Below are 128,979 nucleotides of genomic sequence, written 5' to 3'. Positions count from 1 at the left end.
GTATGCACCCTAACAGGGTCAGAGTGGGTTTAAGAGAATAGGAGAACCGAGCGAGAAGCTTAATCTGCAATGAAACTGGGGTTTAACAAGGAGTATGAAGTGTAGCGAAATATTACTTCCATATGCTGGAGAAAACCACATGTTGAACAGAAGCAAATGGTAGCCTATCAAAGTGGCAACTCAAAATCTGTGAGGGTTGGCAGGCTAACTCAGGACCAGCACCAAAAACAAACCACTTGAATGCTTCTAAAAACCTGGGTTGTTTCTTTTTTTTGGAGGGTGTGTGTGGCCGTTACAGTCATTGTAATCAACATTTGTCAAAGGAGGCGAGGCAGAACTGTGTCCCCCCCCCTTTACTTTTATTATGTTTGAAGATGCACTTTTCTTCAGGAAACAATTCCTAACAACTGCTGTCTAAATAACTAGGGATGGGCAAATGTATCCATTTCTGTTGCTCTCTGTTTCTCTTTTCCCCCCTTCAATTCATTTATTCACATTTACACATCCGTTCGTGTGTTTGTTTCCTTTTTAGAAAAATCCTCATGAAAATTTGCCAGCAGTGTGGTGTAGACTTCTTCTAATATATCCATTTTGTATGCAGTTTTGTATACGTTTTTGAAAGCAATTTCCCCTTATATAATGTACTGTATCTTTGTATGCTATTTTCACCACTATATACATTTTTAATGCACACTTTAAACGAGTGTAGGGCTTTTTTTTACACATTACTTGGCTGGAGAACTGCATTGCAAAATTTGGAGAAGAGAGAATTTTGAAAGGTTTTGATTTGTGTATTGCTTGAGAAAGTGTGAATTAGGTAGTTTTGCCTTTAAATGTGGCATGAAGGCTGGCAATGTCAATGCTGCCATGAGGGAATCCCTTGCAGATGGCCACAGTGCCTATAAACAGACAGGTTGTGCATCCATAGTAGTGGCCAGAGGAGGAATGACCTCTGGGAGGAGCGCAGAGAGAAGAAACACCATGGCACATCTGCAGCAGCACAACTGGATGCCTTCATCTGCCCCAGCTGCAACAAAACATCTCTCTCCTATATTGGTCTCTACAGCCACAGCAGGCACTGCAATTGTCGAACTGCTTGACTTCACTTCCAAAGGCGCACTCCTCAGTTGTTTCCCGAGGCAGATGGATGCCAGGCAGGACATTGTGAGCTGAGTTGAATTTCTGACCCATCCCTAATGATACCACTATGTTATAACGTATCTGTGGCATATGTTGTTGCTGTTAGCTTTACTGTCTGGTCTTTGACCGCAATAAAGACTGATTGATTGATCTGTTGCAACGGAATTTGGATATAATGTGATAAAAGTCCCAGACTCATATGAGTTGCATTTTTATGTCTAGTTCCTGTGTGTGTGTGTGTGTGTGTGTGTGTGTGTAAATTAAAAAAGAATACAGCTGTATCTTGTATGCACCCAATTTTAAAAAATCAGCATAGCATAGTCAACAGCACACAGTTGCTAATGGATTCCTTAAAGTGCAACTGAGTCTTACCAGGACCTATTAGTCAAAATCGAAATATCATGCATTATTTATGAAATGAGATGAGTTCTTTCCAAGAAAGAAAGAAAATCTGTATGAGGTTATTTCAAGTGCATCTTATCAACTTAACTTCAAGGCTACTTTCATTCGTCAAATATTGAACTCTCTTGCCGAGAAACAAATGACGGGGAGTCACAGGTCTGATTGTTTGCTGTTACTTGGTTTTTAATGCCCGTTGAGGCAAACAGACTGTAGACGGTGCTCAGATATCTTTTCCCCTTCTTTCTTTACAATAACTGGAATGGGGAGAAAGACCTATGTTTATAGAGCGGTGAATGATTTCTTGTTAACGTTTACAAGGAGATCCTATAGCAGGCATCTGAGTCGCAGCCTGTGATTTATGTTCATTTGATATATACGGTAGTTAAAGTCAACAGTAAACACTGTGAAGGACTGAATAGGCTGTGTGTTCACAGATAACCTCTTGTCTAGCTTTTACAAGGTTTGCAAAGAGTCGGTTGCTCTGATTTGTGCTGGCTAAAATTAGTCAAAACACCTCGGCCATCTTTGTGTATCCAAGTTAACAACTAATGTAAGAAGCCAGTCGGCATTAATGAACCTTAAAATAATGAATTGCTGATAACCTTTCTTTTATGTACACTTTTACATACAGATACAGACACAGCTTGACTGAGTCCCTGTGGCAATGGCGCTTGAGTTTTGTTCTGCTTCACCTTACTAGGCCTTCCGTAGCATCAGGCTTGAAGGGCAACATTTGGGGGTGAGGCACTTTGATGCTGGGCTGGCAGAGTTGAGGACTCATTTATCAGTGGAAATGACAAAGCTGTAAGTGGCCAATTCTAGTTCCATAAACTAGAAGGGGGGGGGAACCACCTTCACATGGGTCTGTCAATAGAGACTTCCTTTATGAGCATCTTGCCTTAATGCTGAGGTAGATGGCTGTGCAAATGGATGTAAGATAATCAGTGCCTTCCTATAAACAAATAGGAGACTGAACCCAATAAGTACCCGAAGGAGCATCTCTACCCCCATCATTCAGCCTGGACACTGAGGTCTAGCTCTGAGGGCCTTTTGGCAGTTCCCTAACTGCAAGAAGCGAAGCTACAGGGAACCAGGCACGGGGCCTTCTTGGTAGTGGCGCCCACCCTGTGGAACACCCTTCCATCAGATGTCAAGGAGATGAGTAACTGGATAACCTGAAGGCAGCCCTGTGTAGGGAAGCTTTTAATGTGTAATGTTTTATTATGTTTTTATATATGTTGGAAACTGTCCAGAGTGCTGGGGCAACCCAGTCAGATGGGCAGGGCATTAGTAGTAGTGCCTAGTCATGTTTATACTACAATTCATTATAGTCAAGTATTTCAATGCCACTCCAGAGCAGAAAGTTATCTACGTTGAGAGATCACAACTTGTCTCACTCTGGATTTTTTTAAAAAAATTTTTGAAGGGCAGCTTGAAGTAAGGGGTAAACTGTGGTCTCATTACAGCTCCGACATCTCCCAGCATTCACATGACTGGTCCTCAATGGGTAATTCCACATATAGATATATTCCCATTCATTGAAGAACAAATGTTTTTTCAAATACAAAAAAAGGCACTTGGTTGTGGGCTACCAGAAGTAGCATTGTGGGCCAGATCCAGCCTGTGATCTGTGGATTCACTCCTGGTCTAATACATCTAATGGAAATGCAGACATATTTGAAGACTAGTAAGGTTCTCTGGAGGAGCAAAAAAGTCGGGTGAGTTAACTTGGTGATATTTTATTTTCAAAAAGCTGAGTTTTATGCACTTGCTAATCTCTCCGAGGAATTCTGGATTGCAAATTATTTATATTGTAATTTGGTTGTTTTGGTTTTTTTTAACTACCGGCTAGCTACCTTATAAATAGATGTTCAAGGTAGGTGGATATAAATTATATGCATCAATCATTAAGCAATACTATTTATTTTAGAATCCCTGTATTAACGTGTGATAATGGATGTGCCCAGCACCTTTTTGTGCCATACCACTGGCTGCAAATAATGCTTGCGTCCAGATCGGCGTGTTTTCCCTCCTGAGCAAGAGTCGATATGTCACAAACATGCCCTCCAGCAAACACAATCTAGCTTTTAGGCAACTATTTTTTTTGACACATCCAAGGACATGCCCACACGCTCTTGTCAATTAACTAAAAATAACGCTGCAAGTAGGTGCAAAGAGCAATCGATGCAAACAGCCACAGCACCTGTGGATATGCTCTGAAAGGAGGATAAGAAGCCAGGCTTTCCCCACTCTCAAACTACACCACCTGCACATAGGCTACATAAAAGGTAATGGAATGACCCTGAGCACATTTGAATCCTTAAAAGGGCACATATTCAGATACGTTTACAGGTTGATTCACCTCCCTATGGCCTTTCCTGGATACCCAGACCAACACACACACACACACACACACACACACACACACACACACACACAATGTACTTTCTGCTTCAGCTTCTTCTACTCTGACAAACACCCACAGCTGAGTCAGCTGACTGAATGGGGAAAGTGTCATTTTAAGACATCTCCCACCCACTGAAAGAGCTCTTTCGGCTCCCATGGAGAGAAGTCGCAAAAGGTGAGAGAACGCAATTTGAGGTGGGAGTGGAATGACGCTAATATGCTTGTGAGACACAAATGAATAACTTAACCTCTCCTTCCCCAGAAATAATAGATTCTTATGTTTCAATGCGAACTCAAGGCTTTCATTATGTAGCTGGAGGGGGGATGTATTGGCCTTTAAACGCATGCACACAGTGAGAGAGACAGAGACAGAGACAGAGAGAACCAGTCCTTAATGAAGAATAACAGTGCTGGGCATATAAGACGACCCCCAACTTTTCCAGTTAAAATATAGAGTTTGGTATATACTCGCCATATAAGAAATACGACCCGGTGTATAAGATGACCCCCGACTTTTGAGAAGATTTTCCTGGGTTAAAAAGTAGTCTTATATGCAGGAATATACAGTATGTATGAGAAGGGAAGACTCCCTGGAAAAGACCCTGATGTTGGGAAAGATGGAGGGCACTAGGAGAAGGGGACGACAGAGGACGAGATGGTTGGACAGTGTTCTCGAAGCTACGAACATGAGTTTGACCAAACTGCGGGAGGCAGTGGAAGACAGGAGTGCCTGGCGTGCTATGGTCCATGGGGTCACGAAGAGTCGGACACGACTAAACGACAACAGTATGTTCTATATCTGTGAGACCTCTTTCTCCGCCATTGTGTCTTCAAAGTGGAGAATGTGGGGCTGAGATCAGGATCTGGAGATGAAAAGGGAGCAATCAACTAACACGGCTTGATTCAACAGCCACAGAAGACAAGCAATAGCAATCTGACATTACTGAATATTGCTTAAGGTGCAGAGGAACATAGGAAGCTGCCTTATACCGAGTCAGACCACTAATCCATATTGCTCAGTATTGTCTGCACTGATAGGCAGCCCCGACTGAAGATACCAGGGATTGACCGGGGACCTTCTGCATGCAAAGGAAATGCTCTATCACTCAACTATGGTCCTCTCCCAGCTTGAATGCTTCACTAAGTAGCCAGGCTTGTGGAGCCAAATAATAAAAAAAAACCACAAGCCAGATGTGCCCACCTTTTCCTTCACTGAAAACTGTAGTGGCCTTAGCTCGGCTATATCATCTAGCAAGAGAAATTTTGAGAAAGAGACATGCCCAACAACTAGTGACTCATTCCTGCTAATCTGAGAACATTACAACTCTAAAATCAATGCAGATTGATTTTTCTGTATTCCCCCCTCCCTTCAAGGTGGTGACATTTCTATATACCACCTCTCAACTATGTCCTCTGGGTGGTCTACACACTTAAAATTTAAAAATATGAAATGCTAAAGATCTAAAATACACTAAAGCATATCATTAAAATGCCTGGGAGGGAATTAAAAAAAGGTCTTCACGTGGTGCTGAAAGAACCACAATGTAGGCACCAGGCAAGCCTCTCTGGGAAGAAGATTTAAGAATGGAGGCACCACCACCGAAAAGACCATGTCCCCAGTAGTCACCTGTCTCACTTTATTAGGTGCAGGAATCCAGAGAAGTGTCCTTCTTGAAGATCTAACTGCTAGGGCAGGCATGTATGGGAGACGGTAGTACTTGAGGTAACCTGGCCTCATACTGTTCAGGTATTTAAAGGTTAATGCCAGTACTCTGAATAAGGCATAAAAATGGACTAATTGGTTTTAATGGAGAATTAAGTGTATAATTTATCTCCTCCTCAAATCCATATGATGTAACTGCAACTAAAAGCTGCTAACAAGAATAATATAAATACAATAAAATATGGGGAAACAACAAAAAATACAGTGGATAAAAATGATTTTGGGGTCAGGATGATGGCCATGCTTTGTCTCTGTGTTTCTAGCATATATCAGTTGGATGACTATGGGGTAGCCTTTGCCAGTCTGGTGCCCTTGGCCAGTCTGGTTCTATGGGAACTGCAGTCCAGGACTGGAGGGCATGAGATTGACAAAGGCCACTGCTAGATAGTGCAGAAGGACCATCTAAGATGTGACTAAGTAGCCAGAAGCAAATATCTCTTGCAAACCAAGGAAGCGCTAGACCAGGCTGTTGGGTACCTTGTAAGAGACCTCTCACACTTAAAATTCCATGTTTGTCTTTAAAAACCATGCTGGAGTACATCACTACAGAGTGAACATCAAGATTCCTGCCTGTAAGGATCATTTGCCACCAGCGGCGGAGCTTCATGCCCCGGCACTGGGGGGCGGAGAGCAGGCGGGGGGCGGGGCTGGTTCGCGTCTCGGGGGTGTGTGGTGCGCCACCCACAGGGGCGTGGCATGTGTCCTGGGGGCGTGGCATGCCGTCTGCGGGGGCGGGAGGCAGCTGCAATGGCACCCCACTGGGATCGCGCTTCCAGGGGCGGTGCGCTCCCCCCACACCCCTTTTCCTCCTCCAGTGTTTGCCACAAGGTTGGTATGGAAAATGTGACTTGTGCCTGCGAATCCCGGCCTTTCCAACAGGGAGGTTATTCCAAAAGGAAATACTTTGCAGCTTATCTCTGACCATTTCAACTCGAAGTGCAAGACTAGAATGTTGGGCCACTGGCTGGCATCTCGCCAAAACAACGGCTGGCGCCAGACAGGCTCATCATATTAGTTAGATCAGGCTCTTGCCTGCGTTACTTGAGCTTATAATTGTTTGTGTGTGGTATTCTTAGAACATGAACACGACTGCTTTTGCGGCATTCCAAATTAATTCATTCCTTTTGATTTATTTGATTGCTCAAAGATGGCAGCGGGACGAAGCTTAATATTTATTTTGAGGAACCTAAGATATGGAGGTATCGCAGTGAGGGTGAGGGATCAATGAGGTTTAGTTTCCTTCCAGTTGCAGAGGATACAGCTAATGTACAAGATTTTGGCGGCAGTAAGGAGACCAGTATAAATGTTTGCTTCGCAGCATAGACCAAGATATGATTATGCATAACATGATCTTGCAAGGGGGAGGGGGGAGCGACTGCTTATGCTCTCCTTTAAGTGGCATCCATATATCTTCTGAGGTTCACCCAGAGGTCGTACGGGAACTGCATGAACTACCCAGAGTCAGACTGAGGACATTTTACACATGATACTGGAATGCATTTCAGATGCACAAACGTTAAGATGGAAAATGAGTCGGAGACTTTTTTCAAAATCAAAAGATAGCCAATGCAGAATTTATATTTGAGTTTCAGCGCTGGGAAGTGCAACTGCTTCAAGCGGCGCTTGTGAAAGAGTTTCTACAGGCTGAAATCTTTGACGCCTTTGATCAAGAGATTTTAGGAATGTAGCGACAATAACTGAGCAGACGAAAGTTCAATAAAGTAAGCTTCGCAAAGACAACCCATGCTGCTCTGATGCTGGCCCCAGATTAAACAGAAGGTGATATCTGGACCTCTTTTGGATTTGGATGTTATCAAATGGAGTGGAAATGTGAACTCCTTAGTAAAATAATAGTAATTGTCTAAGATGATGAGGCACTTATGAACTACTTAGACATGTGCAGAGCTCTGAGTCCAGGAAAAAAAAATACTTTATCAGATACGACTGAGAAATGCTGCTTAAAGCTCTTCTGCTTTTTTTGCCAGATCTTCCTTTAACATTCTTTTGAGACATGGGAAAACAATTCCATACAAGATAGGAAAGGGAGGCAAGGAAATAGCTCCCTAAACACGTCAGAAGAATATTTGGGTCTTAAACCTGCATTTTCTCACTTCAGTTATTTCTGCCTCTCCTCTTGACAATGGTATCCACATTCAGTTCTGAGGGTATGTAGACAAAACAATTCCTTCATCTAGGTAACAGATCCAAAAAGCTTGCTCAGCATATTAACATTTGGTTGAAGATGGATGCCTAGCTCCCGGTTTCCTTCCTCCTCGTGGACCACCATCTGCCCATCTGTCTCTCTAGGAAATAGATTCCTAGCAAATTGGAATAAATGTGCAATTAGGGGTGGGAAATCCAAAGCTGCTTAGGAGGAATAACCAAGTAATAGTATATTAGTATACTGATGACTTGTAGCTCATTCAGCCTGGCTTGTGTGTGTGTGTGTGTGTGTGTGTGTGTGTAATTGAGATTTTGTCATTGCAAATATCAAATATCATATACCATTATCCAATCCTACCTTACCATTACATTTACAATCCCCTCCCTCTGTCCCTGACATCCCTCATCTTCCCCTTCTGGTTTGTTACATTGTTTGTTGTATTCTGCATATATATATATATATATATATATATATATATATATATATATATATACACACACTATTAAATGATTAAATGTTATTACATTGTTATCCTCTATTTTTGTATTCAATAAAGTTGTGAAAGTTTATTCAAATCCTGCCAATGAGTCGATTTCTTTTTGTTGTTTCTGCAGATAAATTGTAAATGGTTCCCATTCCTTTTTAAAGTCACTATTATCTTTTTCATGTAGTTTGTCTGTTAACTTTGCTAACTCTGCATAGTCCATTAATTTTTCTTGCCATTGTTCTTTTGTTGGTATTTCTTCAGATTTCCAGTTTTGAGCTATTAAAATTCTTGCCGCAGTAGTCGTATACATAAATAGCTTGCATTTCCCTTTTGGTAATTCTTGACCTAAAATACCCATCAAAAGGCTTCTGGTTGTTGTTTTTACCAACCTGGCTTATATAATGGCAGTCAGGCAGTCTTGCTTTGATTCCATTTGTCTTTCACACACATGCCTTTGCTATCATTGCTATTGCGGTGGACCATTTTTTCCTTTCACTCGAGGTCAGAGAGGTGCCAGTATAAGCACTAATCTTCATATTAAAATCCTTGCCAACACTGTGACATGTTTCTAAGACACTAAATTATTCCTTAGATAGGGAGCCTAGAAATGCTTTGAGGCAAATAGCCTTGTGAGGAATTTTTGGGCTATCCTACAAAACCCAAGGTATGACATATGGACCATTGCATCAATGGCAAAAATGCTCAGCTATGCATTTCCTCTCAGTTGTCAACCAGACTCATAGGTTTTTCTATGCATTGGAAAGACTTCTTAGTAAAGCCTTCCTATAACACAGAATGTGTGGTGTTTCTGAATGTGTAATTTGACTTTTAGGCAAAAGTCTGTATTATAAAAGTCTGTATTACTGCCAGTGCTCCCCCCCCCCCGGGGTATTCAAGGGTACGCAGTACCGGCACATCTTGTTGTTGTTGTTGTTGTTGTTGTTGTTGTTGTTGTTGTTGCTTAAAAGTGTGACACTTACTCTAACAACTTCATGGTGAGTACCAGCACCTATTTTTCTAGGGGGGAAACCCCTGGAAAAACCCTATATATAACATATATAAGTGATATATATATGTTAGAGATAATATGAGTTAAGTGGTTAATGTCCATAAAAACCAGCCATTGTGCACATTTACTATATCTCATGAAGAATGTTCACATTATCTGTCCATGAAGAAGAAACTGTACACAATTACCAGGCATACATATACACTTTGAGGAATGTGCATATCTCAGCTGCTTTTTGGATATTCCCTGGGCACCCTGGGTACTCCCCTTATAAGGCCTTGAGGAGTGTCCATAACTTAATAGAGTTTTGTACATCCACCAGGCAATGTGCATAATCTCCAACCAGCCTTGGGGAATGTATACACCTCAACTGCATTTTGTATGTTCTTTGGCAATATACGCATTTCCTGGTCATTATGCATATCTGCCAAGAAACATGTCCTTTGTTGCTATTTCTAGTTCACTGGTGGATAATGCATTGCCACAATGCCACAGCCCACTGTCACACTCCACATATGTGCTTGTGTGTAATGAATCTGCACATTATAACCTCCATGTTATATGGCACCAAATATTCCTTAATTAAAAGGTGAAGTGCATACCCACAGAATTCACAGTCTCAGACATGGATAAAAACTGCACAACTGGAGAAAACAAAATGATGTGTGCATGAAATGTTGGCGGGCATGCGTGCATAATGCTTCCTGCAATAACATGCAGAACTATCAGGAGCCGGCGCACCCATGAGGCAAGGGGAAGCAACTGCCTCAGGTGGCAGGATCCATGGGCAGCAAATCACAATGTAGATCTTTATTCCCTTGCCTGCTTTTGATGTAGAACTTTGCTCACCCATTCTTCCCTGGAAAGGAGGGGGGCATCATTTTGTGGTTTACCTCAGGTGCCAAAATGTCTTGGGCTGGCCCTGAGCACTATCCTAAACCAAACCCTCTGCCTGTGGACTGTGTACAACCAGGCACAAGTGTACAACCAGGCACAAGCTGTGTGCATGATGCTAAACATCCTTCTGTAATACAGATGTGTTGGTGAATTTCTGTGGATGATGACAAAGAAGCACGATGGGAGTCAAGGACTTTTGGGATCACACTGTTCTTGACTAAAGAGGTACACTCTGTTCTCTTGCATTAGACCTCTAAAATAAGACCATGCAAACACAACATAAAAGAGTCCTGTTTTACAAATGAGTTTCCCAAGAACATATAACATTGCATCAAGCAGCACACCAGCATTTGCTGACCAATTCAAGATTTTCTATGCGGCGAGGAAGATAAACTGTTGACTTCTTGGTATCAATACATAACCAGGATCAGTTTATCTGACCTAAACTCCCAGCAGTTTCTGTACTTCCTTCTCTAGCTCCAAGGAACAACAGCTCTTTGCAGTTTTGAAAGCTAGAGGGGTGTTTGTTTGTTTTTGAGAAGGAGCTCTCATTTGCCTTGCGCTGAAATTGAGGATTAAACATCTCGTTCTTCATTATGAATCATTTCAGGATTCTTCTTGGCTTTCATTAAGAAGAACAAGGCGGCGGCTGTAAAGTTTGGACAGTGTTTACTCCAGTAAACCAGGAGGAATTAAGGCCAGGATCTGTCATTCCCCTTCCCCCCCAGAAATGAAATGTTTCACAGGGGATCCATTTGGATTTCAGCAAGTTACAAAGATATCTGCCAACTGTCAGCTTTTTTGCAAACTGGAGAGCTTGGAAGCTGTCATTTTAGAGATGTGTGCATTGCTTCCTTGAATGCTGCAGCCTTCACACCTGCCAGAAAATGTCAGCTTGTTTGTGCCAAGAATAAAAATGTGGACATATGTCTCATTCTCCAAATAAAAAGTACAGCGTCTATATTTTTGTATCCACTCCCTGACGAAAGTCAGTCATGCTTTTCCTGCAAATCAGAGATGCAGAGAACATAAGAGCCATCTGGGTTTCAGGTAAGGGTCTGTTTCAGGGTGGAGAACCTCAGGCCTGGGGGGGGGGTCAAATGTGGTCTTCAATGCCTCTCTGTCGGGGCCTCAGGACTCCCCCCAGGCAACACCCCTTCACTGCCACACGCCCCTACTGGCACTGCTTCCTATCCTACATGAATGTTTTCCCCTGACTGGAAAGCTTTGTTGAATTCTGGTAATGCTTCTTGCTTGCCTGGATGCAGGACAGAGAAGGATGTGTGAGTATTTGCAGAAGCTTTAGGGACCCAGGTGGTGCTGTGGTTAAACCACTGAGCCTAGGGCTTGCTGATCAGAAGGTCGGCGGTTCGAATCCCTGTGACGGGGTGAGCTCCCGTTGCTTGGTCCCAGCTCCTGCCAACCTAGCAGTTCGAAAGCACGTAAAAATTCAAGTAGATAAATAGGAACCGCTACAGCGGGAAGGTAAACGGCATTTCCATGTGCTGCTCTGGTTTGCCAGAAGCGGCTTTGTCATGCTGGCCACATGACCTGGAAGCTATACGCCGGCTCCCTCGGCCAATAATGCGAGATGAGCGCACAACCCCAGAGTCGGTCACGACTGGACCTAATGGTCAGGGGTCCCTTTACCTTTAGGCACCTGTACAAAGGAAAAATGTACATTAATTGCTCCACCTACTTTTGCCTCTGGTCCCACCGACCACCATAGCTGCCAAGTTATCCCTTTTTTAAAGGGATTTTCCCTTATGATGAATAGGCTTCCTCGCGAGAAAAGGGAAAACTTGGCAGCTATGCCGACCACTGCCATGTGGCTCCGGGAAGGTTGCCCACAGAGTACTTGGACTTTCAACAAAATACCTCACCACAGTCTCCTGCGTAAACTTATCAGTAAAAGATTAGGAAGAGAGGTCAGAAATGGGTTAAGTTGCAGCAAGCAAAGAGTAGGAATAAATGGACGGTTCTCCAGATGGAGAGAAGAAGAAAGTGGAGTCCACCCCAAGGATCGGAATTCGAACCTGTGCTTTTTAACTTGATCTAGAGTTAGGAGTAGGCAGTGAGGTGGCCAAGTTTGCTGATAATACTAAATTGTTCAGGGTCATTAAAATGAAAAGAGCTCCAAAAAGGATTTCTCCAAACTGAGTAAATGGGCAGTAAAATGTTGAATACAATTCGCTGTAAACTCCCTGCTTCCTTGCTACTTAACCAGTTCCTTACCCAGAAGAGAACCTGTCCATGACTGCTAAGCTAACTCAGGAGTCTTTGGTGAGGTACCTTGTTAAAAGAGTTTTGAAAGTCTAACTACATTCTGCTGACTGGATTGCCTCTGTCTGAATGCTTGTTGGCACTCTCAGAGAACTGCCTGAGAATCTGGAGATTCCAATTAATTATGTCAATAGCCATCAGTTGGCCTATGCTGCCTTAAAGAATCTTATGTCCAACTTTCAGGAGAGAACAATGAACATGTTTTGCCAAACATTCACCAAAGGGGGAAACTGCTCTGTTGATAGTCAACGCAGGGGCTTCATGCTCTGCCACCGGGGCTGGAGAGCAGGCGTGCTGCCTCCAGGGGACGGGGTGCGATGCGCGCTTTTTTAAAAAAAATATATTCATTGAAGGATTTTTCTTAAAAATACAAAATACAAAAAAAATTTACATTCACTATTAATTCACCAATGATTACAAAAAAAGACAAAAAACAAAAACAAAAAACACAGAGCAAGAGAAAAATAAAAAGAAATAAAAAATAAAAAAATTAATTTAAAAAATACTCATAATATCACTTAATTATAACCATTCCGACTTCCCCATCCCACCCTTCCCGAGTCTAATTTAATCCCCAAATAAACAGCTTCCATATTGCTATAAAATACTACTTTTAACACATCATTATTCATCTCTATCACATCAATATTCCAACTCTTCTTATATAATCATTTTAATCTTACTTATCTATTATATTTCCCCTTAGCCTCTAATTTCTCCCCAAAAATGTTCCACTTAATACCAATTCTCATTTTACTTCCCTCATTTCTCCTCTATGTCCAGTCCCCCCCCCCCATCCCTGGTTTCGGTTTCCCCAGATGCCTTGACTAGCTCCTTAGAGTTTTCCAATTTCAAACCTGTTTAATCCGTCCACAAATTAATCAAAGATCATTTTACGACGTGTGTTTTGGGGGTGGGGTGTGCGATTTTGGGGCAGGGTGCACATTTTTGGGGAGGCAGCCGTGATGGCGCCCCTGGGATCGCGCTGCCCAGAGCGCCCCGCCCCCACGCCCCTATCTTCCTACGCCCCTGAGTCAACGCTTTCTGTTTCAGTGATGTATGGTTCTGTGTAAGGTGGCATTCCACCGCAGAAGAATATATTAATAAAGAAGGTTAATGAATGTCTGGAATCCAATATTACATTTTCTTTGATGTAGCAATGCATGGAAAAAGCAAGAACTAAGACTCTCTTAATTGACCCACCTTCCATGTGTCTTCCATGCATTTTTTCTACATTAATGAGAAAGACTAAGAACTCAAGGAGAGTATACGTTCTTGACAAAATATGTAATAAGCAGCATAATGACATTATACAAACAGATATAATTGTCGTTATACAGAAAAATTAGATTAACTACCTCTGTGACCCCAAAGCAACTTCAGAATGCAACTCTGCCATTTTCCCCAATCCATTAATGCAGGCAGTGTTCATATTATCTTGTCCAATTCATATTTCCAGGATTTGAGTACACTGTGTAGTTCTCCTACGCAACCATTTGATCAAAAAACTGTCATGAACAATCCCAGAAATCCCAGAATAGCATTGAAGTTGACATGTTGGAAAGTGCTCACCCTCTGGCTGCTATGCTGTCATTCTAAGTCATCCTCGCTGCTGACCAAATCTGTACTTTCCAAGAATAAATCTTGTGAAATTCTGTAGTCAACATATTTAGATGGAATGAAAGAAAATCCCAGGAATGGGAGCACTTAAGACTAGTTTCCACTGAAAATCAGATGAGCTACATTGCAACAAGCAACTCCATCTTGTCCTTTGTCCTATTTACAGCCAGCTTATTTTAAAGAATAATAAGATTGATATTTATACCTTTCATAATGAAATTAAACTGATACTCGGTGAAAGATGTGGCAGATCCACACCATGTATTTAAAGCACACCCAACACACATTTAAAGCACATGACTTTCCCCAAAGAATTCTGGGAACTGTAGATTAATTCCCAGTACCCTTAACAAACTACAGCTCCCAGTGTTCTTCGGGGGACACCGCATACTTTAAATGTATAGTGTGGATCTGGCCATAACTGGAGAACCTGGAGACCCAGTGTGGGGAAGCAAATAAGGGGGTTAGGTTTGGACTAACCACACTTGGGGTCATTTTCTTGGACAGGTGCATAAAATCAGAGCACAGGATCACGATCACCACCAGTGTTAGCACACCTCTTTTAAGCGCTTTAGGATCAGATTTGAAGATGGCTGGTCATCTGTGTGGATAATGTCATTACACAGTTTAGTAGCTGGTTGGTACTGGCCTGAGTTGTACCTGGATTCTGAACAGAGCCGGGAGTTTCCTGTGACTTTTTCCGTTCTTGTTGGGGAGAGACAATTGACATCCTTGTCAAGCTTCCTAACGGGTGTGTCATACTCTAAACCTTCTATGATGCCCTTTATTTTGTCATACTGACTCCAAGCAGGTTGTTGACTCTAGGAAAAAAGCACCAGATAGACGCAGAGATACTTTGTCCATGCCATACTTCTGCTTTCCCCCCCCTTCAGCTTTCTGAAGGATTTCATGATGGCACAGACTTGAGCATGAATCTTTTACTGCCACTTACTGGAAACAGGCGTCAATGCAACCAGTAAAACTCCTGAAAATTGCTTTCAAGAAGCAGACTCCTAGTGTTTGCTTTCCAAGAGTACTGGTAATTCAAGGTCAATGTACATGTACCAAGATGGCAGGGTGGGGTGTTGTTTTTTTGTGTGGTAATGATGAAGATGATGAAACAATTTGAACTGTAGCTCAGTGAGAGGTAAACTCCAGTTCCTAGGATGTACAATGTGGATAATGTTCACACACTATGTTTCCCATAGAATGCTATGAGAAACAGACAAGGAGGAGATGAAGACGAAAGTCCTACCCATTAGTTTGTTTCTAGCATAAGGCATTTGGAGGTATACTACCTCTGGATACAGAGGTTCTGTTTTCCTATCATGGTTAAATATAGTACCAAAAACCACATTTAGGTTGCAATCATCTATGCACTTTCAAGAGGGAGTCCCATTGAACTCAGTGATGCTTACTTCTCAGACATGCATAGGATGACACCATTACAGGCAATCACCAGACAGATTCCTAAATGCACTTATCTCTATCAATCTGTTGCTCAGGGTCTCAGAAAATGCCACTGTTTTCAACTTGCAGGTGGAAAAAAATATGTATCTTCACATGTCTTCCTTGTTGTCCTAGGTTCTTAGAACCCACTCATCAAGACCAGCCACCCTTTCTCCAAACAGTTTAAAGAAAATTACAGAAGACCTATAATTTTGGGTTATCTCTATTACCAAGAGAAAGGTAAACTGCTGCGTTGAGTTAGGAGACTGAAGTAAATTCTAGTTGGGAAGACAACTTAATATGCTTGGTTGCTAGGGAAACCAGACACATCAGATATGGAGTTTACTCCTGTGATGCAGTAAAGACACTAACCCACCATAATCCAACCCACGTGTTTCTCAGGTTTGATACTGCGGGAAAGTAATATCTCTGGTGATAAAGCACCACAGCTAATAGGACAATAAAGGCACACACAGCAAGGAGATCAGCAGCAATACTGGAAAGGAGAAACTCTTCTTTAAGTCTTCCAATGGAAATCTCACCAGTTTGAGATCCCACCCACTTCCCTTGTTGGAACACACTTTTCAGCAAGGCATGTGTGGAACCAACTTCACTATCATTTCATTGGCAGGTAAACAAGTTTTTATCCTCCTGCACATGTGGGGAGCTCTCATGATATTGTTGTAACAGTGGCTTGGTTCACATGGCACACAAAGCCAAACCATGGTTTAGCGTGAACATATGAGTGGGCATCTCTTGGAAAGAAGCCTTGCTCCTCCCGGGTCCTTTGTATTGTTGCACCACACTGAGTCAAGTCAAGGATTGGTTTAGCATGTTGTCCAAATCTGGACTCATGCTCCAGTCCAGGCATCCCCAAACTCCGGCCCTCCAGATGTTTTGGCCTACAACTCCCATGATCCCTAGCTAACAGGACCAGTGGTCAGGGATGATGGGAATTGTAGTCCAGAACATCTGGAGGGCTGAAGTTTGGGGATGCCTGGTTTAGCATGTTGTCCAAATCTGGACTCATGCTCTAGTCTCTCCCAGACTAACCACAAATGGCAAATCAAGAGCAGCCCTTGGTGATAGCTCATTGCACATCTGGAAAGAGCTCAACTATGAGCCAAGGGTGAGATGACATGTTGAGCCTAACTTTGGCTTAGCTTAGATTCAGGTAGGTAGCCGTGTTGGTCTGATGCAGTCAAAATATACAAAAAATAAAATAATATTATCCAGTAGCACCTTAGAGACCAACTGTTTGTTCTGGGCATAAGCTTTCGTGTGCATGCACACTTCTTCAGATACACTGAAACAGAAGTCACCAGACCCTTATATACTGTGGGAGGGTGGGGGTGGGGTTTTCCCCAGGAGGATAGTAGGAGATGGGAGATGGACTCTGGAGGGTAGTAGGAGATGGAAGAAACCTGGTCTTAATAGAGATATTGGATTCCTGTCTCATTACATATGCTAATCATCTGCATACTATCCCTTGCTTTTTCCTGTAGGACTAATTGCAGTCGTTAACAATCGTTAACAGGTTTACCATACCCACTGAGTCAATCACCCATCTCCTACTACCCTTCCCCACCCCACCCTCCCACTATATATAAGGGTCTGGTGTATCTGAAGAAGTGTGCATACACACAAAAGTTTATACCAAGAACAAACTTAGTTGGTTGCTAAGGTGCTACTGGACATTTTTTATATTTTTTAAAATATATTTTGGCTTAACTTAGTGTGAGGGAGTAAGAGAGGGGGCAAAGCAGCTGTGAGCTCCTCTACAGGAACCTGGTTCACACTAAACCATGGTTTGATTCCGTATGACAGGTGAGCCAGGTCACTACGTTGCATGCATTTTCCATAATTGTTATTGTACCACCACTGTGCATTGTTTTAATATATTTCCCATTGTATTATATAGTATTGAGACTTTTTTGTATAAAGCAATATACAAATCTAATAAATCGAATCACTTGTGACTTCCTCACTTTGGGGACAGACAATTGTATGGGCACAACCATCAGAGGTAAGACCGTTCTGACCACCATGGCTTCTTGACAAAGCATCCTGGGAATTGTAATATGCTGAGATCTCTAGCCCTAGCTTCGTTATAGGGAAATAATTGTTAAACCAGTTTTAACTCTGTGGTGTGGATTCCTGGAGAGATTGAGCACTTCTATCCTTTATTTGTAAACCATGTGTCAGGTGTCCTTTATTATGTAGATACAGTGGTACCTCTACTTATGAATTTAATGCGTTCCGAACGCACATTCGTAAGTAAAAAAAAAAGTAAGTCAAATCCCATAGGAACGCATTTGGAGAAAAAAATCGTAAGTCGAAGCAACCCTATCTAAAAATTCGTAGGTAGAAAAAAATCCTATCTAAACTGCATCCAAGATGGTGGGCGGAGCTCCATTCGTAAGCAGAAACATTTGTAAGTAGAGTTATTCGTAAGTAGAGGTACCACTGTACATACATTAAGTGCATTTTACAACAATGTAGACAGCCCTTTGGTATGTGGCCCACTCTCTTTCCCAAATGTTAACTCTGTGGTTGAACATACGAAAAAGTCATAATGAATGTATGTCACACAGCTTTGAACATTACTTAACTGAGGCAAACAAGGAACTGAGTGGGCACAAATTTAACCAGGCAGGTTCCCACAGACCATTGCAAAGTGTTTCTCAGACAACAGCTTGCAAATCCAGTTATCTCGTCTGCTTCTGCTTATCTTGACATAATAAGTTTTTTTAAAAATAAATTAAAAACCCACTGCAGTAAGCGAATAGGTTTCAAATTATGGAGTGAAGGAAGAGGAGTTGAACATAACTGAGGAACATATTCTTTTTTTAAAAATATGGTGCATTGACTAGCATTAATAAAACATGATCTTTCAGATTCTGCTCTTATCATATATTTAACATTTAAAATGATAATTATCCTTTTCAGTCACTAATATCTTAAATAGGTGAGGGGCCATACCTCATGCCTTGAATGCAGAAGACCCAAGGCTAGTAAAAAGCATCAAATATCATGTGTGAGGAAAAACTTCTCCCTGAGACCTTGGAGGGTGTTGCCAGGCAGAGTAAATATGGGACAAGCAACTTGTAGCTCCCCCTGTTGTTGTTGGGCTCTCATCAGCCCTGACTACCAGCTATACTAATGGATTCCAACAACATATAGAACAGGCATCCCCAAACTTCGGCCCTCCAGATGTTTTGGACTACAATTCCCATCTTCCCTGACCACTGATCCTGTTAGCTAGGGATCATGGGAGTTGTAGGCCAAAACATCTGGAGGGCCGCAGTTTGGGGATGCCTGGTATAGAAGGTAACAGGTTCCCCATCCTTGGGAAGAGGGAATGATTGTTAACCCCTCTGGAAACTGTAGCTCTGTAAGGGGAACAGGGGTATTCTAACATCTCTCAGTGCCATTAACAAACCCCACTTCCCAGGATTCTTTGCAGGAAGCCATGATGGTTTAAAGTGGTATGATACCACTTTAAATGTATAGTGCAGATGAGGCTCAAGTCTCATGAGGAATGGTTGAGAAGTTCTGCATATGTTTGTCCTGGAGAAGAGAAATTAAGGGGAGGCATAATGCGTGCCTTCAAGGGTCTGAAGGGCTGTCATGTAGAAGATTAAGCAGACCTGCTCTCTTTAGACTTGCTTTAGAGGGCAAAACTAGAACAAATGGGTGGAAATGGCAAGGTTTGGGGCCCAGCGATAAGGAACTTCTCCACCGGAGGTATTTAAGCAAAAAGTGGATAGATATATCGCAAAGGCTCTGTAGCCACAAGATTCATATACTGAGCAGTGTGCTTGATCTTAGGACTTTGAAGGTCTAAACTAAGCTGTGGTCTAAACCACTGAGCCTAGGGCTTGCCGATCGGAAGGTCGGCAGTTCAAATCCTTGTGATGGGGTGAGCTCCCATTGCTCAGTCACTGTTCCTGCCCACCTAGCAGTTCGAAAGCACATCAAAGTGCTAGTAGATAAATAGGTACTGCTCCGGTGGGAACGTAAAAGGCGTTTCCATGCGCTGCTCTGGTTTGCCAGAAGCGGCTTAGTCATGCTGGCCACATGACCTGGAAGCTGTCTGCGGACAAACGCCGGCTCCCTCGGCCTATAGAGTGAGATGAGCATTGCAACCCCAGAGTCATCCGCAACTGGACCTAACAGTCAGGGGTACCTTTACCGTTACCTTTAAATAACAAACAATAAACAATAACCAACAACGTTCTACTTTGGGATATGAGGAGGAGATATCAGCAGACTACTCCCTTCAAAAGAGAGTTGCACAAGGCTTTTTCTTGGCTGTAAATGTTGCACAGTTCCTTATAGATGCCTGCTGTCTTGTGGACAAAATACGGAGTAGGACTTTTTCAATCAGGATGCCAACCCTGTGGGGTACCTCACTTCCTGACCCACCTGACCCCGACATTAAACATTTTTAGGTCAGTTGTTGTTTGTATCCTTTTCTGGTTTTGCATTAAAATGGCTCCCTTCCCCCGATCTGCTGTTCCATTGTTTTCATGAAAAATATTTTTTTAGCTTTGTATTTTACCTGGATTTAAGACTGTGTGTTAAAAGTGCAGACTAGAAATGTGTCAAATAAATAAATAAATGTTGTCATTTTTTTATCGTTTGAAGCTAAGATTTTATTGTTGCAAATTGGATTTTATTTTATGTTGTCAGCTGCTCTGATTTCTTTTTTTGAAGAAGAGGAACAAAGTTCTTCTTCTTCTTCTTCTTCTTCTTCTCTCTCTCTCTCTCTCTCTCTCTCTCTCTCTCTCTCTCTCTCTCTCTCTCAGTAGTCTCAATTTCTTTCTCAGTAGTCTTGGAATCTTGGAAATGATGCTCTGCATGTCATTTATTGATGAGGAAAGGAATTGTGGGGCTTTCTGAAAGTGAAGACTGACTCTGCTGTCTGTAATTGCCTCTTCTTTCCCCAAGTCAGGGTTGTTGTTGTTTTTTGACTGGGGAAGGTGTGGGAATTGGCACAAGAGATGGCAACACAGGTGAGATGCAAAACCCAGTTTGAGGTGGGTGCAACTAGAAAGGTGCTGGACCTGATGGACCTGTGGCATGTCTTGCAGTAGCCCTTCCCTGCCATCAGTGAGCATGTGCTATTATGCATGTCTCTAACAACTTTGTGTGTGTGTGTGTCTGTGTGTGACATGTGACTGTTAAAACCCATTTGATATGGGTTGACTGTGCAAATAGCACACATTCCCTCCCTCCAAGTCAAGGTGAAAATGATGATGGTGATGATGATGACTCCATTTATATGCCACTTTTCCTCCCAGGAGTTCCTGATGGCATACATGGTCCTCGACCCTAAAATTTTATCTTCACATAAACCTTGTGAGGTAGTTTAGACTGAGATATAACAACAGGCTCCAAAATGCCACCCAGTGAGCTTCTGGGCTTCACGTGGCTATGAACCCCGATCTCCCAGCTCCTACTACAACACTTTGACTATTTCTGGTGTCAACATCAGAAGTAGTGGTTAGTCAGATTCAGTCAGAAATTCTCCAGCATTTCCTTTTTGAATTATATGGGTAAATCTGTTATTTGTTCATGGATGGGAATAAATACACTGCACATAAGGTTTCTATGTTTGCTTTAGCAGCCAAACAGCTCAGACAAATATAATTTTACCACATGGGGTGCCATGTGCTGGTGACCACCTCTACTAAAATGTACTTCATTTCTGCAGCAGCCAGTGGTTTCTAAACAAATGCATCTGACAGACAGACAGACTGAATCAGAAAAATCCCACACATGCCCCTCTCTCCCTTTATATACTGTAATATTACATGTAAAGTAGTAATATGCTGAACTTTCATGGCACTCAAATTTAACTGTCTGAGGTGGCTGCAACATAGCCCTCTCACTTTGCCTCATGGTAGGTCTGGCTCAGCTGGCTGAAACAGTTTTTATGGAGTCAGAGGCAGAGTGGGAAAATATGGTGGTCACTGCTTGGGCAACTGTAGAGAGTTAACCGAACTGTCTGTGTATCACAGTATGCAAGGTGGCTGGATGGGTGAAAAGAAGGGTGGTGGAATAGCTCAGTCAGTAAGCATGAGGCTCTAAATCTCAATGTCGTGGGTTTGAGTCCCATAAGATCTCTTCATATTGCAGGGGGTTGGGCTAGATGACCTTCGTGGTCCCTTCCGATTCTGACCAGCTGTGGCAGCTGACTGAGAGAGCTGGTCTCTAGGCTCTTCTATTCTTCTTCCCCATCCTCAACTGCCTTTCCAGACCCAGGGATCCACCCCCCTCTCCTCACAGCTCCCCGAGCCTCTCCACTGCCATCATCCAAGCGCCCCTCCGGGCAGCCCCTTCCGCCGGCAGCCGGCTCGGGCGGCCGAAGAGGACCGTTGCTCGGCTCGCCGCAGCTGCGCACGCGCCGTTTCCCCCAGCGTGCTCATTAACCAGGAAGGAGGAAAACCTGATGGGAAGCAAAACCCCGAGCGCGGCCAGAGCGAGCGAGGCGGAGATCGGCGCTCTCCCAGCCGCAGGCGCGCACCATGTGGACGACAGCAGCCTGCCTGCCGGTGGCGTGCCTCTTGCTTCAGCTCCAGGCTGCAGGTAAACACGCAAGAGGACCCAATCTGGCCGTGCTAGGATGGCGTGCAGAGCAGCCGAGGCTTGGGCTAGGAGGGTTGGAAGGGGTCTCTCTGAGCGCCCGGGCACGCTGAGAGGGAGGGAGAGAGAATCGGGGCCATTAAAGCACCTGTTGGGTGGTCCCCCTCCTTGGATGCGGGGCCACCATCCTTTATTGGCGTCCCAGGAAGGGTTTGGGGGATGAAAAACGAGCAAATAGGCGTTGGAGCCTCCCCGCTGTTCATCTGCGCGTTTTAGTGGGTCATTTGCTTTTGCGCGTTCCAAAGGGTGGATTTGGAGCAATAGCTTGTTCGCTTTAGTAGAGGCGGACCATCTGGTTTGCAGCTCCAGCGACGTGTTTTAGCCCCGCCGTAATCTGGGCTAGATTCGCCTCGAGCTCTCCCCCAGCAGCCCGGAGCTGCTTCTCTCGGAAGCTGAAGATTCCTCTTTTGTTCGGGAAAATTGTCTGTTTTCTTACCCAGACAGGAGCAGTTTAGGGGGAGCGGGTGGGGCTGTTTTCTGTCGGTGTTGTCTGGTGTGGGCGCCTCTGTCCGTCTAGGTACAGTGCATGTTTTCGGGTTTCAGCACCAGGGTCAGCGACAAGCCGAAATACCTAGAAATGCGAAGCAGCGGGGAACCGGGCCAGACAATTCTACATCTTGCAATCATACGGTCCCCGCTGTCCTGAGCTCTGTTAATAAGAAATACGGTAATTCAAAACAACACAGCATTGCAAACGCTCAGCTGCTGCCCTTCCAGGTAACAAGAGATCGAAGGTCTAGAGGTTTATGCCTGTGCACGTTTGTTTGTTTGTTTGTTTGCAAGGGGAATCGCACAAGTCATTATTGTAGCATGATGGAGGCTGCGCTTTAAATGCGTGTTCGGATGTGGAAGTCGCATTTTAGGAAAGGTGAAATCCCGCTGCGACAGCTCTCTCTTGTGCAATAGCCCTACAGTGGGGATAATAAATCCCCTCTCTGCTTACCTAGCAAAAGCTTTGCCGCCTTCGGGGAAACGCTGCAATTAAAGCATTACAGCCCCCCCTCCGTGAACACCTTTTCAATCTTGGCCATCGGTTTTAGACTAGTTATTATATGCTTGTATTTCTGCACAGAAAGAGAAAGGTGGTTCAAAGAATATCACAATCGTCTTGGGCTGCTTATCCCCATCATTTAAAGAGCAGTATCCTCATTTTAAACAGAAGGACCATTTCTTAAAGATAACTCTCTGTTAATAGAACCACAGCATCACCTCATTTCAGCAAACATTGCTGTTAAGTTCTTCCTGCAATGAAAATGGATGTCGTCTGCTAAGGAGCTTCACTACCAGTTTGTCTGAGTGGTCTTACATGGCTACAGTTTGGTGGTGGTGGTGGTGGGGAGATGTTAGTTGCCCGAGGTGGTTGTTTGGGAAAATCGAAGAAAGAAAAATATTGCGGACTCAATACCTCACTAATCACAGGCTCACACTGATTTGGAGTTGGGCATCCCACCCCCAGCTGGTCACATTTTGTTGCATAAAACTCAGGTATTGCATAAAACTCAGGTGTTTAAGTATGCAACTATCTTGCATGCCTTTTCAGAAGTAAATACTGTTGCATTCATTGGGAATAACTCTTTTAGGAGTGCAGTTTTAAGTCATCTGTCTAATACTGGAATGATGTACCTTCTCTCACTCCAATCAATAACAAACCAAGGTTACGTAAAACACATAGGCAAACACACACACAACGTAACCACAACCAGTTTTATTTCAGTGCAGCTGGTTACGTTGTGTGTGTTTGCCTTCTCTCACTCCTGCTAGTTTAATGCAACATTTTATAATCTCTAATTGTATCTAGTTGGTGTTGGATGATGGAGGCTATGAGGCTGCAACCCTGTATCTACAGTACTTGCCTGGGAGTAAGTTCCACTGAACAACAGTGAAACTTACATCTGAGTACATATTATAACACTGTTCAGTGAGAACTCTTATGGCCCTGAGCACGCTCTGTATCTCTGCATTCATATGGATGGTTTGCCCCTGGAGGGTGTCCACCTGTGGACCTCCATCTTCACCGGTGGACCTTTCTCTCCACAATAATCTCTGGCCCCTGGGATGTACTCTTGGGGACTGCAACGGTGCACCCTAAAACCACCTATACAATGCAAAATATTTCAAAGCAACAATATAGTGGAAACAGAGACTGGTGCAGCAGACAATACAAATTGTGGATAAGATAAACCTAAAGCCTACCAAAGGAAATGGTTTTTGCCCTATGGCATAAGAGAAGGCACCAACTGAGCCTCACAGGGCAAATACTTCCAGAGTTGGCCACAGAGAAAGGCCCTTTTTTAAATGCCCCTCAATTGATCTTCCGCCATGGCTGGGACATTCTAAACTTGTATGTGCATGTGTTTGGATGGTAGTCACCAAGTTTACTCGGAGTACATCCATTGAAATGACGGCATATGACTAAGATAAACAGGGCCGTCTTAAGTGCCCCTGGCGGCGCTGTGCTGCGGCGGGTCCTTCCGGCGCCCCCCACCCTGTTTCCCAACGCGGCGGGCAGATGCAGCGCGGCTGCCACAGGCGCTGCTGCGTGGCGGGTGGGCAGGCACACCGCGGTTGCCATGGGCGTAGCTGCGCGACGGACCGGCCGACCAGCGGGCGGGCACAGCTCGCAGCGCCCCCCTGGTGGGGCGGCGCCGTGGTGCCCTGCGCCACCCAGCCTGGCCATAGGGCCGGCCCTGAAGATAAATAATTTCTGTGGGTATACTGTGAGTATACAGTGGGTATACTGTGATTAAAACTTAGCTGACACTTGTCCTTTATTTTTAAATAAAATTTTAGTGGCTAAAATTACTTTGGAGATCAAATTGGGAGCTAATATTTAGAATAAGACCCCTGATGCTCAATCCAGAAGAGGGTAGGTAGATCACTGACACTTTTTTTTTAGTGGGAGTAGATCGCAGTCTCTTGGGAGTTGGACATGCCTGGACTATAGGAAAGGAGAGCCTGTGTGTGTTCAGCTGTAGACTCCCCCCACCATCAAGAACTTTACATCAGGTGGATAGGCTCTGCTTATAGGCACACAAGTTGCCCTTTTTGGTGGTCTGCTGAATACATGGGCATGGAGGTGTGTTTTAATGGGCAGTCACACCTCCTCATGGACAAACACATCTACGTACTTTGAGTGTGTAGGCGTAACAATGGAAGAGCCATTCAATTTGCTTAGGATTGCATCTGTGCAGTCCCCTCTAATGGAAACCCAGTCCTCTTTATTTCATTTGAATCTTATTTCATGAATCAATTTTCTTAAGAATGAAGTCTTGGCTTATAGGGCACGATCTTAAGCGCATCTAGCTGGAGTAAGCTACAAGTAAATGGGTTTAGGATCACAATCCACTATGCAAAGGATATAGCTCAGTTGGTAGAGCAGGAGTCTCTTAATCTCAGGGTCATGGGTTCAAGCCCCATGCACTGCAGGGGATTTATCTACATGGCCCTTGTAGTCCCTTCCAGTTCTATGATCCTGTGTCTACTAGTTCTCATGGTGGAAGTAAGCCTGTGTAAGCTGCACTGCTTCATAATACTTCTCCATCATAGGAACAACAACAACTTTGCACATAAAATACTTGGTGTTGGGGAAGAGTTCTAGCTTAGCCTTCTCCAAGACATTCTAGTTTTGTAAGTGAGAGGATTATTATTTTTAATGGAGTAATTTTCACTGAAGAGAGCGCTCGTGTGCTCTCTAAAACTGTCCCTCCCTGACGCGTGGCTTGATCTTATGCACACAAATTTTGATGAGCTTCCCCATAGTGTTCTTGTGATGCACCTACCGGATCTCTTCCATACAGCAAAAGAGGAATCTGGCCAACAAGATTGTGAAATTCATCTAATCACGGTCTACAGTTATGAATTATACATGGTGGTTTCCATCTATAGCCATCAACTGCATTGCACTTAGTGCAGCTGTGAGACTCTCATTATATCCTCTCTGTGAGATGTGGCTGAAACATCTCTGGTTCTCAGTATGGCTCCCATTCTGTGGTACAAGCGGAGACTTTTTCTGTGTGGAGTTAACAATAAGCAACACATTAAAAAAAATCTATAGCATTCACTAAGTTAGGAAGGAAAATAGGTTTGTGGGCTGTAATTATATGAGCTCTAGGGTGCCATTGGCCAGAAGTTTGATTCCTGTTGTTGTTGTTGTTGTTGTTGTTGTTGTTGTTGTTGTTGTATGGGAGAGATCCAAGAACAATATAGTTTGGTTTATTGCAACAGCAATAGAATAAAGCTGATCGAAACAAAGTGACTGTGTTTTGGGCGTGAGAGGACGGCCCCCAGCTGCACTGCGGTTTAAATCTCCTTTGGCCACGCCTCCCCTGGTGCTGATTGGCTGGCAGGGTCCTGCCTCCGCACTGATCTCCAGCCCCAGCTGGATCACTGCGAGGCCCTAGGCCCAGCCACAATGGTGTCCACCAAAAAGTTAAGCAGACTTAAAAAGTATATAGGCTGTACAATGTCTTTCCAGCATCTTATCCCATTGACTGGGTGTGGGAGGATGTCCTATGTAAGCGAAAGGCTTGCACTGACAATGTCTACAGCTTAATAAAAATAATGCCACATAGGTTTGTTGGTTTGTTTTATTAAAATATCTGTTCGCCACACATTCAGTAAAAGGCAGCAAGGTGATATACAGCCTACAAAATCATAGTAAGGTCAGTAAAAGCATCAGTAAAATATATAAATAAATAAAGGTAAAGGTAAAGGGACCCCTGACCATTAGGTCCAGTCGTGACCGACTCTGGGGTTGCGTGCTCATCTCGCATTATTGGCCGAGGGAGCCAGCATATAGCTTCCAGGTCATGTGGCCAGCATGACAAAGCTGCTTCTGGCAAACCAGAGCAGCACATGGAAACGCCGTTTACCTTCCCGCTGTAGCGGTTCCTATTTATCTACTTGCATTTTGACGTGCTTTCGAACTGCTAGGTTGGCAGGAGCTGGGACCAAGCAACGGGAGCTCACCCCGTCACAGGGATTCGAACCGCCAACCTTCTGATCAGTGCTTTAACCACAGCGCCACATAAAGGTAAAGGTAAAGGGACCCCTGACCATTAGGTCCAGTCGTGACCGACTCTGGGGTTGCGCGCTCATCTCGCATTATTGGCCGAGGGAGCCGGCGTATAGCTTCCAGGTCATGTGGCCAGCATGACAAAGCCGCTTCTGGCAAACCAGAGCAGCACATGGAAACGCCGTTTACCTTCCCGCTGTAGCGGTTCCTATTTATCTACTTGCATTTTGACGTGCTTTCGAACTGCTAGGTTGGCAGGAGCTGGGACCAAGCAACGGGAGCTCACCCCGTCACAGGGATTCGAACCGCCGACCTTCTGATCAGCAAGCCCTAGGCTCAGTGGTTTAACCACAGCGCCACCTGGGTCCCTTACAGCGCCACATACTGGTTGCTAAAAAAGAAATTCACATTGTAAAGGCATGTCTGAATAACACAGTTTTTAGGAGACATCTTAAGGAAGGCGGTAATGATTTCTAAAACTGGTAGATATATCAAGTACTATGCCAAACACCTACCTTGGAGTATTTATTTACATAGAGTATTTATTTAAAGGCTATGAGTGCAATTCAGCTCATTAAAATGAATTGGCATAAGCTGTGCAACTGCTGGATTGCAGCCAATGAATCACATCTATAGGGCAGATCTGTCCCTGTCCCTTACTGGATCCTGGACATTTGGGGAAGGTTTTGGGTAGTTTTGTTCAGCATCAGAACTTGGTCACTGTCACTAGGAGATGTTTGATTCAGAAGATCTTTATGCACGCCTCTAAAACAAATCTATCGGGTCACATTAAAGCTCTCAACAATAATGATGCCGACAAATTATCCTGAATTTTTCAGCCATTCTACCACAAATTTCTGTAAAAGTCTCATGGGTGGAATTCAGGACTTACCTTACCTTGGCATGGCCAAAGGATGCTTGTGAGTGTCCTTTCATTCTACAAATCCAGTGTTTTGCACACCTGGAACAGAGGAAGCTGCCTTATATGGACCGAGGCTGTTGGTCCATCTGGCTCGGTATTGCCGACACTGACTGACAGCCGTTCTCCAGAGTTTCAGACAAGGATTGAACCTGGGACCTTCTGCATGAGAAGCAGATTTTCTGACACTGACTGGGCTATGACCTTTTCAGGGCCATGCTACCTGAAAACTCCATGAGCTTAGGCTTTTCATAAGTTCAAGGACCCTGCCTACCATGTGCCTGACACCTTGTTGTTGTTTAGTCGGTTTGCTTTTATAGAAACCAGCACAGAAATAAATAAAGGAAGCACTTCCCTTAAAAACAAAACCAGTGAGTGAACCGATCTTAGGGGCTCAGCAGCCACCCTCCCTACTTCCCATGCTTCAATCAAAACCCAGGGGAATACATCATGAGAACTCTTCCCGTGAGTTATTTTCCTCTCCAGAACAGGAAGCACAGGCAACTCTGTAGGCTGCAGAGCCCTGAAGAAATGTTTCATGGGGTGGAAAAAACACCCAGACTACCCACATCGACCTCCCAGGAATAGAGCAAGCTCAATACTCCACCCAACCTGCAACTGAGGTAGAAAAACAGAAGGCTCTTTCACAGGTGAAGATAACTTTTGAGAAATTGGGGGGGGGGACAGGTTTCAGCACAGCACTAGGCAACAACGATTTATTTTATTTTACTTTATTTTATATCCTATATTTTAATTGGTGCAGGACTCAAGGCTGATCACAACAAGAATAAAAAACAGATGCAGCTAAGAACATGCATAGATCAGTTATGAATATTAAAGCAAAACAAATGTTAGCATATTAAAACCAGCGCTGAATCAAAACAAGTTAAAAGCATCCAAAAACACAAGAGGAGAAGAAAAATGTACAACACCCACAATTAAAGGATCTTGTCACAACAGCCGGTTAATGGCCAAAGACTCTTCTAATTTAAAAAAAAAAGTCATTGCTTGCTGGTGAAAGAAAACCAGAGAGGGAGCCGGCCTGGATTCCCATGGAAGGGAGTTTCACAATCTGGGAGCAGCCCTCGACAAGGCCCTCTCTCGTACCCTTGCCAAATGTGTGGTGAGGGTGACAGGACAGAGAAAGGTGTCTGCTGAAGATCTAAAAACCCAAGTAGGCTCAGATAGGTTTGGAACATAGGAAACCACCTTATATGGATTCAGGCCAGTGGTTCATCTGACTCAGGGTGGTTGGTACTGACTGAAAGTTGCTCTCCTGGCTTTCAGAAAGCAGTCTTTCCAGCATTGCCAGGAAATGGGTGGATTGAATCTGTGACCTTTTAATAATAATAATTTTATTATTTATACCCTCCTCATCTGCCTGGGTTTCCCCAGCCACTCTGGGGAGCTTACAGTACGTATAAAAACATGGTAAATCATCAGATATTAAAAGCTTCCTGAAACAGGACTGCCTTCAGATGTCTTCTAAAAGTTGTGTAGTTCTTTATCTCCTTGACAACTGATGAGGGCATTCCGCAGGGAGGGTGCCACTATTGAGAAGGCCCTCTGCCTGGTTCCCTGTAACTTCACTTCTCACAGTGAGGGAGAAGACCCTCAGAGAAGGACCTCAGTGTCCGGGGTGGAGGTGGTGGAGGTGCTCCTTCAGGTATACTGGGCTGAGGCAGTTTAGGGCTTTAAAGGTCAGCACCAACACGTTGAATTGTGCTCAGAAATGTACTGGGAGCCAATGAAGATTCTTTTGGACCGGTGTAATGTGGTCTTGGTGGCTGCTCCTCGTTACCAGTCTAGCTGCTGCATTCTAGATTAGTTGTAGTTTCCGAGTCACCTTCAAAGGTAGCCCCATGTAGAGTGCATTGTAGTGGTCCAAGCAGGAGCTAACCAGAGCAGGTACCACTCTGGAGAGACTCTCTGTGAGCAGGTAGGGTCTCAGCATACCAGATGAAGTTGGTAGACACAGAATTGACCCATGCCTCTATGGACAGCAGTGAGTCTGAAGTGACTGCCAGACTGCACACCTGGTCCTTCAGGGCCACAGTTACCCCATTCAGGACCAGGGAGTCCCCCACGTAGTAGAGCATATGCTCTATTGACCTTTTCTGGTTTAACTAAATCAGGGGTGGGGAATCTGTGGTTCTCCAAATGTTATTGGACTCCAACTCCTATTGGCCCCAGTGAACATAGTCAGAAATGACAGGAGTCCAGAAACATCAAGGTTTTTGTGAGGCACAGGTTCACCATCCCTGAGCTGCATGAGAAGCCATAAAAAAATGCACCTTCTCAATCAGTCTTTATCATCCTGGTGCCTTCTGGATGATGCAGGACTTCAGCTCCCACCATCCCTGACTGTTGGGCATGCTGGCTGGGGCCTGATGGGAGTTGTAGTCCAACAATGTCTGGAGAGCGCCAGAACTCTGCCTAAACTGAAGCAGAGAATAATGAAATGTATTATCTTGAGAGAAGAGCTTGTCACCACGGAGGTGGCTCAGTGTGATCCAACTACATTCTACGGCAATGCAATTTCCAAGTACAGAATTATTTTAGGGGAAAGGGGGACTTGTGCTCCTATGTACATTGCAAGTCTACTATGCATATGAAAAGAATATTTTGAATGAGCGTAGCCGACTCTCCTTTGAAACGTGTTTAGAATTCTGCTTCACGGCATTAATTAATTTAAACACTTTCCAGCCATTATCCCTTAAATTTGTTCTGCTGCAGAAGGTTCCCTGCTGAAATTTTATTAGGATGTAATCTATGCTAGGAGGATGTAGACAATTATCTTTTTTTCTATGTGAAAGCTCAGCAGACATATTACAAAGTTATTTTTTGCTTTCTTTCAGAAGAAGCTAGTTGTGAAATAGCTTGGTGGTTCTGCATTGAGAGGTGTGTGTGTGTGTGTGTGTGTGTGTGTGTGTGTGTGTGTGATTACATTGAAAAATATCCTCAAATCTGTAGGATGGAAGAATATTGGTAGAGAAGATTCTGACCAATTCAGGACTTGAGTGGTAATATATGGGCTGAGTGGACTCAATCTCACTTTAGAAATGTGGTGGAGTGGATGCATTATTATTATTATTTCAAAGCATACCTATATTTTATTATGCTGCCACCATACCCCTGTTGGAAACCAATGCAGTGGCACGTTGAAATCTCCCTATATGCACATGGTAAAGCAGTCAAATGAGCACTGCATGGTGCAAGTCACATTGATTGACTTCCTGACATTTCTATCCTGCCTTTGTTCTGTTGTGAAACTCAAGGTTCCCCAGCAGTCGCCCATCAGGGCACTGACCCAAACCCAGGCCTGATTAGCATCAGCAAGGTGCTAGCTTTATGTATCTTCAGACCATAGCCTGTCAGCAACGCTGTAATCCAGCAGATAGAGATTTGAGACTGAGACCGAGGAGGCTGGGTTCCACGTGCACTGCAGATCTTAGTATGATCCTAAGCAAATCCTTATCTGTCAACTGAGAAGAGTGATGAACTGGGATATTTCTGGATATTTCTTCCCATTGTACATGAAACCTGAGAAAGCTGCTTCCAGTCAGCGTGGACAGCACTCAAGTATACGTTGCTAATGGGATGGTACATACAGAGTAAATGGTACTTCAGATAGCTTCATGTGATTTTACTTAATGCCGTGTGAAGAACAAGCAAACAAATAAATTTATATTCAAAAACAAGTGTGGTTAATACAGAAGGCAGACCCTCCATGGATGCATGGAAATAATCCCAAATTCCTTCCTTGCAAAGTGAGATTATCCATTCTGTTCAATGGAATCTCAGGGACGATGAAAAAAGGCACCTTTTGGAAAATGTCCAAGTTTTGTGCAACATTAAATGAATCAATATTATGTGTATGAGTGAGTCAGGATTGTGAATGCATTAGGGACCAATCCATCAACTCTTAATTCACATGAGTGTACCACAGAAATCCAATTGCCCACAATATCACATTTCCACTTCACTTAACAGTTGATCGTGAAATGCATCCCTATAGTCAGAAGCTCAAATAAGCCCTTTTTTGTTTTGAGCCCTGAAATGCTGGCTTGGTCATGAGTTAAACACATAGGGGTGATTTATTCTCAGTGACTTCTAGCCTGTCAGATTTTTGCTTAAAAGTATACTGAGTAGTATTTAACTATTTCACAAAGTATATATTAAATGCATGTTAAAATATGCAAAATCAAGGAAGAGCTTTGCTTTGGATGCAATGAATTTGGGGGGAGGGGGGTAGGCAATGAGTCTGTCGCAACTGGCATGTGACCTCCTGGTCATTTGAGATGGATTTGTTAAGCAGATATTATAGATGCCAGGGATGTTAGCTCCAGATGGCTATGTATTCAGTTGGACATTGAGCATCATTTGAAAGCATCCTTTGGGTAAATATGTTCCATGCTTTGGTTTGTTTAATTGGGAAAGGGGATATAATTAAAGCAAGCTATTTGTCTAAGCAGTTTTTAGTAGAGTTGTCCATGGAATCAGATATGTGTGTTTAGTTATGGGGTTTGAGATGGGGCGAACACACGCTTTATACTCGCACTGCTTCCTCTGCCTTCAACTATCAGCAAAATATTGCAACTCTAAGTAGGCTTTAGAATTCAGTCCTCTAAGTAGTACAAGGTTTGTTATCTTTTTTGGCACCACCAAGTGAAGATGTGTTTTTATTTATTTAGGATTAATAGTGAGTATTATAATAGGGATTTTTTTACCCTTCCTTTCTCTGGGTATCTGTAGTTTTTAAGAACGACTTCTGTTTTCAATGCTTTTAATTTACTCAGTATATTTTGCTATTGATGACTGTTGATTTCATTGATTGGTTTAATGGTTAGGCTCCCTGATCTCCTTGAGACTGAATAAAAACACTGTAAATAAATGACTACTTCTATCCAAGTCTCTTTTTAACCAGGGGTGGAAGACCTGTGGCTCTCTGAATGCTGATGGACTCCAACTCCCAGCAGGCATGGTAAAAATGCTCAGGGATTATGGGAGTTGCAGTCTAGCACCATGTGGAGGGTCACAGCTTTCCAGCCCCTGTTTTAAACCATAGGAGTATGCCAGCTGAGCAGAACATTTGGCCTTGTAGATATTGCTGAACTATAACTCCCATTACCACCACCCCTGACAAGCATGGAAAATGGCCAGGGATGAAGAGAACTGTAGTTCAGCAACATCTAGAGGCCCAAAGCTTCCCCACATGTGGAACAGGTGATGTGATAATGATTATCATCAGTGCACACAAACTTGTAAGAATAAAAATGGTGGCTGGAATGGTTAAACAGGTACATGGGAAGCTTAAGGAATACAGAGAGCAATATCACCATAAAGAACAGAATCTCTTCTTTGAAGTCCGTTGAAATCTATGAATTTCCAAACCCAAGTCCAAAGCTGGAAGCGTGCATACTTTCTGTGTAGAGTTTAAGAATACAAGTTACGTGGTGGGGTTGAGTACAGCTGAAGTCGGAGTTAGATGTACTGTATTTACTCAAATGTAACACACATCTTTTTTGGCCAAATTACATCACAAAAATTAGGGTACACATTAGATTTGATGGCGCCAGCAAATACATTTTTTTGGTTTCAAGGTTTTGAAAATTGAGGTGTGCCTTAGATCCGATGGTGCATTAGATTCATGTAAATATGGTAGTAATTTGGTTGTCTTCATGAGAATCAGCGTGATCTAGGGATGTGAAAGAAGACTTGAAAGATGGGGAGTCTGGATCTGAACCATGACTGGGAGAGTTTGGAGCATCAGTCCTCTAAGGCTGTTCAGTGGTAACAACAGTGATGTTCCTTGCAGGGTGTGTAGGAAACGACAGACGCAATCTTATGCAAACTGGTGTGGTCAGTTGAACTCAGTTGGACTTTCTTCTGAGTAAACATGCCACGTGTAAGATAAACACTGGAACACACTCTGTACAAAGACAGCAATAAGGAAGTTGACCACAAGTTCATGCTTTTCAAGTGTTTAACATGGAAACTGTACACTCCTATAAAATTGCAGCCAATTTTGGAGGGAGGGGGAAAGGCAGCAGTGAGCCTGGCATGGTGCGGACACAGCTGCAGGAACATTGAAATGGCTCCGCTGCCATGCCTGCACCTGCCAAGCTCCTTACTTATAGAAGGAGCTATATAGCCCTCGTCCTCCTCCTGGTGCTGAACGATGTTTGAAAGGTGGGAGAGGAAAGCAGCCCCACTCAGCTGCCCCACCAGCTGTCTTTTTTCCACTGTTGAAGGAAGGACATGGGAACCTGTAGTTTCAGAAACAAAAGTTAGCACTCCTTGTTAGGGGGAGATGGCATCGTCAAGATTTTTATTTTTCCCCCCTTCCTTATTGCAGTAGGACACTAGGACAAAAATAGCCACTGAAAGATTAACAACACTGTCACTAGTTCTCACTCCTTAGATTTGCCTCCAACTGTCAATTAATGGTCCAGTTGATTAATCTGATTAAAACTTGCAGTCCTGATTTATTAGCAGTAGTCTTCGTTGTTAAGTGCATTGAATAGGAGGATAGAAGAGGCAGCCTGTTCTCTCAGTAGGAAGCACCATCTGCTGTGAAGAGGTGGCGAGTGGGATGTCAGGTCAATTCAAAACCTATACAGAGCATCCAATGGGTTTTATTGATGGCTATAGTGTGTGTGTGTTTTGAGGAATGAGGGCATAAAAAATACCTGAAACAGAGGTCTGAATGGTAGGTCAGATCTTGATTGAGAAAAGAAACCAGAAAAGGGACAGTGGTGATAAGAGACAGAACCTGCCTTAGGAAAAAATAAATCTTTTTCAGTTTTCAACAGTAAACAAAAGAAACCCACTTTCAATTAGAATGACTACCCAATCACAAAAGGAGACAATACTCTCAGACTTTTCCCATCACTACACTGAGATCAGGTGATAGTATGAAAAGGATTTTATCTTTTTATTCAGTGGAAACAGGAAATTCTTTCTCTTTTTCATTTTAGAGAAAGACAAAACATATTAGGGGGTAGGTTCCCCCCCCGTATGTTATCTGTATGGTAGGCTCTGAAAAAGAAAGTCCTCAAGGTTGGGAAACTCCAGTGTGAAGTAGTTTTCCATCCCTGAACATCCCCATAGACCCAAGATAATTACCAGAGGATAAAAGTGAAATAACCTGCCATTAAGCTGACTAATTATAATTCACTGAATTTTATTCATGCCAACAGAATGGCAGATACCATGTGTCGTTGCCTCTCACTAAGAGGAATAATCCATCTCTGCGAGGTCAAAATTCATATGACCAAATTGTCCCAGTGGGAATGTGGGGTGAGGTGTGTGATGGAAGGATTGTGCATAGCTGCCAAGTTTTCCCTTTTCTCGCGAGGAAGCCTATTCAGCATAAGGGAAAATCCCTTAAAAAAAGGAATAACTTGGCAGCTATGGGATTGTGTGATTCTTCACCCTTACTGTAATTCCCAAGTCAACCTGTATTTAACGCTGTGAAGCTACTGAAAGTTAGCTGAATAAAAAACCAGGATGTTCACTGAGTAGTGAGCGACGAAGCAGTCATATTACCCTAGGGATGGGAAATCTTCATCCTAGGAGCTGAACGTGACAATCTAGATCTCTCTGTCTGGCCGTTGGAATTTTCCCTAGGCCACATCTATCACTGATCCAAGCGCTTTTGCCTGGCTAGAATGCTTCCTTGATGCCCTAGCTTAGTTGATAGAACATGGGACTCTTAATCTAAGGGTCGTGGGTTCAAGCCTCATGTTGGGCAAAAAGATTCCTGCATTACAGGGGGTTGGACCATAAGATTCTCGAGGGTCCTTCCAATTCTACAGTTCTATTAATCTAACTCTGATAATGCCTTGTGTGTCTGGATCGAAGGTACGGAGTGTTTGGATGTGTGTAAAAATTAGCCTAGTGTACAAAGCTAAAAGTCATACCGTATTTGTTGCTTCACCCACTTATGTCTCTGACTTCCACACCACCAGCAAGCAACATTCAGAAGGTTGTCCAGAAGTGACATGGCAGTGACACAGCTTTCAGACTGAAAAATGTTCCCCACCCCTGTGATACTCCTTCTGTACAAGCAAAACACACAATTTCATCAACCCATATTCCCACCATGTCAAAGTCGTGGTGTAGATTATTTTTCAAAGTATCCATTTTCATTGCTTGCTCTAAAACAGGGTTTCGCAAACTTGGGTCTCCAGCTGCTTTTGGACTACAATTCCCATCATCACTGGCTGCTGGTTCTGCTAGCTAGGGATGATGGGAGTTGTAGTCCAAAAACAGCTGGGAAGCCCTGCTCTAAAATGACAAGAGGGCATGAGCAGAATTGCCAAGATACTTCAATATGGTTTTGTCAGGAGGGGGGACAGGGGGAAATTAGCACCAACACTAAATATTTGTTCCCCTTTGGGGCAGGCTTCAGCTGGGAGGTGAAAACAGTCCTTCCAAGATATCAGGGAAGTATAACAAAGAGATCCAAAAATGTTGGTTGGCTCTACTTTTTCATGGCACTGACTCAAAATGATTTACTGTTCTAAAAATAGAACTGACCACTTTTGCAACAAAGGGAGAGAATGTTGGGAGTCTGGAAGAAGAATTCCATTTCTGGAAGAATTATTTCTGTGGGAAACAAATTATAAATATTAACTGATGGCCTTTTGTAGCTGCTCAAGGACCTGGAACATTAGGCAGCTGAAACGGGCTGTGTATGTTTCCAGAGGTTAACGCTGCTATAGAGGTAGTGTTGGTGCATTGTTATGTTTATGTATAATTATCTTGACAGGTGTCAACTCAGATTTCTTTGATGTGAACACCTGCCCGTTTGGTGCCTAGACTGCAAGCCTGAATCTAATATCTAATGGCTACTGAAATACATATAAATGTCAATCACTCTTGGCTTGATTTTTATTTATTTATTTATTTATTTGTTACAGGTTTCTCTTTTTGTTTTTCCTGGCTTGCTCACATAGTTGTAAACCTGTTGTCTGGTTCTCTTTCTACAAAAGCACAGAATTAAATGTCACCTGAAGACGACTAGAAAAGCACTCACTTGCATAACTGTCCCGTAGATCAGAGTGTTGCAGCTGTTTGCAAGATCTGAGTTTTGGAATCTCCTTGAGCATCCAGAAAGCACTGCAAAGTTCCTAGGGTTTTTCCCTTCTGCCATGGAACTTTAGCTTCCTTAATTTTTACATCACAGTTCTAAACCTCAGATGCTACAATTGCACTGGGCCTCCATCCGTCCGTCCGTCCATCCATCCATCCTTTCCTCCTCTCTCGGGTTACTGAATGTTTTTTTCACTACTAACTCTGCTATACTCAGCCTTATCCATCACTTACCAAAGTTCAAATGCTGCTACTGCACAAGGTCTTCCATCTATCCATCCATCCTTACCCCCCTCTCTTAGGTTTTTGAACTACCGGTACTCTTGGCTATTTAACTCTGTTTTATTTTGCCTTTTCCATCACTTACCAAAGTGAAGTGACAGACTGCAATTCACTATACACCAGGAGACTTAATCTTCTTGAAGTCTGTGCATGTGAGAGTGTTTCCATATGATCTTATACACATGGAGAATGATAATGTTCACTTGTCCTTTTGTGTTACTGAATTCACTTGATTCCTCCTCCACCCAACAACCAAAAATTAAGAAAAGACAAAAGTGTTTTTCACCATAAAAACTTGTCTGAAATTGTCTAATAATTCTGACCTCTTCCCATATATTGTGTTCTTAAAATAGGGAAAGATCAAAGTTTGCCTAAGCAAAGCATCTTCCTAGAGCTAATATACCGGTCTGCAGTGGAGGGTGTTGCACCCAGTACTATTTTTCTAGAAAAATAGGTGCTGGAACTCACCATGAATGCCTCCCTTGTTTTCTTATAATGATAGTGGTGCCCACATGAGAGGTGCCAAAACTCTGTTCTGGTGAGTTCTGGCTGGAAATAAAACCCTGGTTACACTCCTTTCCATGTGTTTCATAGTCCCAATAAAATCCACAATCCACCCCTGCTCTCTGCTTCCTCTTGTTTTAAGGACACAGCAACAAGTGATGCATTTAGCTCCATATCTAGTTTGAACCCAGGCTAGGGTGGTATACAAATACTAAGAATTCTAAAAGAAAGGAACTCCCGAAATCTTTCCTCTATATTTTTGTTTGGAAGCACCTCCCCCCCTGCCTGCTCCTGTAAAATAGAAGAGGGAACCCGCCCTAGATAGCCAGCCCAAGAGGGTAGCAAGATGAGATTATTGCTAGGGCTCCCAAGGCCAAGAGGGTCACAAACTAGCTTCAGTGCCCATCAAAGAGGACTAGAGAGAGAATGAAAGAATGCAGTGCCTCTTCTAGGTTAAAGGGACACACAGTGAACTTGCTTTGGCCATGGATCCACCAACTCCTGGAGCTGGTCCTGCCCTGTACGAAACCTCTTAAACTCCACATGTACAGAATAGCTGAGGCTTCCTCTTTTCCATGCTAGTTTTCCACAGGAAGTTTTGTGTTGCCCTGAGGGGCCATCCCTCATGGGGTTGGAGCACGATGCTGTGTTTCTGTCACGCACCAGCATAGACTGATACACCGAGAGTCAAAAGTCTGCTCCATTGCTTTGTTTTTTTTCACACGCACTTAATAATGACAAACAGGAATCGCATTAAGCAAGCCTTAACAGCTTCCATTCACTCTGCGTCCTCAGTGCAAGCCAGACGATTATGAGCATGTTTTGTGCTTTTTAAAGTGTAGGCAACATTCAGCGATTAGTCAAGTCCTTTCATGAAGCAGGAGATTTTTGTGTGGGTTGCCGTTCTGAGGCCAAATTCTGATCTCACCGATACGGCCGGATCCAAAGACCACTAATATCAAAGGGAGACTTCCCACTGACTTCATTTGACTTTGATTCAAACCCTTAAAGGCCACTTACATCAATGGGGTTGCTCATATTTTCAAAGAGTGGATGCTGGCTCAAAAAGTTGCTTATGAAACATATTTTGATCAGCAATTAAAAAAACAAAACTTCAAAGACTGCAAAAGTTGCTCTCCTGGTGTAGTTTGTTTCCGAATTATGTTGAGTAATCAAATCCTTACCCTCTCATTATCTAGAATAAAAGACGAAATAACTGGTAAGCTGCATTGCTTGTTACCTATAAGTCCCGTATCTGAAGTTGACGGTACAGAATGGACTTTTGTCTTTTATTGAAAGCAGGGAGATATGAAACAATGGAATATTTCCAGGATAATCTTGTAACTGTTTCAGGATTGTCACGGTATACTTGGGAAATCTTGTACTGATACAATTACATCAACCCAAGGTCTTCTGCTCCCAATATAACTGGTTAAATACTATGGGCAGAAGCCACTGGCCAAGCATTACAGACATGCCAACCATCCCCCCCCCCCCGAGCATCTCTGTACTATGGGCTGGTGTCAGAGACATTCCCTCTCCCAGGGAATTCTGGGAATTGTAGATGTGCAAGGAATGGTTGGGATCTCTAACACAGCATTCTCGGCATCTGGGCCAGATTCAGTATCCCAGGATTCCCTGGCAGTTCTTGGATTCTGCACATTTAAATGGGTATGCAACTGATATGGCTGTATACTCCTTTCAAGAAGATACAATTTTGAGGTTATAAACTGAAATCATAGGTGTAAGATCCTGATTTTAATTAGTCACATCCTGAAAACAGATTGCAGGATCTTTCTGCAAGTTCATATTGCTCTGTCTCATGTTACTTTTCGATGTAGCAAACTCACAGGGTTATTTGATGTCATTGATGTCTGATGGTAAAGACTGTAAGATTATATCCCCTGAGCTGTCACAGCCTGTTAGTTCTCTGACTCTTCACCTGATATCATAAATACCATTTCGGTTATTAGAGATCCCATCACTATTTAGAGATGTCTTTTTCAAGGACAGGTCTATGCTGATATGCAAAGTAAAATATTGCCAAAACAACAACCCACCCCATCCTGTTATGCCACCAATATGATACCATTTGGAGGTTGATTAACTCCATCCCCTATCAGCCCCAGCCAGCATAGTCACTGGATGATGGGAGGGCACCCAATCAGGAAGGCACCACACTGGCTATCCCAACCTCCTTTTGTGTTAATCTAGTCACAGTCCTTTGCAATCCTTCTGTCTCCCCTGCTGTGGCTGTGTTCTGCCTCCTCTGTCAGAAGCAGTAGGTTTCTGAAGGCCAGTTGCTGTTGTCCTCAAGTCCTGGTTTGGGGCTTCCTATAGACATCAGGGCAGCCACTGTGAGAACAGGATTCTGGGATAGATGGACCATTGGCACAATTCAGCAGATTCTTCCTATGTGCTGACATGGATGTATGACAAGGGCTGTAGCAGGGTTTCCCAAACTTGGGTCTCCAGCTGTTTTTGGACTACAGTTCCCACCATCCTTGGCCACTGGTCCTGCTAATTAGGGATGATGGGAGTTATCCAAAAAGGCTGGAGATTCAAGTTTGGGAAACCCGGGCAAAGAGCTAAAAGAGAGAACCTGTGCCATCCAGATGTTGGGTTATAATTTCCATCATCTCTGACCGTTGGTGGTCACTATTCATGATGGCTATGTTCTGTCTCTGCTCTTGGAGTCATCATGCATCTTGCATACCTGTTGCTTGGAATCACAAATGGAGTACAGTTGTACTCAGGTCCTGTTTACAGGCTTCAAAATAGGTACTGTGTTAAATGTATCCAAGGGGGTTGTTTGAAGCATCATTGATATTAAAAATACAATAAGTTTTTTTGCACTTCCCATGCCTCTAAACCAATAAAGTCTACCTTGAGTGAAATGCTAAAGAAAGTGGAACAGAGATATTTTTCTTAACACCAGTGACACTTCCTAGATTAAAAGCCATTTCTAATGTGAAAATGCCCTTTAGATGTTTAAAATCTGGCAAAACACATACATGATATTGGATGTGTTAAATCCTTTCCAATCTTGTGTCTACAGGGACATACCATGGGGTTGGTTAGGTTTGCCCCCACCAAGGGTGCAGGCCCAGGGGGGCACAAAAACTGCACCTCCCCACTTTGGCTCAGAGTGGCTAGGAGCCCACCTGCCTGCACACTCCCTGGGATGCTCCTTCATTGCTCTGGGCAGCCAACATCTCCTTGCCAAGGACTACATGACTTCTACATTACATTTCTGCATAAATTCCTTGTAATAAGGCAGACCTGGAAAATCTTCTGATGCTCACAAAGCTCAAACCCAAGAGCTCAATGCCTTTGACTTCCCCTCCACTTCCAACAAGATGTACCATATATCCTTCCTTCTCTGAGCCTAATACTGTCAGGTGGGAGTCCTGCCTTGTTTTTTAAATTCCCAGTCCCCATCTGGTTTTGTACTATCCGTGAAATCTGATATCTGGAGACAAGAGTGTGGGGCTGTTTTTGATCAACAATAATTGTTTCCTCCTTAATCGGCAGACAAGGTACAAATTACATTAATTACATCAGAGATAGGAGCAAACCTCTTCCTTAACTGCAGCTGTTGGGAACCTATTTTGAAGAGAGCATCATGTATGTGAAGTGGATTTTTTTTTTTTTTAAAAAAAGTACATCTTGTCATAGATGGCGAAGAGCTTAGCAAAGCCAGTCAAAAATATAGGCAGTGCGCACATAGTGCATATGGTGGCAAATGTAACAAATTTGCAAAGAGTGAAGAATAAGGTTTCTTTTGAGCTGTATAGTGCGAGCGTTTAAATGACGGTGTCAACAAATACAACCCCACAAAACATTTCCGGCACACAGCATACCACATTCAAATGTGTTTCTCTACATTTCCCCAATACGGTTCATTACTTCAAGATGGTAAGGCAGGCACCCCCAAACTGCAGATCTCCAAATGTTTTGGCCTACAACTCCCATGATCCTTAGCTAACAGGACCAGTGGTCAGGGAAGATGGGAATTGTAGTCCAAAACATCTGGAGGGCCAAAGTTTGGGGATGCCTGTGGTAAGGGAATGGGCATAACCAAAAAATGACTCTCTCTCTTTTTATTCTTTTTGAAAGAGTCTTGTTTCTGTTTTTGTTTTAAATCATCCTAAATCAAGAACTAGTAAGGGGAAATAATGACTTATCTTCCTCTTCTTCTGTTTTTTTAACAGGATGCTTTTCAGGAGACAATGATCACTTCTTGGCAATTCATCAGAGAATGAGCAGGAAGCCAATATTCATTTACCACCATGTGCAAAGTGTCGAGAAAAGTTTGGATACAAGTGATCGGAAGGATTATGGGCACAATTCCCATTTATCTTCCCATGGGAAAATAAGCAAGCTGCACCCTGCTGCCATAGTTAAGCCAGCGTACGAACCCTCCCTCAACCTATTAGCTATGACCGGGGATGAGGACCAGGAAGTGGAAAATCTGCCTATTCCAGCAGCTAATGTGATAACTGTGGTAAGTTTTCTCACTCTTAAATTCTGGCATCATAGCTAAGAACCATCTACTCCAGGGGTGAGGAAGCTGTGTCCATCCAGGTGTCATTGAAGTCCAACTGATAGCAGTCCAAGCTGGCATAGACAGTTGGTGGGGATAATGAGAGTTGTAGCTCACCACACCTAGAGTGCAATGTGTTATCTATCCCTGGTGTAGCCTGTTGTTGGTTTTTAGGCTCCTGGTGGCACAAAAGGCAGAGACCATGTATGTTTTAGAAGTTAGGGGTTGAGCGTGATTGAATGATCCTCAACAAAACCAAAACCTTTCCGATGCTGCAGGATACCTTGGGAACATCTGCTTTCTTGCACTTGCTGATAAACTAGACAAACCCAGCCGTAACCTGTGGTACACAGAAGGTGATAAAGTGTAAGAAGCCCTGAAGGCTTTGCTAGGAAACAAAGAGCAAAATGATGAATGAATTTGAATTTACAAACTTTCCTAGTGTGAAACAAACAAATGTTGAGGACCACCGACTCAAGACCAAGCCCCTTTTTCTTGCCATTGGTTGCCCTGGGTGTACTAGAGACAGCATTTGCAGGACAAACTATTCATTTCCAAGAGTTGCATTTCCTTTTTCATCTCTGTAGGAAAGAGGAGCAACAGTGGTCATCCCTGACCACTGGGCACACTGAGTGGACTTATGGGAGTTGGAGCCTAACAATATATGGAGGCTATAGGAAATGTGGCTGAGGAGATGCAGTGATGAGGACACCTGCCTCTCTTCTGTGTAGTTGTTAGAGATACAGCAGCAGTGTCAATGAAAATAAGGTGGAAAATCCTCTGGTACAATCTTTGCCAACCTGGTGCCCTCCAGATGTTTTGGACTACAACTCCCATCAGCCTCGGCCATCCATGCTGACTGAGATTGATGGGAGCTGCATCCAGATTGGCAAAGACCAAAAGAATTGCCAAACTTCCTTTCTTTTCCCGCATGTGGATAAAGCTGAGCCATGCAGGTGGGAGGCAGGCGCACGCTCAACACAGCTACCATAAACACAGCAGCAGCTGCTTTTTAAAAGGAAAATGTGCTGCATGAATTATATGGCAACCCCATATAATTGTGAAGAACAGAATGTGAAAGCTCCCTCGATGTGGCCTGAATTCTTCTACTGTGTGGGGGTTTTTTTGTGTTTTTTTTTTACATAAATACCTGAAGCCTGAATTAAGCACATTTGCAGTTGGTCATTCTTACATAACTGCCCTATTAAATCTCCATTAGCTGCCTAGTGAGAGGCCTGACTTCCTCTACTTAATGCATTTGTGCAGAGCAAAGGCTGCTCTAGTATGAGTGCCGGCCTGACTGAGAGCCATATGGGCAGCAATGGCTGGAGCACAGCAGTGTGAATTAAGCACCCGGTTAGCCTCTATTTAGAGTACAAGCCCTTCTGTGAGGATATCTGAGGACTCTCTACTTGCCGTATTGGGGTGGGCAGAGAAGTTATTTCAGTGCACAATTATGGAGAGGAGAGTCAACTGCCAAACTGAATCATCATTGGCAAATAAATTTCCCTCAGGAATGTCTTTGGGGAAGCCTTGACAGTAGGGGTTCTCCCGTGATCCAGGAAAGCTGTGGGCCAGTGAGCGGTTAGGAGAGATTTGGGTTTAAGAATCTGAATGTCCTTCCCCACAGAGAGTAATTCCCCTCTCAAAGCATTTTTTTGAATGATTTGCATTTTATTGCCATGCACTTTTCCTCTTTGTTTGCTTCCTTCTTTTGTCCCCCCTTCTTTTTTGCTTTGAACTTTCAGGAGCGTTTTTTTGTCATCTTGCTGACCTTTCAGGAACACAAGGGCGCTCCCCTGTGCATTAGTCACCTTCAAAGAAATGAGGTTATGTCAGGGTTGGGGAACTGGCGACCTTCAGAAGGTTTTGGGGACTACAACTTCCATCAGGCCTCACCATTGGCCATACTGGCTGGGACTGATGGGAGCTGGAGTCCAACAACAGCCAGGGGTTGTGGTGGTCACAGCTTCCCCACCGAGTTTTGCTTTTTGGAAATCTTAGGGAAGGCTTTGATAGTAGGGCTTCTCCTGTGTTCTCTCAGGGGGTCTTTATCTGAATCCATTATATGTATTCATTTATTAACCCCCAGTTGCACCACCTTTTGATCAGTGCCACTGAGGCAGGTTTACAATATCAACACACCTACTCAAATAATGGTTCAGATCTGAAGCTGGTGACTTGGGCCAGCGGCAAAGGAAGCCTCTCAGGCACCTGGGGCGGCGTACCCAGGGGTGGGGAGAACCTCCCATAGGGGTGGGGCACTGTGCCCACCCCGTGCCGTCCCTATGGGCGCCGTGGCGCCCCCGTCCCTATGGGTGCTGTGCGCCCCATTCCATCCCATGCCATCCCTATGGGCGCCACGGGGGGCATGGCGCCCACAGGGACGAGACTGTGCCCCTAGGGACGAGACGGGGTATGGGGTGCCCATACAGGACATACGGCACCCATAGGGATGGGGCGCACAAGGGGGCCTCAGCCGCCCTACAGCTGGGCGGGAGGCAGCGGGCGGACAGCGCGTAGCCTGTGGGTGCCGAGACGCATGGCTCGTGTGTGCTGCAGGTCCCGCAGTGATGAGTGTCGTCCGCCATTTTGTCACCCCCAGTCATGGTGACACCCGGGACAAACCACACACCCCACACTCTCCTTCCTATGCCCCTGACTTGGGCTAGCTGCTGTATCTCATGTCAGCCTACCCTGTTTCTCCGAAAATAAGACGTAGCCATAAAATAAGCTGGAGAAGGATTTTTAAGCATTCAAGGAATATAAGCCATACCCCGAAAATAAGACATAGTGTGTGTTTTTTGAGGAAAAATAAATATAAGACGGTGTCTTATTTTCGGAGAAACATGGTACCTCATAGGCAGAGCTTTTTTTCAGCTGGAACTTGATGGATCTCAGCTTCAGCACCTCTCAGGCACCATTATAAGAGAGCAAGGGAGGTGTTCATGCTGAGTTCCGACACCTCTTTTTCTAGAAGAATAGCACGGCTCATAAGGTTATCCTGAGGATATATAAAAAAATATGGGGGAAGATCAGTGTAGGATGCCTTGGGCTTATTGGGGAAAGGGTGGAATAATGTTTAAAATAAAATGATATTGATTTCAACCATTTACTCAGGCTCGCTAGGGTGGCTTACAAAAATCCAGAACTCCCTGCTTTCAGGTTTACAATCTAAGAAGACATGGCATGTGAGGGAAAGGGGATGGGAGGAAAAAGAGTTTAAAGCATGGGGACTAGTTATTATAAAGAATATGGCTGCCTAAGATACCCCCCTCCCCTCCCACTATCAGATCAGCAATTGTTATTTTACAGGTCCCATTTCTTTGAGTGGGTTTTGCCAAGGAAACCTGACCTTTAGATCCTGACTTTAGTGGTGCTCCTGGTTCTTGAACTCATGAGAGCAATTGCAGGTCATAATATTTCCTGCAGTCCAATTGCATCCTTTGAGTGCATTGTGATGGAGTAGGAAAGTCTGGAAAGCGAGCTTATTTCTTCCTTTTAAATGCTGCCAGCGCTTGCAGCAGAACAAGAAGGTTCTGAGCACAATCCAGCTTTATGTATTTGCAAAGTAGAAGCAGGGGTGGTGGGTGGGCGAATGTGCTATCAATCCTCCTTATTATGAGTGAAAATTTTGCATTAATCTTTTTAAAAAACAAAACACCAAAAGCTGTATTTCTACCCTGTTACCATTTCCTTGAAACAGACTGCAGATGCTGAGAACTGGATGTAGCTAAGCAAAAAGAAAAAGGGAATTGCTTTGTGAATCTCTCAACAAAGGAACTATGCCAAAGGATAATATAAGGATACAGCTTGGTGTAAACCTGATCATTTTATTTGTATGAATAGGAGGTAGAGGGATTTTTTTCCCCCTCCCAGGCATAATTTCATATAACCTTGCGGGGCTTCCTACTGCAAGACAATGTTGTTCTTATCTGATGTTTTTAGCCTTTTCTATTAAGGAGCAACAGGAAATTGCAATGCAATTTCTAAGTGCCCTAAGCAGAATTTGATTATACCATAAGTAGGCCCCACAGTTTCAGACTTATTGTTCCTCTTTAAGTTTGTGCTTTAACTGTGCCTTTTCTTTTCTTTTTCAAATGTTCACAGTCGACTGCCTTAAGTTTTTATTTTTTATTTTTTTAAAAAAAGAAGCACTTGAAATAAAATATAAGATCAAATGTGGCTTTCCTAGTTTCCCAGAAGATTTGATGTTCACAGAACTAGCTGAACTGAAAACCAAAGAATCCAATCACACCTGACAACTTGCCCTGTTTGAATGGGAACTGTCTGGTGCAATTTGAAAAATAAATTAGAAAGGGAAAATAAAAGGTGTTATTGTTTGCACTTTGAAATGTGATCTTCTGGCCTGGCCTTTGCCCTAGGACTCTTGCAGGCAGGTGATTATTGTGGAATAGATGCTCCTCAATATGGAAGGTTTTTTTGCAACTCCCACACAATGGCAATTTCATCAAAATGCGAAAAACACCTGTTGCCAATGAACTGTGTGATAGCTCATTGACCCATGTGCAGGGCCAGCTTTATGCATAAACTAAGCAAACTACAACTCAGAGCCTCAGATTATGAGGGGCCTCTAAATTCAATTTTTTAAAACTAGATTTCAAGTTTCACATGATTGGTTAATAAAGGAAACAGGGTAAACAGACTATAAAACAGATGTTGTTTTGAGGCATACCCTCCAACATCTCGAGTCCCTAAACCAGTATGTGGGTCTTCCCACCTGTGCTCCCGTCCGAGTCATATGACCCGCACAAAATCACGAAGCCCAAAAGATGTCCTTCTTTTCAGGGCCATGCTTGCATGGTGCCCAAGACTGCAGTCTCCCAAAAAGCACTTTTCCGGGGCGAGATCTTGGTGCAAAATTGCATGAGATCACGGCACCAAAAATGGTTTCCGTGTTCACACGTGAAAACGGGATGTCCCCTTTTTCCAGGGCACTTGCTGGGTATGGTGAGATGGCAAAAATTTACTTAATAGCTACACAATTCCTTGTCATATAGTGTTGATAAATCTGTTCATAAATAACTATAATGTAGTTTTTGTATATGCCATTCATAAGGTGTTTTCATTTAAAGGTATTTCACATGCAAATAGGCTAATAATAATAATTTATTATTTATACCCTGCCCATCTGGCCGCGTTCCCCCAACCACTCTGGGCGGCTTCCAACAAAACATTAAAATACAGAAATCCATCAAACATTAAAAGCTTCCCTAAAGCAAGTTGTTTATGTTTTTGTTATGTCATTAGTTTTCGCTGAATCCTCATATACAAAAATTTAAAAGTTTAGTATTTCTGTTTTCATCGTGCTTTGTGTCACTGAAAAATGTGTATTTTTCTAACATGATGCGGCCTCCTAAACTTGGCATTGTTTAGAACAGGCATCCCCAAACTGCAGCCCTCCAGATGTTTTGGCCTACAACTCCCATGATCCCTAGCTAACAGGACCAGTGGTCGGGGAAGATGGGAATTGTAGTCCAAAACATCTGGAGGGCCGAAGTTTGGGGATGCCTGGTTTAGAGCCTCAGCATGTCTTAATCTAGCCCTGCAGGTCTAAGAAACACCACTTAGCAGGCCTGGCCCAAGACATTTTGCTGCCTGAGGCGAAGTAGATGATAGTGCCCACCCTCCAATCCTGCACGCAGTCCAACTGGACTAGCAGTTGAATCTTTCTTTAGTACTTGTGACAGGGCAACACTATACCCGAGGGCTGCAGGGTAGTTCGGGGGGGGCAGAACAGAACTGTAGATTTAGGGTGAACAGTAAAAGGGCTGCTGTGACCTTTAGCAGCTGCCGCCTGAGGCAGCTGCTTCACTCTGTCTAATGGTAGGGCTGGGTCTGCACACTGGTATCAAGGGATATCCTCTGGCAGCATGCAGTGTGGAAGTAGGTCATTACATGCATGTCTCTTATCATTTAACTTCACCTTCCTTTGATTCCCCCCCCCCCAAAAAAAACCCCAACACCTTCATTTTCTTTTTATGGTTTGGACCATTTTATGGCAACATGATTCCTTCAAGCCATGTAGCCGTCAGATCCCAGATTTCCTTCTTAGGGAAAGATGCCTCGTCCCATTTATTTTGTGAATAATTCTAATTGTCACGGCACGTGTTCCAAATGGCATCCAAGGAGCCTCCAGGAGCCTCCAGCTCCTCTCCAGTTCTGTCGTTCTGTGTTTTGTTTGCACAAAGAAGTTTGCTGGCCTCATTTCCTTTTTGCTTCCTTCGGTGCACTTCAGCAGGGATAATTGTGGGACGAACTATTATGCTGGCATTGTGTTGGCTGTCAGTCTTTGTAGAGATGGCAAAAAAGATTGTGTTTAGACTCTCATGTACACTAGAACATCCCAAAGGCATTTTTCTTCTGTCATGTTCCATATAAAATGAAAAGGGAAAATAAGAGTGCAATATATTCTTAATTTATCATTTGTGCAGTGCAGTCCTATGCACATATACTTGGAAGCAAGCTTCACAGATTAAATGGCCGTTGCTCCCAGGTAAGTGGGCATAGGATTGCAGCCGTAGGACTGCATTCAACTAAATCCTACTCAAATCCGACCCATTGAAACGAATGAACATGTTAATCATGTCCTTTAATTCAAGGGGTCTTTTCTGGGACTAGTGTCGCATAGCATGTATACAAAACCCACTGTGCCAGCCCAGCCCTAGGCGGGTGCATCACCCCAATGCTGGTCAGGCTTCCATTCAGCGAGGGGCACAGTGGCACTACTGCAAGGACAGGCTGGACTCTGGGGCCCAGAGACCAATGGCAGCAGGCAGGGTAGGATGGGAATCCCTATGTTGGGGCATGTGGTTTGCGCCCCTGATCCCACATTGTTCCTTCTGTTCCATCTGGACCAAAATGGGGACCATCTTCCTGATGCCGTGATTTAATGGCCTATACCTTGTAGGCTGTAAATGCATGAGGAAGCTTTGCCTTAAAAACAAACAAACTAGTGGACTGTTAGCAAGTTTTGCAAATGGGGCCAAGCTGGGATCTATATTATATTATATTATATTATATTATATTATATTATATTATATTATATTATATTATATTATATTATATTATATTAATGTTCCCATAACAAATGTTGAATCATCCTTCTGTTGTCCTTTGCTTCAAGGTCACTCCTGACTGACAATTGGTAATGGAGCTTAATTCTTATTTGGCTGTGTTCCAGAAAGAGACGGGTGAAAGGTTTTCAGAAATCGAAGGTTGAGTTAATGCATGTCCTGTTCAATGCATGGTGGAAGCCTTATGGGGAAGAACTAGAGCTAAGAATATATATGCAATAAAACATTCTAATTAGGCATTAGTGTTGGGTATGGTCAAGAAGATATACGATAAATATATGTGAACCCTCATGCAATCTTTGTTCCAATGTGGGTTTGAAATAGAGTTTTATGTCCTTTATCAGTTCTTGGAGAATACTGTGAGAATCTATTCTCCACAGTCTTGGGTGATATATACTTGAGAGATGGTGGTATGGAAATCATCGAACTGTCGAGTTGGAAGGGACCCCAAGAGTCATCTAGTCCATAAATGCTATGTTGTGTTAAATTTCAATTCAGATTAACAGTTTGGGTAGTTGTTTTCCTTCTCTCCCCTCCCCACTTATCCTTCTCCCATAATTATGTATTATTTGGGGCATTAATATACTGTTTTGGGGGGTGCAAAATGTTTCCCAACTGCTCCAAATAACACAGTTGAGCAATACAGTACGAACCAGCAAAATTAAAGAATGCCAGATGAAAACAACATTATACAGAGATTTCAGTTTTGAAATTGTATTGGCTATGCTGTCTTTTTGCCCAAGAATGGTACAAGTGGTTTTTGTTTGCTTGCTTTGGTCTTTCTGTGATCTGTTAGTATTTTTGTAATTATGAATTATTTGGGCAAATGGCTGCTGGCACAATTACCATTGTGCTGCATAGAATATGACTTTGACCTATAACAGAACAGTCGCTCAGGCTAATGAAACACAAGCCCTGCTTTGCTGGCAATTCCTAACTTCTTCCATACAGGGCAAAACCTGCATGTAATGGACTCATTTCTGCCGTCCTAATGTGACCAATATGTCTTGTCTTTTTACAAACCATCCTTATTGATTGCCTGTTCAGTTTTATTCTAAACACTTATAGGAAATCATAGCTAATGTACGTCCAGTGCAAAGGCTCATGGATTTTTAGAATCTTAAGGGAAAGTCAAGATAGCGTCACAGGAGAGCAAGCAGATTCATTAGCAGCATGCCAGACAACTTCCATTAACACATTAATTAATTATTGCAGTCTAAAATCTAATTATATTCAACATACTTACAGACCAGGACTAGACTGTCCTTCACTTTAATCACTTTCTTTCTTCATTCAGTCAGTGTAAATGAGTCGCATAGACCCGACTTTTGTCAAGCAATCTGGCATAGGATCAAAGGTGTACAATACAATACAATATACTTTATTTGACCGATAGTCAGAAAGAAAAAACATTTCTCAATACAAATATAAAAATGTATCAAAGGTATAAAATAAAAATAGATCAAAGGTCTTTGTGCTGCCAAGTATAAAATAGATAAAAAATGCTATACAGTATCTACAAATGGACTTCTCTTTTTTAAAAATAACTTTTTATTGATTTTACATAATAAAGAAAAACATACACAGCATAATCTCCCCCTTCTTCCATCCCCCCCTCCACGAGCCCCCTTCTGCCACAAGAGAGTCTCATGAAAGGTGGGCAGTCGAAGGTAGTCCATTTTATACAGTAATTGGGTTTGTCCCCACCCCACCCTCCCTCCCCCCAGAGCCTCCACCTGCCACCAAGAGGCTCTAGGATGAGAAGGAGAGATGCAGGCGGGTGTCCACCCAACTATTTATCCATACGTACATTAAAATCTTTTTAAAAAAACAAAAACAAGCAAATAATATACATCATATTTTCAATCTCTTACTTTGTTTGAAATTATCTTGGTGACTTCCTCAAATCCCTTCTTCCTGATTTTCATAGTTTCCTACTAATAATCATAGCAGATTTCTTCATCCCAATTTCAACTCTTATTCTTTAAGCAAACATTCCAACATTTATACCTAATCTCTAAACTTATCCCTTTCCCTTCTTAACATATCTTCCACCTTCTTCTTACCCACCCTCCACGGGCCCCCTCCTGCCACGAGAGAGTCCCATGAAAGGTGGGCAATCGAAGGTGGACAAATGGACTTCTCAATCCTTCCAAGCAGTGTTGTTGGGATCCAACTGTCTTGAGAGACAATGGAGTGTGCCTCCAGGGGTGAAGTCAAGCTGCAGCACTAGCAGCACTGAAGCAACTCTCCATGGTGTGCAAGCCTGGGCAGTGTGTATGGGGGTCCTGGGCTGCCCAGACAGCAAGATCCCCCCTCAGCCTCTCTGATGTGGTCCAAAGGAAAGCAGAGCAGTACGTTTGCTGCTCTGAAAAAGTCCCAGAGCTTCACTCCTCCACATTCCCCCAACACAGCCCCACTGGTCGTGTCAATTTACTCCCTATTTTCGTCCTTTTAACAGAAGATTTCCATAGGAGATTGTTGCAATGTGTCTACGTGGGATGACAGGCAACAAGTGACAAGGGGGCTTTCCTCAGTTTCCCAGGCAGCTTGTTCCTTTAGTTCAAAGCAATCTCTTAAAAGCCTACCTCTGAAGTCATTTTAAATCAAATGCACCCAAAGGCAAACTAGCAAAAAATTGCCTCTTTATTGTGGTTCTTGCCTTCACAAGAACTGCAGGGACACACAGGTGATTATAATACCCAGTGAAAGGCATGTGAGGAATATGAGAAGCAAAAAACAACAACCCCACAACCCCGAACTGTTTGACATAAATGCTTTGTGCTGCCAAGTGTGAAAGAGTTCAGCATTGGAAGTCTTGAGCTCTGTCTTGAAAATTGCTTTTTAGAACCAATATTCAAATAAGGTGCTGCTGCTGTTTATTCCCTGTGTTAGCGATAGGGAACGTCAGGCCCAGGGACAAATGTGACCCCAGCTGGTCACACCCCTCCTGAACTGCACCAACTCACAGGGTTGCCAACTTGAATAAAATATTAGGGCCCCCCAGGTAAGCCCCGTGCCATATAATTGATCACAAGACATGGTGTGCACATCTCATTTGAATGGCAATGCCAATCAACTTGGAGGGGGGCAGCCTCCTCAATTATTTTATTATGGGGGCTGAGGGGAACTCGGCCCCTAGGAGTTGACTCTTATGCCACCTCACCATCCTTGCTTTTGCAACCTCCTTTGCCTGGCTGAAATGTATCCCTGAGCTCTGCTACTTTGGGCAGATCCACACCAGACATTTAAAGCTCACCTGGCACCATCATTACATGTCTTTAGGCACCAGGCAAAAACATTCCTCTTTACCAGGCATCCCCAAACTGCGGCCCTCCAAACTGCAGCCCTCCAGCTAACAGGACCAGTGGTCGGGGAAGATGGGAATTGTAGTCCAAAACATCTGGAGGACCGAAGTTTGAGGATGCCTGCTCTTTACCCAGGCCTATGGCTATTAAATTATGGCCTGTGGAAGTGTGGGGGAGAAGACTGTTATTACGATGACTAATTTTATTATTAGGCTGTCTGTCAGTATGCTTTTATTATGTCATAATCGTTAATGTTCTTTAATGTGTATTATTATTATTATTATTATTATTATTATTATTATTATTATTATTATATTGTTTATACCCCGGTCATCTGGCTGGGTTTCCCCAGCCACTCTGAGTGGCTCCCAACAGAATATTAAAAACATGATAAAACATCAAACATTAAAAACGTCCCTAAACAGGGCTGCCTTCAGATGTCTTCTAAAAGTCAGGTAGTCGTTTATACCCTTGACATCTGATGGGAGGGCGTTCCACAGGGCGGGTGCCACTACCGAGAAGGCGCTCTACCTGGTTCACTGTAACTTCGCTTCTCGCAGTGAGGGAACTGCCAGAAGGCCCTCAGTGTCTGGACTGAACAGTGGGGTTGGAGATGCTCCTTCAGGTATACAGGGCCGAGGCTTTAAAGGTCAGCACCAACACTTTGAATTGTGCTCACAAACATACTGGGAGCCAATGTAGGTCTTTCAAGACTGGTGTTATATGGTCTCAGCAGCCACTCCCAGTCACCAGTCTAGCTGCCGCATTCTGGATTGGTTGTAGTTTCCTTCAAAGGTAGCCCCACATAGAGCGCATTGCAGTAGTCCAAGCGGGAGATAACTAGGGCATGCATCACTCTGGTGAGACTGTTGGATTTTTTTGAATAATCAAGTTACTTTAGAGCCGGTCTAATGTAAATACTGTCTGTTTAAGAGAAACAGGTGCAGGTGATTTCTGTTAATTGCCCACAGGCGTGGTCTCTGCTTCTTGTATATAAGGCTCTGCCAGAAAGCCTTCTGTATCTCTTAGTTAGATCTTTCAGTTTGATTCATCTCTTAGTAGATCACTCTCTCAGTTGTTCTCAGTTTAAGAGATTCCTTAGTTGAATCTTAGTATGAGAGTTGCTTAGTTATAATGCTAGTTTGCTGTTAATTCTCGGGTAGTTTAATGGGAGTTTTGTGGGAATTTTGTGGGAGGTTTGGAAAGTGGGTAGATAACATTGCTAAGAGAGAAAGCATTTATCTTTAGTTTAAAGTCTCTTTAGAGTCAGTTTGTTTTTCAGTTAAAGAAACCCAACCATTTGTATTTTCATCTGCATTCTTTTACAAGTGTGCAGCTAGTAAGGGGTTTCATATAAGGGAGATAATACCCTACGCTCTTGGTGGTGTTTTCTTAGCCAGGTCAACTTCTGGACTGCGTATACTCTGCGTGAAGCGTACTTTAAAGGGCCGCTGGAAACTGGGATATATGATTTAGGTTAAGCAAGTTTCAATACCCAGTTTTCTCCAATATTATTCTGATCATATATATTATTTTCCAATAGAGACAGTCTGTGGGCAGGCTGGCGTATTATTATCATCATCATCAACATCATCTAGATCAGTAGTAGGGAAGGGTTTTCGGATTTGAACTTTTAGGGTATCAGTCAGAGTACATTTACAAAGTACAAAGAGCAAGAGATCACCCAACTCTCATCAGCAGCCAGAGACCCTAAGCGTGACTGCAAAGATGTCCTGCAAAGATGTCAAGAAGTGCTCTGGCTGAATGAGATTACAGGATTGTACTGTGAGTATAGTATAGGGATGATCCAGCTGAGCTGAAATGAATGGGAGATATAGGTGTTCATGTTCAAATGCCCAGTACATCACGATACCATGCCCTGTCAAAGCACACACCATGAAATGACATGTAAGAAGACTGTTCGTTCCTTTGGAACAAGCGTGGGATCTTAAGTATTTTGCAGAATGAAAAATCTATATATATTCTGGGACCCCAGATGTCATTTACCTTTTGTCAGACGACCTTTCCTGAAATGTATGAGGGTGAATAGTGTAGGATCTTTTTAATTCAGCTCCTGACAACCACGTTCTGTTCATAAGCAGGAGATCTGTACCGTTTTGCAGTTCACATTTTCCTGCAAAGAGACAGCTGGACCAAAGAGAATACGACAACACGAGGAGATAAAAGGAAATCTTAACTTCAGAGTAAAGGAAATGGCATACTCTTTTCCTTGAGCAAAAAGAAGAGTGTGATAGAAGATTACCCATGCCTCCTGATTCATACAATAACAAAAATGTTTTTTTCTCTCTCTTTTAAATGCTTTTATTTTAAAAAGAATGGAAGCTGCAGTTTTCATTTTTTTAAAGGCTTAAAATGCAATCCATGTGCCACTGAAGGCAGTGATTTTCATAGCTGTAAGAATGCATATTTAGAATGACTGAAATCCACAATTTTAAGAACGAGGCACTTTTATAGGCAGTTCTTTGATGGCAATAAAATAGCTTTCAGATACTTTTCTACAGATGTGTTACTAGAACAACAATAAGTGGGAACAGCAGCAAAACGTTGCGATGTAAAGGGCACCTATTCAGTGCCATGCACCTTTTCCAGGACACTCCCTTCCACTATTGCCTCCCCAGTTTTTCCATTCCCTACTTCGACTGCCAGCAATCCATAGCAACTGGGCATGTCCAATCCTTACTGGCTATTTGGATTTTTATTTTTTATTTTAATCTCCTTAGGCTCTGTTGTAAACTACCATTTGGCAAACTTTGGGGTTCCTCAGCTTCTTGATCTCTGCCCCCTTTGCATGTAAAGGGTGTCATCTTGGCTATAAGGACCCACCCTCGGAGAATGAGTCACCCTTAGTTTATAGGATGTAAATGAAGCTGATTTGTTTACATTTACAGGGAGCTAACTATATATTTTAATCCTGTCATCCTATTTGAGGCTTCCAGGAATATCCGTAGTGGCGTAATCTCGTAGCATATGATGCTTTCCGTGCTTTGTACATGTATGGAGGCAACGTGAAAGTTTAAGAAAGGCTCTCAAATTAATGCACTGCTTTGAACATACCGGCAAGCACCAGCTACAAGTACATTAAAGAAATGAAGAGTGACTATGTAAGTACTGATTATTAAAGAGCCTGGGGATTTAAGGTGTCATGAACATTAAGAGGGAATCAATAGTTTGGAATTTATCGATTGATAGATTTTGGTAAATATGGTTTATGTGATTTGATTAATGTGCATTTTGTATATTATTATCAGATGAACTGAGATAGAAACTTAACGTTTATTTCCCCGTCTCCTATATAGATTGACCTTATTAGATTGACCTTATTAGATTCTAGTGAACATTTGTTCACTTACTTCATTTTTCCAGTTGCCATTTGAAAACAACAACACCTGGAATTGTTTTCATTCCTTTTCGGTGTTTGTGCCTAGCACAGGGTGGGGGGGGCAAATAAATCTTAAACATCTGTAAAAACAGAGTTTCTAATCCACTACTCAGATACATTGGGAAGAAGGTGCAGTTTAACTGTGGAGTCTAACGTTCAATTTTCCTGTGTGTTCATGAAGAAAATGAAATGCAATAATAATAAATAGGGGAAAGAAATACTTGAGCTTCCCACTCACTGAAATTATATAGCTAGCCAGAGTTTCAAATAGTATAGCAGGGGTTTCGTTGCAAGTCAAGTCAAATAGTCTTTGATAAGTAATTTGCTTTGAATAATTGGACCGTCTTTAAACATTAGCAATGTGCATATAGGCTTGGTAAACAAAAATGGATTAAGATTAGTAAAGCGTTTATGTTCATACTGGGAGCCTGTCAGAGGTTATTGTGGCTACTCCTGAGTAACGACTCTCCACAAACTTGTCTTTCAGAGTCTTTATTGGTGCACATTATTTACAGGGTGATGAGCTGTCGGTTTCATGTCCGCGCTATTCCGTGTCAGAATCTGGCACTGCCCCTTTTCGCCCCTTGGACCAACATAGGAGCCTGGGGACAGCGAATCTCCTCCCTTTTCTCCTCCTCCTTAATTCTGCTGCCGGGGGAAAGGGTCTACGCTCCGTCTTTTCCCTCTCCCCCCCCCTTTCCGTCTCTCTCTCTCTCTTCCCGCCTGTGGAGCAGGGGCTCTTCCCTGCTGCCAGAGCCCTGGCTCTCCCTCTCTGCTTCCTGACTCCCTCCTTCAGACCCTGCACTTCCGTGGCTGCTTGGGGAGGAGCTGCTCCTGATGATAGGGGGCGGTTCTCTATACTCTCTCCCCCTTACAATATCTATCAGCCTTTTTAAAAAAGTAGTTTTCTAGTTCCTAATAAAGAGATAAACTTAAATCTGATTCGCTATGCTCAGGTTTAGAATTTAAGGATACAAGGAAAACTTTGGCTTGAAAGGCTAAGGAATTAATATTTGTCTGCGATAACAATGCTATACCAAACCTTGTCACTGAAGCAATCAGAATTTTGGTAGGGTTGCCAAATGTCTGGAATTTCCCGGATATAGCTGGTATTCAGCCTTCTAAAAAACAAAACAAAATAACCCCTGGATTTTCACTTTTTGAAATATGGCAGCCCTAAATTATGGACTGTTTGTATATGGCTCCTTTTGGTATAACTCATCCTTACTCACTTGGCCAAAAAGATGTGCTGCTCTATTGCTGGAATAAATAGAAACAGGAAATAAAAGGAGCAAGAGAGAAAAGCCCAGTGGTAAAAGTCTGGCTCCAGCCCATAATTATAGGAATGACTAAATTTACTTCCATAATAAGCACTTTATTACTGGGCTCAGTCAGCAAATCACACAGATGACACAACTATTCTTGCCTTTTAGCTTTACAGGAAACATTCTGCAGAAGACAGATATAGGTTTGTCCTGAACATTTAAAAACCAGAAACACAAACTCTGATATTTCCCTATATGTAATTTCAGTTTATTATATATTTGGGACTATAGTACCTGGCTTCAGGAAAGCTTTATTTATATGAAGCGGTGCATTCTGCGAAATATGCTCCTTTAATGCAACTTTGTATTAGGGCTGTGCACCAGATTTGGCTGAGGTCCAAGAACTGAGCCAAATCAGGCATACTCGGGGTGACTCAGGCATTGGACGAATTGGGCACAGATGTGGGGTCGGATGGCCCAGGACAATCCAGGGCTGTCAGGGAAGCAGGGCATCAGGAAGGAAAGAGTTGCAGGCATTGGGTGGAAAAACCCAGCAAAAAATTTGAGACCTATCCTGACTACCAGCTGCGACTGGTAGACAGGAGGTCAGGTAAGCCCTACCAACTGCTACTATGTGTGTGTGAGAGAGAACCATGTTAAGCCATAATTTCTGCAGTTTAAAATGGGTTTAATGAGGAGTTGTGCAGACTTAATTGAGATTAGTCTCTGCCTGGTACTAAAGAGCTTTTAAGTTGCACAGAGGACTGTTGTAACTAAGAAACCAAAATGATTGATCCCCTATTTTTTGAAAACATAACATCCAGCACTTTGCTTGCATCTCTCTCAATCCTTAATTGATTAATCCTTAATTTCAGACCCCTGAGAAGCACAGAACAGAAGCAAAGAAAAATGTGGTAGTCATTATACAGTGGTACCTCGGTTTATTAACACAATTGGTTCTGGAAGTCTGTTCATAAACTGAAGCGTTCATAAACTGAAGTGAACTTTCCCATTGAAAGTAATGGAAAGTGGATTAATCTGTTCCAGACGGGTCCGCGGAGTACTCAACCTGAAGCATACTTAACCCGAAGCATGGGCGTAATTGGTTCCAGAAGTCTGTTCATAAACTGAAGCGTTCATAAACTGAAGCGAACTTTCCCATTGAAAGTAAGGGAAAGTGAATTAATCCGTTCCAGGTGGGTCCGCGGTGTTCGTAAACCGAAAATTCATAAACCGAGGTGTTCGTAAACCGAGGTTCCACTGTATTAGCAAAGAATTTCAACTGATTGGCTAGATAAGAAGTCAAGGGAAGCCAAATTGGATAACATTACTTAGTGGTCCGAAAGCATGTCACCTCCATCCTCCAAAGTAAAGCAATACCATCTCCAGATGATAGAAAATTACCTTCCTCTTATTTTAGGGTTCCTCTCTTGTATGGCTAAACTTCTACCTGGGGACAACACCTTAAAATTGCAAATATTTTAAGGGACGTCCACAACTGAGATTGAATGTTGGGCAGTCTTAATCTGTATCCCGATTAATTTGCCTTTTGAGGGATGGGTGAATCTGCCAGTTTTGCTTCTCTAAGTTCCTCATTTTTCTAGTCTTAAATTCAGTTCTTCACACTTCCACAGCAATTTGCAATTTTTCAAAGAGAAAAATCATCCTGAAATTCACGAGCATTTTAATGCAAATCCCTCCTAACAATCACAAGTTTGTATGCAGTTTTAACTAACACACACATCTTTGCAAGCAATATCCCCTAATGCATTTTTGTATATTATTTTCTCCTAATATGTGCATTTTGTCCACGCTGTTGAATTGTAGAACTGTATCACAAAATTTGGAGAAGTGTGGTTTTCAGAGGATAGCTGTGTTTTCATTTGCGCATTGGTTGGAGAAGTGCAAATTAGATAGCTTCTCGTTAAAATGCAAATAAAATACTGTAGAATATTTCCTCCAACCCTAGAGAAAACTTGATGACTGGAGTTTGCTGTATGCTCCAGATCTTGCCTATTGTTATAGCCTCTGCATTCCTTTTTCTCCTGAGCATGGTAGTGTCTGTTACCGCTGAGGAAGGAGGCAAGGTAAGAATAGGCTGTGCCAGGCTTTTACCAAAGCAACATTAAAGGATGCTTTAGTTCTCCAGTTCAATTGACTTTCCTCCACCTCTTGTTTCCTCTTTTCCAAACACATGTGCTAATATGCTTTTAAAAAAAATTCAGTGGTGAGCTCTTGGCACTGGGGACGAATGAGATCAAAGGGAAACAAAAGAGATATTGAGCATGCAGAACTGGAGTTTTGGAGAGCTCTTCTGTGTGTACAGTACTTCAAAATGAGTGTTGATAAGACTCGAAATAAGTGTAGGAATCTCCCCGAACTCTGTGTGCACTAAAGAGCCAGTGAGATGCTCCAACAGCTGGTATTAATTTCTTCAGTCAACAGGCACAGAAAGCCATGGCTCAGGTAACCGTGCTGTGAATAAGGTAAAAGCAAGCAAAATGTGGCTTCATGTGTGTTGTGTGACTATGCAGGGAAGCTTCTTGTTCTTTTCTGCATCTCTGTCAGATACTAAAGGACAGTTCTGCACCTCCCTCAGCTGGGAAATAAGCAACCTTCCAATATAGTCCAATAAGGACATAAGAAGGGCCTGCTGGACTGATGGGCAGCATCCTGTTCTTACAGTGGCCAACCAGATGCCTGTGGGATGTCCAGAAGTAGGACCTGAGTGTGACAGCATTTGCCACACTTGTGGTTTCCAGCGACTGGTATAGAAAGGCATGCTGTTTCCAACAGTACAGGGAGAACATAGCCATTGTGGCGAGTCACCACGGACAGCCTTATCTTCCAGGTATTTATCTAATCCCTTTATAAACCTATCCAGGTTGGTAGAAAGAAGGGAGGTCTCACTTTTCACTCCAGCCTCTGATGTCTGGGGCGCTGCTGCGGTTATGTATCAGGCGCAAGGAGTGTAGGGAAATGTAGTTTTCCAGCTCTCGGTGAGCAAGTCAAATACAGGGCTTGGAGAGTGGCAGAGTCTGTATTGGCTCAGAAGGAATGAACAGCACAATCCCAGCCATGTCTACTCAGAAGTCAGTCCTATTAAATTCAGTGATGCTCCTGGATAACTGGGGCTAGGATTGCAGTCCAAGTTATTTTCTTAGCCCCTCTACTCCCAAAATTGTATTTCCCTCCCCCCCCCACCCAATTTTAAGCTTAACTTGTGGAGTTCTCTCAATTAGCAATTGATGCAGCCACATTGTGAAGATACACAGCTAGAAGCATTCCAGGTAGCATATTTCATCTCTCTCTTGGAAAAGTATAAAAAAGCCTGATATGCTGATTTATGTTCATACCTTGTGCACATATTTCATTTAAGTTTCTTTTAATTTTTTTAAAAAAACATAGTTCTTTTTCAAGAATGGGTTGTTTACTTTCCAGCTTTTATCAATCACACCTGAACTTTTGTAAAAGCTGCATTTTGTCGATTCTAGTGCGTTCTGCCTCATTGTGACTTGCAGAATATCCGCATCATTATGTGACAATAGTTTGATCGTTTTGGAATGTGCTGCAAATGATGAGTTGTAAAATATATGCAGGTATCTTAACGGGCTTTACTGACATCTGTGGAGTCTCGTTTCCTTAGCCAAGTTTCTCTTTTGCCGTGTTGAGTACTTTCCACAATTCCAGCATATTAAAATGCTAAATAATATATCTCTAATGTGCTTGGTCTCTAGAGTTCATAATATTTGACTTTTGCGGATGCAGTAATGCAGAAAGAGCGATAATGAAAATCAGAAATTAATTACTGGGAAGCTTCTTTCACTTGTCATATGTATTTGGGCTGGTACATAACTCCACATTTCCCCCCCTGGTCTCCTAAGTATCATCGGCAAGAAATTGGAGCATTGCGATTATTTCTAATCATGAGTTTTGTCATTGTCATCTCAATGTCCCTGTTACATGAAGTGTGTTCTTAGCTTATTATTATTATTATTATTATTATTATTATTATTATTATTATTATTATTTCCACACTATGCACACACACACACCTACATTTACTCCTTGTTTTTCTGTATTGCTTTTTTCATGTTAAAAGCAATGGTATATTCTTTCCTGGATGGCAACTTTCAATTCCCATTTACATTAATGGAAGAAAGCCACAGGCGTCAAGGAGATAGAATAGTCCCCTAAGGCCATTAGGTTCTCTTCCATGCTTTCAAAAAACATGGCAAGGGAATGGAAAGTGCAAGGGCATTTCAAGGAGAGATATTATATTACACTTATCCCCTCCCCACTCATTGAATAACGTGAGTGAGAATGGGGGAAATGGGCATGGGAACAAGGCCAAACACACACTAGGGGTAACTGATCCATTCTGCAAATGATTCCCCCACCACCACCACCATTGTAAATTAGGCTAGTAAGGACAGCGGATATGAAGATTTTGGTGAGGTTCAGGAAATGTCTGTTGTTAGACTTTGCTAATCTCACGTTTGTTCCCACCTTCCACTTTTTGGCAGCCTCTTTCTTCCGAGTACCGGTGGCCACTTTAAGGTCTCGGTGTCTCTCTGTTTGAACTCAGTTTCCTTAGATTTGCATGATTAAGACACAGGCTGCCAAGATCAATACTTTAATAACATTAGTATTGGCATACCCACAGTAAAATAATAATAATTGTAAATGAACAGAAGCCTCCAGGGGATCATTAGTGAAAAGGAAATAGTTTTAACAACCCTTTAAAGTGAATTCTGGCCCCTCTAAATCTTCAGATGAGCGCTCTCTATACACACTGCTGCTCAATAGTGTATCTTTTTTTGGATATATATATATGTACACACATATATATACGGTATATATATACAGGGTGTGTGTGTGTGTGTGTATGGAGAGAGAGAGAGAGATTTACCCAGTTCCACACTTTGCCCCTGAAACAAGACACAATTTCACCACCCTGAAATAGGGGCAGCTTTTTCAAGGGTAAGGCCCCAAACCAGTTTGTCCAGTTTGGACGAGGAATCCTTATTGTAACAGTGGAAGTGGCTTCTTTTTAAAAAAAATTGAAACTGTGGGTCACCGACCTCTTTTTTGTTGTTGTTACACCAGTGGGCACATTTTGGAATTTTGAGGAAGAGCAATGGGTGCAAGTCAAGAAATAGCTACCATGGTGATGTTGCTTAACACAGAATGACTACCACATGTAAAAGAGCTGAAAAGGGGACAAAAACCACAAGAAGTGTGGGCATGCCCGTCCCTCCCCGACCATGAAAAAGTATACATACACCAGCCACTTCCGATCCTGGCATCCAGTGAAACGTGAGCATTCCAGGGCAGAGAGACCAAAGCAGTGCAAAGACTGAGAAGCAAGGTCAAGCAGCCTCTTGTGCATTGTGGATTATTGTGGGAATATACACCTTTCACAGGCAGCATAAGAGGTACTCTGTTTGCAACCCCTGTTTTAAACATTCAAAAAGTTGCTGAATTGAGACCACTGGTGGGCTCCTCTCCTCTTCCTCCACATCCCCTCCCATGTTTACAATTAAATCCATGGCCACTGGAACAGAACTCCAGCTGCCTCCATGTTTCTCCAATCCCAGAATGCTTCTGGAATTCCAGAGGCAACATTCTTAATGGTTGCTGTGCATAATAAATGTGCCCGGGGGGGGGGGGGGGTTGCCTTCACCTGTCCAAAGGCCACTCATTTTCCAGATAGTCATCATTCCTTCTGAGGCAGTAATTGCTGCTTGTAAACATCTGTGATCCTTTTGAGGATAGTTACCTTCTTTAATCATTTGTTGCTTAACTGGATCACAATAAAAATAATAGTTAAACAGCCTTGCCCTGTGGAAGAGCAGAGCAATGACTCTAAAGGATAATTGGTGTAATGCACAGTTTTACAAAGATGAAAGCTGCCCACCTAGACCTTTCTGGGCACTGTTAAGTACATTAGGGTGATATTGCTTGGAAGAGTCCATTGAAGGCAAATTAATCGCAAGTGAGTGATCAGTGTAATGCAAAGTGACAGTCAGCAGGAGGTCCTACTAAAAAACCATTTCTATAAATCTTGTATTGATGTCCCCCCCCCTTTATACATATCAGGCTTTACTCTGAAAGCTTGGAGGTTAGCAAACCTAATTCCTTGTAAAGTATATCCAGTGCTTAATAAGGTCTCAATTAACAACTCAATTGAGTGCAGTCCTCCATTGGGGTGGGTGGGTAGGGTTGCATGAGTGAAGCTGGAAATCTAATCTTTTGTCAGGAGCCATCTGGAGCTTGTACCAGGAGGAAACAAGGCAGGGCAGTGTTTTCAGCACCATGGAAAGCTCCTAGTGAGCACTGTCCTCCAACAAAGGCTAGAGGTGAACCTAAGAGTCTCTGGGTCCAGCCTATTCACCCTTAGCTTCACCCGCTTTCCTGAGGTGGGTGAATCCTTAAAAGAGTAACGTCCCACCCCATTGCTCCTTCTTTCTATGAGCAGACACAGTGAAATAGAAGGCACTTGATTCAGGTAAATCACACCTGGGGAAAGGCATCCATGAGAGTCCTGGCACAGATTCTGCAGGCTTCTGATCTCTAGCCTCAGATCTAATGCCAGGAACCCTGTCCAGTTGCCCCCAATGATCTCAGCAATTGACTTGGGGTGTACAGGACAAAATGATTACCCTGTATCACATTATGCAACTCACTCACTGCCTCTTTTTCCTTCCCCAGCAGGGGGCAACAACACATAAATCATCCAGAAGGGGGAAAGGCTCCTTTGCTAGTGTTGAAATTTACATGGCTGACAGCTCAGAAGCTAAGAGGATAAGATCACATGGCCACAGAGTGGTGTAACTCTATCCCTTGGCATCTCTGTGATGAAAACCCTCTATGCTTGGCAGTGGAAGAGAGATAGAAAGCCCCTTCAGTTTGAAAGTGGAAGTGCCTGTGGTGGTGCATGACTCCAATCCAGGCATAGGCAAACTTGGCCCTCCAGATGTTTTGGGACAACAACTCCCATCATCCCTGACCCCTGGTCCTGTTAACTAGGAATGATGGGAGTTGTCGTCCCAAAACATCTGGAGGGCCAAGTTTGCCTATGCCTGCTCCAATCTTTTCTATGCAATAAGCCCACAACTTATGCACATTTAACTTGTATGCATTCAGCTTTATATGTGTGGCAAAATGTTTGTAAAAAGTGGACAGGGTTCTGGGAAAGATGACACTGGCAATCCCACCTGCCGTTGAACCCAATGCATTTTGACTGTACACGATTTTGACTTTAGGCACGATCCACGGAACATAACCTCCGTGCAAATCACAGGCTTAATGTATCTATCATTTTTTCAGTGCAAAGTCCAGAAAAGTTCATTTTAACCACAGAAATTCCATAGAGTTTCAGCTACCTTTTTCATGGGAAATGATGCCTTAGGCTGCAGTAGAGGAAGGACTGATGAGCCAATTTTTAACATAGATAAGGAGGCCTTTACCCTTACAGTGTGTAGTGAGTCTTCTACCCATACCATACACCCTCCCAGTCACACCCTGGTCTTTCCCACCATTGGCATGTGGTCCCTGGAATGTTGCCCAGAATGGAATTTGGCCCTCTCTTGCTTTAACACACACACACACACACACACACACACACACCAAAGTACAGGTTCTAGCTTGCTAACCCAATGAGAACAATGAAGATCTGCCTCTGTGTCTCCATCAACAGTTCATATTCTGTCCTGGAGACACATGTTGGATTAATCTTTTTCCCATTCACCCCAAAGGTTCTGTTATTGTCCTATGCTAAAACAGAAGAAAAGCAGGGCACTAATAAGACTAAAACTGACCAAGATCTTTCTTGAAAATGTTTAAGCTAGCCGTTGACTTCGAACAATGGACTGCAAATCCATGCTAATGCTTCATAGGAATAGGATCACACCTCCTCTTAGAAGGCTAGTGTTTCCTGTGCCTGGGATTCTCCTTCTGCCTGGTAGATAATTCTGCAGCGACACATCCTAATGCTTTTTGAGTTAGTGAATCAATTCCATTTTTGCTCATTGCAAGCCTGAATGGCTGGCAGGAACTTGCAATTCATTGAGAAATGTAGGTCACTGTCTCCCAGTAACACCTAACAGTGTTTTCCTCTGAAGTTGAAATACGAAGTGGCTTCTGTGATTGAAAAACAGGGGTGGGCAGGCAACAAGAAAGGCAAGAAATGTATGCTTGGAATAGATCAATCATATTTACACAATGGTCCCCAATAGGCACTGTTCGTGAGGCCAGAACAATTTGGCAGGGGGACTTGTTCTAGAATTTGAAATGTTGCCTGTCTGTTTTGTTTCGCTCAAGAATGATGGAAGGAGAATTGGGGGGGGGGGTGACAGGTGTGCTTAGACAAGGAGCAAGGAGGAACCAGCGCACAATGTCTTCCCAATAACAGGGGTCAGCCAAACATTGCAAGAATCTAGAGCAATTGAATGGCCAATGGAGAACCCTTAATGCCCAGCTCCAAAGCTGGCCACAATTTCTTGGTCCTTCCTGGCCAGATATAAATAAGTGGGACCTGCAACACTAAATTATACTGTGGAGTGCTCTCATTCATAGCCACACAATTTCCCATTCTATTCTCAACCCCAGGTTTTCTGTTTCCCATAGTCAGTTAACATTACCTGGCCTCTGAGCATTTTCAGTTCTCATTGTCTGTTGTTGTTGTTTTGTCCTTGTTTGGTATTTTCCCTATACTTTTAATTATTATTTTTTTAAAAAGTACTGCTGCAAACAGGGCCAGATTTAGGTTTGATGAGGCCCTAAGCTACAGAAGGTAATGGGGCCCTTTAGGGAGCAGGCTAGCAGGTGGGGCCCATTACTCACATCATAGGAGCCTACACAACACAAAACACTGTTGCTGTATGTAGGTTTTATTTTATTTGCTTTTTATCTTGTATTTTGGAAATGTACATCCAGGTCTTTTTCCTTTAAAAAATTTTAGGGCCCCCAAGAGAGTGGGGCCCTAAGCCAAAGCTTGTTTAGCTCATACGTAAATCTGGCACTGACTGCAAAGATTGGGACTCCCCCATGCCTGCTGATACTTTTGTCCATCTGGGTGGTGCTGTTTTTTCTGCATAACAATGTAGTGATTCTACAAATCATCACTGTGTCGTTGCAAAGGTACTAAGTAACTGTCTCATCAGAGCAAGGATTTCCACTTGTGTGATGGGACTTCCACATCTCCTTCCCCCTTTGCACCCCACACTCTCCCCAAGATGGTTGGGAAGACCCCCCCCCCAGAACAGATTTTGGGGGTGCACAGAGGTGGGGAAATCCCTTTGTGCAAGCAGAAATCCTTGCACTGGTGGGACAGCTACTTAATGCTACATTCTGGACAAGCCAAAATGTTTCTGAAATTGCTGGTGCAGAGACAGAGGCTATGTACTGGCTTAAAATATAGCGAGGTCATTTCCCACCCCCTCTGTGCTTCAAGGCACATTTTCATGTTGAGCAGCAGACAGAGGGTAGGGATATCTTCACCTGATTTGCATGACCTGTTTGGTTTCTTCACACCCATTCTGTTCCTATTCATGAAGCTGTCATGTGCTTACACACTGCTTTGAGAGAAAATGCACATACCAGCAATATCTGGATATATATATATATATATATATATATATATATATATATATATACTAGCTGGCCCTGCATGCGTTGCTGTGCATTAGTCTGTGAAATGGAGGGTAATAGTCCCCCTTCAGATCCCCCTGAGCCTCAGAGTCCCCCTGAGTCGAGGCGAGATACTGTGGAGAGGGCAGGTTACATCCCTGTGTCTCCCCCCACCCTGTTCTGACCCATTACGTATCCCTGCCCCCTATTCGGCCCCCCACCCCCAGGCAGGCCCCTACCTCCACTTGGCAATGTTGGGCCTTGTTGCTGGAAAAGGCCTGTTTTCAGTTGGTTTGGTCTTCAACACCTCTGCCGGATGGATGGATGTGAGTGGTGGATCTCATGGTGGAGGCGGGGTTCGTGGGTGTGGTGTAGATTTCACAGGAAGGGTTGGGTGTACTGTGGGAGGAAATCCACTTGAGGGCGCTGTTTTACTTTGTTGAAAAAGAGGTTTGTACCTGTGGAGGTGTGAGATTTGAGGGATTTTTTTTCTAACAACGCTTGGGGAGTGGCCTGGATCGTTGTGTCAAAACTTCAGGATGATCGGTCAAGCAGTTACGGAGAAAAATGGATCCCGTACTTTCACGATTTTTACATTTATATATATATAGATGGATTGTGGCTAACATTAAGTGTGCATGGCTTCAAACTTTGCTGGTGGGAGCATGCTGAAAGCAGAGTAAACGGTAATACACACATGCAGCCAGAGACTTTGTATTTTCTCCTCCCTTCCCCGCTCTCCACCATGCATTCAGATGCTCTTTTCTTTCAATGCAAGTATGCGATGCCAAGTGTTGATGCAGAATAATTGCTTTGCCAGTTTTCTAAGAACCGGCTTTGATATTTGCATTAGGGATCCACTTACCCAAGACCTTCACCAGCACCACGGCGCTACTTCAAAGACGCCTTATCTATGCTCTTGGTAATGTGCTTTGCCCTTTGGAAAACTAATCAGTTAAATCTGATCCTCTTTAATGTTGACATGACTTGCAGCAAGAGAACTGTCACAGTGCATTTCAATTAGGTTTGATTTCCTTACCTAAAAGGTCTTAAAAGCTAATTGCCACAGAGTGCCTTTGTCTCCCCATCGCAGAGGGAGACACGATTATCCGAGGGGCTGGGGAGAGGAAACGCCTGGGACTCGCACAACTTTGCAGTCGCTAAGGAGTGCATCTAAAAGGGTAAGGGGATCGTGTTACATGGTGCTTTGGTAAAGGACAAGAACGCGTCGTTTTAAATGCAAGGAGGAGAAGGGAGTGAGATAGATATGGCTCAAGTGCAGAGATTCTCCCATGCTGGGATCCATTTTGCCAGCAGAAGGACTGTAAGGAAGTGATACTGTGGTATCTAAGAACAATGCAGTGTGTATGCTCTCCTCAAGGAGTTGACAGGGTACAAACCTAAGCCTAATCTATATACTGTTACAAAAGTCGTGTGCTGCCCCCACTCTCTGCAAGATTCCTGAGGGTTCCAGGCACTTACCCAGGGTCCGTGTTCGCTTGCTGAATTGAGACATAGCGAAGGCTCTTGTATCTTTAAGAAATATGGTTTATTCACCTATTTACACCTTCAGTCTGCATGGAGGGAGACCAGATCTTACACCATAGTCATTTCAAGAAAGGCTTGTTTCCCCCACAGCAGTGCAAACAGCCCTCAGCCAGCCTGCCCAAGATGGATCCCAGTCTTTCTTCTTCTTCCTAGAACACCCTGCTAAAACTTTTTTCTTGTCACCTCACACCCAGTTACCCTGGAACCTTCCAAATCCCCTGTTCACATCTCAGGGCAAGGAGGAGATTATTTCTCCTTTCACATCCCCAAATAATCAAAAACCTACCATTTATTAATTTCTAGGGTTTGGGAAGTACCCCTCCCAATAGCAATATATATATCAGTAATAGGGTGTTCCTCACCCCAACCCCATCTCCTAAGCCTAATAGCAGCATGGAGGAAGCATGGCTAGTCAGAAAGGACTTAGCCATCTATCCCATCACACTGCCATCACAATAAAAAGTATCTCCCACACCTATTATTATTGTTGAACAAGAACACTCTAAAGATAAATCAGAGGAGCTGGTTTAATATGGATGGGGAGGGAATTCCCTAACATTGGTGCTGCTATGCTGAATACTCTGAATAAGCTTTTTTCACACAAGGACCACACTCCCCTGTGGTTGTCCTTCTAAAGGTCGCATGCTAACGGTGGATGGAGCCTGAGGCAGAACAGGGCGGATCTCTGTGTGTTTGCATTTTCTAGCTAAGCGAAAGCCAGGGGTTTCAACATCCATCCCCATATCTCTCCATCCATGCACCTGGTACCCCTGGAATCTTGTACTGCTGAGAGGTTTGGGCAGTGCTGTGGTCTAAACCACTGACCCTCTTGGGCTTGCCAATCAGAAGGTTGGCAGTTCGAATCCCCGCAATGGGGTGAGCTCCCGTCACTCTGTCCCAGCTCCTGCCAACCTAGCAGTTTGAAAGCATACCAATGCAATTAGATAAATAGATACCACTGCGGCGGGAAGGTAAACAGTGTTTCTGTGCGCTCTGGTTTCTATCACAGTGTTCCGTTGTGCCAGAAGAGGTTTAGTCATGCTGGCCACATGACCCTGAAAGCTATCTGTGGACAAATGCCAGCTCCCTTGGCCTAAAAGCAAGATGATTGCCGCAACCCCATAGTTGCCTTTGACTGGACTTAACCGTCCAGGGGTCCTTTACCTTTTTACCTTTTAGTGTGTAACAATATATTTTTTGCCAATGTTTCTTTTAATTCTAATTTTCAGCTTTTGTGCATTACCTATTATTGCTGTGGTGCTTGTCCACAAGTAAAATTTTGTTGTTCATGATTATTTGCTTTACTAACTAACCAGAGAAGCATCTATTAGAAATTGCTGTTGTTGTCATAGCAGGTCCATATGTAACGTCCTATTATGCAAATGTGATTTCACTTGGTTTAAAAGAGGACACCACGAACCAAAATAGAACATCAAAAGAACCCTGTTCATTCAGAAAATTCAGAAACTAATTGACTTTGACAGGTTTATGCAACAGTAACTATATCCTAACATTGCAACTGTCAGTAATCCAGTTCCCCTTAAGGAGTGACCCATATAAGGTAGGAGGAAAACCTCATGGACAAGCAGGAAAGTGTACAATCTTTCTTTGGAAATAATGAATACAGAATGTAATCAGAGAGCAGAAGTAACTAATCATCAAGCATGCAAGCGTATTAGCACCCCAGCCCTGCTCATTGCTGAGATCTCTGCCGGTGATGCTGACCTAATTTAATTTTTTGCCCAGCTAGCCGTAGAATTGAATCATAAGCATGTTCTGGTTAGCTCAGTATTTGCTTAGGCTTTTGAGTTCCTAAAGTGGTGAGATTTGCAATGATAATTGTATTTTTCCTGCTTTTATTTATTACATTATGTCCCTAGTTCTGTGACCACTTAGGGAAAATGTGCATGGCTTCTTGTTTCTTGATTCATAACGAAAGAATTAAAAAGAAAGGAGACTCGCAGCACTTTTCAAAAAACAACCAAACTCAGTAATTCAACCCCTGTTACTTTTAATGTTTGCTATAAAATAAAATCCCCCCGAATATTGCAGTTTTGTTTTGATGAGACTTTGTAAATGTTATCACACTGTTATGAGTATGATTTAAATTTTGCGGGTTATTACACTTAATGTGGCATAAAACACTTAATCCAGTTGCATTCAAAAGCAGTCTCACATTTCATCCCTGGGCCAGAAGGATAAACTTGATTGCATTCTTCTGTTAACAAAATATGATATTGAAGAGAAGGCATAAGTGGGGGGGGGGGGTTTAAAGAGATTCTAGTGATTTGAAAGCACACTTAGGCTTTTAAAATGTATTTCTTTGTGTTTATCTCAAATATCTATTTTCAGTGGATTTAATATGTTAATTATTCAAGGTGATGCTTTTCTGCAAACTGTTAAATGCCTCTATATTTTCCCTTTGGACAGGAGCCTCAAAACATGTAAATTACAAAAGTTTAGAAATTAGTGTAGATGAAAATAGATTGTTACAGTGTGTGTGTGTGTGTGTGTGTGTGTGTGTGTACACCCCCCCCCAAATGAAGAGCACTAGTTGGTGTGCCTGTGGAGCTGTGGCTCTGGAAGTGTGAGCCATAAAACCTGGGGCAACAGCAACCTTTGGCATCTGGTGTAAGGAAGAGGACTCCAATTCCACCAAGAAATTGTACTGGGGTATCTGAGCTGGACATACCACAGCTTTCGGTAGGCAGCTACAGAGCCTGAAATGTGTGAGCTCACAAATTCTAAAATGGTGGCAAGAGCTAATCCAAATAATATTTCCCGTTAACCCCGATTCCTGAAATGGCCAACATTCCTCCCACGGGTGGCCTTTCCGCAACCTCCTCTTCAGGGTGTGGTTAAAGAGTTATATTTTTAACTTTTCCTTTTGTGCTTGTGAAATGATTTGGATGAATTTCATGAGCAGAAGGGTGGTGGCAGATGGCAAGGGAAGGAATAAGAGTAATCCATAGCTACCAAGAGGGTATAACATGTATCGTATTTCAGGGGAGGCAGGCTGGCATCCAAAACTACATCGAAATCACAAATGAGCCCGTAGGGGGAAATGCAAGGGAACATTAGGCTGGCTTCCTGAAAAGACAGGAGTTCTGTGGAAGCCAAAGGTGACTAATGGATGGCAGACTTCAGTTTCATTCATTGTTGAGTTGAGGTTTGGACGATTCCTGTCTCCTTGTTACACTTGCATAGAATCTGATTCTTAACTTGAGTCCCTTTAGGTTCAGCTTTAGGCTAATTCACACCTGGATATAGATCATTTGATTTCTCACAGCTCATCATGTGACCTTCCCTGGTTCCTTTGAGAGGAACGGTGAGATATAAATGGAATGAACAAATAAAAAGCCCTTTGTTCGAGCTATTACAGTGGTACCTTGACTTACGAAAGCGATCTATTCCGCGGTGCTCTTCGTAAGTGTGACGATCACCCAAATTTAGGGACAGCATAGAAGGAGTTAAAGGGATTAGCCAGTTAGAACCCTAGGGGGCGGGGTTAGGAGGACTATATAAACCCACCCCTGGGAGGAGAAGCGGTTGTTGTTGTTGTTGGGGCTGGTAGGGGGAGGTTTGAGGAGGTGTGGCTGAGAGTTCGGGGGGGGGCAGTTGAGAGAGTCAGAGGGTGAGGCAGAGGTAGCGAGGTAACCAGAAGGGAGAGAGAGTTTGGAACTGTTATTGATTATAAACTATAGGTATAGGCCGGTATAGGAACTGTTCTGAAAGAAAATAAGAACTAATCTTTTGGAAACCACATGCTTATGTACTAAATCTAAATAAACATAGTTTGTTCCAACGTTACCCCTGACTGGAGTGAGTGGAGAGATTACCAGACATATACTGGTTGGCGGCAGCGGAATTAAAACGTGGTTGGTGCAGGTACCAACGGACCGTGAAATGTCTGGGGGTTCTGTGCAGGTTGAGGTAACCGCCGCAGTAAGTCGAATTCTTCGGTTGTCGAAGCGCCCGTTTTGCGCATGCGCAAAGCACGATTTTGTGCTTCTGCGCATGCACGTAGAACATGCGCGGGGCAAAAAGACTTCTGGGTTTGCCGACTTCGGAAGTCGAAACCTTCAGAAGTCGAGTCATTCAGATGTCGAGATACCACTGTATTGGATGAGATACAAACCCTTTGTCATCTTGGTATTTGATTGGGGATGGCTGTGCTCACTCATGCAAGTCTTCAACCGATGCTCCTTTGACTGATAAATATGTACATGTGAACTCACATGGTATCCAATGATTGTTGGAAACCACTCTGGTGCCCACAGCGCTCAAAGCATCTTTGCCGAATTGTTTGTGCTAATGTTCAGCAAGGAGGGCAGCATTAGAAGCAGCTGCAGCTGCTAAAATGGATGATGTAACAGGGTCAGAAAGTGTATCCAGACAGTACAACTAACCCCCTTTTCCTTTAATGATTTAAACCACTTTAGCTATTGCATTCACACTTGGAATTGGTGTCCCTGTGGCAAATTTCCAATCCTGTTGCAATGTCATATATTGGAACACAAATAAAATTGATAAGGGTAAGCATAAAAGCATAATTCAAAAAAATCTAGACTGAATGGACTAGACAGGCTATTGACATGATTCAGCAGGGCATTTCTTATGCTCTTAACATTCCTGAAGCACCAGGAAACACTTCAGGGAAATCTTGGGACAGCCTGATCCAAATCTCTCTTCATCTCGGGAAATTCTCAAATCTCTTCAAGGCATTACTTTTTGTCTTGGGATTTGGGGTTCATCTGCATCTGATATACTTTTCTGGCTTTTATATGTTTTTGGTGAGGCACGGGGCTAATGTGAAGAAACTTATTTTGGTACACTAACAGTGCAGTCTTGTGTAAACTCAGAAGTAAACCCCACTATGTTCAATAAACTTTCTCCCACGTAAGTGTGCAATTTGGCTGAAATCTTTCGTACGCTTTTTCCAGGAGTTAGCTGGTGGAACACAGTAAACATATATGGGATTGTTCTGAACATACGAAATTGTGAAAGATAATGTCTAACTATTGGTAATTTCCTGTGTTTTCTTTGTGGGGCTTATTCAGTGGTTTAAATTGATGTTGTGCTAATTAAATAACACCTACAGGAACCAGGAGCAAATTTCATTCTGTGCAAGCTACTCCTCAGGTGCTGTGTGTCAATTGCTAACATTCAGCTCATTAGCCGTAATAAAGTCAATATGTGTTTACAAAGCTAGAAGCAGCTGGAATATCACCCTTCCCCCTCCTCTCTCAGTTGCTGTTTGTAGCTGATGCAGCCTTCATGGGCATATATGTGAGTATCTGGTAGAGAATAGTCAATAAATGTCTGATTTGCGACAATAACTTTTGCATTTTTAACCCAATTTGCTAGAGAAACTAAAACGAGAAACTCCAGAGAGGTATATTGTGGATATGAGACACACAGAGCTTTCACTTCATACACTATCATAGTCATATCACTGTTGGATGATGTTAGTGACCAATGGTTGAGCGTGTTCCTAAGAAGGTGCAGTGCACGGAAAAGGATATTTTCAGTGGAATTTTGCTTAAATGTGCTCAGAATAAAAGTACTAGGCTTGGACCCAAACTTGGAAGTCTATGAATAGAACAGAGTTTCCTCCACAGTCTTCTGCATAGGGTGGCCAGACTCAATAGAGGACAGGACTTCTGTGCCTTTAATTGCCCTGCTCTCTTTTGAGTCTGGAAACCTTAAAGAGAAACCAGCAGACCCTTTGTTTAATTTCCAAGCAAAGGGTCTGCTGGTTTCTCTTTAAGGTTTCCAGACTCAAAAGACAGCAGGGCAATTAAAGGCACAGAAGTCCTGTCCTCTATTGAGTCTGGCAACCCTACTTCTGCACCCATGGAAATCTTTAGGAGATCCTATATATTGTCCTGGGAGGCAACATGTAGTGGTGGTTATGGCACTGAAGGAGGAAGGGGGTGATTGAAAGCTGGGGCACCCCCAGCCCACTTACTCTCATGTTGTTAGATTCAAGCCATACTCTCTTCAGGCTACAACCATTTTCAAACTGGATTCCCCCCCCCCTCCTGCTTTTAGGAAATAATATTTTTAATCTATATTTTAGTGATATCCCCCCCCACTTCCTGTTACAGACATAGTCACTTTGGCATTTCACCACAAAGGTAGAAACATTAGACAAAAACTGACGGTGGCAGCAACAGCTAGGGTGGGGAATCACCTCATTCATTAGAACAGGTGAATAGTATCTGAATGTAGAAAAAAGGAGTGAAAAATTCCCGGTGGAGGAAACATGATAATACCCTAACTTTTGATTCAATTCCCAATCTTCTGCTGGCATTCTCAATGAAAGCTCACATGACACCCCCTCAGTGCAGCGTTGACTTTCGTTGATCGTTCAAGCCTTTTGTTTTTAGCCATTCTCTTCCAAATCTTGTAGGACGTTTTAATTTAGCCCTGTTTATAACGAGGTTTCGCAAATCTACGCAGTTACACAGCTGTGTGCCTTAGAGAATTTGAATATATCCAGCAAAAAAAGGCAAAAATACAACCAAGACCAAAATGTTTGGTGAATAGTTTAACTTATGAATCATATTTGTTATTATGTATTTATGAACTTTTATTCCACCTGGCTTCTGAAGAGCTCAGAGCACCACACATGGTTATGGTGTCCCCATCTGACCTTCACAGCAACCCTAAATAAAGTGAGAGACTGACAAGCCCAGCATCACCCAGTGAGCTGAGTGGTTGATATGGGATTTGAACCTGGCTCTCTCCACTCATAGGAAGAGCCCCGCTAGCATAGAACAAGGGCTCTTTTTGTCCACTGTATCTGACAATTGCTTGCTTCTGGGAAGCTCAAAAGCAGAGGATGAAGAAGTTGGTCTGCTATACAGAACCAAGTTGCCTCAAACTGAAAATTGGGCCCTTAGTCCCATGTGGTAGACAATTCTTCCACTAGAGATTTGACAGACATCCTCGGTGGTGTCCAATGTTAGAACAGACCTATAGAAATAAATGGACTTGAGTAACTCTCTCTAAAATATTTATATTTTATTAAGGCGATTTCAGTTAAAAGAAATAAAGTGATACAGGAAAAAAGAAGGAAAAGTGAGAGGGAGAAAAACAACCACAAAGATTCATATAAAAATGAAAATATACAAAAGAGAGAGAGCAATATATGATATCCCCATACTTTTTTGTACAAATTGGTGTAGTGTTATTGTCCTAGTGCTTATGTAAATGCTAATAGCCTACTACATTTTGTATAAACTCATTCCAAATGTTATCATATTTATCCATACAGAGTCTGTGCCTGTAAGCAGTCTATTCATAAATTGCCAGTGATGATGTATCATCAGCCCATTGACTGAAGGGTATCATATCTTTATTTTCTTTTTCCCAGTTCCTCAATATCAATCTCTTGGCCACCATTAGGGCATGGAAAATCCATTTCCGTTGTCCCAGCGATAATTTCCATACCGCAGGTATATAATTCAATAAGATATTCTCCGCTGAAAGATCCAACTTTTTCTGCAGTCATAGTTACAGAGTCCAACACTTCCCCCCAAAACTTGTTAAATAAAGAACATTGTGCAAACATGTGTTTCAGAGAGGCATTGTCCTTCCCACATGGACTTGAGCATCTCTGAGGGCTCACACACTTACCTTAGCAGTGCTTTTTTTCTATAAAAAAAATAGGTTTTCCTACTCATATTGAAATACTGCCACTCAATGAGGCCAAACTTAGATTCACAAAATGTTTAGGGATATGCGTACCCCTGCGTAACCCCCCCCCCCCCGGGAGAAAAAAGCACTGCCTTTAACATTGAACGGCACTTTGGGTTTTCTGTGAATTGCCGTTTGCTGCAATCCAGTGGTAAAGAGCAGGTTTTTGTGGGGGAAATGCCAGGACAAAAAAACAAGCAACAAACCCAAACACTTGGACATGACACTTTAAAACACAGACCTGTGCCTAGAAACGTGGCACAAAAGGAAGTCGGGGTGAGCCCAGAGAATCTAAATTGTGGCAGTAATTCCCACAGGTTAATGATGGGCTGTGCTTTATTTTCTCCGTCCAAAATCGATAGTTCTGTTGTTGCTTATATCTCATCAAAGGCCCCATGAAGACTTTTCAACACTGTGCCTCCCCCAGATCTTCCTCTTGTGGGAAGTCTCTGTGTGTTTCAGTTCCGATAAACTGCAGGAGCAGCAGCAGGCAGCTGAGCTGCATCCCAAAGGAGCCGGTCTCAGCAGTTCTGGGACCAGTTATGCAGGCATGCTCTGTATTTCTCTGTTGGCTTAGAAACCAGTGTGGTTAGAGTGAATCACACCCCAACGAGAAAATGAGACAATCAGTGTCTTGCACATGCAGGTGGAGACATCAGCCAGATCTGAAAAAAATAAAGAAGCCAGGAAATTATCCAAGGTACAATGTTGTATTTTTTTCCTTCCCCCCCCAACCTCCCTGCCCCTTAAAAAAAAAACACACACACAAAATAGAACAAGTTGTATATTAAGTAAGACGAAGAATTACAGTGTGTGCAATATCATGGCTTTTACCGTTCAATCCTATCCATATCTACTCAGAAGCAAGCACAATTTACTCCAGTGAGACTTGCTCTCTGGTAAGTGTGCAAAGGATTGCAACCATAGTGGCTTCAAACCTGGTTTTATATAGTATTTGATTTTATATTTGGGCAACCCATTTTTTTAAAAAAGCTTAGCATAGCATGTATCTTGATTGCATTAGTTTTTTAAACAAAATAATAATCTGAATGAGATATTGCAAGCTGGGTGGAGGTATATCTCCCAATTTCTAAGGATTTCATTCAACTAAACTTCCTTGCCACCTCCTTTTGAAAGTGTTCTGTTTTTGGTACCTCAATCAAAGCCATCTTTTCATGTGAACCAGCCCTATCGGCTTCCAAGTGGATTTACTTGCAATAATGCTTATTCACTAGATACACGCTTCGGGTATTTTTGATACAGTGGTGGTTAATGCTACATTTTAGCCACCAGGATGATAAATGACCACAAGTGATTAAAAGGTGCTATTTTCCAGTTCTTAGGTATCTAATTTAATAAGAGCATAATTGTTTTTCCACTTTAACGTTCTCTTCAAATCAGCTGTGGTTTAGAGTTTGCTATGGTGTTAATAACAGGAAAGCAAATTAATCTGATTTGGGGGGAGGGGTGAAATTTTACTTTCACTTTACCTCAGCCCCCCCCCCCCAGCCATTTCATCTGACCCCTGAGTGCCCTACAAAATACTCATCAAGGTGTTTTCAAGAAGCTATTGGTTCACGGTTTCCTTCATAGCCTTGCTACTGTTTCATTCAAATAAATCCTATAGTTCAAGAACAGTTTCGCTCAAAAGTGGGGAAAGCGTTTTCTTCAACTCTCAGACATAGGCAGCTCTCAGACACAGACATTTGAATGCTGTGTTTTGATTTGGATTGGCATGCAATATTCAGTCGTGTCTCTGAGCACAAGTGTTCCATAATATGTTCAAATGATTTAATTTATGCTGCTGCTCCCGCTTGCACCCCCCAAAAATGTATTATTTATTTTAGTAAATCTTTATCTCAAAGAAGGCTATGGGTGGCAAACAATACAGTTAAAAATAAACACGAGCATAAAAGCAATGCAATTAAAAAATAAAATAAAAATACCTTTAAAAACTTTAAAACATGTAAAGCAAGCACATGCTGTCATTTGTAGCTCAGCTAAAGCAGTTTTCTTGTATGTGGCTCTAGAATCTCAGTCAGGCTATTAAGCAAATTGGAGTGACATAGAATGTTTCCCATTTACCCTTTACAATATAGATAACTACGGTACTTTTTCATACCTCAATAGAATTAAACATTGTTACTGAGAAAGGCTAATTTGACATATAAATTAAAAAAATAAAAAAAATTCTATTAAATATTATGGTTTATATTTTTTTAAAAAAAATGGTCTGAAATTAAATGATTCCATTCCCCATTTCCTGTATTTCATTATCCTGTCTCCAATGATGACCTTCTGCAATAGCATGCAGTATTTTCAGGGATAATCTAATATTCTTAGCATCTGGGGAATTCCAAAGTATTGTGCTGAGAAACTTTGTTTTGTAGAATGCTTAATCTAATATATTCAAACAAAATGAAGTCGGATTTAATATTCTGTTTGGAAATTGTTTCAGAGAGGGGCAAATTCATCCAACATTTGAACACCCCTCCCACCATTGGTAGTTTAAAAGTCTACAAACAGAACACTTGTTGCTTTGCATGCCTCTGTCTTGGTATTGTCATCTGAGAAGTTTATAAATTAGCAAGGAAGGGGAGATCACCCCTCCGTATGTCCTTTTTTGTGCACTCATAAAGATCTGTGCTCATGATTGTATCAAGGCAGCTTTCAATACTGTTCGGGCCTGCAAAAGTTTCTAGGAGGACATACTGCTTTCTTGCCAATCAGAGCATGTCCCGTAACTTGCTGCTGAAATCCTGACACTTTATGCACCACAAATGTTCTGGTTTATTTTATTTTTGACCCCACTTTAGTTGCGCTGTACTAGAAGACCGACCCTCCAAATGGCAATAATGCAACAACACTGGGGACACATTGCAGACCATCTAATAAAGTAGAATTATGTTTGAACAGTCTAGTATAAATCCACCACTGTCATTGCATCAGTGACATGCTCCTGAATATACCATTAAACAAGCAAACACACACCTGTCTGGAGGGGCCCTAAAGCTAGTTTTCAAGAGAAGATAGTGACCAATGGGGGTGAGATTACTTACAGTTGATGTGATGTGAACAGAGAAGAACAGAGAAGAAAAGTCTTGTAAAAAGAGAGACACAGGGTCTAATTTGTTCCGGACCTCATCAGGACAGAAACCAATAACTTTTCTTTGCTAACAGGAGTGAATCTCAGAGTGTATGGTGAAATAGCAGTATAGAAAATGTAAAGAAAAGGGGCTTCTCAGCATGTACAGTGCATCTTAACTTGCCCCCAAATAGCAACAATCTCCATCTACACGTTTTGGATTAAGGAACTGGGAGTTCTAATACAAATCACACTAGTAGGAGTGAGCTCTTGCAACAGATATGTGTGATTTTCATTAGGTTCATGTTTTGGGGCCAAAATGTGTCATTTTGGAGGATGCAAAAAGGTTCCTCAAAGTAGCAGCGTGACTCTAGGCCATAACTATCCTATGGAATGTGTTCAGGAATGTACCATAAATTTAATTTTGTGCAATTACACTGGATTAAATTGCACAGTCCCCCTAACACAAAAAAGCCATCAAAATGATTTTAACTTTTTTGCAGTTAGAAAAGTAGTAGAGAAGTGCACTGAAAAGTCTAAATAGCCACAAGCAAATCAGCTTGTATAAAGGTAAAGGGACCCCTGACCATTAGGTCCAGTCGTAACCGACTCTGGGGTTGCGGCGTCATCTCGCGTTATTGGCCAAGGGAGCCGGCGTACAGCTTCCAGGTCATGTGGCCAACAAGACAAAGCAGTTTCTGGCGAACTAGAGCAGCACACAGAAACGCTGTTTATCTTCCCGCTAGAGTGGTACCTATTTATCTACTTGCACTTTGACGTGCTTTCGAATTGCTAGGTTGGCAGGAGCTGGGACTGAGCAACGGGAGCTCACCCCGTCGCGGGGATTCGAACCGCCAACCTTCTGATCGGCAAGCCCTAGGCTCTGTGGTTTAACCCACAGCACCACCTGTGTACCTTGTATACCCATAGTCATATAACCACCCTATTCAGCACCAATGCTCAATTAAGACCAGACATAGCCTAACTTCAGCAAATGCTTTGTGCAAGCAGATCAGGATGAAATCTCAATAAACAGATAATCTGAAGGGGTCTATAATTTCTTGTTATTTTCAGCCACCCCCACTCCAACCAGACATTTTATTTCCATGGCTGTCAAAGCAGTGTAATGCCACCAAATAATAGCATGGTGGCATATACACACAATCTCCATTATTCACCACCCGATGTATGTTACTGTAGGTTTTCTCATACATGTAATTTGGAAGACTAGGTAAGTGGGGTTCAAAAACCAAGAAAAGAGTTAGTTCCTAAGAGGAAATATAGTTCCAAACCAAAACCACAGGACATAAAATAGAAGACAAGGCATTTTGTTTGGAATTCCTTTGAGAGGTTGCTCCCTCAGGCCGCTTTCAGTCTTTTGGAATGGCACTTTTCACTTTAATGAAAATTCCGCACAATCCTAGCTCTGATTGAAACTTTGTGGGATTTTTTTTTTTTAAGGGATGAGATAAGAATCCGTGGTAGTTTTGGTAATTAATTGCTCTTTGACAAATCTGTGGTAAATGTGAAGCGCCAGTCACAGCAGGACTGTCAGCATGGATTGGCAGCCTCTCCTCTTCCTTCAGAGACTGCAAAAGAGGAAACAGAAAAATTGGTCAGTGTGCACAACTTTTGCATATGCAATGGGGCTTTCATTTTCTCTTCTGCCCCTCCAGCCCTCTGCATGCCCTCAAAATATGCTCTGGACAGTTGAAGGGGGACCCTCCAGAGCAGGCATCCCCAAACTTCGGCCCTCCAGATGTTTTGGACTACAATTCCCATCATCCCTGACCACTGGTCCTGTTAGCTAGGGATCATGGGAGTTGTAGTCCCAAAACATCTGGAGGGCTGCAGTTTGGGGTTGCCTGCTCCAGAGCATATATTTTGGGGCTACACAGGGGGAGGAGAGAAAATGGAAGTTCTGCTTCCAAGTGAAACTCTGCTTGTACAGCATTTTTTTTTACCTGTTACCTCTGAAGCAAAGCAGGTGTTTGGTTACCCTTCTTGAGGATAACCAAGGAGACAGAGAAAGGCCACCTGTCGGATGTACCCAGAAAGAAAAATAGAGGCATTCAGCAACTCCAAAAGCAACACTTCCTCACCGCTAAATGAAGTGCCTGCTTTTCCATTCACTTTCTTATCTGTAGAGTTCATGCAACGAGGCAAATGGAGGGGCAAAGTACAAGGTAAACAACCCCAACTAGAAGGAAGTTAATTAGCTCATGTTTGCACATGGCTTCCAGCCTCTAAGCCTTATATAAAGTTTAGCCTGGTCTGTGATTCATTATGTTGAAAGAGGAAGGAGGTTCACCGGAGTAAATGGTGGTGACAGCCGTCTAGAATTTGAATTTCTTTCCCGACGTTTTTTTAAAGTGTTGCATGAAATTGAACTTTCAAACTATGTTGTTGTTGTTGTTGTTTATAAAAAGAAAGACCATGATTTACAGAGTAATCTTTATTTTCATTAATTTGTGTCAAAATATACACTTCTGACTCTTGTAGAGCTTCTGGGTGTGGTCATGTCTGGATGTCCTATCTGAAAGGTCTAGGCAACTTGAGTGAGGCTGGCACTCCCTTAGAGACATAAAGATACATGCATGGGCAAACATCTCTCCTCTCCCCATGATCAAGAATCCTGCAAGAGCAGGATTTCCAATCCTGGAAAGAGGTGCCCTATATAGCCTCAAAGTTGGATTATTGCAATGCACTCTGTATGGAACCACCTTTGGGATTCATTTGGAAACTGCATCAAGTTCACCAGGACAGTTTCCAAGAACATATTACACACATTCTGAACAAGCTGCAGTGGCTGCCAGTTTGCAGTGGCCAAGCCAAGTCCAAGGTACTTGTTTGGACTTGCCAAGCTCTATTTTGGAATACCTAGCCCAGATGTTCCAATCGAGCTAGGATGCCCACATTTGCCAAGCATCTGCTGTGTGAGAGCATGCGAGAGGGGGTTCTCAGTACTAGCATGCCAACTGTGTCATGCCCTCTAGGCAAGGGCGTACCCACCACGGGGCAAGTTAGGGCAGCTGCCCTACTCTAGAAGCAGGGCTGGTGGGCAGAGGCGGAGCACAGCCCGGCGGAGCGTGAGTTCGCCATTCCCGCCGCGCCGCGCCGCACCCTCCCTCCAGCTCCCCGGCGTGCCCTCAGGCAAGACGGGGAGCTGGAGGGAGGGCGCAGCGCGGCGGGCGGGAATGGCGAACTCGCGCTCCTCCGGGCTGTGCCCCTCCCTAGAAGCAGGGCTGGTGGGCGGAGGCGGAGCCCAGCCCAGCGGAGCGCGAGTTCGGCGTTCCCGCCCACCGCGCCGCGCTCCCTGGTTCCCCGCCGTGCTGCGCCCTCCCTCCAGCTCCCCGTCGCGCCCTCTGGCAAGGCCAAGCGCGGCAGGGAACCAGAGAGCGCGGTGCGGCAGGCGGGAATGCTGAACTCGCGCTCCGCTGGGCTGGGCTCCGCCTCCGCCCACCAGCCCTGCTTCTAGGGAGGGGCACAGCCCGGTGGAGCGCGAGTTCGCCGTTCCTGCCCACTTTGTGGCCCCTCCCCTTCCGTGCCTTGGCCCCTCCCCTTGCCCCCCCCTAGTTTTGATCCTGGGTACGCCCATGCCTCTAGGTTTAAGTGATGCCAACCCTGGTGGGTTCTGGGCTGCCGGTTAGAAACTCATTCACCTTGAGACCTACAAAGGTTATGCCAAAGACATGGTGGTCACTGAACCCCACTTCTTTGGGGTTCTGCAATAGCCTCCTTAATATCTAAGTTTCTCTGTCAGCGTGCAGACCAGCCCGATTCCATACTAGCATGGACAGACTAGCATGGACCATAATGAATGAATAATGCCTTGGCTCTGTTTACACTCTTTAGTGCTACATGGAAGGAAGCATCCCATCTGCTTTCTGCTCAGAACTGTTTTAAACAGAAATGGATACTGTTGCTTTGCTGTTTTCGCGGAGCAGAAGACAATGCTTTCAAGGTCATTCCTTGAAAAATTGAAATGCGGATTTCAAGTTCCAGATAAAACCCTGGAGTTTGTGAGGCATCAGGGTCCACCCACCATCTCCAGGTAGCAGAGGTTGCTGAAAGCCTCCTTTCGTTTTAGTGGGGGTTCTTGCATGTGTCGTGACAGCAATCAGAAGAACCAGCTGGATTGGGACAAAGACCCATTTAGTCCAGCCTCCTGCTCTCAGAGTGGCCAACCAGGTGTATGCAGTAAGCCCCAAAGCAGGACCTGAGTGCAGCAGCACTTGTGATTCCTAGCCAATGGCTAGCCTCCACTCCCATTGTTCAGCCTGGACACTGAGGTAAAGCTCCAAGGGCCTTCTGGCGGTTCCCTCACTGTGAGAAGTAAAGCTACAGGGAACCAGGCAGAGAGGGCCTTCTTGGTAGTGGCTCCTGCCCTATGGAACACCTTTCCATCAGATGGCAGGGAAATAAACAACTATCTGACTTTTAGAAGACATCTGGAGGCAGCCCTGTTTAGGGAAGTTTTTAATGTTTGATATTTTATCATGTTTTTAATATTCTGTTGGGAGCCGCCCAGAGTGGCTGGGGAAACCCAGCCAGATGGGCGGGGTATAAATAAATAAATTAAATAAATTAAATAAATTAAATAAATTATTATTGTTATTATTATTATTATTATCATCATCATCATCATCATCCTCCTCCTCCTCCATGGATTAGCCCCATATACGTGAGGAGAGGTTACTCAAGCACTATACTTGCTTTTTATATTGTTTTTGTTTTGGAAAGTGCAAATTAGTAGCTTCCCATTAGAATATTAACTGAGCCAGCAGGCAGTTGGACTAGATGACCCTCAGAGCCCCTCCCAACTCTTCAGTTCCATGATTATATGTTCTTAAATGTCCATGTGCAGCTACTTCATTTCCCCGTTCGCGTGAGTGACAAAGGAAGCCAGGAAGCCGCAGTTTCTTGTTGATACCCAAACTGGGAAGCTTCCAAACAAACTGGAACATGGAGGCATGATCTAGAGCTGGATTCCAGACCTTGAATTGCTTGGAAGCCATTTGCTATAGTTCCTGGTTCCGTCATCCCACGAAGCTATGGGAAACTTTGGCTTCTTGGCTTGTTCATCGTTTTGCACAAAAGGAGAAGCTCTGGGTGGGTGCGTTAAATTAATCTGCATCCCTTGGGTTATTGAGCTGAGGCTTATAAATGCAGCCGCAGCAATAATTACCTCGTATTTTAATACTCAAATCATTTGTTGGGGATGGGGGAATTAAAGCGATCTAAATAGACGCTACTGCGCTAAACACGCTTGTAAGATGACATTATTCCGAGGACTGCAGGCAACTTTCAGAAGTCAAAGCGAGATTTCACAGTGTTTGTAAAGTATTCCTAATACCTACACATGCAGCATGAGAAGAATGGCAGCCTAAATGTACAATTGGGCTCAATGCCCTTCATGTTTCTTTTTATCATAAGCAATCTGCTTCTATGGGAGACCACGTTTGCCAATTACTTCATGTTGCTTAAAAGAGAAACCAAAATCGCCCAGCAAGTGCGGAAACTTTTTAAAACAGGCTTTGAAATATATCTCAGACTGTTCTTTCAAGCAGCTTCCCACCACTTTGTGCTCAATTAGTTTGCACTCCCAGAACGAAATGTCAAATCAAACGATGGCGGGATCTGAGCAAACTTTTCAAGGCAAAGTTGGGGATAAGTACGGTATTGAAATCAAGCTGTATCTAAAGAAAACATCTCTGGTATATTTTCTTCCCTCCTCTGTGACTTAGTCTAGAATGCCAAAGCCTGAAAGGATAAAGGGGTTAGCTTGTCAAAATGGCCATTTTCAAAAAAAGGAAGTGAAGGCTTTTATTCAGGTAAGGGAAATGTCTGTCTTTATGCATTGGAATTCTTCTTTATCAACACTTATGAGAGCCATCAGGGCCAGGCTGTCTGTGAGGCAGTTGCCTCAGGCAGCAGTTCCTGAGGGTGCTTCTGCCACTGCTTCCTGCAACACACCTGCTGCTTCCTGCTAGGCAACCACAATAGGAAGTGGTGGTAGTAGCCAGCTAGGCGGAGCTGCTTATTCTCTGAGGCAGTAGCGGGTGAAGGCAGGCCAGAGGCACCTCTGTCTTCACTGGCTGCTCCAGTGGCTGCCCTGCTGTTGTTGTCCATTGTCCACGCAGTCCGTTGTCCTTATCTCACGGCTGAACAGAGGGCATGGCTGAGCGACTTTCCCATAAGTTCCTTATTGGAATTGTGTTAGAGCTCCTGGCAGCGGGGAGGGGAGCTCTCCCTCATTCCATAATTATCCCCTTGTGGAGGAGCGATGTTGGGAGACGATACATCAGTCTGGCCACTTTAGCTCAAAATCCTGCACTTGAGCAGGGACAAGCATGCTAAGCATGTCCAATCGCACACATTCACCACTATCCCCGTCATCCTGCTTAAGTTGGAGGGCCAAGTCTGAAGTGGGGAAGCTCCCTCTTCTTTCTAATTCACCCGAGTGGCTGCCCATGGTCGGTGGATTCCCCTGTTTTGCTAGACCAACTGAGATTGCTTCCATAAACTTTCATAAAAAGTACGTAGGCTCCCTTGCACCCTTAGCAAGAAGATCTATCAGCATTCCCCCCATCCCTTGTGCCCTTGGCAAGGAGCACCTTTTATGCTCTGCCAGTGACTCCTTCCACAGCCACTGGGGTCAGGCCTGCTTGGCTCCATCTCTCCTCTTCCTCCTCCTCCAATTCCTTTAGACCGTCTGTCTGTGCGTGCACTTGGAGCCAGGGTGGAGAGGCGCATTTTTTGTGCCCTCCCTGGGTCTCCATCCTTGGCAGAGGCCTACCTGGCCAACCTCTAGGTAGAAAGGTAAAAGATAAAGGACCCCTGGAAAGTTAAGTCCAGTCAAAGGCAACTATGGGGTTGCAGCACTCATCTCGCTTTCAGGCCGAGGGAGCCGGAGTTTGTTCACAAACAGCTTTCTGGCTCATGTGGCCAGCATGACTAAACCACTTCTGGTGCAATGGAACACTATGACAGAAGCCAGTCATAGTTTCTGTCATAGCAGTACCTATTTATCTACTTGCATTTGTCTGCTTTCGAACTGCTAGGTTGGCAGGAGTTGGGATGGAGCAACGGGAGCTCACCCTATCGCAGGGATTCAAACCGCCAACCTTCTGATCATCAAGCCCAAGTGGCTCAGTGGTTTAGCCCACAGTGCCACCCGCATCCCTAACCTGTAGGTATGCCCCTGCATATAAGAGATATGCCTTGTAGTTTGGATGGCGCATTTTCTCAGATCACCTAATTGTCCTCCTGTCCCTTCTATAGAAACTCCGGCCAGCTTTCATGGTGCCACTGATTTTTTAGCTTGACAGGTTCCTCTTTGTTTTTAACTCCACCTTTCCTTTTTTTTAAAAAATATTTTTATTAATTTTCCAATTAAAACCAATTATATCACATTCAATATTTCAAATTATACACATATATATATCAATCAAACCGAATGTTATGCCAAATCATCTAAATAATTTATTTTTGGGTTCCCATGCTTCAAGAAATTGGGAATTCCTCGCAACTGTCCACTGCCGTCTTATTTCTAAAGTTCAAATCGTCCTCCAAGCTCATAATATTCCAAATCTTCCCCTTACAGTCACCTAGATGTTTTCCACTTTCATCCAATTGTTCCAGCTGCTGAGATAAATGTCAAACGAAGTTTCACAGATGTTCTTTCTCCTGTGTGAGTTAATCAGTCCAGCCTCCCCATAAATCTTCTTAGTGGAGCTCCCTGTTGCGACGGAGTAGCAGCGCCATCTTAAAAGGCTCAAATCACTTTCATTTTCTCTCATAGCCATGAAGATTTACGATTTATTTATCTTTATAGAATTTACAGCTTTTTCAGGCAGGAGACCCAAACATCCAACCATGAACTCTTGGTAAATTAATGGATCTCCTTGCCCTATAGCTGAACTTAGCTTCAGGTCGCTGCTCCAATTTAAAGTGCGTCACAGCTCATAAATCCTCCGAACGCGTCCAGGACTCCTTCCGTCTGACTAGGGGGGGGCTTTTCTCATCGGCAACTTCACATCTTTAAGAAATATACTCAGTAACAACAGCTATAGAGTTCAACTCACACAGTCTTTTGCTTCTCTTTCACTCCAAACAAGCCAGACATCGCGTCCGGGAAGATACGAGGCAACAATATGAAGAAAAAATAAAAACTTGCTTCCCTTATCGCTCCGTCCCCATCAATCCTTCTTCCAGATGCCGTACATTCTTTGACTCCTCTCGCTCAGCAGCATAAAATTCTCAGCAGTAAACAGCGCTTCTTCCCCTCCTTCTGAAGTATGTCCATAGATTTAAGCCTAATTATCTTCTTTAACCATGGAAATCCCCGCCATGCAGATTAGCGTCCGGGAGTCCTGGCCGTCGTAAGTGCTCAGCCCAAGCTCCCCCCACTCCAAAAACAGTCGGAGTGGGTCTGGGGGCATCGCGGGCCAGCGGCCCCTCTCCGTAACCCCCGGAGAGGGTAGGGGGTTGCCATTTACTCCCCTAGCAACCGCCAAATTCCTCACGAAGGTCAGAGAGATGGAAAACAGGTCCGCCATTCCTGCAGGCGGAAACCGGAACCTGTTTTTAACTCCACCTTTCCAGGCCCCTCTTGCTAGTGTAACACTGTTGCATTTATAGCCTGAAGCACAGCAACCTGGAAACTGTTGCTAACAGTTGCAGTAGCTAGATTAATAAATTGCATTGGGAACATGTTCCCTCCAAGGTGACTACCTTCCGCTCCTTTAGGCATACAAAGTCACGGCTGACAGCACGCACCACACATTCAAAACTGCATTCCCCTTAGGGAACAAGTGCCGTAAATGATAAACACTACAGATCAGCAAGGAATAATGTGATTAATTAGTGTTGGCTGACTCCGGACAGTTCAACACTTCCTCTGTTGAATTAAAAGTGTCTGCAATACTTGGGGACTTAAAAAAATGAATAAATCAGAGTGAACTCGGTGCCCGTGATCTGCTAATACCCTAGATGTAAAGGGCAGTTTGCATTGTTGCTATTTAGGTCATTATTTTATTTAGGTAATTTATAAACCACTTCGCATTTCAAAGAAAAACTCTTAAGCAGTTTACGATGTCCCAAAAATATCACTGCAAAAAGAGTTATAAAAAAATTACATGTTTTAGAGCAGTGCCGAGAATAATTACATAAGCTATCTTCTTGAACACAACTATAAACTGAAACATATGGGGACTATAATAACTACAAGCAGATTCAAAATGCAGAAATGCAGCAGAGACAACCAGACTCCTCCAAGCTGCAGCGCTCTCCCTTCTGCTGCTGTCTCACCAACTTAAGCTCAGTTACAAGAATCTATACCAGGGGGTAGACACTTCTGACTTCCCATGTGAAAGCCTGGCTCCACGTGGCAAGGCCTGGTTGTTCCAGACAAAAAGAGGGCATGGTGTATGTCAGGTGACTTACGGCATGGGCCCTGATCAAGATCAGCTGGATTAGGGGGATGTAATCTGTTGCACGCTTTACAAAGTAGGATGAGTCCTTGCACGGCAAGAAGGGTGCATTATAGTCCTAAGAAAACAGATGGTTCATTCTAGGGAGCCATTTAGACTAGTAGCTGATGGGAATAGTCGAGGCTGGTGAATGAGCACTCAGCAAGGCTTCATTGGCATCAAGCATCAGCCAGAGAACACTGTTAGGCATATCAGGGCTCAGTTCAGGAATGTGGGAAGTGGCAGTAAAAAGGATGTTCAGCATAATGACCACAGCTCAGGAAACAAGCATCAAATTTTGTACTCCATTGCTTTATGCCTCGGAAGTGAAATGGTAATCAAAACAAACCTTTGCTTATTTTATGTAATGCTGTTTCATTTAGAGGGGTCGCTACCCTGGTGCTTTGCTCTGATTGACTTGTGGGGGATTTACTCCTGAGTAAAGCTTTTCAGATTGCAGCCAAAGAAGCCTTCTAACGTTCCTTGACCTCACCTTGAACTGAAGGTTGGGAGAAGACGAGATGTTACTTTAAATTAGCAGCCTTCAACACACTGGAATCTGCCCACCCCACCCCACCCCACCCTGAAAAACCACAACAGCCCCCCTTGTTCTTGATTTAAAACACACATTGGGCCATGTTTTGCTGATTGTGGGCAGGACAGCAAATGGTGCCTCCTCCTCTGTTCAAGGCACAAAGGACCTCAGGACTGTCCTGTTATTTGGGCACCTGAACAGAAACCCCCCACAAGGTCCTTCATGATATCAAATTAAATAACTAAACAATTTGCTGCCTTTTCATGACCCTCCTAAACTCCTCTGCCTCGGGGTAGAGCCAGCACAGCTTTGTCGTCGTCCTGGGAAAAACCGCTTGCACAATTCACCGAAGTCATTCATTAGCAGGGAACTGTGTATGCTGAGCAAGGTTAGCATTTGTCTGTTTGGGGTTTGTTTTGCAGACTCTGCAAATGGATGTAAACAAGCTGAATATCACGTTGCTTCGGATTTTCCGCCAAGGAGTGGCTGCTGCTTTAGGACTGCTGCCGCAGCAAGTGCACATCAACAGACTCATTGTAAGTGGTGAGCATTTTGTGTGGCAATTTGCATTTTTGGCTTTCATTTCCTGAGAATAAAAACCCAGCAAAGTTTTAAACAGTGAAATATCTCCCCTAACTGCTGACTGGAAGGGTGACTTCTGATGGCCACTGAATATTTTTCATATAGCTCATTCTTCTCTAGAGAGTTCCGGTTTATATATACCACCATGGTTGCATGAGTGTGAAAACAGACCAAAAAAAATTCTGATATTGTCCCGAGCACCAAAATTACCCCAGAACCTGACCACTGTAGAGTCAGAAGGTCAAGTCACATGATCACATTCCACATGGCCAACCAGCTTTCTTTAATTTGCATCTTGAGCTGCCGTTGGATATGGTGAATGGGTTATGTGCAAGGTCTACAGTAGGACATAGCAAACCTTCAAGGGGTGACACTATGCCCAGAGAGGCTTTGATGGAGTTCAGAAGTACCACACCCAACACCTTCCCCCTGGGCAAATTCCTATTTGGGCTCAAAAAGTATCCCACCAATGCTCATAAGAATCTGCCAAATTCTAGTGAGAGGAGACCACTGGCCCACCTAGTTCTGTTTTTGTCACCACTTGTCACAGTGCCGGTAGTGGCTACTCTAGAGTAACGACGCCTCACAGCTCTGCATTTTTATCCTTTTATTCAGTGCAGTCTATTTACAGTGCAGAAACAGTGCTATGTACATGTTGCTAGTCGGGTGCAGAACCTCCGAATGGAGATTCCCGCGTTTTCCTCCAGCAAAGTAGCCTGGGGATCCCAAATCTCCGCCCACGACGTTTCCTGCGCAATTCCGGGGTCACTGGGATCAGCCTTCTTCCCACGGTCTCCCTGCTTCCCCCTTCCGTTCCCAAGTGGCGCCTTGGCTTGGCTACCTTGCTCGAGCCCTGGCTCCTACTTCCTGATTCCTCGCTAGAGACATCTCCCTCCCCGCTTCCACTTGCGCTTGGGGAAGAGCTTGTGGTTAAGATGGGAGGCGGCTGTCTATAGCTGCTGTCCCTCACACCACTGAATGGCAGCAACTTTCCATGTTTTCAGAGAGGAGACTTTCTCTTAAAATATGAAGGTGCCAGGGGTTGAACCCGGCCTTTGTTTGCATAAAGGCATGTAATCCACCGCTGAGCTACAACTCTTCAGTTGATTCCATCCTGGTTCCTTGTGTAGTTAGCAGGCATGTGGCAGACATCTAGCAAAACAGTGATCAAATTATGAATGAAATTTGCTCCAGACTTTTGGGAAGAGAACACCTACCCACCAATTTAATGAAGATCATGCAGGGTCATTTCTGAGCTTCTTTTCTCTATATATGAGGTGTGGGGAGCCTCAGGTCCAGGGGCTGAATAGGTCCAGGGAGCTGAATAGGTCCAGGGGCTGAATAGGTCCTCAGGTCCAGGGAGTTTTCCAGCCCTGCTCTATATAATGTTATACACAACATATTCAAAATGCATATACAAAGTTCTGGTTATTTTTGCATCTGTTCTTAACCAGTTCGTTTCCGCAGAACTTACCTGGTGAAACTGGTCCGATGGGGAGATTTTACTTGCACTGTAACACAGAAATAGGTTAGCAGTGAGAGACATTATATTGTGTTCCACATGTACAACACGCTGTATATCACCTCAGTCATGGACAATTCATTTTAAAACCAAATTTAGTTGTGTGGATTACAAGACACAGTCAACATGTGCCTCATAACACCACAAGATGATTGTGCATGGCTCATACATGGCCTGTGGAGCAGCCATGGCTGAATTTGGCAAAACGCAATCCCACTTCTGACTCGGAAGAAATGTCACGTGGAATGTTACGTGAATCACAAATGTGAGAGCTTCACCTTTAGGGTTATTAACTTTCCAACAATTATGTCTAGATCAGTTTTCCACTTTCTACTTTGGCCTTTGAGAGTTCATGGTCCTGTAGCTGGCTGGACTTGCTTGTGGTTGGTTGACAGCATATCATGTGTGCCCCTATGAGGGAGATGAAACGTCTGTTTTCATGGCCGTCAGAATTTGCTGGAGCAAACTAAATGAAGTTGAAGTTGTCCGAATGTATGATGTAACGTCTTTCTGATGGTGTGAATTCAAGTTTGGATTATTTGCTTAAGGGTAACATGACACATTAGAAAACTGTAAATAAGTAGCTATTATCAGGAAAGGATGTGAATCACCAAATTTAATCCATGGGTTTCAAACCCCCTATATTTAGCCCTTGGTGGTTTTTATCTTCGCACTGATGGCTTGCACCTCACTCCTAAACATTTGCATCCACATAACTGACTGTAACATCACTTAATAGATGCTGCAACCCCAGATTAATATATCATAGACACTGCATGGACACACTCTGCACCATATTCCAGTATTCATGTGAATCTAGTGGTAGGTTTGGGTATTTGATTCTCTTGGATCCATGTGGGATTTAAATTCTAGGTCTTCAGGAACCTGTCTGCTTTAAAATAGACCCAGATAAGTCCCCTGGAGAACTCTGAGCTTTTTCAGAGGCTTCTCTGCCCTGGTGCGTAGCAATGACATCATCACTATGCACCCAGATTTGGAGACTTTTAAGCACAGCATAAGGAAGAGGAAATTTTAAACATCTGAAGTGCCATTTGGATGTTCTAAATACCAACTAGACTCAGTTTGGTACATATTCTACTTAATCCAATCATTCTGATTTGAACTGAGGGGAATTCACCCAGCTCTGATCTCCCTTGAACACTTGTAAGAAGAGCAAATCTTCAAATCATACCGTGCTTTGTTATTAGTAGAGATTTTTTAGAGGTCAGTGTCCTGCTCATATTTATGTTTTCCAATTCTGCTAGGGCAAGAAGAACTGTGTTGAGCTCTTTGTATCACCAGTAAACAGAAAAGGTGTTTCTGAGACACTACCGTCTGAAGAAGTCTTGAGATCTCTTAATATCAATGTGCTACACCACAGTTTATCCCAGTTTGGAATTACCGAAGTCTCTCCAGAGGTAAGCAATCATGAGTATATCATGCTGCATCTCATTATTCAATATGCACCTCACATGTGCTCTTATTAAGGCCTCTGATCATTTCAAAACTGAGGTAGTGATATAGTGCATAGTAGATAAATGTGCTCCTGGTCATGCCAAAATACAAATTCAGATTCTAGCCTTAGTCAGATGTTTCCTACCCAGTTCTCAGTTTCTAATGTTTTCAGTCTGAAGTTTGGTTTTTCACATTTTCACATCAGTTTGCAATTTCTTTAAAAGTACTCATGAAAATTCATTATTGCAAATTTCTCCCAACATACACATTTTTGCAAAGCAGTTTTATAATATACAGTGGTACCTTGGTTCTCAAACTCAATCTGTTCTGGAAGTCTGTTTGACTTCCAAAACGTCCCAAACCAAGACACGGCTGCTGATCGGCTGATTGGCCCCAGAAACAATGTCAACAGCCGAAACGGACATTTGGCGTGAAAAAATTTCTCAAACCGACACTTCCTTCCGGGTTTGCGCCATTCGGGAGCCGATTTGTTCGTCAACTAAGCTGTTCGGGAACCAAGGTACCACTGTAATGCGTTTTGGTGGGTTATTTTCATTAATATATGCACTTATATGCATTCATTACGCTAGCATATGTATTTTGTTCTGTACATTACTTGACTTGCAAACTGCATTGCAAAATTCAGAAAATTGTGATGGTTGGCTACATACTGTTTCAGCAAGTGAGAATGAGGCATGTTTGCATTTAAATGCAATCTGAATCAAATTTCTCTTCCACTCCCACCCATGAAAAGGTCAGTGAGAATGTGAGGAGCGAGCCCTGCTACTTGAAACTGCTCAGCTGACACACAGCTGGCATTTATCAGCCTCCTTCAGAATGATGTTAATTGCATGCCATGGTGTGTGGTTGATGCACACAGCAGCATTAAGGGGCGGTAGCAGCCCCACACATGTTCTTGGTGTGTTTGGTAACCACAGGTACCAAATGCATGAATGGGGCTTCTGATGTACATATTGTTGGGGAAAGACCAAAGGCTCAGCCAGAAGGTAATCAAAACATTAACACAGAACTTTGTGGCACCTTGAAGCTTAGCTGTTTTGTTTTGACATGAGATTTTCAAGGCTTGTGATTAAAATTTTAGCTTATTTGAAACAAAACGTACATCGTTTTGACTACCCAAATACGCATGCATACGCTGCAATTGAAAAATGCAATTTAGCTTGAGCAAAAGTTTAGTTCCACTCCATTTGAGGATGTATCAACAGAGAAGAGCCTTGACTACTGCAAACTGTGAAGCAGCATAATATAAAGGTTGGGTTAGATGCAGACTCGGGATTTTTTATAACTTTCTTTGCTTATCAGATGCCTCCTAAGATTTCATTTGCACCTGCTTTCAGTTCTCTATATGGTTCACAGATTAAGGTCGCCTTATATAGCTATTGAAGGAGTTGTGGGCGGAGATACCAAACAAGTCGACCGAAAGTTTAAGCAATTCCAGTTACCTTCTCACCTGCTGAACCTGGTGATTTCCAAGAAGGAATTGGACTTGGCTATTTAACTTGACACAGTTGGATTCATGGGTAGAAAGAATTTTCCAGTGCTCACTAAGGAAGGTATAAAGTCCCCTTCTTAGACAGGTTAGGGTGGTTTTTGTATCATACTTGTTAGAAGCGTGATTGGAACTGATTCATCCAAGCATTTTATATTATAGAAAAACACAGCAAAGATTTTTTTAAAAAATAAAAAAACCCCACCTTCATATCTACCTGACAAGGGCTCTCAAGTGTGCAACCAGAACAGTGTAATTACATTTTGTTTTGCTTTTGTGTTTTTTATAAAATCAAAGAAAAACGTCTTGCAAGGCAAGCACGAATCGGGTAAACTCTGGAGCAAAGAAGGATTTTATGCTGTCATCATATTTCTCAGCATCTTTGTTATCATTGTGACATGCCTGATGGTAAGTCTGTTTCTTTACATTTTCTTCAGCTCATGCCTGTCTCAAAAGCCCAACCGGCAGATTTGTGCCAGAAGTATTTACATAATGCAGTCCGGTTTTTAACCACTAACAAAAAGCAATAAAAAAAAATTATGCACAGCCAGACTTGATGTAAGCTGGGTGTTTGCATCTGAAACGACTAAAGCTTTTCTGCAGCTGACTCGAAAACGGCTTACGTCTCACATTTATATTGTAAGGGGTAGAGCCTAGTTCAAAGCATGTGTGCTTACTTACAGCCAGCGTTGCTGAGCATGGGGAGCCCTCCTCAAAAATCAGTAAGTCTTCTTCTCAATGGGTAGAAAAAGTGGAGCAGATGACATCCAGCCCATCGGTCCTTCCACTAAACAGCTGGTTGGTGTGTACTTACTGCTGAAGCCTATGCAGCTCGACTGGTGGAGAGAAACCATGGGTGATATTTTCCTACTCAGAGTAGAGCTATTGAAGTTAGTTGTTAATTAGCTCCAAGTGCTCTACTCTGACTAGGACAAGGACCCCCAAACCATAGCTGCCAAGTTTTCCCTTTCTCGCGAGGAAGCCTATTCAGCATAATGGAAAATCCCTTTAAAAAAGGGATAACTTGGCAGCTATGCCCCAAACTTCGGCCCTCCAGATGTTTTGGACTACAATTCCCATCTTCCTCAACCACTGGTCCTGTTAGCTAGGGATCATGGGAGTTGTAGCCAAAACATCTGGAGGGCCGCAGTTTGGGGATGCCTGGACTAGGACACGCTGAACACCACCCTATATATGCAACATTCTTTGCATAGGCCATTCTTCATTCAGCTGGGGGGGGGAGAGCAGAGGGTCTATTAGAAGCCCTTTGAAGGGAAGCTTTTAATGTTTGATGTTCCATTGTGTTTTTAATATTCTGTTGGAAGCCACCCAGAGCGGCTGGGGAGGCCCGGCCACATGGGTGGGGCATAAGTAATATATTATTATTATTATTATTATTATTATTATTATTATTATTATTATTAGTTCAAAGTAGCATCAGAACTACTTTGTTTGGTTGGTTGCAGGTCGTTTTGGGCAATTAAAGTGAATTAGCAAATATAATAAATATATAATAAATAATAGTAATAAAGTATATCATCAAATGTTTATTATTCCTAACTGCTAAACAACATTAACACCAAAAATGCCCCCACCTTTTCATTAATGCTCATGAATTAAAGGAAGTTGGGGGCAAAGTAGATTTTTCTGTGCAAGGATAATGCAGTTCTGGTACTCCAAACAAAATCCCGGGCTCTTAAGTCTTTAATTGAAAATGTCTATTTTCTTTTGCATCCAGTTCTGGTTGATGGATCCTGAGGTTCTACTACTAAAAAAGGCAATGTAATCTGCTGACTCCAGAGCTGGGGGGTATTCATGCAGAATTGTTTGTATATATGTCCCTTAGATGGATTGGAGTGGTTACATTTTTTGAAGTGTATGCTAGGAGTATTTAATAGTTAAATGGGAACCTAGAACCTAGCAACTGAAATGATGAATATTGGCATGAAGATGGTTCCCAGAGAACCCTCAGCTGCAGACAATACAAACTGAGGTTTATTTTACAGGGAGTGCTGAGTACCATACATTTAAAGCACATTGCATGCACATTTTAAACACATGGCTTCATCCCAAAGGATCCCAGGATCTGCAGTTTACCCTTCACAGAGCTACAATTATTAGCACTTTAAACAAACTACGGTTCCCATGATACTTTGGGGGGGAACCATGTGCTTTAAATGTGGGCGTGACCTCTTTTGAAAACAATCTGTAGCACAAAATGCTCATTTAAAAACATTGCCACTGACATTCTTTGCCGTTGACTGATGCCTCGTTTAATCCAGTTTCTCTCCCCTCCCCCCGAATTTAAGATAAAATCAGCTCTTCTCTCTGTTTTCAATAGGTCCTGTACCGACTGAAAGAGAAAATACAATTTTCGGTGAGACAAGATAAGAACAAGAAACAGGAAATACACCTTTCAGCCATCCCACTGCAGAGAACTCCGTCCGAGTACAAGCCAGCAAACAGAATGGTCCAGCCTGAACCGGCTCCTAAAGCTGTGAATGTCATAGTAGATCCACAAGGGCAATGTGCTCCTGACATCAAGCCCACCCTTTCAACCAGCCCATCCCCTTTCAAGATCAAGTCAGTGGGGCTTCAAGAAAGGTAGGCTTACACCTCTCCAGATGCAGTTTGCCATTGTTCCCCTGTGTTATAAGCAGGTGAGACAAGTTATGTGGCCCTGCAGATGTTGTTGCGCTCCTCCTACCATCAGTCCCAGCCAAGCATGAGCAGAGATTATGAGAGCTCATTCATTCACTCCATTTGTATGCTGCCCATTTACCCAAACGCTCTGGGAGTTGTGCTCCAGCAAGATGCAGAGGGCCACAGGTTGCCCACCCTTGCTATAAAGGATGCTATTTTCTGAGTATAATCAGAGATTATAATTTGCACTTAAACTGCCAAGTATTGAAATAATGTTTGGAATCAGTAAAGGTATTAAAAATATAAAAAAAAGTTGGCAGCTTCCAAATATTTCCAAAGAGGAAAACAAACATGCTTTGAATCCGAAATGTGATCTTTTTGGATTGAATGGTTAATTTCATCATTTTGCTTTCCTGTGTTTATGTCCTGGCCTGGGTTGCAGCACATCTGCTGGAAAGCCATCAATTAGAAACATACCTTCTAGTGCAAGCACTTTTCAGAAATCATCGATACGCTGTGCAATGACTCTTGTTCGCTAAAGTAAGCCCAGCTAGCCGACAAAAGAAAGATGCAAAGAGCATGCAGGCAACAGAAGCAAGGCAGGAGGGTGGGTGATCAAAAATACTGTTGTTTAGAAGCATTGGTGTTTAGGAAGAACAGATTCCTATTAAACAATGACATCTCACCAATAGATGTGTTTTCATCAAAGGTATGTCAGAAATTGCAACAGCATACAGGATGTGTTCTGAATACTTAAAAGGGCTTCTCTTTTGTTCAAATAAAGGAGTTCTACTGGTTTCTCTGTGCAATAAAATAGTCAACAATGAAGAGAGGCCATTGGTTCTCAAGAAGCAAATGGAAATTCTACAGATATGCCCAGGTTGCATGGATATCTGTACCTGGATGGGGAACCGTAACCAAGTGATGTCTGTGTAGCTTCCACCAATCAGTTGTTCTGGAGAGAGACCCAATCACTCAGGAGAAAGATGGGAAGCTGGCTTTGGTACCCCATCACTGCTGCATCTCCTTCCCCTGCCAAAAAGCTAGTAAATGGAGATCTGCTCGGTTGGATTAGAACCATTATGTGTTTGGTGATCCCCAAGGTTCTTTTGAGATCTTGAAATCTGCACATGAATGTAGTAGTCTATCACAATCTCTCTGGAATACTGAGCTGCAGATAGACACAAATTCTATTTAAAGAGAACAGAGTAAGATCGCTCCCCACACCCCTTTCAGACTTCATGTGGTTTTTTTCCCCTCCGGAGCAACTACAGTTCTGGCCAAGTCATTATTTTTACAAGCTGGAGAGGGCTTATTAGCAGGCCCATGGCCTAGGTATACATGCTAGAGGCATAAATCCCTTTGCTTATAAAGGTGGCCCCTTTGACATTTGTTGAAAACATTGCTATTACTATGATGTTCATAAAAAGTAACAACATAAAGTTTTCTTCAAAGTGCCCTGCTTCCTGCCTCTCCACCCCAAAACAGTCTTAAAATATAGCTTAGGGTGGGCTTTTGATCCTTACAGAACATTTTGCTCCCCTTAACACACTTCAATATGAAATAGCACTGTGACAAAGTCTGAAACAGGTGTACAAAATTCTAGCTAATATGGGATATATGATATGAGCAGACGGATCTCTACTGCATTGTTGAACAATTCATACCTGAATTGGGTGAGGTGCAGCAGAGAGAACGAAGTGGATCAGGTGTCTGTGTGAAATAGTTTCCGCATACGTGATATTGTCTGTGTGGTGAAGAGAAAGGGGCATGTCTGTGCCCCAAAAAATGTGTACTATGTTTCCTCCCAACATCTCTCTCAACCATTCTCCATCGTTGAACAAGAAAAGAAATAGCACTGGGAAGGAGAGGGGGTTTTTAGGCGAAATTCTCATGGATGAGGTGTAGGGGTTTAGATTATTTTAAGTTATCCTTATAGTAGCGCTGCAAGGTAGGACAGTTTTAGCATCCCACATATTGCAGGTGCAGGCTGAAGTGATGGTGACTTGCCTAGGGCTTCTCACAGTGTAGTCCTACACATGTCTACTCAAAAGTAAGCCCCACTGAGATCAATGGGTTCGACTCCCTGGTCAGTGTGATGGGGATTGTCATTTGTCACCAACCTAAAGTTTGAACCAGGAACATCTTGCCCTGAAATTCACATTCTCAGGCAGTGTGTGAGACAACCAGACAAATACTGGTGTTTGAAAAACCGAAAGTAGGAAATATCAAGTGGAAATAATCTGATTGACAATCACAGTCCCAACACATTATCCTAACTATTTTTGAGCAGCTTCAATGCTGTGCAAAATGCCTCCATGAAGCACCATGTACAGAGGTGAAAACATCATTAATCAGGATTATGCCACATCTTTCATTATACTACCAGGCATTTTTTCTTCTAGAAGCTTCCTGGTTATTAGCAATATTTTGTGAGCTCACTAAATTCACTCTAGAATATTATTTAAGTGCATATGGTGTGGGCTGAGAACTTGCCATAGAGTTCTCCCTGGTGTAGGCATGATGCTGTTGCTTGATGGATAGTGACATCTAGAGGAAGAAGATAATATTGTCAGTGGATCTTCTGTTCCATCTGTTACAAATTCTTGTAAGAGTTCATTCGAGAAATTTCTTCTGCACTTCTTCTGCTTTAACCAGCTCAGTAGTCCATTTATATTTATCTTTCACTAGTGCGGCCTAATATTACTATCATAAGAGAAGTTACTGGAAAGTAACAGTCGGGGGGGGAGGTCTCTTGTGTGTGTGTGTGTGTGTGTGTGTGTGTGTGTGTGTGTGTGTGTTTGGGGGTAGTGATAATTTTATTCTCTAGCGTTCACAGAGGAAACCTGGCATTGGCAGTATTGATCTCTACACAGTGAAACAGAGAGCAGATAATAGGATGTGTGTCCTCAGCAACCATTCCTAAGTGGTACCAACTGATCTCTGTAGATTCCATTGGCTACAGATCAGGAAGCAGCCTGTGACACTAAAGTTATCAGATTTTTTTTCCAATGAATCCGGGGACACTTTTCCATTTCCTACTAAATAGATGGATTTTGTCAGGGGACTGATTTGTAAATCCGGGGACTACCCCCAGGAAACGGGGATTTCTGGCAACCTTATGTTACACTGGCACAAAGCAAGACACAGCATTGTCTTGTACCTAGGGGTCAATTCCCCTTCTTGGACTTGCCTTTGCTTCACCTGTTCCCCTGGGCCTCGGCTAGCTTTGTTGTTGTTTAGTCGTTTAGTCGTGTCCGACTCTTCGTGACCCCATGGACCATAGCACGCCAGGCACTCCTGTCTTGCACTGCCTCCCGCAGTTTGGTCAAACTCATGTTTGTAGCTTCGAGAACACTGTCCAACCATCTTGTCCTCTGTCGTCCCCTTCTCCTAGTGCCCTCAATCTTTCCCAACATCAGGGTCTTTTCCAAGGATTCTTCTCTTCTCATGAGGTGGCCAAAGTATTGGAGCCTCAGCTTCACGATCTGTCCTTCCAGGGAGCACTCAGGGCTGATTTCCTTAAGAATGGATAGGTTTGATCTTCTAGCAGTCCATGGGACTCTCAAGAGTCTCCTCCAGCACCATAATTCAAAAGCATCAATTCTTCGGCGATCAGCCTTCTTTATGGTCCAGCTCTCACTTCCATACATCACTACTGGGAAAACCATAGCTTTAACTATACGGACCTTTGTCGGCAAGGTGATGTCTCTGCTTTTTAAGATGCTGTCTAGGTTTGTCATTGCTTTTCTCCCAAGAAGCAGGCGTCTTTTAATTTCGTGACTGCTGTCACCATCTGCAGTGATCAAGGAGCCCAAGAAAGTAAAATCTCTCACTGCCTCCATTTCTTCCCCTTCTATTTGCCAGGAGGTGATGGGACCAGTGGCCATGATCTTGGTTTTTTTGATGTTGAGCTTCAGACCATATTTTGCGCTCTCCTCTTTCACCCTCATTAAAAGGTTCTTTAATTCCTCCTCGCTTTCTGCCATCAAGGTTGTGTCATCTGCATATCTGAGGTTGTTGATATTTCTTCCGGCAATCTTAATTCCGGCTTGGGATTCATCTAGTCCAGCCTTTCGCATGATGAATTCTGCATATAAGTTAAATAAGCAGGGAGACAATATACAACCTTGTCGTACTCCTTTCCCAATTTTGAACCAATCAGTTGTTCCATATCCAGTTCTAACTGTAGCTTCTTGTCCCACATAGAGATTTCTCAGGAGACAGGTGAGGTGATCAGGCACTCCCATTTCTTTAAGAACTTGCCATAGTTTGCTGTGGTCGACACAGTCAAAGGCTTTTGCATAGTCAATGAAGCAGAAGTAGACGTTTTTCTGGAACTCTCTAGCTTTCTCCATAATCCAGCGCATGTTTGCTATTTGGTCTCTGGTTCCTCTGCCCTTTCGAAATCCAGCTTGCACTCGGCTAGCTTACCCTTGTTCATATACCTGGGGGGGGGGGAGAGAGAGAAAGAGAGAGAGAGAGAGAGAGAGAGCTACAGCAGTTAAAGAGGTGGGCAACCTTTTCAGGATCAAGGATCAAATTCCCACTGGAGAAAGTGACATAGTTGCTGCAGGCCTCAGTTCAGCCCCAGCCCCAATACCTACCTAGGCTTACTGATTCCAGGAGGGCAACATGCAGCACTCCTTGTAATTCTAATTAGATTATCTAAATAATAATAATAATAATAATAATAATAATAATAATTTATTTATACCCCGCCCATCTGGCTGAGTCTCCCCAGCCACTCTGGGCAGCTCCCAATTGATTATTAAAACAATACAGCATTAAATATTAAAAGCTTCCCTAAGCAGGGCTGTCTTCAGATGTCTTTTAAAATTAGGATAGCTATTTATTTTGTTGACATCTAATGGAAGGGCGTTCCACAGGGCGGGTGCTGCTACCGAGAAGGCCGTCTGTCTGGTTCCCTGTAACCTCACTTCTCGTAATGAGGGAACCGCCAGAAGGCCCTCGGCGCTGGATCTCAGTGTCCGGGCTGAACGGTGGGGGTGGAGACGCTCCTTCAGGTATACAAGACTGAGGCCGTTTTGGGTTTTAAAGGTCAGCACCAACACTTTGAATTGGGTTCGGAAACGTACTGGGAACCAATGTAGGTCTTTCAAGACCGGTGTTATGTGGTCTCGGCGGCCGCTCCCAGTCACCAGTCTCACTGCCGCATTCTGGATTAATTGTAGTTTCCGGGTCACCTTCAAAGGTAGCCCCACACAGAGCGCATTGCAGTAATCCAAGCGAGAGATAACTAGAGCATGCACCATTCTGGTGAGACAGTCTGCGGGGAGGCCATTTAGAGCTTTAAAGGTCAGCACCAACACTTTGAATTGTGCTTGGAAACGTACTGGGAGCCAGTGTAGATCTCTCAGGACCAGTGTTACATGGTCCCAGCGGCTGCTCCAAGTCACCAATCTAGCAGCCGCATTCTGGATTAGTTGCAGTTTCCAGGTTACCTTCAAAGGTAGCCCCATGTAGAGCGCATTGCAGTAATCCAAGCGGGAGATAACCAGAGCATGCACCACTCTGGCTAGACAGTCCGCGGGCAGGTAGGGTCTCAGCCTGCGTACCAGATGGAGCTGATAGACAGCTGCCCTGGACACAGAATTAACCTGCGCCTCCATGGACAGCTGTGAGTCCAAAATGCGCACCTCAGACCGGTGTCATTTATGGGTTTATCCTATCACGTTTCACGTGTTTTTATTTTTCAAACACAGATATTAATGTTTGAGGCTGCAATCCTGACCCCACTTACCTGGGAGTAAGCTTCATTGTTCAATAGACCTTTGAGTAGACATGGGATTGTATCCAAGGTTAGTGGACCCATTGGAATTAATGGACATGACGAAGTTTGGTCTGCTAATTTCAATTGATCTACTCTGAGTAGAACTTTGTTGGCTGTAACCCATTACTAGGATTGCCCTGCAATTTGGGGAAATCTATAGGTTACAATGTGGGGCGCCCTATTAATGCATGTACAGCCTCTAAGAGCATTTGGTTCAGCAGGCATAGACTAGGCTGGAAAAGGCCACCATTCACCTGTGACAAGCTATCTGCTTTTTCAAATACTTCTGTGGGGGAAAAGCAGGGCCTCAAGTGTCTCTTTCGCTCTCATACCTTTTAGGTACTGATAAATGCCTTCCTTTCTAATATTTAATTAATTGAGCAGAATTGCTGGCGTAAGTATCACTGTTTGTGCTATATATAACCAAATTATTATTAAACACTTCCTGCCTTTATGGTTCAGCATTCTGTTAACGGACTTTCGGGCATTGTGTAGCTCTCTGCAATTTGAATAATGAAACCGAGCCAGTGTTTGTGGATGGTTTCACAAGCATGAGAACCTAATATATATTTACAGGAAGGGATCTGGAATTTCCTGGCCGAAATACACAGCTTTGCATAGATTTGGAGGATAAATTTACTCCATTGTGCTGAGGTGAATATGCTTTTCTTTGTGCTTAATATAACTCTTAGGCATTTGCTTTCAGGGAAATGTCAATAACAATTGTTTAAAGCAGAAGCTTGGGATACCCCCAAAAAAAGTTGTTTCAGAAGAGTATTTGAAAGATTGGACACAATGGAGGGGAGAGTGCTGTGGTTTAGTTATTTATAAAAATGTTGTATACCACAGTTTCATTTAAACAATCAACATGGTATGCAACAATTATAATACCATAAAAAAGCAGCACAAATGTGACCCTACCAGGTTCCTATCAATGCCCAATGCCTTAGCCAAGCCTGTTCTTTCCTGTAATCAATAAAGTTGTGGCTTAATTCAACCCAATACCAGTCTCCTATGACATTATTGTGGCCTCCCTTCACCTGCCATAGCCTAATTGCACCTGTGCCAGCAAATATAACACCATTAAAAAACAAAACAAAAATTAAACTGGATCACCAGCTAATTATTATGGGGAAATATTTCCCCCCATTGTCTGTGTACGTCAGGCAGCAAAGAAACATTTTCAGCTAACATTCCAGAGTTACTGTAGAATGCATTTGCTGAATCTCTTTTGGAAGAGGATTCCATAGGAGTGGGTCGGTAACGCAGAAGGCTTGGTTTCATGTTGATGTCAAATGAGCCTCACCTCACCAAGATGGGGAGGCAGGTGACCCACGATGCTTCTGCAGATGATAGGTACCCTGTTCTTATGGATTAGATCGGGGTTTCCCAAACTTGGGTCTCCAGCTATTGTTGGACTACAACTCCCATCATCCCTAGCTAGCAGGAGCAGTGATCAGGGAGGATGGGACTTGTAGTCCAAAAACAGCTGGAGACCCAAGTTTGGAAAAGCCCAGCTTTAGATTATTCTTCTTGAGTATTGAAAGCATAAATAGACAACATGTGTACTCTGCAGTCTGCGCATTGGGTGGCCTTATGAGGTGCCCATGTGCAAAGAGATGTAGATGCCTAGTACACCTCCATGCAAGGAGGAGTCTCCTGACTAGTCCAGGATTCCTCCTTCCATGGAACAGCCAGATGTGACATCAGTGGGTACATGTGGCTGACATGCATGACATCAGCAGGGGTCATCAGCTAACCACCACAACTCCACAAGCCCCTCACACGTTTTCAGCCCACAAAGACCTTAATACAAAGTACTGTAATTGGAAATATCATAATTTAGGGAAGTGAATTTAAAAGAAGCTAAAGTTTTAAGTAGGCACTTTCTCTTACTGATTCACAATGCAGGTATTTCAGTCTGAGGGGAAATGGAGAACAAACATCAGGTTAGTATCTTTAGGGCCGAAATACAACTGTTTGTGACAGTAAACCAGGAACAGGGAACTTGAGGCTCTTAGAAGTGTTTCTTTTGGACTACAACTCCCATCAGCTGCAGCCAGCATGGCCAATGGTCAGGGATGATGGGAGTTGTTGTCTAGAGGGCCCCACCCCTGCAGTAAATATTCACAACAGAGACTTCATATATTTACAACAGGAAGCTCTCTCCACTGAACACAGAGCATTGTCCTTTTTGCTGCACGCAGTGGCCTATGTCAAAGGAGATCTTCCACCTTTCCTAAGAGACAAAGTTCAAAAGAGCTCATAAACTCTGGTGGTTATATTTTGGATTGGACAACTCCCAAGAGAAACTCAGTTTTTATGACAATTCTACTTACAGCATCAGCATCTCCAGAGTCAAATAAATCTGCAGTTGCCACCACACTTTTTATGTAAATTAGCCCAGTGTTTTGTTTTGCTTTTTTTTTCCTAAGAGAAGCGTAAGCATATTGCAGGCTCGCAGTTCTTATCGAGGCTTGATCCTTGTTACATTCGTTGCTACTGGTTTTAGCTTGTACACAGGAAACTGCAGTGCCAATCAATTTCATTCCCAAGGTGACAGGAAACCTTCTTCAGTCAGTTGTTGATTGCGCTTGTCTTTGCTGCACCACCCATTGCATTTATTCCCTTTGGCTGAACTTAAGACAGATTAATCACTGGCTGACATCTGGCAGACAGTTTTGGTAGCTTGTCAGTGATTTGTCTCAGTGGCCTGTTAAAAGGTTCTTTGTATTTATAAGTGGCTGTGGGTGGGGGGAAGGGAAGGTTCAAGACTGCAACTTAGGGCCCACCTATCTAGGAGTAAGCCCCACTGAACTCAATAAGTCTTATTTCTGACATGAGAGCACTAAAATCGTTTTCAAAGAGTTTAGAACTTTTCATTCCCCCAACATTTTAGGAGGATGAATAGTGTCAATCTGTGGCTAGCACTAAGAAAACCAGGGTGTGCGAATGCAGTTAAATGCATGTGCAAATTAAAGAATTGTTCAGTCTGTATTGGACTGCCTTGCTCACTTTAAGCTCCCAATTGTTCCTCTGAAGCCCCACCCTAACCCTCCCCACAGATGATGCAAATAATGGTCTCACCAGCTTTTGAATGCAGAATCATAGAATCATAGAGTTGGGAGAGACCACAAAGGCCATCCAGTCCAACCCCCTGCCACGCAGGAAACACCATCAAAGCATTCTTGACATATGCCTGTCAAGCCTCTGCTTAAAGCCCTCCAAAGAAGGAGACTCCACCACACTCCTTGGTAGCAAATTCCACTGCCGAACAGCTCTTACTGTCAGGAAGTTCTTCCTAATGTTTAGGTGGAATCTACTTTCTTGTAGTTTGAATTCAGCCCTGGGATTTTCCAGGATTTTCCCAGCAAGACTGGGACTGTCCCTCGTCTGAAACCCTAGAGAGCTTCAGACCATGGATCTGACTTAGTACACAGCAGGATCCCTGGTTCTTCATCAACCAGGCTAACGCCAGCCTTGATGGCAGGCTGTATGGGGAGGGCAAGCATGACTATGCGCCTCAGCAGATGCACTGCCTACCGGTGTGTTCTGCATACAAAGACATGATTCCTTGTGGATCACTGTCAGCAAAGGATACTTTTGTCCTTGCTGCATCAGAGGGCACTGTTCCAGTGCTTTACCTTTCCATGTAGGAATGAACGGCAACCAGTCACTTGATACAAGGGGAAAGTAAAAGAATACACTCAGGGCCACTGCTAATGTAGTGACCCCAGTCGTTGAGAATCAAGTCCTCTCCTAACCACACAGACCATCTGATTTGTGTTTCTTGTGTTCGGTAGATGGGGAACCCTCCAACTCCCAGTATCCCTGACTGTTGGGCCACACTGGTTGGTGCTGATGGGATAAATATCTGAAGGGCTATAGATTCCCAGTCCCCATGATAGAGAATGATGGGCCAGCAGGAGAGCAGGACAAAATGTTGGGAAGTTGATAGGTGTGTGTACACACACAGAGAGAGAGGTATGAATCTGGGGTGGGGGGTGGGGTTTACTGCCAATGTTTCATCTGAAAGCAATGGTTTACATGATAACATTCCAGTTCGATGGTAGAACTAATTGACAGGAAAAGATGGGAGGCTGTCTAAGCGTTCAGTTTTGAACAGTCAGTTCCCGTTGCTCGGCAGCGCAGCCTTATCGAGGGAAGTACAGGAGTGAATTGGCAGTACTTTAGAAAGCCTGATTAAAAGAGGGAAAGCTGAAATTGCTCTCATGTCAGCTGTTTTCCTGCACAGGATGTTGAGCGATTCCTGTCCCAACCAGATACTGATTGCTTAAAACTTAAGTCTAGAAGTACTTGTTGAAATCATTTCCTCCTCCTCCTTCTTTTCCCCATTTATTTATTTATTTTTGAGATGATAAAGTCTGAATGAGTGACTTGGAGTATGAAGTTGGGCATTGAAGATGCTGGGCAGTTCATGAGACATAGAATCAACAGGGTGGAAAGGGAGCCACAAAGATCATCCAGTTGACTCCTCTCCCAATGCAAGAAACCCACGACTACCACATCCCAAGGCAGTTTGTGTGGCCTAAGTTATACAGGTGCCTAGGTAATGTGGTCCCACTTCTCTTAAGTGACATCAGGCAACACACAAACATACAATAAGCAGAAAGGAGAACCAAGGAAGACAGAAGTTGTGTCAGAAAATTTGAGGACAACAGACACACAGCTTGTATAGATGTTATCCTGATTGTGTGGCTTGCTACCAGGAAGCAGGGACCATGGAGATGTGTCACTGTACAGTTAGCTGTTTGTATGAAGGATTGTCACCTGGCATAGGCTAACAGGGACACATACCTTGAATAACATCCTGTCCCCCTGCTCACACATTTAGCTAACTGGTCAACCAAGTCCCATAAAGAGTGGTTTATTTATTTTTAGAATAGCCCTATAACTGTCGATTTTCACACAACCTTTTGCCCATACATGCAACAAGTAACTTAAGCAGTCAGCACAAAATCCTTTGTCCTGTCCCAATGAACACTTGGTTTTGAGATAAATTTTGAAGTACAAGCAAGGCCTTCCATCCATTTCCCACCCTTCTTCCATCATGGAACCCAAAGTGGTTCTCAAATGGTCTCCCCTCCAGGTGGATTTACATATGTATATCACTGAATTTATCACAGTTGTCCTACATATGTCAGGGGTGTTTAAAGGTGCCTGTATGGTGTCCTAAATGTGTTCAGCTGTCTTCCAAGATGGTGTGCCCTGAGCTGTTGGTGTGATAAAAGTGCAGTGGTTGTGGATAGTGTGTGCATGGAAATTACTAGGGTGTTTTAGTGTATTCGTGTCATCTGAATTAATGGGGTGGTTAATTAAAAACAACCCCCTGGCATATCTCAGCAGCAGCTGCCACATGCCACCCTAGACTCACAAGCATTTGCACAGCGTGCTTTTCACGTTCTGCTCTCTGTGATCACTGTTCATAGACTGGCTACCCAGTCTTTAAAGCACGTTCATGCCACACTCTGAACATGATGCTCTATGCGATTTCTTCTGTACAAACAAATGTCACACACAAATAAGAAGTCCCATGGAGCTGTTCCTATCAAACTAAAGTACAGCATGCATGCTTTTTCTGTGTGTCTCCACCCCACCCAAATGGGATGATTTGATCTCTTGTCTTCCACCAACCCCTTTGTGGTGTTGATTCCAACGTGTTTGGTTTGGGTTTTGGTTTTTTTAAAACAAATTTTCAGTTGAAAGCAAAGGACAAAACATCTAAGTACTATTTTACTTTGCTTCATTGTATGATGTTGATACAGTATTAGAAAACAGGCTCTCTAAAAGTCTGTTTGGAAAGAGAGAACCAGAGAGCCCTAGAGCCAAAAATAGGGTAGCAAACCCCACAGGGCAGTGTACTACACTTGTACTGAAAGAACGAGGACAATTTAGCATCTTTCCACTGATGAGCATGGAAGTGGCTATGGCATGTTGCAAGGGTTCTGGGAACACTGTGGAAAAACCTATCCTCCTTTGGGATTCACCCCCAAATATACAGAAGGCAGAATTCACAGGATATACACACACCTACAGGGTCCACAACCAGGCAGATGGATTCATTGCTCAGCATCTTGTGATGCTTATAGTCTGACGTGCACTTGCTTGCACAAGCAGCATTTATTAAAAATAAAAAATGATAATGTTGTTATTACAGTACATTGCTGCCCCACTTTTCCTCTAAAGAACTCAAGGTGGCATACATGGTTCTCTTCCTCACAGTGTTCTACCTTCACAATGTGCTTCATTCCCAAGTGGAGATTTGAACCCTGGCCTCCCAGGTCCTAGTACAACATTCTTTTCTTTTTTTCTGGAAAATTTATTAATTTGGTTTTCAAATTAAAAATTTGCAGAGATATATCAAACATAAATAATAAAAACAAGATTCCAAGAAATCTCCTGGACTTCCACCCTCCCCTTTGTGGGTACTATCATTAATCCTTTCTTCCTGCATCTTTTATGGTAATCCAAATCCTTTCCCTCTTCCATTATGTCCAGAATTCAATCATAAACTACAAGTGATATTCCAATCCTACTAACTGTTTACAATGGTCTTTAAGATAAGTTATAAAAAAATTTCCATTCCTTATTAAAATTTTGGTCTTCCTGATTTCTGATTCTTCCGGTCATTTTTGCCATTTCAGCATAGTCTTCATCTGCCATTCTTTATCTTCTTTCCACCTCTGGGCCAGTAATATCCGTGCAGCCATGGTCATGTACATAAATAGTCTTTTCTGCTTCTTTCAGATTTCAGCACCTAGAATTCCTAAAAGGAAGGCTTCAGGCTTTTTAACAACTCATTTTTTTCAACTCATTATATATCATTTCCCAAGATCCTTTTACTACCTTACAATTCCATCACATATGATAAAAGGTGCCTTCACATTTGAGCATGTTTTATACATTTTTGCTAATTTACTAGGAGCTAAATACCATCGGCACATCATTTTCATAGAATTTTCTTTCAACGTACAACATGCTGTGAACTTTATATCCCAGTTCCATAACTTTTCCCAAGCTGTAAGCTATATATTATTCCCAAAGTCTCTCGCCCAGGCCCTAGTCCAACATTCTAAACATTACACCGCACTTGCCTCTTCGGCAATCCTTTCGCTTTGCCTGTCAGTGCAATCTCCAGACCAGGATGTGCATAGTTGTGATGCAGTCTTAACATGCAAAGCCAAGCACCTTTCCTCTGTAATCGGTACTTCTGCCAGCTAATGAATGGCTTCCTTCCACCTGCACTGTTGACACTGTCTAACAAACAGCCCCCAGCCACAACGGGGAATCTCGGCAAATGTCCTGGAGGTCTGGGAGTGCAGAAGGAAGCGGCTCCTCCCTTTGTCTGGAATACCAAAGTGAGAAGGCAGAGACGTTTGGGCATCGGTCAACCTTGTTTAATTCCCCCCCCCAAAAAAAAAAATTTTTTATTGATTTTCTAACATTCCAAATTACAAAAAATTCACAAAAACAGAAATAAAAACATAATTGTTTAATTCCTTGACCAGATTGGAAGAAAGGAAAATTTGCAGGGCAGTCCAATTTGCATTGGAAGAAAGCAGTAAATGTAAACTACATTGAGAGAGAGCAGGGTGCCAAATGAAATAGCCATGTATGACAAGAGAAGTGATTTAAATGTAAATTATAGGCAGGAAATAACCCCTTTAAAAGCTTGATGGTTTGCACCGGGTTGGATACCCCTAAGAAGGGGAAGAGGAGTCTCTTGTAGAATATTTTCCAGTTAAATGTCTCTTCTGTTCACCCTTGCCTCACTCGCTCAAAAGTGCTTTGTGAATCAGTTGGGGAGGATGTGAAATATTCTGAAATTGGGCTAAGGAGGATTTGGAGTTTCTACAGAAAAGCCTTCCTAAGAAGAACTGCCTTCTTACATTTATATCCCATCCTTCTTTCATCCTGAAACCCAAGACAGCATGCGTGACGTACTCAAGTAGTCACTCATTCAGGAACTCTCCACTTTTAGACCTCCTTAGCTTTAGCAAGGGGGTGCTAAAGGCCTTGATACATTTCTTATCACTGACATTAGGTAAAGGTAAAGGCGTGACTCAACCACTACTGGCACATGGAGGACCATGATGAGTGCCAGAGCGCATGGAAATGCCGTTTACCTTCCCGCTGCAGTGGTACCTATTTATCTACTTGCACTGGTGTGCTTTCAAACTGCTAGGTTGGCAGAAGCTGGGACAGAGCAATAGGAGCTCACCCCATCGTGCGGATTCGAACTGCCGACCTTCCAATCGACAAGCCCAAGAAGCTCAGTGGTTTAGACCATGGTGCCACCTGCATCCCTATCACTGACATTAAATACCATTTGGAACAATTATTTGTTATTCCCTAACCATTGGAATGGGACCCAGGTGGCGCTGTGGTTAAACCACTGAGCCTAGGGCTTGCTGATCAGAAGGTCGGCGGTTCGAATCCCTGTGACGGGGTGAGCTCCCGTTGCTTGGTCCCAGCTCCTGCCAACCTAGCAGTTCGAAAGCACGTCAAAATGCAAGTAGATAAATAGGAACCGCTACAGCGGGAAGGTAAACGGCGTTTCCATGTGCTGCTCTGGTTTGCCAGAAGTGGCTTTGTCATGCTGGCCACATGACCTGGAAGCTACACGCCGGCTCCCGCGGCCAATAATGCGAGATGAGCGCGCAACCCCAGAGTCGGTCACAACTGGACCTAATGGTCAGGGGTCTCTTTACCTTTACCTTTAACCATTGGAATAGCAAATTTATATGTATAATTCTTGTGTTTCTTTCCATACATCTCCTTAAACTGCTTCCAATGAATTGCCTTCTTTACATCTGTCCAGCAGGGCTGTTGCACAGTTTTCTTGACCAATCTCTTGAGCTGGAAAAAGCTATAAATTCAAAGTTATAATTAGATCTGGCCACATTTCTTTCTTTCTTTTTTGTTAAAAAGGAAGTAGCCCTTTTGCCACGACTGACAGATATAACAATGTAAAAGCCAAAGAAAATATTAACATTTCAATTGTGCTTTGTTACAAAACAAAACAAATGGATTTTCTCTGCTTGCCTAGGGAAAAGAAAATGTGGACCCGTTTAGAAAGTTAAGATTGCACACTATGTGAGGAACAGTTGATCTAGTTGCCTGGGCACCTTCTTCCCTCTGATACTTGCCCCCTTGTGAACAGTTTCACACCCATTTGCAAAGTGCTCTGGGAGAGTGGAGTATTGAAATGGGGACCCTTTTCTATGTAAAATAGCAGGAGCTGCATTCCACTACATGGCAAGGATGACAACTGTTGGAAGTGAAACAGTGGGGATCATTCAGTATGTAAACTAAGGGTTAATTTTGCTCTCGGTAAGTCAGCTAACCAAAAGCCGGTGTTGGAGGAGATGTTGCTTACCAACCAGGCAGAGTGGCATGATCCCTACTGAGGAGTCATGTAATCTGATTTGCTGTGTAGTTCTGAGGGAGCTTTTCCTCTGTACCTGTGGTTGAATGTCTCCCTGCTATGCCCAAGGCCTGAAGTTAGAAAGATATACAGTCATACCTCGACATCCGAACGCTTCGACTTCCGAAGGTTTCGACTTCTGAAGTCGACAACCCCAGAAGTCTTTTCTGCGCGCGCGGTTTGCGCATGTGCAGAAGCGCAAAATCGCGCTTCGCACATGTGCCAACCGCACGCTTCGACATCCGAAAACCTCGACTTACGAAGACAGCCGCAGAACGGATCGTCTTCATAAGTCGAGGTACCACTGTAACCTATTTGCCTCTTTCTCCTTAGTTATATGCTGTTTTTGTTCAGTTTCCTCAGTAAAGTATTATTGGGGTGTGTGTGTGGACTTTGCTAAAAGCAAAGATAAAATCAAGGTAGATTCTCTTATCTTTGATGCCCTCCCAATACATTCTGAGTGATTTTTCCATATACAGTAGGCAGTACTTTTTTTCTTTTAAAAATGTTTAGGGGTACTCTCATTTTCCTACTCATATTGAAATACTGCCCCTCAATGAGGCCAAACTTAGATTCACAAAATGTTTAGGGGTATGCGTACCCCTGCGTACCCCCAGAAAAAAGCACTGCATATAGGCAGATCATCAGACTACAATTGATGGATACAAAATATTTATATGCTGCTATTCATGAAAAATATCAGAGCAACTGGCAACAGTATATACTGTGCATAAAACCAGCTTTAAAAACCATGAAAATTTTAAAATCAGAAATTGGCTAACTATTGTAAGAATAGCTATAACCCTGACAGACTAGGAAAGTTTTCAGGAGGCGCTTAAAAGTTGAAACAGAAGGCGTCTATTGGCAGAGTGTTCCATGTGATTAGCATCCGTGGGTGGGTTTCCCTTAGAAAGGCAAGTAATAGCTCAGCTGTTAGAACATGAGACTCTGAAACTCAAGGCTGTGGGTTTGAGCCCCACGTTGGGCAAAAGATTCCTGCATTGCAGGAAGTTTGACTGGATGATCCTCGTGGTCCCTATCAACTCTACAATTCTTTGATTCTTCGAGGGAAAGTGCCAGAATGAAACTGTTGTGTGTGGAGGCTATGAGAGGAAGGCAAACCTCTGTCAGCAACTTTGAACTCTCTTTCTTAGTGGATACATTAATAATTCCAAAGCTCTTATTTAAAAGAGATTTAAACCTGCAAGCAATTGTGTTTTAGTTGGCCTCATTGATTTTTAGCAAGTGCACTTTGCCAGTGATAAATTATTCCCAAGCGACATCCAAATAATTAAAGTCATTTTCACTCTTGCAAATGGCAGGGAGAGAGCTGATTCAATCAAACAAACCTGAGTATATTGGAAGGATCCTTTGGCAGTAAATAAGAGAGAATGAAGGATTGTGTTTCCAGAATATAAAGAAGGGCAAATGGTTCTTTTCTACCATAAGTTAGTTTTGCAATGCAGGAAGCTGCTAATTAGCTCAAAACGCAGGGTAACATTGGCAGCAACAGAATATTTTGCAAGGGGACAAGTCCAAAAAATGAGAATTAACAGACCTAACAGTGACAGAATTGTATATTGCATGGAATGATCATGCAGTGAGGCCATGATCCACCTATTGAAGTTATTTATTTCTTGCATTTATATTAACATGTGGTTCTCTAGAACTCTTCAAACTGGGCTGGACAGACGAAGATCAGCTTAGCTTCAGAAAGGTGATGGCCCCATGCGTTTTCACACCATACTCTGATTGCAGTATAGGTCTCATCCATAAGATTACATATACAATCATACTTTGGATTCTGAACGCCTTGCAAGTTGAACGTTTTGGCTCCTGAATGCCGCAAACCCGGAAGTAGTGTTCCGGTTTGCGAATGTTCTTTGGAACCCAAACGTCCGACACAGCTTCCTCATGAGATAAAGAGCTGATTGCACATCACTTGTTTTGTAATACAGGCGAGGATCCAATGTATCGCTCACCTTGGATATGAGCAGCTTGGGCAGCATCGAACCTTTCGTAGCCGTGCCGACGCCAAGAGAAAAGGTTGCCATGGAGTACCTGCAGTCAGCCAGCCGGATCCTGACAAGACAGCAGTTGCAAGACACAGTGGCAAGTTCTCATTTGCTCCAGACGGAATTTATGGTAAGTCTGTTGGCCTGTCGTCACAACTAGCTCAAATCTGTGACCCTCCTCTACAACTTAGCTTATTTTATATATATTTTATATATTTATTTTAGAGAGTTTCTACACTACTTTTGCCTTCTGTTATGAATTACCAAAGTGGTTTACATATTAAATATAATGCAAGACCATATACTCAGAGGTACCCAGTTGTTAAAACCAAAAATCCAAACAGGCAATATCAGAACAGCAAAAAAGCGGCGAGGACAAGAATTATATTTTCTGTTCTGGTTGAAGCCATCCAGCATCAGTGCCCACTGCTTGCTTGCTTACTGCCAGAAGAACTCTCTTCTGTACAATGGCCAGGTGGACACCTGTGAAGGCAGTACAGCCAGCGGAGCCTCTCGCAGCTTGATGCAACTGGTCCTGATGAGCTAAGTCATCCCAAGGGAAATTGAATTCAGTAACATTTCCACACCTGCCACCCAGTAGTGGGCAGCGCACTGGGGCTGTGCTGTTTACCCATCCTCCTTCTGGCCAAATTGCTGGCTACTGGGAGGGAGACGGGAAGAAGTAAGGCGCCAGCAAGGTGGGTGCGGTGCAAATGTACCAGCAGGAACACCAGATTAGCTCTGCCAGCCTGTTTGCACCGTGCCAACCGCCCCAGCAACTTTCCATCCCCTTCTGCAGCAGCTACTTAGCCAGAGGGAGGACATGTATGTGGCACAGCTCCACTGTGCCATCCACTGTGAACATCCATCACCCTTGGAGAGGCCATTTTGAGCTGGAAAAATGGCCAGCAGGAAAAAGACTAAGCACCCTGACTCCCTCCCATTGCTGCTCTACTCAAAATTATAGTCTTTCAAGGCTGTTTTGTGGTTTCTTTCATGCAAGTGGTAAGTAGCACTTTATAAAGGCTAATGTGACTTGATTATGGGTGTGTGTTTCCTTCCTCTCTAGGAAATCCCCATGAATTTTGTGGATCCTAAAGAAATTGACATCCCTAGTCACGGAACTAAAAACCGCTATAAGACCATTCTTCCAAGTAAGTCCATTTAAACTGATGTTTTTATCCGTCTGCTATTTAATCCAGTGGTGCGGTCCTCCCTTTTCCTATCATCAGTCCACTGCTGATGTCAGCCTTTCCATTCCCAACACTGGGTGTGCCTTTTTGAACTGGGGCACCTGACAAGTGATGTGTGAAACGATGGCTTTTCTTTGAAAAGGGCTGCAGGCTGACATCCCCACCCTGTGCATTGCTGTGAAGTTTGCCAGTGACTTGTGTTAAAAGTTTTCTGTACTTCTGAATTATGATCTTCCTTTCCTGGGCTGGTCAGTTACCCAACCGTAATGTGACATGGTTCTTAATTTTACAATGACAGAATTTTCTCCCCACACACCTTTTGGGCGGGGGGAGGGGGAACACGTGTTCTTTTGATTTGTGGACCCTTCATTTCCCCCCTGGTATTTATAGTTTATTGCAACATTATTTTCTCCAGAATTCATTGAGGTTTCTTATTATTATTCATTAAATTTCTATACCATCCTTCAACCAAGGTTCACAATATAAAAACGCAAAAATGCATACCATAGTAATAAGTGAAAACAATAATCCGTCCACACACAGGTTATTATTATTTACTCAATCAATTAGCACTTTTGAATGTCTGGCTTCAATTGTATTGAAACTGATGCTGTAGATTTCCAGCCCACTCTAGAAAGCAGCCAAACTCAGCGTCATGTATCAGGGGTGGCAAACCTGTGGTCTTCCAGGGGTTGGTGGACATGGTAGCCAGAAGCCATGATGTTTATGTTCTACCTCCAGTGTATGCTGGGAATCACAAGAGGGGAGACTGCTATTCCCATCATTAATCTAGACTATTGGCCACCTCACCACCTATTCATTTTCCTATGCTTCTGTAGCTCTTACAGGTATATGTATTTTCATTTTGATTTCCATGTTTGCTTTTCCCCTCCCAGATCCTGTAAGCAGAGTCTGTTTGAAACCAAAGAACCCAAGCAATGCTTTGAGCACCTACATAAATGCTAACTACATTCGGGTGAGTAAATCGATGTGAATTGTGTGCGGATTTACTTTCTTAAAGTTCATTTTCGTGCCTTCAATTTAGGAATACTTGATTCTTGTTTACCTGGGAGACTATCCAACGTGAGTTCCCTAGCTTTGCTGAATCAAAGGCCACCATGTTTCTCTTTACTTCTGCTCTCTGTCTACCCCAGGGACCCATGGGTTGCATTCAATGCTAGTCCTGCTCTAAGTAGGCCCATTGAATTGAGCAGGCGTGACTGACTTAGGCCCATTAATTTCAATGGGTCTACTCTGAGTAGGACCTGATTGTATGGGGAAATGCAGTAAAAAGAGATCAGATAAAGCATATAACCATCGTACAAGCAAATGAGGATAAAATCAGGAAGAATGCTCATTGTCAGATAGCCTCCCCACAAACAAATCAGAGCAAATGCACAGAAAAGAGCAGATAGCATCTAACCTTTGTGTGAGCTTTATGCAAGCAAATCACAATGAAAGCACAATAACAGACTGTCTGGAGGAGCATTTAGATTGTTGGTGCTTTAACCTAAAGGGCTGTAGAAGCTTTCAGTGTTAGCTCTCTTCTTTTTTAGGTGTCTGATTCTTTTATGCAAATGAAGATCTTTAACTGTTAATCGTTCAAATGTAATGTATCTTCTTTCTCAACCAGGGTTATGGTGGCCAGGAGAAGGCTTTCATCGCAACTCAGGGCCCGATGATTAATACAGTGAATGATTTCTGGCTGATGGTGTGGCAAGAGGACAGTCCTGTCATTGTTATGATCACAAAGCTGAAGGAGAAAAATGAGGTACGATTTCTCAGATGAGCCACTTGTGAAAACAACCCCTCTGAATGTGGAAACCAGCCAGTGCTGGGATCAAATGATCAAGACCCCAACATCATCATGATGAATGCTATATACAATCACTACCCACCGCCATGTGGGACATATTTGGGAGAAGAAAAAGCTGAGGGGTAAACCCTAGACAAATCTAGAGTGTAGGCCCTAAGATGGTTGGATGGTGTCTTGTATGCCTCCTTCTGGCAACTCCTGCAGCCAAGCTGGTGCCAAATGTATGGCTCTGCTTTCCTTTGGACCACATCAGTGAGGCCAAGAGGGGTTTTTTATTTTCATCTGGGCAGCCCAGGACCTCCATACACACTGCTCATTCTGCATACCTTGTGTCTGGACTTCTGCCTTCAAGTCCTACCTTGACAGCGTAGTTGTATTGAAGCATGCAGGGTGGGTGGAGTGGGTACTGTGATCAGGAAGAGAGTCTATGCCAGGGTTCCCCAAACTGGTGTCTCCAGCTGTTTTTGGACTACAACTCCCACCATCCCTGACTACTGGTCCTGCTAGCTAGGGATGGTGGTAGTTGTAGTCCAAAAACAGCAGGAGACCCAAGTTTGGGAAACCCTGGCCTAGGCAATTGATTGAGGACCTATCTATTTAATTATTACCCTATCGAAAATATACTTACATGACATCTAAAATATTGTATTTTAAGGGCACGTGAGATATCATGAATTAAACAGATCCTTGTCTGACCTGATCAGAATGCTTATAGAAACCTTCGATGGCCACCAACTTGGATGGATTTAAAAAAGAATTGGACAGATTAATGGAGGATAAGGCTATCAATGGATACTAGCTATGGTGGCTCTGTTCTGCCTAATGTTTCTAGATACCAGGTGCTGGAAGCCACAGGAGAGTAGAGCACTCTTGTGCTGGGTCCTGCTTGTGGGTTTCCTACAGCATCTGGTTGGCCACTGTGAGAACAGGATGCTGAACTAGATGGGCCATTGGCCTGATCCAGCAGGCTCTTCTTATGTTCTTAAACCTATAATATGACCTATAGTAGAACTATTTTCCCAAAGGAAATGCCAAATTTTTAAACACTTACATCTAACACTGCTTGAAAAGAATGACTTGAAAGGAACACCCAATGGTTTCCAACATATCAGGAAGCCCTGTGTTTACCTGAATTGCCCAGGCCCCTTACGATATTGTTTATCTACATTGTCATGGACTGACAGTGGCAATTTCCTCCTAATAAAAGAAGGGGAGACGTCTTAAGTAGTTCCCAGGCTATATGGAGAAAGTCTGTGTTTGCATGAGCTTCTGACATTCCGCTGAGAAACCCTGGCAAGAGTATTAAAGACTTTTGCAATAGCAGATGAATGATTCTGTCACCTTATTTGCTACTGGAAGCACAGAGGTTTGGGCACACGGTCGTTTTGATATCTAAATGTCTGTCAAATATTCAGAGAACGGGGGGACGGACGAAGGAGCAGCTGGAAAAGGACTGATGAATAAAAAAGAGAAGAGATGAAGCATCGAAATGGTGCCAAGCTGTGTAAAAGCTTTAATAAGAAATATATAATGCCTCCAGTGTTTCAGATGACCCTTCCTTGAGGGTATCAGGCCTCAATGAAATACTCGAGTCATGAGGATTCATATCTTTGTTTGCTCGTCAACTTTCAAAGAAGAGTGGGGAGTTGTTTTTATCTGGAAAGTACTGGCATGGATGAAAATGTGAAAACCCCAACACTCCCCACAAAAAACCAAAAACCAAGCATTTTGAGTGGCTTACTGCTAAATCCATGTTCGCCAGAGGAGAGAGTGCAGGTAAACCATCCGCACCTCTAGTTGCTTTCAGTGAGACTTTACGGCAGCTGATTGGAGCATTCTTTATTAATTTAGACCATTAATAGTCTACCTCTCATTCAAAGAACTCAGGGCAGGCAACACAACAGAATTGAATAGCATACAATATCCGTATGAAAGAGAATAGAAACATTGGGGAGAGAGACAAAAGAGCAGCAACATTATGTTGCTTGTCAGTAGCAGTTTTTACATAAGAGCCGTACAGTGGAACCTCGGTTTATGAACACCTCGGTTTACGAATTTTCGGTTTACGAACGCCGCGGACCCATCTGGAACGGATTAATTCACTTTCCATTACTTTCAATGGGAAAGTTCGCTTCAGTTTATGAACGCTTCGGTTTATGAACAGACTTCCGGAACCAATTACACCCATGCTTCGGGCTAAGTACGCTTCAGGTTGAGTACTCCGCGGACCCGTCTGGAACGGATTAATCCACTTTCCATTACTTTCAAGCTTTTAGCTTCAGTTTATGAACAGACTTCCGGAACCAATTGTGTTCATAAACCGAGGTACCACTGTAATTGCAATGGACCCCAAACAGGCCTAAGAGCATCGCCATCAGTATGAAGTGTTCCTCTTCAAGTTGGCAGCCACTCCATTTCACACCCAGCCCCATTTTCAATCTCCCCTTGTCCATTAGCACTCCATGCCTATCGAGCATGTTCATTCCTCATTGTGTTGTTTTGCAGAGGTTTCCCCCTCTGCAATGTTTCCCCTGAATGTTTTCCTGTGCTTCTTCAAATCTTGGAGTTCCACAACCTGATGGATTACATTTGTTACTGTGGACTGAAGATAAGACTCCTCCCTTAGCCTTTTGTTTCTAGTCCTGTCTCAGTTTTGTTCAAGCCAATTCTGATCTAATGCCTTGGGCAGGTTTCTATATATTTCTTGAACTTGTAAATCACTCCATTGCCCTTTATGGGGAGAAATGGTGATCCTATCACTGAGACAATTTCCTCAGTATATATATTCATTTTCACTCTTACCTTTTACTAATGGGCTTAGGCCTGCTTTTCACTGGTGATTAATCTATTCACTAGCAGGTGCACCAGAATAATAATAATAATAATAATAATAATAATAATAATAATAATACTTAAACACTAGGTGCCATACAAAACTAGGTAGATAGGGAAACAAGTGGATAAACCAATAAAAAGGACCAGCCTTGGTTTTCAATAGCAAGCCAGTTATTACATAGGGATGTACAGATATCTGTGGTTTTCATTTCCTCAAAGGAGGGGAAATGCATGTTTGCAGTTACAGATAAGTGCCATGAATAAAGTACCTGGCTTATGAGAAATTTATCATGGAGCTGTGAGGGGGGGGGGGGGCGGCAAGGGAAAAGGGAGCAGTGAAATCTTCAACCTTTTTTTACTGCAGTTGTGCAACAATGCAGAATCATTGCCATGAAATGAAACTAGCTCAGAGTCTAGTTCTCAAACCTGCAGAGAAATGATCTGCAATTACGATCCAAAATAACTTGCAAAATGAATCCACAACAGGAATGTTGCAGTTCCCCCCCCCCCTGCTGTGGCTTTTACACCTTCAACAGCTGTATGAGGGTTTCCTAGCTCAGAGATAAAGGGGCAAGAAAAGTTTCGCCTGTTGTTTTGTTCTGTTGGTTGGCTTTGTTGTTGTTTTTTCTTGTTGTTAAGCTGTTCCAGAAATAGAAAGTGGTAACTGGTAAGTGGGGTTCCCTAGGACAGTCTTTTCAGGGGACACTCAGGAGGCACAAAATGAGCGAGAAGTTTCTCAGCTTTTCCAAAAACTTAAGTGTGTGTTTGTTTTTTAAAAAGAGGTGCATACAGCAATGGTGGGTAAAAAGTCTTTTCATGCACATAAGAATACAAGGTTAAAAAAAATAGTATTTTAGGCTGCAATCCTATGCACTATACACATTTACCTAAGAGTAACCTCAACTGAACTCAGTAGGACTTATTTCTAAATTGTCAAGTATAGAATTGCACTGTAAATGTATGCTAATGCACGGAATTTATTTTTCAGAAGGAGTCATGCTTAGACTCTTTTGTATAATAGGGCTTACTTCCAGTTCCATGTGGAGAGGATTGCAGCCTTAATATAGCAATTGGTTTTTAATCAAGACATTTATGTGCAGCATGAGATTTAAATAAAATAATTTCATAGGCGCTGGTATAATAATGGGGCTTTTAAAAACGTGTAGGCAGTTAAAAAACAGAAGCTTCTAACAGTGGGGAAACTGGACTTTTATGAAAACTCAATGGAAAAGAAGTCAGGCAATAGTCTATGTATTAGCTAAATGAATTTTGAACATGCAGAGCTACTATTTCTGATCTGTAACATTTCTTTTTCATAAATTATATGTTGGTTCCCCCCCACACACACCTTCTGTTATCTATTCACAAAACAAGGCCTGTAAAGGCAAATGTAATAAATTTGCAAAGTAATTAAAATGTGTTATGAATATATGTGCATGCATTTGAATTCAAGGTTTGCATCTAAAGTTCACAGGGAAAGGCCATGATTGAGGTTTTTTTTTCTGGCAACATAAACCATTGGCTTGGATCACTGGACCTCTGGATTGCTCTCCAGATGTTGTTGGACCTCATCCCCCATCACCTCTCAGCACTGGCCATGATGGGAGTTGTAGGTCAACAACATCTGGAGAGCAAAGGATGGGAAAGCCTCAGTTAAAGATGTGCAGAGGGTGGAGAACACGAACCGTCATAAAATCTGTTTCCAAAATTCAAAGTGAGTCTCACTAAGGTGTGAAAGGCTAGCATATGCTGTAGGTGTGCTGTACTGTGTCTGCATATGCACTTATGTAGGTGTGGGCTGGAGACACGATACACACACACACACACACACACACATACACCTACACCTACCTTAGGGTAAGTACCATTGAACTCAAATGACATTTTTAAAAAGACACCTGCAACTTCTCCCCAAAAGGCAAAGAGGAGGCAAAACTGGGTCAGGTTCCAGAAAATGCCCATGGGAAATAAGGACAGTATTGGAAATATTAGCATTTATATTAAAAATGATATTTAAATATTAGCAGTTCTAAGAAGGGAGTTATTCCATCGCCACTATCAAGCAAAATGGGCTTTGTTTGTTTTTAATCAAGCATTTTAAAATTTCTCTTTTCCAGAAATGTGTGCTCTATTGGCCGGAGAAGAGAGGGATATATGGAAAAGTGGAAGTTCTTGTTAACAGTGTGCAAGAATGTGAGAATTACACTGTCCGTAACCTTACATTAAAGGTAATACAAGTTCTGGTCATTTCTCGTCTCCTACCTTATCTGCTTGTGTCTTCTTTTAATAAGTAATACAATTAAGAAAGCACTATTTGAGGGTGGCGCTGTGGTCTAAACCACAGAGCCTAGGGCTTGCCGATCAGAAGGTTGGCAGTTTGAATCCCTGCGACAGGGTGAGCTCCTGTTGCTTGGTCCCAGCTCCTGCCAACCTAGCTGTTTGGAAGCATGTCAAAGTGCAAGTAGATAAATAGGTACCGCTCCGGCGGGAAGGTAAATGGCATTTCCATGCACTGCTCTGGTTCGCCAGAAGCAGCTTAGTCATGCTGGCCACATGACCTGGAAGCTGTATGCCAGCTCCCTCAGCCAGTAAAGCGAGATGAGCGCCGCAACCCCAGAGTCATCCACGACTGGACCTAACGGTCAGGGGTACCTTTACCATATCTGCTTGTGTCTTCTTTTAACGAGTAATACAATTAAGAAAGCACTATTCGTGGTTCATCACCAATGTACACGTTTCTTTTCAGCAAGGAAGCCTTTCAAGACATGTCAAACATTACTGGTACACATCCTGGCCAGACCACAAAACTCCAGATAGTGCTCAGCCCCTTCTACAGCTTATGCTGGATGTCGAAGAGGACAGCGTGGCATCCGTTGGTAGAGGACCTGTAATTGTGCATTGCAGGTAATTTGCTTTCTTTCTTTCTTTTTTTAAAAAAGTTGCTTCTCTTGCAAATTCAGTGAAGCAGAATCTCTATAGGGGTGCTGGGGGGATTCAGAAACCCAATCACTATATAAAGACACCATTTGCTGCCATCTTCTCATTTTCCTGATGCCACTTGATAGGAACACAGAAAGCTTGTACAGTACTGGTTATTCCCTTCCCAATGTGGCTAACAACATTTCTACTGAATTAGAAGAAGTTGCAGAAATGTGTTTACCTTTACACCGTTGCTATTCTGCCAAGGCATTGCCTCAACTTTCCCCTCAGCATATCTCTATATGCTAATTTTTAATAAAGCAGAGAAATGTGCAATTGCACGTTCCCACCATGCTGGGGCAGGAAACCATTAACATTTTGTGCTGTGGATTGCTGCTCAGTTATGAAAGGAGCAAACTGAGACATAAGCAAACCTAGAAAACTAGGAGGGAATTTGGCAGATTGAAGCACACCTTTCATGCTTTGAGGAAAGGGCACATGTGACACTCCTTGTGAGTGATAACATGTCTAAATTCTTCTCCTATTTTTAGAAAACAATTTTCCTCTTTTCTTTGATTTCAAACATTATAGTCTTGTATGAATAGAAGGCAAGATCATCCCAATGCCGGATTTACGTATAAGCTAAGCAATCTATAGATTAGGGCCCCACTCTCTTGGGGGCCCCCAAAACAATTAAAGGGGGGGAAAACCTGGAGGTACATTTCCAAAATATAAGATAAAAAGCAAATAAAATAAAACCTACATACAGCAACAGTATTTTGTGTTGTGTAGGCTCCTATGATGTAAGTGATGGGCCCCGCCTGCTAGCCTGCTCCCTAAAATATCACTGGTTTTCTCATTTCTATATATAGGGTGCCTACATTCTGCATGTGCAAATGGCTTTAGATACCTATTAGGTTTATAAATTACCATATAGCATATATTCTTTTTTAAATTAAAATTAAATCTTTATTTCAATTCTTTAAAACATTACAAAATATAACAAAAACAGAAGATTTACAAAATGTAAAGAAACCGAAAAATATATATATCAAAAACAGAACATAAGAATATATGCTGAAAATAAAATTCCATCTAAACTTATACTCAACATAATACACATCAAATGATATACAAAAGGTTGAAATCAAAACACAAAATTTCAAAAAAAGAACAAAGGAAAGGAAAAAAGAAAAAGGACAAAGAAAATTACAATAAAAATTTTAAATTAAAATACTTACGATTGTTAGCATATCTCTTCCTATAATTTTCACCCATCTTAACTCGCTTTCTTAAGTTCTTGTATTTGAACCACCTTCCACAGGTGTGCCTTCTTCCTGTATCTAATAAATATCTCTCTTCATACGTTACTTAATTTAAGCAAATCACCAGATCAGTTTTTATACCTTCTTTTTTCAGATAGTCCTCTACCAATTTCCACTCGTTTTGAGTTTTTTGCTTGGGGACATTCCTTATAGTTGCAGTCATTTTGGCATATAGCATATATTCAACACAAAAAACAGCAACAATTTGTTGTTGACAAAGGACAGCTGAATATATAAAGGGTCCCGTTACCTTCAGTAGCTTAGGACCTCATCAAACCTAAATCCAGCCCTGATCATCCCTCATAGTATTGGGGGGGGGGTGATTTCAAACTGAGTTCATAAGGATATATTAAAACCAATGAAAGAACAATTTTAAAGAAAACCCCTGCATCAACCTAATCAGGGCCATATGTGTTTTTACAGAATAGAAACCTAAAAATGCCAATCTACTAATTCACCAAGCATTAATATTTTCTGCTACTGTAGGTGTGTGGGGTGAATTATGAACCAATAAGATTATCCTGTGGCTCACCATTCCTTCTTCTCCCTAGATAGAACTTTGACAGATGATGGAAGATGATAATGACTGACATTTTACTCCCTTTGATCTTTGGTGTGGCTTTTTTTTAAAAACTTTCAGTGCTGGAATAGGAAGGACTGGATGTTTCATTGCTACCGCAATTGGTTGTCATCAGCTGAAGGAAGAAGGAGTTGTTGACGCATTAAGCATTGTCTGCCAACTTCGTTTGGACAGGTAAGATGATGCCACATGCAAAATCCATCTGCAGTCCGAGTCCTGGTCATTTCCCCCACCCAAGACCATTTGCCAAAACATCAAAGAGACGGAGATCCATTCATGCATTGCCACCATCATATCTAGTTTGACCCTTAGGGAATCATTCTAGGAACAAACTCACTTTTGTGTATAATGAAGACTCAATAAATTCATTTGGAGTAGGAATGGGGATAAATTCGGTTTGGTTTGCAATACCTAATTCACACTTTCGGATATAATATGTGAGCCAAAACTTGGATATCTTTCCAAATTCGCACATCTCTGAAATTTTGTGATGCAATTCCTGAACCAAAATATGTGTACAAAAATGAGTATTTGTGTGGACAGTATGCTTCAAAATGCATGCACTGATGGGTATAAAGTACAAAAATGCATTATATTAGGAAATGTGCTTGCAGAAATGTGTTTATTAGTCAAAACAGCCTGTGAAGATGTGTATATTAGTAGAAATGCACACTAAAATGCTGAATAATTTTTGTGAGGTCTTTTCTGTTGTTGCTTTTTAACACAAACCGGTGCATAACTACAGCAAACAGAACTTAGGGCAGGAAAAAGTAGAAATGGAGACAAAGTGAAAATGACAAATTTGCCCATCCCTAGCTTGGAGCTTTTGAAGAAAAATATTAAAAAGCAACCTCAACAGACTGCAATTTTCAGCAGAGAAGTGGTGGTGGTGGTGGTAGGATTTGTACTTAATTCTTTCCCTGCCTTTAGTATGGGTCCTTGTTTGATAGCAGTGCAGAAACTCCAGGGTACTTTTGCAGTGACTTTTAACACATTTGTCATAGGTGTCCACACGCTATACTTTTATGGTCAAAACCAAGTAAGAATTGCGCTGCCGAATGCTGCAGTCAGTGAGTCACTGCTGCAGAATTTCTTCTGTGTCAGCTGGTAAGGCAGGAAGTCTGGGAGGCGTTAGAAAAAGGACAGGAAAACCTGCTCTTTGTACATGTGCCCCTATGGTCACAATAGGTCACATATTTAGTGTAAGAAAGAAAATGCATTGACACCGGGAGCCAGGTTTTGATTTGCTGCTACGTTTTAAGACGCACGTTGCTCCGTCCAAATTAATTTGGAATAAATAGTTTGGTGGCTGCGGCACTGCACGTTGCAAAAAGAGGAAGCAAAATCTGACAGTGTAATTTTAGATTTTCATAGCATGAAATAAAAAATGCAGCCGATTCTCTCCAAACATCCATCTTTAACATGAAGTTTTCTGCTCATTACCGTATTGGGGGCCAATACAGAACCCCACGCGAAACCTCGTTAGACAGAAATGAACCTACACACCGTCAGCCAGAGATGAGAAACCTTTGCCCCTCCAAATATTTGTTGGACTACAGCTCCCAGCATCCCTATTGGCCATGCTGACTGGACCTGATGGGAACTGGAGCTCAATAGCATCTGAACGGCCATGCCATTAGCAGTAATACCCCTTTAAGCTCTCTGGAGTGGTGGGAACTATTCTGCATTTGCCACTCTCTTTCCAACCTCCCTTTTTTTCCCCCAGAGGTGGAATGGTCCAAACCAGTGAACAGTATGAATTTGTGCATCATGCGCTGAACCTGTACGGAAGCAGGCCATCTGCTGAAGCTGTCGAGTGAAACCAAGAAAGAAGAAGCAAATATGTTTATCTCTCTTGGGGTAATTTGATTCGTTACCTACCAGCAACTTCTTCAAGGAGTTTACAGCTGTGAAGAGGCGTGGCGCTGCAGCCAACTTGTAAAAGGAACGTGGATGGTGAAAAACAAAAACAAAAGCATACAAGATTGACGGACCTTTGTCTTGAATGTATTGTGAGTTCCCTGAACCAGTTTTTAAATGAAGGTTAATGTACTGATGTTACATTTGGATTTCACATATATATCTTATGGAGGATTTGTTTCTGTATTAGTGGCATCTGCCACACAGAATGTATGTAAACGTATGTTTCTATGTTCTCCGATAGATGGACTTGGGAAATTCCACTGAAGAAATGTGTACAAATGCTTTAACGTTTGCAACAACAACAAAAAGTCTGTCTTGTGAATAGGCTGTCAGGTGTTCTACTGTACCTGTTAAGTGCTATTACCTATTATGTGGTAAACTTTATTCCTAGCCCTTTATGATCCTTGCCACTGAAAGCTGCAAGTGGCTCAAATGGAAACATTTTTTTTTTAAAGCATTCAGAAGAAAAGCCCAATGTTTTTGAAACTAATCGAAATCGGTTAGGTATTTTATATGACAGCTCCCAAGTTGTCTTATACAACAACTCCCAAGTACTCTTAAATATTTAAGTGTGTATAGTAAATTCTGTAAAGCATTGTGAAACACAATGGCGGCCACACAAAGGGAGTGTTTCCTGTGCGAGCCTGACTGAAACAAATAAAAGTTATAAAAGAAATCCTGTGTTTCATTCGAGGTTGCTGTACCCTTGTGGACTTCCCTTTCGCTTCATTGGCGCTTGCACAAGTGACATTTCCAGTGGATTGAGCCCAGTGGCTTTTTTCCCAATGTTGATGTATATATTTGATACTGTCGATTGTCTTAGAAGCTGCTTTTTGCTCCAGGACAGAATCCGGTGTATTTGTAAATTGCGTGAGTCGTTTTAATTTTTGAAAAAGAGAAACTTTGTAACATATACTAAATGGTAAGAATTTTAAATATTTGCCTGTCTTTTACCGAAAGCTTTTTTTAAAACAACAACAAGAAGTTCCATTTATTGTAATGAGATGGATGGGTGTTCAGGGGAACACAAACTAGAATGAACCATGAGGATCTTGGTGGTTTCTTCTTCTTTTTATCTTCGCAGTGATCAGTTTGTAAGGACAAAAAAAGTATCGCTAAAACCCCCCATTTTGCAAGAACTGAGGAGTCTCAGCATAGGATTTGATAATGAGTTTCTAAAGCAGTTATGTTACCTTTGCTTCATTCCAACCAATAAACTTGATACAAAATATTTCAATATGTCTATATTTTTCTCATGTTATTTCACTGATTACCAGCCAATTGTCCTACTTTTCTCCCTCAACAAGCCCACGAAACTCAAGTCTGTCTCTTAGCTTCATGCTGAAGTGATACTCATCTCGGAATATCCTGCCCTGGGCATTTTACTTCCCACAATACCCTGTAATATGCTCCTTCCCCTGGTCTACCTAGGCCTAATCCAAGATGTCTTTTCTGTTTGAGGTGAAGGACAAATTGACCCCCTCCCTAATTCTATGTACAAAAGATAGTCCCATTGGCATCTGAGCCTTACTGTGCCCTCCGGTGCACTCGGGGGGAGCGGACTAGTTTCCTACGGCCTGTAGGACAGGCCTCATTTCAGCACACATAGGTTTGTCCTCCAACACCTCACCAATTGTACCCACCCCAGCATCAGCTGTTAAAGGGGGCCACCCCACTCTGTCTAATGGTAGGGCTGGCTCTGGGCCATCTCCTCAGCTGGCAGAAAGTGGTGTGAGGCCATTGGTGAGGTCACAGGGCCTTTCCCTGAAACATTTT

At 43.0% G+C, this 128,979-nt stretch overlaps 1 protein-coding gene across 1 annotated transcript; it reads left to right on the top strand.

Annotated features, from left to right (window-relative positions):
• Window positions 1-42,278: 42,278 nt before the first annotated feature.
• PTPRR (protein tyrosine phosphatase receptor type R) lies at window positions 42,279-127,439 on the top strand. Its single transcript, XM_060279667.1, has 13 exons — window positions 42,279-42,556; window positions 90,066-90,179; window positions 93,013-93,165; window positions 95,010-95,120; window positions 97,054-97,316; window positions 114,556-114,742; window positions 115,682-115,766; window positions 116,702-116,781; window positions 117,439-117,576; window positions 122,574-122,684; window positions 123,203-123,360; window positions 125,341-125,454; window positions 127,007-127,439. Exons 1-13 carry the CDS (start codon window positions 42,311-42,313, stop codon window positions 127,098-127,100), a joined length of 1,854 nt encoding a protein of 617 aa, XP_060135650.1. The 5' UTR covers window positions 42,279-42,310; the 3' UTR covers window positions 127,101-127,439.
• Window positions 127,440-128,979: the final 1,540 nt, after the last annotated feature.

The sequence above is a fragment of the Zootoca vivipara genome, chromosome 10, assembly GCF_963506605.1.
Source record: "Zootoca vivipara chromosome 10, rZooViv1.1, whole genome shotgun sequence".
Taxonomy (NCBI): domain Eukaryota; kingdom Metazoa; phylum Chordata; class Lepidosauria; order Squamata; family Lacertidae; genus Zootoca; species Zootoca vivipara.
This window is presented reverse-complemented; position numbering and strand designations above follow the sequence as displayed.

What these genes read in the sequence shown, in the direction of transcription:
- PTPRR (XM_060279667.1), top strand. Translation starts at nt 42,311, where the DNA reads ATGAGCAGGAAGCCAATATTCATTTACCACCATGTGCAAAGTGTCGAG. An exon ending in CAGCTAATGTGATAACTGTG is followed by an intron (nt 42,557 to 90,065) that starts GTAAGTTTTCTC and finishes TTTGTTTTGCAG; the next exon opens with ACTCTGCAAATGGATGTAAA. An exon ending in CTATAAGACCATTCTTCCAA is followed by an intron (nt 115,767 to 116,701) that starts GTAAGTCCATTT and finishes TTCCCCTCCCAG; the next exon opens with ATCCTGTAAGCAGAGTCTGT.